Source organism: Nelusetta ayraudi, unplaced genomic scaffold (genome assembly GCF_046127955.1).
Source record: "Nelusetta ayraudi isolate G7.1 ecotype Tasmania unplaced genomic scaffold, CSIRO-AGI_Nayr_v1 ptg000011l, whole genome shotgun sequence".
In the NCBI taxonomy this organism is placed as follows: Eukaryota; Metazoa; Chordata; class Actinopteri; order Tetraodontiformes; family Monacanthidae; genus Nelusetta; species Nelusetta ayraudi.
This window is the reverse complement of record NW_027466061.1, coordinates 13386701-13508596: the sequence shown is the minus strand read 5'-3', so window position 1 is coordinate 13508596 and position 121896 is coordinate 13386701. Positions and strand designations below refer to the sequence as shown.

At 43.6% G+C, this 121896-nt stretch overlaps 8 protein-coding genes across 13 annotated transcripts in view; 4 read left to right on the top strand and 4 right to left on the bottom strand.

Moving 5' to 3' along the window:
* Window positions 1-3504: 3504 nt before the first annotated feature.
* fzr1a (fizzy/cell division cycle 20 related 1a) lies at window positions 3505-10595 on the bottom strand. 2 transcript variants are annotated; one of them, XM_076021169.1, is made up of 14 exons: window positions 10577-10595; window positions 9175-9248; window positions 8469-8597; window positions 8243-8306; window positions 7804-7934; window positions 6745-6830; window positions 6472-6655; window positions 6217-6282; window positions 5852-5954; window positions 5555-5739; window positions 5253-5486; window positions 5015-5119; window positions 4790-4882; window positions 3505-4709 (listed from the first exon to the last, which is right to left on the bottom strand). In XM_076021169.1, the coding sequence occupies exons 2-14, from the start codon at window positions 9241-9243 to the stop codon at window positions 4668-4670; spliced, it is 1491 nt and encodes a 496-aa protein (XP_075877284.1). In that variant the 5' UTR covers window positions 9244-9248; window positions 10577-10595; the 3' UTR covers window positions 3505-4667. The 2 variants fall into 2 exon arrangements, with proteins under 2 accessions (XP_075877284.1, XP_075877283.1); XM_076021168.1 differs by lacking the exon at window positions 10577-10595 and adding an exon at window positions 10250-10437.
* Window positions 10596-10710: 115 nt separating this feature from the next.
* plekhj1 (pleckstrin homology domain containing, family J member 1) lies at window positions 10711-14006 on the bottom strand. Its single transcript, XM_076021183.1, has 6 exons — window positions 13537-14006; window positions 13338-13405; window positions 13172-13238; window positions 12690-12780; window positions 12505-12568; window positions 10711-12394 (listed from the first exon to the last, which is right to left on the bottom strand). Exons 1-6 carry the CDS (start codon window positions 13628-13630, stop codon window positions 12302-12304), a joined length of 477 nt encoding a protein of 158 aa, XP_075877298.1. The 5' UTR covers window positions 13631-14006; the 3' UTR covers window positions 10711-12301.
* A 771-nt stretch (window positions 14007-14777) lies between these two features.
* Window positions 14778-17539, top strand: sf3a2 (splicing factor 3a, subunit 2). Its single transcript, XM_076021166.1, has 8 exons — window positions 14778-14917; window positions 15552-15833; window positions 15935-15981; window positions 16196-16305; window positions 16431-16480; window positions 16641-16781; window positions 16863-16931; window positions 17036-17539. Exons 2-8 carry the CDS (start codon window positions 15636-15638, stop codon window positions 17300-17302), a joined length of 882 nt encoding a protein of 293 aa, XP_075877281.1. The 5' UTR covers window positions 14778-14917; window positions 15552-15635; the 3' UTR covers window positions 17303-17539.
* Window positions 17540-17560: 21 nt separating this feature from the next.
* On the bottom strand, window positions 17561-20622 carry LOC142885064 (uncharacterized). The gene is made up of 7 exons (XM_076021167.1): window positions 20480-20622; window positions 19785-19885; window positions 19093-19121; window positions 18939-19014; window positions 18698-18832; window positions 18523-18626; window positions 17561-18402 (listed from the first exon to the last, which is right to left on the bottom strand). The coding sequence occupies exons 2-7, from the start codon at window positions 19876-19878 to the stop codon at window positions 18031-18033; spliced, it is 810 nt and encodes a 269-aa protein (XP_075877282.1). The 5' UTR covers window positions 19879-19885; window positions 20480-20622; the 3' UTR covers window positions 17561-18030.
* Window positions 20623-42561: 21939 nt separating this feature from the next.
* lingo3b (leucine rich repeat and Ig domain containing 3b) lies at window positions 42562-75596 on the top strand. 3 transcript variants are annotated; one of them, XR_012926238.1, is made up of 5 exons: window positions 42562-43151; window positions 65547-66144; window positions 66435-67178; window positions 68011-72387; window positions 72543-75596. XR_012926238.1 is itself a non-coding variant. In XM_076021165.1 (4 exons), exons 2-4 carry the CDS (start codon window positions 65599-65601, stop codon window positions 68578-68580), a joined length of 1860 nt encoding a protein of 619 aa, XP_075877280.1. In that variant the 5' UTR covers window positions 42562-43151; window positions 65547-65598; the 3' UTR covers window positions 68581-75596. The 3 variants fall into 3 exon arrangements, 1 of the variants encoding a protein (XP_075877280.1); XR_012926237.1 differs by having other exon boundaries at window positions 68011-72668; window positions 72899-75596; XM_076021165.1 differs by having other exon boundaries at window positions 68011-75596.
* Window positions 75597-81569: 5973 nt separating this feature from the next.
* onecut3b (one cut homeobox 3b) lies at window positions 81570-91268 on the bottom strand. The gene is made up of 2 exons (XM_076019735.1): window positions 90164-91268; window positions 81570-82156 (listed from the first exon to the last, which is right to left on the bottom strand). Exons 1-2 carry the CDS (start codon window positions 91251-91253, stop codon window positions 81768-81770), a joined length of 1479 nt encoding a protein of 492 aa, XP_075875850.1. The 5' UTR covers window positions 91254-91268; the 3' UTR covers window positions 81570-81767.
* Window positions 91269-102722: 11454 nt separating this feature from the next.
* Window positions 102723-113659, top strand: LOC142885060 (organic cation/carnitine transporter 2-like). Its single transcript, XM_076021161.1, has 10 exons — window positions 102723-103170; window positions 103254-103357; window positions 108909-109063; window positions 109160-109331; window positions 110616-110757; window positions 110904-110998; window positions 111688-111902; window positions 111987-112169; window positions 112806-112941; window positions 113107-113659. The coding sequence occupies exons 1-10, from the start codon at window positions 102811-102813 to the stop codon at window positions 113162-113164; spliced, it is 1620 nt and encodes a 539-aa protein (XP_075877276.1). The 5' UTR covers window positions 102723-102810; the 3' UTR covers window positions 113165-113659.
* Window positions 113660-114063: 404 nt separating this feature from the next.
* Window positions 114064-121896, top strand: part of LOC142885061 (organic cation/carnitine transporter 2-like) — a 10353-nt gene continuing 2520 nt past the window's right edge. The window contains exons 1-10 of one of the 3 annotated variants that reach the window (XM_076021164.1): window positions 114067-114481; window positions 116111-116214; window positions 117510-117658; window positions 117734-117905; window positions 118647-118788; window positions 118878-118972; window positions 119213-119427; window positions 119517-119699; window positions 120241-120376; window positions 120469-121007. In XM_076021164.1, coding sequence (XP_075877279.1) covers window positions 114074-114481; window positions 116111-116214; window positions 117510-117658; window positions 117734-117905; window positions 118647-118788; window positions 118878-118972; window positions 119213-119427; window positions 119517-119699; window positions 120241-120376; window positions 120469-120514 — 1650 coding nt within the window. In that variant the 5' untranslated portion in view covers window positions 114067-114073 and the 3' untranslated portion in view covers window positions 120515-121007. Of the gene's footprint in view, window positions 114482-116110; window positions 116215-117509; window positions 117659-117733; window positions 117906-118646; window positions 118789-118877; window positions 118973-119212; window positions 119428-119516; window positions 119700-120240; window positions 120377-120468; window positions 121008-121896 lie in introns of those variants that run through there. The other 2 variants (XM_076021163.1, XM_076021162.1) reach the window with 2 other exon arrangements.

Here is a 121896-nt window from a genome sequence, read left to right as displayed (position 1 = left end):
CATCATCATTATCGCATCCTGTATCCCGAACCTTCCCGAGGAAAGCCAGGCTCACAACAGCACTAAATCAACGCAGGCTTCCCCTGTGCATGTGCGTGTGTCTCAAATATAATTGAATTAAACTGAGAGATCAAGATTATGCATCCAATTAATCGTTATGGAAAACAAGAGAGGGAGCGGTGTTGACATTTGCCTACAGGCTATTGAAAATTGTGTGTGTGTGTGTGGGGGGGGGTCACATAAATTACTTTGGAATATAAATGGCTTTTTTTTTTTTAAAAAAAAACTTCAATTATATCCCGTTCCAACGTACACTCACACGTTGCATGACTCTCCTTTTGCAAGTTTGAAAGCCCTTGTTGTCAACACTGCACTCACAATCTCTGGACTATAACCTTCATATACACATGTTTCTACCACAACATCCTAATACAATAGCAAACAAACTATAAACAGCATTTTCGTTGATTTTTTTTTTTTTCATGACCTTGGTGTCCTACAGATGCAGAGGGGTTTCCTTTGGGTTATTTTTACCTTAACTGTTATCACCCAGAAACCAAAATGTGAAGACAGCCAAGTGCTTGACAGCCAAGACTGTGCTGGCAAAATATCACCACATTAATAATTGCACTTCTTTTTTATCCCTAGAATAAAAGAACTGGGTCGACATGGTGGTGCGGTGGTAAGCGCTGTCACCTCACAACAAGAAGATTGCGGGTTCGCGGGAATTATGTAGAGATTGCATGTTCTCCCTGTGTCTGCTCTCCAGGTTCTCCGGCTTCCTCCTACAGTCCAAAACCATCTGTGTGAAGCAAATCGGAAACTCTAAATTGTCCGTAGGTGTGTGTAAGAGTTTCAATGGTTGTTTGTCTCTTTGTGTCCTTGCGTTGAACTGGCCACTTGTCCAGGGTGTCACCCTGCCTTCGCCCTATGACAGCTGGGATAGGCTCCAGCAGACCCCCGCAGGAGGGAGCAGGTATAGAAAATGGATGTTTGGACGAAAGAACTCTCATTAAGTCCAACAGCAGCAACTCTACATCTTAACAATCTGTTATAAGCAATGTGATGTGTTTGGTGTCGTAAACAGAAAACTAATCATTTTTAAATGAGACAAATAATTTGAGCAATCTTCGCCACAGGCTTTAATTTAACTTTCATTTTTACTTTGGGGTAAGGCACTAAAATACAACCCCATGCCTGAAACACTGCCGCTTTCAAGGCCCAACGTGATATTTTCCACGGATTTTTTTATTTTAATAAAATGAAAAATTACAAGCTATGATTGAATCTGGATTTTGCTCAGATCATCACAGTTTGCATGAAACTGATCTCCCTCCTATTTATGCAGAGGTGATGCAGGGTCTTTGTGGTCAGCGTCTCTGAGCCCTGTTGTGTCTGACTAAATGAGTCGAGAGAAGCCTGGCTGCTTGGTGGCTTTATTTTTCACAAAAGCCTTGTACCTTTGATATCCCTGCATGCCAGTTATCAATGCAACTCATGAGTCGGGCTTAGTGAGGAACGTCAGGAAGCTCCTGTTGCCTGTGTTAGGGGCTTAAGTTGTATAATGAACATCAGTCTCTGCACCTCTTGATAGAAACATCAGGAGGTGGGATTAGGCGTATTAGTGCTCACCCTCTGTTCTCCCCTCTGCTTTTAGGGTTTAACGTTAACATCTCGCTTCTGAGAGCCACAGATGAGCCAGAGGACTATGCTGCATTTCCGCCTCTCAGGTGATTTAGCTGGTCACAACAATGAGTTATGTGCATGTTATTTGGATTTCACTGTAGCAGAGCGTGTGACAAAAGGCTGTGGGAACAAAGGTAGAGATGCAGGCCCAAAGAGCTCTTCCAGGACCCATGCAAAAATCTGCTTGGTAATGTGTGTCAAATAAAGATTTATCTATCGATAGATATAATTTTAGATCATTAAGGTTCAACAACGGTGGTTAAACTCTGAAACTGTGTTACCCCTCATCTTATTTTTTGTCAAAAGAAATGAATCTTTAGCAAGATCATAGTGGCACAAAAATGGTACAGAGGTCTGAATATTAATTTATTGTTGTTTTCAAATTACAAAATCGTCAAACCACAGAATATGCTTACAAATTTGGCTTGTTTGTATGATAAAAGCAACTGTTGCCGGAATGTATTTAAACAATAACATGCTGTTTCCTGGAGCGCTTAGCGCAAGGTTTTTGGAAGTTGTGAGGGGTTCAAAGTCCCAAAAGAACAATATACATAATATTATTTTTCTTCATTACAGTGGTAATCAAGACCAAGTCTGGTTTTATAGATTCTGGCAAGAACCACAGGAGCAAAGTCATTTACAATTCCCTCTTTTCCTCTATGTAATCAAAAACCTGAAGCTATTGTTTGCGCTGATGATAATAATAAAATAATATCTGTTTCAAAATGTGTTAAAGTTAGGGGACTGCAGGCCAGAGGGCACAGGCAGAGGTGTCGGAGCTCTGGGAGGTGGTGCTCAACGTTCATTATCATTTCTGCTCAAGGTTAAATCTGAACATCTGTGGGCTGGACTGGTAACACAATAATGCAAACCTCTGTGCAACAAGAGGGTCATGTGGGAGATGGAGTGTCCATAGGAACCTGATTTGCTGTTGTTGTTTTTCATTGCAATATGCAATGAAAAATGTTTCACCCAAAATAACCTGCTTAGTTTTGAATATGTGTTTGATTTGCAGCAGTGCAGCTCTTGAGTTAAGAAGGGGCTCTCCTGGCAATCCTTGCAAGTTTTCAGCAAAGATGTTTTCTTTGTTGATTCACAAGCGGGACCGATTGAAAATGTTCGCACATCATCCTCTGCAGGAACAAAATGCATTGCATTGTGGTGGAAGTGGTCAGCTCGCCTGTTTCCTAAGGAATCCAATAATATATGTCTGCAGACCCGCTGTTGATCCCTCATTTCTAGATACCGTGTTTTTCGACAGTGCCACCTATCGGACAATGGCAAGACTGCAACTACATCAAGTCATAAAGCTATATTGAATATTACTATTTGGTTTGGGTTACGGCGGAGGTGATAGTAGCGACCCCGTTTCAAGCACAATTTCTGAGAGGGTTTGTTCCAGTATCTAAAATAACACGTCACCATTGCTACGTTATTTAATGCAACAGGCTCTCTAACGATTTGCTTGGGGAAAATGATTTGAGAACAGCAGATAGTCCTGTCTTACACATCCTGACTCGGAAGAACAAATGAAGGGCTTTGAGTCGGCTGTTGTGTGTTAGCTGTAGCTGTCAGAAGCAAAAACATCACCTTAAACACACAAGGTCATGTGTTTGCAGTATTTTCACTAAGGTAGGCCGTACTTCAAACATATATAAGCGTTACTAGAATGCACAGTGGGTTATTTCTAACTCAAAATAAGACTGGGCTGCACGTCTGCATAACTAATCATAGCCACCGTTATTTCAGCGCTTCAGGGCAGCATACTGATTTTATGACACCCATTCTGAAGTTATTGGACAATAAAATGGCAAGAGCTTACGGTACAAGATACGCTCATTTAATTGTTGATAATCCCTCAGTACAGAAATATTGTTGTTTTATTTTTGAAACATTCTTTCTGTTAGATGGCAGCATTGTCTTGATTCTGATGTGGCAATAAAAGAACTGTCTGTACAATATGCCTGTAAAATTGCCCAGGAAAAAAAACCAAAAAAAACATTTTTGTAGAGGAACCTTTGTACAAAACACAATAGCATTCACTTAAATGTGCCTGCTGCCTCAATTATTCAGCAAGGGGAAAATGAGGAGAGTAATGCTGCAGATGATAAAAAAAAAAGTAGATAGTATTGGATTCAAATAGAAATAACCTTGAATGGCAAAAGCCAAAATACCGTAGTCTTGAATGGTCAGGCGGACAGTAAAGGGTTAAAACAAAACTCAAATGTTTTCCAATCTTTGCTTTTGACTTTTTAAATTTAGTAGAAAATAACCAAAATGTTTTTCTGTTTATCTTCCAGTCTGAAAAACAGACAATGAGAATTTAGACTAGAACTGTACCATAATTGTTAGTTGTTAATTGATAGTTGTTCCAAAGTAAAATTATTTCTAAGAGAAGTCAATATTTGGTATGAATAATGTATTGTTACAGAAAAGACACCAGCTGTACAAGATTGTTTTTCCTATCGGTGTACACAAAAGATTTTTAGCAAAATAATATACCGGCTGTTTAAGGTTTATGCCCTTTTTTTTTGCTTATGCTTATTTTTTCAAACTGCAAATCAAAACAAAGCCACAACACGCTCACAGATAAGACCAAAACCTGCATTTACACAACTAAAAACCTTTTTCAAAACAAACACACCCGGAGGAGTACACGTTAAAACAAAAGAAAATAAATAAATCAAAAAGAAAGACCATTTGGCAGGTTAAAATTAATTGTCTGTAAACAAATGGGAAAAAAAATGATCCCCGTCATCAGAGATCACTGTTCTGCTGGAGGCTTCATCCCTCTGAAGGAAGTGGGAAACTGTCCTAAGCATGTGTCCAGGGCAGAACAACTAAAATGGAATCATGGGACGACGGGACTCTGACGATCACTGGGGTGAAAACAAAAAGACGGGCCCGTTTACAGCTGGACACATGCAAACATGAGGCTTCTTCCTGGATTCATTCCGCCCGTCAAGCAGAGGAGCGGCTCACTACCGGATCCTGGTGAAGAGGTTCAGCACCGACACGGATTCCTACAGATAAGGACAGGAGTGAGATGACCTGCTGCTGACAATGAGGGAGATATCAGAAACATGATGCAAGGAAACATCACCTTCGTGGACCTCATCTTGCTAAAGACGTTCCAGAAGCGAAGCGTTTCGTCCCCGGCTCCCGTCACAATGGCCTCGCCATCAGGAGACATGGCCTGCATGGAAGACTCAGTTAGCCGCTGAAGGTACAACAGTCCAACGCTTTCAGTTCAGCTCCCAATCTGGAGACACTTCATTAAACGACTGTACCGCATGGAGAAATGTATGAAGACACTGCGCACACTAACCAGGTAGAGAACTCTGTATGAATGTCCAGTGAGTTTGGCCACTTGGGTGAGAGAGGGATACTTCCACACCAGGATCTGGTTCTGGGAATATCCATGCGTGCTCACCTGAAAAACACGGAAAACACTTTTAAAGGAGCTGTGTTGCCTGAAATCAAGCCGTCTGCAGAAGATGAACAATTCAAAAGAAATTAAGCATTGACCAGCAGCAGCAGAGCATCTCATGGATGGGCAGACTCACCAGCTCGTTGGTGTGCTTGGACCAGGCTAGGTTGCAGACCTGTGAGCCGGTGTCGGTGCACTGCAGCGGCTGACCCGTCAGTGTGTTCCAGAAGCGGATGCAGCGGTCGGCGGTGCCGCCTCCCGAGGCCAGCAGGCCGTGCTGGTGAGGAGACCAAGCGATGGCCTTGACGGCTGCCAAGTGCTCCGTGTACTGCTGCACCGGGACGACGCTGGAGTGGTTCCACACCAGCAGCTGCAGGCAGAGTTTAGTCAGAAGGGCGCGTAGCTATGGACTCGTAGGCGAGACTCACGTCAACGCACCTTGTTGTCATTTCCGCCCGAGGCGAGCAGCTGGTGGTCTGTGCTCCACTTGAGGCCACACACCTCCTGCCTGTGTCCCTGGAGACGGCGCTCCGACTGGAGAGGTGGCGCTCGGGTGTCGCGCTGCAGGATCACCCGATCGCGACTCCCAGACGACAGCTGGTCGGCATTCCACGCCAGCGCACCTGGCGACAGGGAGGCACGGCGGACCCGTTATGGTTTGCGAGTCGACGCTGTACTTTAATGAAGGTTCTGGTGTTTCACTGCAGGAACCGTCTCTCCAGTCTCCACACTTACCCACTCGAGCCGTGTGGCCTTCGAGCACAGAGAGCTTCTTTCCTGCTGCTGCATCCCATATTTGAACATAGCCTTTATGAGTCCCCACGGCCACCAGGTTTCCCTAACAACCGAGAGCACACTCTGAATATCACACCACCGAAAGAAAAGCCCGCAAGGACCAAAAACGGCTTTTGAACGGGGGACTATATTTACACATCCAGCACCAACCTCCTAAATGAGGAAAGGTAAGAATCATTTTTGTCTGCACACATTTCAAAGAACATTCCTGGACTTCGATTTTAGGCTACTTTATTATCAAAATTCGGTTTATATAATCTTATAATCTGACAACAGTCTGATGGGACGACAGCAGGAAGACCCACCCTCTCTGACCAGCCAACAGACGTTACAGAATCTCCTTCAACAGAAAGGTCACACAGACGCGTCACCTGAGGAGACGGACAAGAGACCAAGAGCAAAAATTGAAAGCAGTCCTGTTATAAACCATAACATGAAAGAGTTTGCAACACACACACACACACACACACACACACACACACACACACACACACACACACACACACACACACACACACACACACACACACACACACACACACACACACACACACACACACCTGGCTTGTGCAGGCACTCCACAGGTAGACACACGTGCCAAGTCCCACGCTGAGGACGTTCAGCGAAGACCAGTCCACGAGGTTGAGGTAGAAGTCGTCCTGAAGCTCTGGAGCGTCCAGCACTTTGAAGGGAATCTTAGATATTTTGCGTGTGGGTTTCCGTGGTGACCGCAACAGTTTCTGGCTGCAGTGACAAAAAAATTGCTGCGTCATCGTGCAGAAAAAACACAAAAACAAAATAAACTTAAGAGGTTAAAAAGGAAAAGGCATAACCTGTTGCTGCTGACTGGTGACAGAGAATAAGGAGAGACTGTGTTTCCATCCTCTTCAGGAAGAGCCCTCTTTGTACTCAGAGAATACTGGAGACACAAACAGCTGATCAGAGATGTGACGGACAAAACAGGTCTTTAAAATAGGGCCGGCCACACACCGTGCACCTCTGACAATCATCAAAGTTGACAGCAAGCTAGACGTTTGCTGCGTTCAGACTGGACACTGAAAACATAGTAACTATAATCCTACGACCAAAAGGTTGTAGGACAGAAAAAGTCTCCTGCATCATTTCAATCAGCTGATTAGTCAATAGTTACGCGTTTCCATTAGCCCTAGAATAGCGCAAAATCTAAATATCGCAATAAAAAACTGGAAATGGAAACACCTAAAATTCTCAAATATCGCTCAAGGGTTTTTATGCTCATGAGGTGGTTTTTGAAACGCATCAATACAGAGGTATTTCGCAAAAGTGGAATGGAAACACTTTTTTTTCTTCTTCGCATTTACGCGTCACCGGACGTGACATAAGGGGGTCATGTGACCAGTTCACTTCAAGTGAAAATTGCGCGTTATGTTTGGACGGAGGAGGAGACGGAATACTTTTTTTTTTTTTTTTTACAAGTCATCAAAGAGAAAAACATAACCGCCATTCTTGACAGCAAACAAATGTAAACAAAGAAAAGCAAACGTAATTCTCGTAAATCTCACGGGACGAGATTTTACGAGAATTACGGCTTACGCGCTTCACGACATTCAATGGTAACACTTGCAAATCGCAATTGTACTTTGTCAAAATTTTAGAAATATCGCTTTATTTTGTGAAAAACTGATGGAAACGCAGCTACTGTGAGTGTTGCCACAGTCATCGCGCATTTCTGACGTTCCCCAGATTGTATCACAGGCTACATTTTGTCGCCAGACGACCGCAACAGTCGTCCACAAACCTTTTCGACAGTGTGACGCAAGACCCCCGATAAACATCGTCACAGTTTTCTCATGACGGTCCACTTTCAACTGCACAGTGCGTTGCCACCCTATAGGCATGTGAGCTGTATTTACACTAAAAAGGCTCCTCTTGGCTGGAGTAGATGGCTGCAGGCGGCGGTCTTCTGACTGGGGGTCCTGGACCTTCTCTATGCCGGCTCCCAGCAGCTCGTTCTTCAGCAGAGCCGAGTACGCCAGGCCGTCGGCTGCAGGTGGAGGAAGACAAGAGAGGAAATCAGACCAGGATGTCAAAGTAATGAAGTTCAAACACTCAGCCCGCTCTGATATTTCTGAACTTTTCCAGCTGTAGAAGATCAGATAGAATTCTCAACAGGGTTCTCTGGCCCTTTTAGGCTGTCTGCATGAGACAAGGTCAGACAACTCTGTTAAACTAGAGCAGACAGTCAACTGAGGATGGGGGATATAACATCAGTACATTAAACTAATTTTTATAGACATTATGGCATAATTTTCTTCCAGCGCTTGCCTTTTGACATGAAAGAGGATTAATTACCTTTGTTGCTGTCTGCTGTGCCATCTTTAGTCTTCCTGTTCTGATTGTGAGGCTTTTCAATTTCCTGCAGCAGAAAAAGGGATAAATCATTATTCCTGAAAGAATCTTAAAGAAGAAAAATGCTGCTGCCTGGTACATTTCCCCATCAGCCACCGTCAACCCTGAACACTGTTCTTTTAACAGGAGAGACAGCGACGCCGTCCTTGCTGTGTTGCAGCAGACTCACATTGATGCGATGGAAGTTGACACTCCAGTTGGCTCCGGCCCGGGAAGGAATATAACGATCGCCGTGCTTGCTGGGGGATGACAGGGGGGAGCTTGTGGGTGTCAGAGCGCGCATCGCTCCTATGGCTTTCTACACGAAGAACAGAAGAGGAGGAAAGTGTTTATTGACTGAGAGCCAAAGCCGGGATGTGACAACTTGAAAACGGAACAGGAAGATTATTCAGCAGGCAGATGGCGCGCTGGTTTGTGGCGTTAACAACAGAAGGCTGCGTTCAAGAATCTCCCGTCATTTGGCCGCTGAGGCCTGTTATCACTAAGCTCTCTGACACTGGCAAGTTAAAAGAGGACCAGTCTGTTCAACTGCTGATTCTTTAAAACAATTAGAGTGACACCCTCTCCGCCCTCATTAGGTCCTTCGCTAGTTAGCAGCCTCAAAAGCTTTTGGGATTTTACTTAATGTACAAAGAGGTTTTACATGAACAACAAATAACAAAACCTGTTAGTACCACTAAACCCACATACTCTGAAGATCAAGATGTTTGCTGTGTGACACTCAACAAGAGAAAATATTTTTAGTCAACAAGGTGGTGTGGCCTTTTAATTACAAATCGTTTATTATGAGAGAAACAAACTACAGACCTCAAGAAATCCATCCAATTTCTCTCAAACAATACTAAAGGTGTAAGTGTGTGTATTGTTTTACTTACTATGGGGCTTGCATTTTCATTCTGGATGTTGATCTGCCTGAGCAGCCTACACTCGTAGTCCTGATCCATGATGCCTGATGAAAACAGGAGGAAAGATTAACCGACAAAATTCCTTAATCGGCAGAGATTTTGGTGCGCACATCTTAATGAAGGATTCAGTCATTTCACAGTAATGATCCGTTGGATTCTAATAACTGGGAGGCAGGAAAGCCTCTGAGCCAAATATTTACCGCTTTTGAATGTTATTGTTGTTATACCTGGTATCTCATTTGATACAGTAATAATAACTAAATTACTTTTGTAAAACAATGTGGGAAACAAATAAATGTTGGTGATGAAAAAGCCCCAAAGTCACAACTTTTCAAAGTGGAGGAAGAACAAAGGAATTTTCATGAAAACATAATCAGGAATTTATAATTATTTCAATTGATTATATGGCACAACGATGCACTTGGGTGAAGCAAAGCTGTCTGAGCAGTTGTTGTTGTTGTTTTTACATTTAACTGTATACTTTTTAATCGGACATCAGCAAAACCCAAGACAGATAACGTCAAGTGTTTAATGTCGACCAGAATCTTAAACCACGCCTGTTTATTTTAAAGCAAAACAAATAACCGAACATTGCGGCTAAATTCGCTTCGTCAACGATCCACACGTTACAATGCAAGCGACGTCGTGTCTGGTCGTGGAACTTCGAATTTAATTTGCTGCCTTTTCCCCAGCAATCTGATGCCTTTCCTTTGCAAATATTTCAGACAAAATCAGCTGCGGTCGTCTTTTTCCCAACAATATCCCACCAAACCGGAAACTTAAAATGAAGCAATGGGTCTGATTGACATGTAGCTCCAATTAAAAAAAACAACCAAAAAAAGACCCACGGATTATGTTGGCTATATCTGGCTTCCAACGCAGACCATAAAACGTGTGAAAAATTTACTCGATACGATCAACAAATATACAGCGACAGGCTAAAGCTAACGCTTCATCTCCTGGCTGACCTACGATAAGCTCGCGCTAGAGCTAATAGCATTAGCAGCATTGTTTGGAGACGATCTTTACTGGCATGAACACGTACCGTGCCCCGATAAGAGGTCCTTCACACGCAATCCTCGCCTCTCTTTATGTCTCGTACTGATTCCAGTAGAAATGTGCTGATTAGTGACGTCTACTCCCTAAAATAAGATTGGAAAACACAAGCGTTTTCTGTTGCCGAACGTTGGTGGTCCCTTCGCTAAGCATCACGGGAAGTGAGTGACGTAGCTGTTTTTGAATCGCACATTGCGCGTTGCTAAGGAAACATGTCACAATCGCAGTACCTCTCAGCCAGATGAGTAGAAAATAGAAGAAGACACCTTAGTGCAGGGGTGGGCAAACCTTTTTAGCAACTAGCCACATGACAGACCTGCATCGAGTCGGCGGGCCACGGAAGTTTTGTTGTTGCGGACAGAGACGCAGCGGGCCGTAGTTTGCCTATGCCTACCCTAGTGTATCATAAACAACTGACCCTGATTGACAGGGCACTCATTGAGACATGAGCCAAATTATCAATGCTCACTTTATTCTAGTTGATGCGTCTCATTAATTTACAATATTAATAGATGGCTATAATGGAATATAAAAAGTGAATCTTACCATGCTAAGTGCAAAAGTGAAAAAATACAAACACATTCACTATTTCATTAAATGTCTGTGGATCTCTAACAACATAGTTATTCATTTTAGGATACAGCAAACCACATACCGAAGAAAAAACAAATACCCCTGTCTTAGAACTGGCATCAACCATTTTACAACTGCTCTAAAAAGTCTGTATAGTATTTAAAGACCCAGTGTGTAAGATTTCATGGCTTAGTGGCATGAAATGAAGTAAAAACAAAGATTAATGATTTTGGTTGGAAAAGGTCACTAAAAATAAATAATTTGTGCATTTTCATTAAAGAGCAAGCCCACCTTTGAGTAGCAGACAATGGTGTTCCAACATCAACATACAGTAGCAAATAGTAACAAATGAAATGGGACATCCGAAAATGGTATTAACATTTGTTGTTTCAACATTTGTAATGTGATATCTTGCCAGGTGATGGCACTAAATCTTATACACAGGGCCTTTAAAATGTCCAGGGTCTGGTAACCCAACACGTCTAATAGCTTACGAAAGAAGAAACAGAGTCAAAGTGCTACAAAAAAGATACAGCAGTTTCAAGTAAATTATTGAAATAAACCCAGAAATGTGCAAATGTATTGGTAAAACAAAAACAACCTGGGCAAGATGGTCACTGCATACAGAAATAGTGAATGCCACCCCCACCCCAAAAAAACAAAACAAAAACCCAACAACAAACAAACAAGTAAAACAACTGGTGGCTCAAATAAGCAGATTAATAGGCCCAATGCAATTTAAAACACAACAGTACATTATGCCAAAATGGGTATGCAGGATTGAGGCTAATGTAGAAATAAAAAATAGTGGCACATGGAAAACTACTTGAGTCTTGGGCATAATTTCAGTTTTTGCTCTGATCTCAAAAGTTAGGGATATGTTATTTATTTCTTCATTAGTCTAGGAAAAACATGTGATTTAATTGTGAATCCATTTTAAATTGCCATACACTAGACGAAAGGCCAGGAGTTCAAAAACATAATTTGAAATGGAGATTTTGTGAATTTTTGTGTATTGGAAACTCCAATTAACTTTTAAATTCTATCCATCCATGCATGATTTGCTCAAGTGTGGGAATTCACTATCGGCTTAACTTACACCACACAGTTCTACTGTGCGTTGAGCCTCAGTAGTCCTGAAAGATAGTCGACGGTTCTAAAAATCACATTACATTTTATGATAAATTAAGTAGAATTGTTTCAACATATAAAGTAGTACATCCCAGTAAACAGGACAAGGACATATTTCCTACATAGAAGAAATTATCATGTTATTATGCATACCCCTAAAGTCCAGGCATTAAGGATCCATTTTCAGTCCGATAAGACACTATCCACATTGAGTGACGCTTGGATGTTAAGAAATACAGTATGTGGTCGTGAAGAGGCCATGATTTTCAAACCACTGAGGAATGCTAGAGTAAAAGTCTTGACTAAAACACTAATGAGACAAAAAGACAACACTGAACTACAGGGAGGAGGTATCTCTTGATGCAAGTTGCAGGCCATTGCTGACCTGGAAGCGTGTTTCATCTGATATTCCGTACTGCTCCAAAGGATCCTACAGAAGGCATCAATTCACAAGCTTTATCACAATTTTAATATTGTATTTTATATCTATCATACTCATTGGAAAATGTGACACTTTTCTGACATTTTAAAGGCTCTCACCTTGCCAGTCAGCCTGTGGATTTCAGTCCTATAAAATATCAGGTTTTTCCTCATAAACTCATAACTGCAAGAGATTGACAAAATATTTAACATGCATAAGGCAGGACAACATTTCAATATACTTGAGGTCCCACATTATATTAAGGCCTTGGACCTAAACCATATTTTACGGTCTACGGACTTACCTGGCTTTAACGATAGCGTCCATCCACTCATTACACTGCTCTTCAGAGTCACATTCAAACAAATACTTTCTTTCTGCTTCATCCAGAAATGCTTCAAATACATAAAAAAACAGTCACTCAGACACATGTAGTAAAAAACAAAAAGCAAAAACATTAAAAGAAACATAAAGATCCTAACACACCATACACTACAGCAGAAAAAAACAGCACAGCTCTAAGGGTGGTGCATTTAGAAATTCTAAAAGCAATTAGTCCCATCCAAACATTTTATTTGTACATTTTGTAGAATGTCTAACATGATTTCAATGCAGTATTTTAGCCGCTGCAGAGGATGGGATTAGAGGGAGGTGGATGATTTACTGTGCCTTCCACTGAAAGGAACCGAAAGGATGAGGAATAGATGTCTCCTCCATTATACTGACTAATGAGGATTCTTGACTAAACAACGAACAACGTCAATGTCTAAGGATAGTGCAGCTCACCAATAGAGAAGGTTGGACCTTCCTCTTTCTCAACCCGACATTGTTCCAGCAGCAAGGCTCCAATCGGCTGACGAGGGTGGAAAAAGGGAAAAACAAGTTGGATGATGTCCTATAAACAGTGTGATTACTTTTCATGCACACATCTGTGCATGCTAATTTCACTGACCTCCTCCTCATCCGTCCGGAAGTAAAAAAGGAAATTGACGACGAGTTTCACCAGCCTCTTCTTCACAACTACGCGTCAGAAACCGGAAGTGAGACGAAACTTTCACTGTCTGACTACCACAGCGTCTAAAATGCTATTGCAAGCCGAGCTACAGTAAAACAAAAGGGGCAGACGGTCGGTGTGTAGTATTTTTTGTTACCGTCTCCTTTCTTGGGTCCTCGCATTCCCAGCTCGGCCGCCTTCTCGGAGGGCTGGCGGCTCAGAGACACCAGCTCCTTCTCGTTGAACCGCATCACGGTCACCCACGTAGTACACGAAACGAATTGGTGGCGGGCAGTTTTAGCTACGACCGAACCATTCTCCGTGTCAGACACTTCTATTAATTAGATGAAAAAGCAATGAAAACTAAAAGCGGACGACCGAGTCGACTAAATGTCACGGCTTGCAGCCTTCAAAATTTGGCGGATTGTATTTGAACGTTTCTCTTTCCAGGCTAACCCAGCCGCTCCGGACGTCTTCCTAGCAAACAGGAAGCACCGTGATACGGTCCAAAGGTGAAATAAAATTCGCCGTGTTTCCTCTTTTACAGACGGCTGACCGTAATGTCACTGCAAGTCGAGGAAAACTTTCATTTTGTCATACGGGAAGGAAACCACCCGTAAAAGAGGCAGTGTCAATGGATACGCCTCATTGTTGTACGGAAATCATCGAGGGTTAAAATAGGATATCGTGAAAGTTGGAAACAATTCATGTGACTGAACTACGTTGTCTCATTATAATTGATTGGGGTATTGTTTCAATTAAAAAATATTTTTAATTATTTTTAATTTTTAAATTGTTGTTGTTGTTTTTATTATGTGTTTAGTAACTGCATTTTTTAAGTTAGATATCGTAGAAATTGCAATTCTGATAATGCTTATAAATTACAGAAGTATCATTATATCAGACTGGAATCATGAATGGAAAATATGGGGAATATGTAAGTGATATGCGCATAATTCAATATTTTTCAATTTATGTGTACTTACCAAAGTACACATAAACTAAACATTACCCGAATGATTGCTGCTTGCAATCATCTGTATTGACTGATGTAGAAGGGGAAAAACTGTCAGGTTTTTATTTGCCAAGTGAATTATTATTATTATTATTATTATTATTATTATTATTATTATTATTATTATTATTATTATTATTATTATTATTATTTAATTCTCTAAAAACTTCTACCCAAATTGTTGGACTAAAATATATATGTCAGAGGGGCTGATTTTCTTTCTATTAAAATAATGCAACTAATCGAATTGAGCATAATTTTGACAGTTGTCACTCGTTTGACAACCAAAAACTTCGGTAACTATCAAAAATCCATGTAAGATTTTTTGATAGAAATGTATCGAAATGAAGATCACTTGAAAGGACGACGACGCGAGCTTGAAGTATTATACTCCAGCCACCAGGTGGCACTAACTGTCATGAACAAGGCAAATCGCTTGTCAGCCAGGAACAGGAAATGCCCCCTCTCCTCAGTGCGCAAGCGCGTTACGTATTTTCGGCGCAAGAGCATACTCGTCAAATAGGTGAGTGTTGAACTAAAACAATTAAGATTGTTTATCCCTTTCGTTGGGGAATCTCCTTACCTATGAAGTGTACCATCATAATATTGCCTGCAAGAATAATTCATTTTGCTTACGTTTGCCTACTTTGGCTTGTTCTGTTGTCTGTCTCACTAGCACGCTACATGTTATCTTAGCGTTAGCATTGCCATTGCAGTAGTTAGCTGAAAGGGACCTTAACGTTCAACACTGTTTGGTTTTGAGAAAATCAATATTAATTGGTGTACGTCATCTTGCCCTACAGTTTTGTTTTGTTTTTCCATATTCGGTTGTTTTAACTGAGTGGTGGTTGTATTCATTTCATAGTTCAGTTGGCTTTGGGAACGTTGCATTATCTTCTACAGTAGTTACGAGGGGATAGAGTGAACACTGAACACTAATTGTAAGTAAGTGTAATAATGAGGAAGAACCAGAATATATATCGCTCGTTTGATTCGGACATCGTCTCATTTGGTATTTGCCTTTGTGATGTACTACATTGTGTTATTGACGTTACGACTCTGCTTCTTTTAGGATGTAATTGTTATTCTGGTTATATTTATTTGCACACACACTACACACAGGAATCAACAGTTTGTTTGTTTTGTCTCTCCCACAGACGTCCAGGAAGGATCTACCTGGAACACCTGTTCTGGAAAATAGGTGTGATTTTCAGTTAAATTGACCACATCTCTTCTTGAAGATGGATTTCCAGCATCGAGCTGGGGGGAAGACAGGGAGTGGCGGCGTTGCATCTGCCTCAGAGAGCAACCGTGATCGTCGAGAACGGTTGCGCCAACTCGCCTTGGAGACCATCGACATCAATAAAGACCCTTATTTTATGAAGAATCATTTGGGATCATATGAGTGCAAACTTTGTTTAACACTTCACAACAATGAGGTGAGGAAGAGTGTGAAATGTAATCAAATTAAGTGGTCTGAAATTGAGAATTCTTTGCATTTGAACATGTTCCACTGAACTGCTCCCCTCTGTATTTACAGGGCAGTTATTTGGCTCACACACAAGGAAAGAAACATCAGACCAATTTGTGAGTCAAATACAAACTCAGCTCTTCTGTTGTCATTATGTTTTGATTATGTTTCAGCCCAGGAGTTGGTGTTTTTCTTTTTGTTTATAATGTGCACAAAGATGATTTATACAGTTTCCTGATTGTTTTTTTGTAATTTTTATATTGCCTAACATGTAATTTCCTTGAGCATCAATTAAGTTGCCTGAAAATAGCACCTGTTGTTTTATTACAGAGCTCGCAGAGCAGCCAAAGAAGCCAAAGAAGCTCCGGCTCAGCCCGCCCCGGCAAAAGTTAAAGTAGAAGTAAAGAAGTTTGTCAAAATTGGTCGTCCAGGATACAAAGGTAATCTAAAGGCATAATTCTAAAATGCAAAGTATATATCCGTAAACTCATAGGAGTAGTGGTATGAAATGTATCATTTGTTCCAATTCCTGTCTCCATCATTCATATTTTTGGATTTCTTACAGTCACCAAACAGAGAGACCCAGAGACAGGACAGCAGTCCTTACTTTTTCAGGTTTGTGTGTTTGATTTGTTTCTCCAACGTGGTAGCGCTCTGATTCACAGTCTCTCCAATAGCAAGAAAGTTTGAGGTTCAGATGATCTGTTCCTTGTTTTTAGTCAAAGAAGATTGTATTCCAGAAGTCTGATTTCTATTGTACTGCTGTTTTCACCAGATTGATTACCCAGAGATTGCTGAAGGAATTGGACCAAGGCATCGTTTCATGTCTGCATATGAACAGCGCATTGAGCCCCCTGATCGTCGTTGGCAGTACTTGCTGATGGCAGCTGAACCATATGAGACTATTGCTTTTAAGGTGCGTAGTTGGAATTTAACTGTTGTGTATGTGATAATCAGGTCTTGCAGTATAATGATGTCAACCTCCTTGTTCTCTTAGGTTCCTAGCAGAGAAATTGATAAAGCAGAAAACCGCTTCTGGACCCACTGGAACAGAGAAACTAAACAGGTGAATGATAAATTATTTAGCCCAGATCCAGCCATGATTATCGCATTAAAACATTTGTGAGAACATGAGACCAAACCCTGTATTTTCCATTTTTATCCACACAGTTCTTCTTGCAATTCCATTTCAAAATGGAGAAGCCTCTGGTTCCATCCAGTGGCCCTCCACCTGCTGCGAGTGTGAAGCGACCTCCACCTCTCATGACTGGTCCTGGATCTCGACCACCAAGTGACATGCCTCCTCCACCAGGAGGGATGTCCATGCCTCCGCTCCCACCTGGTGCACCAGGTGCTCCTCATATGCCTCCTCAGATGCCCATGCCCCCGATGCCCATGAGGCCACCGCCTCCCGAGGGACTGATGTCTAATATGTGACCTCATTAGCGTGTTATGATTTCTCATTTCCATGTCATTCAGTAATGTGCTTTTGCAGATTCATTCAGTTTTCTTATCTCTGCAAAGGGTTTAATAGATTTTATACTTTTTTTTTTGGTTCATATAAATATGCAGGAAAATCATCTGACTGGCAAACATTTGAACGCAGAGCTGTGACTTGAAATAGCTTGTCTTTTTAACAAGTTGGTTTTCTAATTAAACTGTGGAGAAAATTAATTGTCTGAGTTTGTGGTTTTCAAAGACCAAGAGGTACGGGTACATATGGATCAGTTCTCTAGCATGTATACAATGGTTACTCTGTGGATCAAACTGAAAATAACTTTCAAATTTATCTTATACATTCCCTTTGGCTGCAACTGTGAAAAAGTAACTGATTGGGCACAATTGTTGCTCAGCTCTTTATTTAACTTGTGGATCTTGAATATGTACAAATCCAAACCCGCCAGAAAGCAAACAAACCAGAAAGATGCAAAGCGGAATATTAAGTCATTGAAATAACTTGTTTGTAAATATTTTTTAAAATTCATGTTTCTAGCAAAGCAACACAATGTTGCACAATACTGACTTGGTGTGTATCTGTCTGGAGGTGTGTTTCATTGTGTTGCCACGTTGTCAACACAAAAAAATGTGCTTTAACTTCAGATTTGCAAATGTGAAATCAATTCAGGTGAATGGAAATCATTTGCCACAGCATGAAGAAAATCAACTCATCCCTTGCGAGTCTTTTTCTTTTCTTTTTGTTCGTCCAGCCTTTTGTTCTTTTTGGGTGCAGGCTCCTCCCTTATGTCATCTCCATTGCCTGCTTCCTCTGGTTCCTCCTCTTCTCTTTTCCCCCTCCTATCTGTGGGAACATCTCCACTATCTCTCTTCGCTCTCCTGTCCTTTAATTTCCCTTCTTGTCGCTTCATGAGTTTTTTGTCAGGTATCGGCTTGTTTCGGATGCCTCTCGAGCCACGCGCTGTCGCTCCTCTCCGAGGCTTTACTCCTTTATCTTCTACATCATCACCGTCGTCTTCATCCTCTTCATCGTCAAGGTCGGGCAGCCACCAGAAAATGACTTCCCATAAAGAAGTCTCTGGCTAGAAGGGAGCGAATAAGTAAACATACTGAGACTGTGGCAACTGCGAAAGACAGAGCTCTTAACTCAAAATGGAAGCTGAGCAAAGGGAAGCAAATGTCGACAATAAAGTTGTGGGTACCTCTGGCGGGTGTCCCCTTTGTCTTAATGTTTCCGAGCGCCTCACTCTTAGTCCAACCTCCTCTTCCTCTTCCAGCTCTGCTGTCACCTGACCTCGCAGCGTTTCTGTTTTTAAAGATTGAAATAACTCAACCATAGCAGACATAATTTTGAACAATAATTTTTCTTATACTCGCCATTAAGCCTCTGGAAGCCTGAGGTGAGCACCAGGATGGTAATAGCCACAAATAGACAGCGGTTGAGTGTAACGTTCTCCCACGGTCGGTCGATCTGGCTCAGGTTTTGGATGGACAAGGCTTTGCGCAAGGATGCTGAAGGAAAAAAAAATATATATATATTTTTTAAAAAGGTGTAGAGCAAATCCTTTATGCTCATTATGCAAACAAATATAGGCTGAAAAACGGCAGGAAGACTCACTCTGTCTTGGGAGGCTGGGTTCTCTGGGTAATGTCCTGGCTGCTGCCTTTGTTTGCTGTGCCATTGGAGGCATTTCCTGTCAAAGAGCAGTAATTGTTAAAACGTATCAAACAACAGAGTTTGAAATCCAAATGATGGCTTTTCCCAAACTTACCTCGGAGACTTTCCTTTTAATGTGCATCTCTGAAACAGAGAGACAGAGATTCACCATTGAGAGAAACAAACTAACAGAAAAAAATAAAAAGAACATGCATGTTCACTCACTAAGTGCACCAAAAGAATGTTTTTAAAATGTTCCACCTGGTGTTTTACTAACATGTATGATCTAATTTTTAAATGAACAAATTCTGAGGAGGACATTAATTTTTTTTTTAATTTGTAATTTTTCTGTCCCAGTTTTCTCATTGAATTATTTTGTAAAGATTTTAAAAGTAAATTCAAACAACTGCCTCGTGATGGCGCTAGAGAATAAGAAAGGGATTGAGATTCATCCCCTTGAGGCTATAGGAACCTTTTTTTCTCCAACTCATTTTAGCCGGACCAGAGAGTGCTTCCATGTAAACGCACGTTCTTCCATATGGCATTTCCTAGCAGTGAAGAGCTTTCTCACGGGAAGGCTTTTGTATATTTAAAGAAATTCCGACTCCATCTCACACAACCCATTTGGCACGGCTGATTTCCATTATCGCTGTTGCTTCTGACCAGGAGTCGTATTTCAGTGACTCCCTGTGCTGCTACCCCAGTGTATTTATAGGGTTTCACATTATGTGCCGGTTACAATGAAGGCAGGCTTTTGTGCGCTTGGTTCTTAATATTATGTCCATGTGCGTGTGTGTATTTAGCCACCTGGTCTCTGGGTTTGTCGAAAAGGCTTCTGCGGAGGAGGCTCTGCTCTTGGTGGCCCTAACTCCTCTTCAAATGTCTCATAGCTTTCTTCCATCCCTTCTCTAAGAGAGGGAGAAAGCAGAGAAAGACAGAGAGTAACAAGGTTGAGGTATATCTAGGTGCTGAGTTTATACAGAATCATATATGTTTTATCGATTTGTATGAGTACACAGAGCTTTGTTATAACCCTGGCTGGAGGTCACTTCACCCAATGGATTGTTGATATTTTTAGAAATTCTTGTCAAGAACAAAGGGATCCTGTGGATTACGAAGTCTGAGCGTTTTGTCGATATTCTCCACTTGAAGTGTTTTCTTTTCCCTCGGTCATCATATTTTAGCTTCAGGAAGAGTTAAAGGTCAACATGTCTGCTTTATGAACATGACGGAAGCTGTTTCTTGACCTTCACATTTAAACATGAATGCTGTGAGGGCCCTTATGTCCTGCCTGACATTTCTCCCTGGACAGTGAGCTAATGCAGTACCAGAACTGTAAATAGATGAAGGACTAGACAACAAGACAGACACTGAGTCACAATATATAGATACACTCAAAAGACAAAAAACCCACCAACAACAAAAAAGGAAACAGACAGACCACCCCTGGCTGCCTCTGCTGTAGAGGAGTCCACCCCGAGCGAAACAAGGAGCCGACCTACCTGCCACGACATCTGGGGTCTCCAGGGCAGAGTCGGGGGAACCTTTTGTCACCGAGCCTGTTGTTCCTCTGCAGAGATGGCAGCAGTCACTCTCTGAGCTGTCTGACAACCAAGCACAGGTGGCAGAGAATGAAAAAACAGAACGTGTCAGTCATAGGCAGGGTTGGCATTAGGAGGGGATCAAATCCCAAGGGGAGGCCTCAGAATGGGAGGAGGACCATGTCTTCAACCATATTCTAGTTAAATCATCATCATCATCATCATCATCATCATCATCATCATCATCATCATCATCATCATCATCGTGAACATATGACAAATTAGTGAACTCAAACAATCCTTTGAACTTTTATTTTTATCCTTTGAAAAATGGGGTCCATGCATTAACATTAGAAGGTCCCCCCCCCCCCTCAGTCACGATGCCTCCCTCACCTTTTACCGAAATATTTGGAAATTGGGGTTTTTTTTTCACCAGCAGATGGCACTAGCACTCCTAGAAGACCGTCGAAGGCCTTATGACTAATACGTGTCCTCTGTCAGACAGAGGAACTGTTGGGCAGATCAGCAGAGGAGGTGACGCTTTCGGTTCTTTATGAGCCGACCATCAGATGCTCCCTCCGTCTCAAACACCTGAGATACACATTGTGTAAATCAAGGTTAGCGTCGGTGATGTATATTCTGAATGTCTCCCCCCATGCTTGATTCTGCCATTGGATGAGGCACGAGCACATTATGGTAATGTGTGCAGCACCCTCTTTACAAGACGGAGGCAGGCTGCTAACGAGAGGCAGTGCAAACAGATGCAGAAATGATCGGGTTATATCAGAGCGAGGTGACTGCAGGTCATGTTTATGTGGGATGGGAGCGGATTGTTTTGGCAAACAGGCTGCTGGTGATGCAAATGACTCACATCTTCGCTGGGACTCTGCCCAATTCCAGCTGAATCAAACGTTCATTGATGATCGTCTCAGTGACTACATGAGCTCTCTGTCATTTAGAAAGACAAACCAAACAAAGGCCGGAGGTTTTGAAGTTCCAATATGATGCTGCCTCCTGACACATGTCAACCCTAATGGAGATCTCAAGGTGTCAATAGCAGTAACAGAGAAATGTACTACAGATATGAGGTCAACGGAAACATAGAGACTAGAGTTTCCAAAAACAATGAGCAACATATTATATAAAATTCACAAAACCATTTCTTTTGAAAATAATGGAAATTGCACTTTAGAGGGGTTCTCAAGTACGAAGCATTTTTTTAGTCCTTCATGTTTAACAGTACGATGATGAAGTTCATCCTCTACATTGTTTAGTCATAGCTTTTATGAAATGTGCCTTTGCTTACCGTTTTAAAAATACTTTAGTGAAGCAAAAAGACACAGATGGACTGAAAAAGCGACTCTCTTTCACCAGACTGCCTCACAAGTCAGCCAGCCCACCATCCGGCATTCGGAAAACTGCCCATGTTTTAAAAATGCAGATGTCTCAGATGCCATGAAAAACAATGAAATAAGGCGGAGTAACATCGTGTGAAGAAATATTCTGTCAGACCGCTTGTTTGATATCAAAGCTGCTCACCTTTCACTTAAAATCCCAAACCAAAGTATTCATGTTGTGTTGGGTCAACTATGGGATTCTGTCTTTTTGACAGTGTCTCTTCAGGCAGCTCACACAGCCCCTGATCTTCTGAGACTGACGTCGTAACATCCTGACCAGATCAGGAATCTGAGCCCCCCTGGGTTCATGGAGGCCGCTCCACCAAGGAAACTGACACTGCCCTTGGGCAGATAAATGTCCAAGTGCCCGACCAATAACACGCTACGTGTGTATGGAGGTGTAACGTCCAGAGAGATTTATCCGAGAAAAGAGCCGGAGCAATACGCCAAGACAGAGGAATGCTGGGATATGCTGGCAGAGGACTACAGGAACAGAATGATCTGAGGAGATTAGGCAGAGGCCTTTCATCCAGTGATGGCAATGCCCTTTTTTCCGCATTGATCATTTCCTCCAAATATCCCGGAGCCTTGTTAGTCATAATGGAATGAAGGCGTAGGGCTCGACGGAAGATGAGAGAAACGAGAAGAAGTAATTGCTGAGAGTTATTGGATTTCTCGCAAGGCAAAAGAAATCCAGCTGCTGGTGTTCAACTCTGTTGGCTGGATGCCACAAATGGTCCTTCTATTCTGACGCTGAGCTATGTTGTTTTTTTTGTTGTTGTTTTTTTTACCTGCATTGCTTCTGTCTGTTCTCCTTCATCATCACTGAGCTTTGAAAACACGTCTGACACTTGTTCTTTTTCTGCAGTGCCTCTTTATTGGATCATGGCTGAATAATGAGTCACTTTTAATAGAAATGAACAACAAACTGGCGAAACACCTGAAGCTGCTTCATCTGTAATGTACCAGTCCTCCTCCTCCTCCCTCCCTCCGCTGCTTCTAATTGTGTCTGTACGACCACTTTATTGATAGGGTAATTTGCCCCGAGATTGTACTGTGGTCTCCCGGGCACTATGTGTATTAATTACCATCTATTCATCTCAGGCTGATCGGCCATTCAGTGGGCTTCTTTGCAGAGGCCAGTGATACACAGCTGCTGGTGCCGCTCTGGCGCTCCAACCCAAACATGTGTGTCGACAGGACACGAGCGTTTCCAGATCTCATGCGCTGGCTGTGATTTATGGTTATAGATCCCGCTGTTCAGTGAGGTGAGAAATGAGACGTTTCTTTGCTTGAATAATAGAATAGAAATGAGGCTGCACTAAATTGAATGTCTCATACTCGGTACTGCACTTCTGTCAGGACAACTTCGAGAAAGTTTGCACCACAGAGGTTTGTTACATTTGGACTCTGTTGCTGATCTCCGACGCCCTTTTCCTCAACCTCTGTGGAAAGTCTTGAGGTGAGCAGTGCGCTCCTCCTCGTGTCTGCATTCGTTCGAAAAGTCAGCGACTGGGAAAACAACTGTATTTGCTTCTATTCCAATGCCTCTATTTCAATTCAATTGATTTATGTTCATTTTAATTGATTCCAGTTCTTTCCATGTTAGTTCATTATGCATTTATGAACTGAAAATAAATTAAAAATAAGAATTAAAAAAATAATTGAAATGCTGTCTCTTTTTGAGATAAACATTGCACTGTATCATGCTGTGTTACCCTCATGCATTACAATCATGTGCTGCCAAACACGCCAATAATTCATTTCATTTCAAAGTCCTGAGGTCATATTCAATATGAGTAATAAATAATAAATAATTGGTAAGACTGCTAATCAATGTCAGCTAAACATTTGCATACATCTAGAATTGGAGTGGAGGACAATATATAGACACAGACAGAAGGGGAAATGAGAGGCTTTTTTTAGAGCTGCGCAATGAAGATAAATAATTTAATTGCATGGGGGGGGGGGGGGGGGTGATAAATGTAAAGCAAACCTGGTTTACTTGGGCAGTTGGCTGAAACCTACTGAATCCTCCTCTCTCTCACCTTCAGCCTTATGTTCTGCCAGGCCAAGTTGCCTGCATTGACTTTGGTGCTTTTCATTTCAGCCAGAAGTGGCAGTGTTTGTCCTGTGTAACGACAACAGAATACCCTCAAGACAACAGCAAAGATGGGTGACCCTTCACTCAATTTGTGAGACGTGGATCTGACCTGGTAAAACCAAATACAATGTACCACCTAAACCCATACTCGCATAACATGTTGCATTATTTGCAGAATTTGACCCAAGTCGGTCTGCTTGTTGGTTACTATCTGCTCCTATTACTACGCACATCTGCGACGGCTTCACTTAAAAGCTCTTTATAGTCAGTTTTTCACAGACTGACTCAAAACCATTTTTCTTTTCTTCCACACTGATATTTCTCCCAGCCGTGGCTCTTGATGCCTCTTTCCTGATGCCGTGTTTGTGTGCTAGCAGCCTTTCAGCCAGCCCCTGGTTGTCAACTGATTGCACATAATTACAGCTATTTGACTGCAGCATTCACAGCCAGTCCTTTCTGCAGGCACTTACAGAGGGAGAACATGCCAACCAGAGGCCCATTACTCCCTGTGCGGATATCCAGCGAGGAGATTTGTTGGAGCTTGGGTTGCTAGACTTTGGCTCAGTTCCCCCCAAAACAACTGATTTGGACCAGTATAATCAATATGATGTGAAAAAGAAAAATTAAACAAGTATTTTGTTATTTCCTTTTTGGGTCTAGACCAAATGAAGAAAACTACAGGTGTGAAATCTTTCTAAGACACATAGGAATTTGCTTACTGTTAATAATTATCAGAAGAAATTAACCTGTCGCAGAAAACGTGTTTTACTCGTTCAGTGGAAAAATGAGTCTTCGCTCTGTGGTGCTGTTTTTGAGAAATTGTTTACTTTGCTCACATATTATGAGTCTAATCCCAGTCTGAAGGACTATAATTGTTCTTGAGCTGTCGTACATTAGCTACATGCCTCTCAGCTCTGTGCTATATCCAGAACAGTAGGAATGAGTCAGACTCCACGATGACAGCTCTCCCCCCGTCGTTCTCTGTCTTCCTCACTGACACTTTTACTCCCCTCTTCCCTCGCTCTCGCTCTCTCTCTCTGCCTTCTGCCTATTGTTATCTCCCTCCCTCCTTCCCTTTCTCGCCATCTTCTGCTTACATAACCGCAACAGTGTGGCGACAGCAACGGCTTGCAGAGGACTCATCAACACTCAACAGGAATCCCCCGTCCATCCTCGCTTCTTGTGCAGCCATGACAGCCTTCCACTTGACCACAGGCAAAGGCACATAATGGCGAGAGAGATCAAAGCAGTGAGAGATGGCACACACACACACACACACACACACACACACACACACACACACACACACACACACGGGTGCTCTCTGTCCCACATTCACTCCTTCCTTCTCATTCACTTGACTCACAAGAAATATTATTTAATTCAAAATGGACAAAAAAGTTCAAAGCAGTGGCTCAGTTTGCCTTTTTTTCTGTGTTTTTTTTCCGATTAGATTCATTGAATGATTTGCTGGCTCAAAGGAAATCAGAAAGCATCCCAGGCTGTCGGTTGAAAAGCTGTCAGACCAAACACATGGGGGGCTTAGTTAGTCCTTCTCCTTTTCCTCTTCTTCATCCTCCTCCTCCTCTTTCTTTTCCTCCTTCTCCTCCTCCAGTTTAAAGTGTGGCTTTCTCCTCGTTGCTCTTGTCCCCTATTAAAGTTGTGACATGGAAGATGGATGTTCCACCATTTTTAATAGGGGAGAAGGAGTGTGCCATTTTAAGGATTTTAATGTGGTAATTAGTACCATGTCAGAGACCCATTAGAGATTTTTATGCCGTAATACATGTATGGAGGGCATATTTAGCCATTATGAGGCACATAAATGACAACTAATTTCCTCTCTAATTATCCCCCAAGTGCCCTGTAACCAACAATATATCTGCTCAATTAAATTAGTCCATAGCAGCTTACTCAATATGCATTCAAACTCAGTAAGGGCAAAAGACGGGTGACATTAAATATTGCAAGCCATCAAAATACGAACTTTGTGGAAGATCATAAACTGTAAATAGTCCATTTTTGAAGAAGTGCTGCTGGGCAGCCCCGTTGTCCTGACTTCAGAGTGAAATTTATTCTTCGACTGTGTGGCCACAACATAAAAGGGGTTTGACCGAGCCAAATGTCGAGGGAAGGGCAATGGCATCACTGAGGTATTTGAACTGCACATGTAATATTATATTATAATATTAGAGCTTAAAGGACATAAATGTTTTCAGAGTTATTCCAAATGCAGTTCCCTTCTGCTCATGCAGTCTGACTGCCAGTGAAGAAATGCTACACAACCTCTGTCAAAGATAAAGTATAGAATTCAAAACCTTACTGTCGGTATCAATTCACAGGTATGTGTCTGAAGTTTTGGAAACCCCAGGTCCAAGCCTGTTCTGAAAACCACACATTGTGTTGTTTGTAACATCCCTGAAAAGGAAACAACGCAACACCTGGATAGATGTTCAGTTGTTAAGCACGAGTGCAAATTAGGACAATCTTAACAGGTAGAGCTTTGGTGTGAGCCCTGCTAAGGTGTTTTCTTTCCCCCAGCTTTCTTGCCACCTCACCGCTTCTCTTCACTTTGTATTTATGGGCTGTGAAATGAGGCGATCAGGGAAGAAGCAGGAGGGAGAATAACTGTCGAAGGAAAAGCAGCGTTATTGAACTGAACAGGCATCCTGCTCTCTGCCAAGCTCGTGTTTCCCTGGGAGGCAGAGGAAATCGTATGTGCAGGAAGGACACACACACACGCACACGCACACACACACACACACACACACACACACACACACACACACACACACACACACACAGTGACAAATGGACTTTTTTTGTTTATCTCACTGCTGCAGGGGCTCAGACAAACCTCTTTGATTTCAGAAGCACATGTGTGACTGTTATCCTCTCTGATAGCTATTGCACCTGCTAGCTCATTTCTCCATGTTGACTTAGTGCATACACATACTCCATACATATCTGCACTCATTCCATTCTGCATGCAGCCTGGGTTGGTTTGCATCTGGTTAAATGTCACACGCCAATCCAGCGAGAATTCTTCATTCATTTATTATTCTTGCTCGTGTAAGGACTTGTTATTTATGGTTGTGACTCAGTGATGACACACACACACACACACACACACACACACACACACACATGAATTTTAGTAATTATTCATGAAGTGCTTCTAGTTGCTCTGGAGTTGTCCTGTCATCTGGATGTGTTGGGGATGATAACTCAGTTGTATACAAAAAAGAGATAAAGAGATGATACATATAAAAACAACATTGATTTAAATGTGACAGGATGCTCACAGGCTCATTCTATGAGGACATTCTGTTTGACTGTGTTCCTTAACTTGCGGCTGGTGATAAAAGGCTAATTAATGTGTATGTTTTTTTGGGATTATTTTGCTGGGGAAGAGGGGCAGGACTGAGCCTATAGTTCATTGTCAATGTTCTTTTTGTAACAATAAGGCCTCAGCTGTGGCCTGCTGTGCGGCCAGGGCTCATGGTCTCAGGTGTGAAGTAGTCATGCCAGGCAGAGAACAGCCTGGCCTACATTAGTGCACGCACACACACACACACACACACGCTCGCACACACACATCATCATCTCCTCTGGCCGCTGGGAGATAGAGCCCTCATCACTCATCCCTCTCCATCAGCCCGGGTGATTGGCTTATTATGTCCTGCGCAGATGAGGAGAGGGACATACATCACTGCGCACATCATTGCTGCCACACTTCTTCACCACTCACACACATGCACACAGCGACTACAAAAGCACACACCTCTGGACGTCTTCAAGAATCGCACCTTTTCACATTGCACGCCAACTCTCTCAACAATGGCGCCCTGCTGGGACGCAGAGATTACCTGAGAGGAAATTCACACCAGCACACACATACAAGGGTACGAGAAACGAGGGTAGCACCAGTTTTAATCACTTGGACGAGTACAAAGCCTCCTAGATATTTTCTGATGGAAACCATGTGCTCTGGCTGTATGCTGAAAGGATTCAGCAGGCTATTTAAAGACCATAGAAACCATACTGCTGCATTACCTCACATCAGTGACTTCATGCAGTCAAATGCACATGTTACCAGCTGTTACTACCTGTCTGTGTTTGTGGAAAGGTTTGCTGGCAGCAGGTTAACAGGATCTTTACTCGGCTGAGGGCGCCAGTCAACTCAGATTAGCTGCCTACGAGGGAATCTTTGCTTAAAATCATCATGAAAGACTAACCTACAACAGAACATGTCTCCTCTCTCACTGTGTATGCAGCAGATTGTGGCTCACGGTGTAATAAACTCCAGTGTGCTGGAATAATATATCCACATTTCAGGCTTCATTTCACTCCAAGTCAGCAAGTGTGGACCGGGACTCTACGAAAGAGAGGAAAAGAGCCAATGTGATGGCTATGTGTTGGAACCCAGAGGTCAAGGGGCCAGTGTTCAATCATGTGTGCGTGAAGGGGAAAGTATCCCGCAGAGAGCATGCATGAGGATGTTTTGTTATGCCTATAGCACAGCATATATTTTGTCTGAGTTGACCAGAGGTAACCACCAAAAGCCTCAGTCTCCCACCTTCCTTCCCTATTATCCTCTTTGCACAATCCTTTCATTTTCTGGCCTCCACACCATCGCATCATCAAATGCATTCTAATTCTGTGACCAATTTCATACAGTATTTCTCCTACCAAAGCCTCCATTTTCCCGTCACTTCTACCCCCTCACTTGTCAATCCTCCTCTATTTCACGCATTATATATTCCCATTTAGACCTCCCTTTCCCAGTGCAGTTAATCTCTCTCTCTCTCTGCTCTGGCACTCACCTTTAACTTTCCTCTTTTCCAGGAAACTTTTCCAACTTTTCCAACTATCCCGTTGTGGCCAGCTCCCTGACCTGCTCAAGTATAGCTCTAAATCTTCCCTCTCCAAACACTGAGATGCCCCAAGCAATTAAATAGCATGGAGCTGCGTCGCTTTTCTCGGGGCTCGGACAGCTCAAGGGTGCGCGCAGTTTAGCTTCTTAAATGTTTGCCAGCATTTCAAAAACCGTCAGGGGAGCTGTGCAAATAGCAGTGGTGATTAATATGCTGTCTTCTCTCCTCTATGCATATTGGGCATTCTGGAAAGTAAAGAAAGTAAAGAAAGGCAATGCAAGGACAGGAAGTGGGGCATCACCATAGTAAAAAAAAAAAAAAAATTATACTGCTTCTGCATATGTTGCACAAAACGTTTTTGTTGGTGGGTCAGGAGATAGACTAAACTAAACTGAACTAAACTTTAGACGTTAGTCTAAACTATGAATTATAAATGGGATGTTAACATTTTGATTCCTCTACATGAATAATTAAATGTTGTACACACATTTGCACTGTATAATTGTGTGAAAATGATTTGTTTAGAAAAAAACTTTATACATTTTTTAAATACTGCTTCATCATTTGGACTGCAAAAACATGCACTATTCTACTTTTTTGTGGACCCTTTTTTGGGGGGATTTGCTTGCTTGGAGTGAACCAGAACAAAATAAAGAATTTTATCCAATCAAAAACTTTCTTCTGATTGTAACTGGGTAAATTAGTCACTCCAATTGAATACATCATTTGTTTGAGTCGATTGTTGAATTGTTGATGGGTTTTGTCCTAATACATTCGTGGTTTTGTCAGGACAGTTAACATTTTTTTTTTTTTTTCTTTTTGGGCTAAGCAGAAATGTAAAGAATCAAATTGGGAACATTAGGAACGATGTCTGCGTGAAGATTTACTCAGTATTCACAATTGTATGATTGTACAGAAGTATCCATAAAGTTCTGCAGCAAAAAATAACACTGAATCATTTCTAGCAAAGCTAGCATGGCATCAGTTCGGTGAATGTTTTACACATTTGCGAACAGCATTAGAACCATGAAGGCTACATCTGGGGAGGGGATTTTGCAGTGCTTTGTTGTTGTGAATTTCCTCATTCCTTCACTTTATCACTTTATCAAATGTGTTTGTTTATTAGCAATGTCAACGTTTTTGTATAACCCATAATGTGTTGTCAGCAGAATAAGAAAATGTTACCGACTGCTAACTGTCAGGCCACAGTATTATTATTATTATTTTTAAAATCAGGGTCCAAACAGTTTTGAGAGACATTATTCGAGACATTTATTGTCTGACTATAAATCTGACATCATGTCGATCCTTAATGAGTAGGCGACATAAGTAAACATAACATAACATAGAAAAACACTCTCAAGCACAAATACATGCTGTGGTTTTTGGCCCAGTTAAAATGTTATTCAAGTGTTCCACATTAGTGGTTGACAGGAGCGCAGTTATTGTTTCATGTACTACGTCTGAGTCCATCTGTAATTCCATTTAGATATGCCTTTTCTTTTTGAAATACTCATGGATTTGAGATTGATAAATAACAAGCATGGCACAAAGGCTGTTTTCTCTCTGACAAGCTCCTGATCAGAGCTCCACCTCCAGACATGGGCCTCAGAGACACTGATAATACATGAAAAAAGCCTTACAGAAGTGAGAAGCTAAATCCCACATGCTTATTTTAATGTTTGTTTCTGTTTGTACACAGTAATAAAAATGAAGTAGATTATTTGTGATTTTTATTTTTCAATCGTCACAATAAATAATGGAAAACATGAAAACACCCCAACTGTCCTTAAATTTGGCTTCCTTATTTCATCAAGTGGTACTCCAGTCAACGCTAACCTTTTTCATTTTGAGGAGCCCTAGCTTTATCTGTCTCTGCATGTGCTCATAAATCATCTCACCCAGGCTTCACCCACTCAAGTGGATTATTTTCTCTGCTTTTAGGAACTTCGCCCACAAGGATATTAGTGTGTACTAATTGGCCATTACCTCAGGCAAACCCAAAGTTCCACTGAATAGTTGTTGCCATGCAGAGAAAGTGCAGAAAGTTTACAATAAGAAAAAGAAGAGAAAAGTCAACTGGCAAGAGAAGCACTGTAACGGAGGAAATGCTGCCTGAAGCGAGGATGTCAGATGAACACGCTCATTCACCTCTATCACCTCGACATCCTTGACTCCTCTGACATATTGTATATTGAGCATGCTACATTTTTTCCATGGAATTCAAATCAAGCTGTTGTTTTGTTTTTTACTGAAAAATAACTTTATTGAGTACATAAAAAAGTCTTCACAAAAGCAGAAAACCCATTTTATTCTAGCTCTAACGTTTAAAAGACTAATTCCCCTTTTGTGTCCCATTGGGGAAATTGCTCTGTTAGATTTAATTAAAAAGAAGCCATTGGTCTTACTCTAGATTATTTTATATTCAGCAGTTGTACTCTTCAGTTGGACGAGATCAAAGGTGCCAGGAATAGATAGATAGATAGATAGATAGATAGATAGATAGATAGATAGATACTTTATTCATCATCACCAATATATATTTACATTTCTAGCAGCTTGATGAGGATAGAAACACAGCGGTTCTGAAAGAAATATGCAGATGGTTGTGTGCAAAACTAACTGCATTTCAAAATCCTAAGGACTGGCTAAAACCTGTTTGAACAAGACATGTATTTTCTCCCTTATGTATGACATGTCCCTCTACCAGAGCATTCCAGTAATAACTGGAGGTTTTATTCGCTGATAGTGATGTGTTTTTCTGATCCCTCAATTTCTGTCCAGAGGCTTTAAAAGCCAGAACTGGTTGGATGGACGAGAATGAGGCACTTAAGAAATAATTGCAATCCTGGCGTCATGGAGGCTTGAGCGCGTCTCTAGGTTGCATTCTGCCCACTAGGGCTGCGGAGCATGTGTATGGAAGGAGATAGAGACACGGTAATTAATTAAAATTCTCTCTCCCCTTCGTGGGATGTGTGTACATTGCCGCTCGCTGTTCATGGCCACAGGGTTGACAGCCGCAAAGCTGCAAGGAGAGCAAAGGATGGAAAGTTGGAGTAGGGACGGAGGGATGTGCTGGAAAAGAGAAAGGAGTGAGGTGATGCGAGGAGGAGATTAAATCAGCCTTGTCCTTCACATGCGGCCCAATAAAGTCAGATGCACAGCCACTGAGTGTGTCTATCTTTGTGTCTGTGTTGGTATTTGTTGAACCATTTCATCTTTCAACTGGGGTACAGCCTCAAGACTCACCTGACCTAGGAGGGATTTACAAAGGGAAGGGACAGAACAAGCATTTGAAGTTTCTGAGCTGGGATTTTGAGGCTGCTCATGTGAATTGCATGAAAATGAAATTGATTGTGGACATCACGGTGCATGGTGCAGAGGCTCAGACGGTCGCCTCACAGTTGCATGTCTACTTGCAGCTTTCTGTGTTATGTTTGCAAGCCCTTTCTGTGCTTGCATGGCTTCTCTCCAGGCACTCCAGCTACCTCGTAGTCCCAAGACACGAATGCTAGATTAAAATCTGAATTTGTCTGCAGGTTTGAGCGTGGAATGGTTGTTGGTCTCTTTGTTCTTCACTTGTCTAGGTTGTGTCCTGCCTTCACCTTCAGCTGCTGGGTAAATGTATGAAACTGATGACCTCATTTGGATTGTGACTATTTCCCTTTCAGGTTAAAGTCATGTTATGCATAGTGACTTCATTGTTGAATAGAAAAATGAGCTTTCTATATGTCATTATGAATTTGTACAACAATCCGCGAGTCAACATGAAAACGACACAAAAATGCAGTGTCCTTTGCAGAGGTCTGTGGATGTGTCTTAGTTTAAGTTTAGTTGTTTTCATTGCAGAGACGCTCTTATTTTTGTTACAGCTATATCCGTGTCTCTTTTATGCACCTTCAAAGTAAAGCAGGCCGAGGAAACAAGTAAAGAGAGAATTGGTGTGTTCTCTAGGCAGATGTGTATGGTGTGCGTGTCTGTGTGTGAGTGCTTTAATTGGGTTTTTAATCAGGGCGTCATGCTCTCAGTTCCTATTAGGTGCAGCAGGCAAGGCTCTCCAGCCGGCTGCTTCTCAACAACAACACTCTCTAAAAGGCAGATAATGATTCCACGCTCAGACTCAGAAAATCAACACTACTCCTCCCTCTCTCTCTCTCTCTCTCTCTCTCTCTCTTCATCAGCCCATCTTTATCTCCATGCTCCACATCTTTGCTCCAAGTCAGATCGATGGTGTGAGAAAATGAAACACAAACTATGAGAGGAAGGTGGGAGCAGGTATGAGAGTGTGTCTTGTCACACGGCAGTTGGAAAAACAAGAGAATCTAATATGAGCAGCAAACCAATATGATTCCGTGCTGTGTCCTCTGGCCTTACGCATGTCACAAGCCATTTTCAAAGACCATCTGACACACACACACACGCGCGCGTCGTGGTGCGTCTTCCACACTGCCGGGAAAGCACAAACAATAATTGTGTTGTTTTTGTTTGAGTGCACACCATAACAATATGTGATGCTCACACTTCATTCCACATGTCAAAAGACATTATTCCTGTTGCTTCCCATTAATTGCCTCATCTTTCTTTCATGTCATCTGGAGGCAGTACACACAAGAATTCATCCCCAGGCTCCAATCACATATTTTTTGAGTCATTATGCGGAATGGAAAAACAGGCAAGCAGTGAAAAAGAATTGCGAGTGTTGAATTATTGTACCTCATATTTTTGAAAAAAAGAAAAAGAAAGATGTAGCAGTATTGCGTTTCTCTTTCTTGCAAATATTTATTCAGTACAGACAGTCTCAGAAATTGAATAGAATAGCGTAGCTTCAAGAAAAGGCATCACAACTTTTAATTCTCATTCAAATGTTATTATCTTTTGTGTGGGTATAGTGCCATTCTACCAAGTCGGCCATGTGGTGTGCAAGTAGGCAGAGAAACGCAATGTTGCTACATTGCGTTTCTGTGCCAAATGTTTTAAAGGTTGAAGGTATATAATTCAGAAAGTTGATCAGTTTTTAATCTAGTGAGTTCATTTGTGTCTAACACAGTGAGAGCTTCTCTTGTGACGTAATTAAAAAAGAAACCTTGATAACTGTCGCGGCCCTGTGGGGACCTTTAGGCTTTCTCACTGAAACAGGGAACGAGCTGCTTGGAAGAGAAGTCTACCAGCGGTGAGGCCTTTCATGGGATAATTAAAACCTTCACAATCTTAATCACTTGCGGGCACTGTGGAGAGGCGAGTAGGAGACTGCTGTTGGATGTGTGGACATTGATTTTTAAATAAGAACCTTGAAATGGTTTCTCACAACTCGTCATCATGGGAGTTCTTGATGGTTTCATGTGCAGGGGCACAAGTTCAGGGGCTGTTTGACTGTGGACTCTTCGACTCCGTGCCACTGCAACATTCAAGTCAATATCATAAACTTTGTCATGTACTTTGACCAAGTCCTGCGCCGTTATTGAAAATGAGGTGAGAAGAAACAGAGGGCAGAAGGCGTCTGTCCCGCGAAGCAGCAGTTTCCATTCAGAGCCAATAACGGGGCATCTGTCAGCAGCTCATGCAATATTCCATCACACTGTCACTGCAGGCTATATGGGTTACAAACAAACCCTCAGAATCCAGCCAAGCATTTCATTTCAGTATGCCCAGTTTCTGTGCTCGGGCTGCAACAGAAGTTTTGATGCTGACAGTTTTTTTCCCCCCCCTCTTCATTTAAATGAAGTTGTTAACATGCAGAATTGACCAGGAACTCATGCAGATTATCCTGGTCGCAATGGGCTGGAACATGTCCCAGCTCACGAAGGGCACGATGTGGGGTCTATTGTAAAAAACTGCCATCGGCCACAACAAAAACAAGACAAATACAGTCTTGCATCCGCACCTACAAGAAAGTAACATGCATCCAGCTAATGAGAAAAGTCCAGTCAAGTCAGTATTTTGTGTGTCTGTTGTCTGTCAGTGAGTTCCTCCATCTTAAAGTTATCTCAAAATAAAAATGATCTCATTTGGTTTGGACTTTTATGGAATCCCCAAGATTAACCAATAGTCTTTTAGTAGCATGTTGTGTTTCATCTAGTGAATATCATATTCAGTTTTTTCATTTGTTCGCATTAACTTCATTTCACTGTAATTAGCTTTGGTCAATTAGCTTCACTGAATTTGCACCAGCATCTATTACTTGTCTTTTTGTTTGTTTTTTGCATGCCGTGGGACAAGTTTTGTGCCGGAAATTTCATACAGAAGATGAATAGGAAGGAAGGGAGGAGTGTAAACACAGCAATAACAAGAATGTCTCATCCCTGCGGACCGTTGTACTGAAAATAAAATCTGAAGTAAGATATAATGCTATTCTGCCCCTCTTTTGGACTTTTAGTGTCTATATTGGTGTTTACATTAGTATATAGTGTGATTATTAATGTTATCTGCTTCTTGTACAGAAATATTGTTGATTCATTTTTTTTAATCCATCTGTTTGTTATGGCCACTTGGAAGAATAAAGACAGGTGTGGTAAGTGGTATTCAGGCCATGCAGTGCCCAGTTTAGCTGTGTGTGAGGGTGAAACAGATGTAAATGAGCTTTTAAGCTTTGGCTAGCGGAACAGCATTCACTTGAGCTACCTCTTTATCTACGCTCATCTCCTCCTAAGCTGGGGATCCAGACAGCCGCTGGAGGCTCGCGCTCCAGGCTTCGGGAAAGTGGGGGAGTCATCTGGGACCATGACCCAGATGGACTGATCTTCTGTCTACCATGCCTCTGTTTCAGGCCCGAAATACGCTCGTCAAGGCATCTATCCTGTCACTGTCTGAGCCCAAGTGCCCCCCACCCCACTTCAGGAATTTAGCTGATGGTCAGCCATGAGGACAAAACCATCTCTTCCCTGTAGGCAGCGTCACGATCCAAGAACATCGCACATACATGTGGATGATCAAAAAAAATTAAACAAAGCATTTTCCTTGAGCGCATGTAACCGCACCATAATTGTGTGACAACGCTGCGTGTTGGATTAGTTGCCATGGTTTCTTCTGGTTTGATCGTTCTTATATAATGTTATTGGTGGCTGGCTGTGCTGTGAAGAATGGACACACACACACACACACACACACACACACACACACACACACACACACACACACACAGAAGCTCACAGTTTGTCAGTAAATGTTGCTAACCACCCCCACATCCTTGTCCTTCCTGGGAGAGAACTGCCTGAGGACAAACAACAGCTCCTCTCACATCATTCCTCTCTTCTTTTATATTCATTACGCTCTGCCTTTCTTTCTCTTTCTCCTTATCACCCACTCATCCCCTCTCCCCCGTTCCCCATGCTTCCTTTACCTTTCAGCATCATTGTCACCACTCCTCCCCTGCCCCAATTTTCTATCGGTCCACTTTATCTCCCTCCAGTCAATGCTCCATTGATTTTTGCGAGGCCTTTCCTGTCATATCTCCATATCTCTTAATTCCCACACTCACTCCATTGCACTCTGTCTCTCTCTTTACCTTGCAGGATGTTTCTCTTTCCTTCTCTTCCTCTTTAATCTCTATTTCTTCCATTACAGCCAATCTCCTTCAAAATTTAATCTATCTTTGTACCTTTGGAAGACACATTGCAAGTCACCACCGTTCATAAAGTTTTCACGTCTTTTGCCTCTATTTTGAAACAGGCAACCACCATTGTCAGAGTTTGGGTGTGGAGCTTCAAAATGCAAAACGAAGAAATGTGAGCACGAGAAAAAACGATTGAGCAGGCAGTTTGTCTTTGTCTGTCTCTTTAACTGAAATAGGTTGTTCAAAAGGTTACGACCTCAACCTTTAAACGCCCAAATCTGTGCAAAAATTGGATTCCTTGTCATTTTCAAGTAATCACTCTGTCAAGATCTCCTGATGGCAAAGGCAAAAAATCTCACTGTCTTTGATCGTGATAGTATCGTTGAGCTGCATAAGCAAGACCTCTCACAACATGCCATCGCTGCTGAGGTTGGACGCAGTAAGACAATCTTTTGGAATTTTTTTAAAGGATCCTGAGGGTTATGGAAGAAAAAAAATCAAGCGATAGACCCCAAAAAATTTCACCGGCGCTGAGCCGGAGGATCCAAATGGCTGTCCATCAAGACACAGGACGCTCCTTGGCCCAAATGAAGGCCATTACTGGTGCTGACTGCAGCCTAATAACTATCACACGGCATCTGCAAGGGAAGGGCTTCAAAAACAAAAAATGTCTCCTCCATTGCCACAAAATTGCCTGTTTGGACTTTGCAAGGAAGCACCAAACATGGAACATTCAAAGGTGGAAGAAAGTTTTATTCTCTGATGAGAAAATGTTTTACCTTGATGGCTGTCTAATGTTATTGGCATGACAAGGAAAAGCCACCTGAGATGTTCTCTTCGCGGCACAGTGGAGGGGGCACCATCATGATCTGGGATGCTTCTTCCTTCAATGGACTAACAATAGAGCTTCAGGTTGTGCAGGGGCGTCAAACAGCAGCTGACTATGTGGAGATGTTGCAGCGGGCATCCGTCATGACTGAGGGCCCTCGACTGTGTGGTGATGCCTGGGTTTTTCGGGACAATGCTGCTAACCTGACAAAGGACTTCTTCCAGGAAAATAACGTCATTCTTTTGAACCATCCTGCATGTTCCCCTGATCTAAATCCAATTGAGAACATTTAGGGATGGATGGCAAGGGAAGTTTACAAAAATGGACGTCAGTCAAGACAGTGGATGCCCTTCGTGAAGCCATCTTCACCACTTGGCACAACCTTCCCACTAGCCTTGTAGACACACTCGCATCAAGCATGCCGAAACAAATTTTTGAAGAGATCAACAAGAATGGTGCTACTCATTTCTGTTTTGAGGGGGTTTCAGGCTTTTTTGTTCTATGGTCTTTTGATGAACAGCCTATTTCAGTTAAATAGTTATCTTCAATGAATTGCCTGCTCGAAATTTTCTTTCTTTTGGCATTTTGAAGCTCAACTTAGAACCCTCATTAGATCCAGCAGTGCAAAATGCAAATTTCTTAACTGCTCTTAAGATTTTGGTCAGGAGTATATGTATATATGTATATGTATTTATGAATGTATGTGTGTGTGTGTGTGTGTGTGTGTGTTTGCGTGCGTCTTCTGTGTGTGTGTGTGTGTGTGTGTGTGTGTGTGTGTGTGTGTGTGTACACATGCACACATACAACGTAACATCTATATTATATGTATATGTATGTGTATAAATATCGTAAATATGCATGTATTAACATATACGCATACATACATACATACATAGATACATACATACATACATACTGTACATATAACGTGCATGTGTGAGATGACAGATGGTTGAAAATATGGCCATTCCTACAGCTGGCCTGAGAATGTGATGGACATTACAATGTGTACATTATTGCCTTCAGGCTAATCTGAAGCAATAAAAATTCTGAGCTAACAGTGACATCTGCCCACCCGGGAGGAAGCTGCACAGAAGGTTGCTCCTTCCCAACCTTATTTCTAAAGCCCAGATTCTCTTGCATGGCCACAGGTCTTCATCACCTTTTAGGCATCTCGGCACCCATTTTTTTAGTCTTTGGTTATGTTCCCCGTGCCCTTTTTGCTTTCTTTTCCCATACACATCGCATCTCACCCCCGATTTTCCTCCCACTCATCCCCCTTTTTATTTCCCCCCTCTATTTTCTAAGGCATTAAATGTTCTTTTGATGTCCTCCGTGTATCTATTGTCCATCTCCCCATCTTTGGCTGCATTCAGTTGTCTTTCTTTTCTTATCCTTCAATTACACACATGCGGCGTGCGTGTGTGTGCGCTCGTGCTCGCGTGTGCGTAGAGAAAAGACTCACATATCTCCCTGCTCACCATCCTGCTCACGTCCAGGTCTGTTTCCCCTGATAAGACTCTTAGTAACACCCACACGCTCTCACAAACGAACATGCAGAGGAAGTAAAAATGATGTCGCATCATCAACACAGTTGCCATCAGAGCTAAATGCTTTCCCTCCTTTTTTCTGTTATGAGTCCTGATGAGTGTGTCATCATTGACTTTATTTTTATCCTTTTTTTTAATCTCACTTCATCTTCTATTTTTTTTTAACCTGCCCAAGTGGTTAAAAGTGGTGAACAAACACGACTTCGGTGTTGAGTTAAGATTTTATTAATGCCAGGCAGAAATATATTTTCCAGTAATATGTTTTAAAATGTAAACATATTATATGAATTGTTGTTTTTATATTATACTGCTTAATACGTTTAAGGTAGTTAAAGCAAATACCAACACCAAGTTGTTCTTGTTAATACCAGGCAGCTCATGTGATCTGATTATCAGTGACAGAAAGTTAAAATGTGGATTTTTTTTTCTTTTTTTTTTTAGGATTCATTTTTCTCTCACATTTCTTTATGAAATAATTATCTCTCTCCCCCCTTTCACAAAAATCATAAATCTATAAAGCTAAAAATTAAATGTGACTGGGTTGACTTTGGCCAAGTGACATGCTGTTTTGGTCAAATAAAATATATAAGTTCCCGTGAATTAAGTCCACTGTTCTCTCAGTGTTACTGTCCACTATTACCATAACGGGAGTCATTATTTCTCTGCAGTCGACGTGGAGTAGGTGTGCTGTGCTTCCAATTTCATTCAATTTTTAAAAGGTTTATTAAACGCGTCTAGAGGGGAACATCATTGACAGCAGGGGCAACGTAGTATTTCACATGTGCGCTTTTACACATGAAATAGGACATCTTTACGTGTGGAAGTTTGAGGGTGCAGCATCCTCAGTGTAGGGTTACATGATGGAAAATAGCTCAGGACATGTGAGAGGTGTGTGGTATTTCTGTGAGTGTGACCACAGTCGACGATGTAATTCCACTTGGCTCTGTGCTGTCTGCCTTTCCAAAGGGCTGAAATGCAGACAAGTTGCCAAACACAACAGTCGTGAGCGAGGCTGTTATTAGTCTTTTGACACTGCCAACGATGGCGAGCGTGTGCGCTTAAGTGGAAGAGACACCAAGTGCATGTGCACGTTCCAATCAAATTTCCTGCTACACTGCAGAGCAGTTGGTCTTGTGACAAGTTTTGATTTTTATCAGTTTGTACCTGTTATATTTCAGCCCAGCCTTCAGATACACTCACGTCCCACATGGCTTGACAACTAAAATGTCACCCCATTCTCTGCTAAATGTCAGAGAAAATGAAAGCTCTTCCAAAAGTGAGGTTTGGGGAAAGGAGACAGAGACTTGACTGCAGTGTCTAAGCCTCAATTCATACATTTTAGCCATTGCCTTTATGCTGACTGTGACAGCATCTCATGGGTATATTTGCTATTTTGCTAAAGCTGGGGAACAGACTGACTTTCAGAGATACTGATGTTTATTTGAAAATGAAAAAATGTTAACATAAGGAGTTGGGACTGACTTGCTTGAATGAATCTGTGAATCCTTGTTTTGTGTTGAGTTGAGTATGTTAGAAAAATAAATTCTTTACCATCTCTATGGTCATGTAAATAAATTGTTAAGAGTATCAAACAAATTCAAAGATACAGTTAGATTTTCTGTTTCTGTGATGTTTAAGTAATGCAAACAATTTTAGTGAAAGCTTTGCAAGGCATGCACGCTCTGTGGCACAAAGATACAAGCACTGAGAGGCTTAGAGGTGCAGTGTGCCGTCACTTAAAACGTTGCCATAAATGCTGCTGTAATGCCACCGCAGCAAATATATATATAAACCCATATAGCATGTAAGTACTTAAGCAGCAAGCCTAATTTATGAACTTGGCAGGACAGTGCAGACTCTTCAGAAGGAGAATCACATTAAATGTAAAGCTTTTGCTGACGAAATGGGCTCACTGAACCTGAGCTGCGCAGTCTGAAGGAAGGACCCCGAACTGTGTGAAACATTATATTCTGACCCGGAGCCCTTTTATGCAATAAAAAAGGAAGAAAAACAGCATGATGGACGAACGGGGCTCAGCTGTCAGACGTCGGACAGCGTGACTGTCATCAGCTCCTTGTCTGTTGGCTCTTCTGGACTCGAGTGTATCTAGCAGAACTCTGCTCACTGCTCATTTTTTTTTAGTTAGAGCAAATTCTTTTTTGCTGCTTCCAATTTCAGGGTAAGTGAAATTAAAATGACATTATTTCTTGGACATTTGAAGAGAGAAAAATGTGTGCGTGTTTATAGAACAAACCCCTGGCCTGGTTGAGATATAGCTGCCATACTTTGATATATTTTGACCAAAATTTGTGTGTGTGTGTTTGTGTGTGTTTGTGTGTGTGTGTGTGTGTGTGTCCTATTGGCTGCAAGGCTAGTGTGGTAGCCTGTAGCTGGACTTGGCCTTCACCAGGCATCCTGAGATGTTCGACCCCTGGCCTCAGGGTCCCAGGCCAGACTTCTCCTTTCCAGCGATGAGCTGTTAACTGACCTCAGGGCCAGTCAGTCAGGCTAAAGCAGTTTGTCTTCTTTGTGTGTATGTGTGTGTATGTATGTGCGCATGTGTGAATCTCAGCACTGTGATCTGATTTACCCTGACAAGGCAACAGGACCGAGACCAAAAAAAAAGTATTTTTTTCTTTCATTCTCTCTCTGGTTCCCTCCTTCTCTGTGTGCTTCAGGCAGAATTGGGCTGATTAAACAGAACAAATCCATCGGAAGGGTGGCATCCCCAGAGAATAGATTTTAAAGCTCTTCTTATCTGTTTCAATTGAAACATAAAGATGCTATGAGAGAAACAAAAATACTCTAAAGCAGTATTTAGCTGGCAGCTAATAGCTCATATGTCATTATTTCTGGTGTTGGTTTGTGTGAGCAGTTCTTCACATTGTTTTCTGTTGAACGGGAAGAGGACACTGGGGTTGAGTGAGTTTTTTTTTCTACAGAAATCCTTGTTTTTCTTCACCTTCAAATGAAATAGGCAGTTGGAGTTAAAGGTCAAAATCCCACTGATTGTCCCACCATGTATGTGGATATTGTTCTCTGCTTTTGACCGTGACAACGTCTCTAAATGATCACAAAATCCCACCGCTTAAGGTAGAGCAACAGTGTTGATAATATTCCTGATTGGTATTAACATGTATGTTGGCATGGTGCTATGCTGTTCACTGTACACTTCCAACTCGCTGCTGGAAGACACTGATGATTTGGCTTCAGAGAGAAAATGTCTCTTGCTATTTCAATGTTGTTGAATCCGGTTTGGTTCTCACTTCTTGGCATTTTTGATTTCTCAGCCGTGCTGCGGGAGGGCCCATTAAATTATCGCGCAGTTTTCTGGTTGTTGTTTTTTTTTTAATTTTGTATTTTTTTGCACTCGGTTTGCTTCGTTTCCCTTCCAGCCTGGCTCTTGAGAGAGACACCCTCTGCTTAATGCCCTGCAGCACGCCGAATTGTGAATCCAAACAGCTGGAGCAGTAGTAGATAGACAGCGACTGGAGAAAAAAAGCAGGAAGCGAGGGAGGGTAGGTTTAAAGAGTGGGGGAGCGCAGAGAGAGAGAGAGAGAGAGAGAGAGAGAGAGAGAGAGAGAGAGAGGGAGAGGGAGAGAGGGAGAGAGAGAGAGAGAGAGAGAGGGAGAGAGAGAGAGAGAGAGGGAGAGAGAGGGAGAGAGAAAGAGGGAGAGAGAGAGAGAGAGAGCGCGATGAAAATCATGCCAAGCGGGAGAGAGAGGGGCACTCGCACTGAAGGAGGCAGCAGCAGCAGCAGCAGCAGCAGCAGCTCCTTCCTCGCCCTCCCGATCGCCCCTCATAATCCCTCAGCCACGCTGTGTGGAGATGGAGGGCACCCAACGCCGCTGAAGAAGAAGCCCGCGCGAGGACTCCTCCCCCTTTCTCTCACCCTCCTCCCTCTCCCCACGTCCCCTCACCTCCAGCCTCCCGCTGTCTCCTCTGATTGCCAGGATCATTTTTGGAGGGAGGACGACAGCAAACAAGCAGAGGAGAAAGGTGGTGCGCGCGCAGGAGGGAGGGAGAGGAGCGGGAGAGCATTGAGAGTGGTGTTTGGAGCAGCTACAGATGTCAGGGTCTCAGATTGACACGCAGACAGACTGAGGTGGCGGCGGCAGCGGCGGCAGTGGAGGCGGTGGTGGAGGTGGTGGAGGAGGGGGGAGAGCTGAGGAGCGGAGCGGAGCACCGGAGCACGCACCGGACCACCGTCTGAAACTTGTGGCACAAGAGGAGGAGGAGGAGGAGGAGGAGGAGGAGGAGAAAATTCGCTCTCGCGTGCACACGGCCGGAAAATGAGGAGGCTCCAGGAACCGCGATTTAGCATTGGGTAAGATGACGCATGGTGGCATGCTCTCTGCAGGAAAGCACCTGTGGTGTGTTTTGTTTGTTTGTTTGTTGGTGTGTTTGTTTTCTTACACCAACCGGACAGTCGAAAGGCAACAGCGCTCGCTGGCACGTCTGGAGGGTTGGCATCAGTCCTCAGTGCCCTGGAGGTCTTGGAGGCTGGGAAGGAGGACCAGAGGGGGGGGAGATGACGTGTGCCCCGTCCTGCTTTCTCACATCCACGTCTTGCTGGAGATTTGTGTGTGTGTGTGTGTGTGTACCACTAGCGGCGCCTCGTTACAGGTTTCATAAGCTGTCCAAGTGATGCATGTAAGCAAACCTGCGCTGCTGCTGCTGCTGCTGCTGCTGGAACGTGGAGGTGTTGCTCACCTGCAAACCATCGAGCAGATTAAATGGCCACACAACACAACACATTTTATTTGTTATTTTCGTTTTCAACATGTGGTTATGCTGCCGTGTCATTAATCACAGCAACAACTTTTTGAGCTCCTTCTCTTGCATGCAGGTCATAAATTGTGCAAATGAAAATGTGAGTGAGTGAATGAATGAATGACAGGACAGGACTGCTGAGGAGAGCTTGCTTGTGTATTACGCCTCGATACGAGCGCCATGTGAAGTCACACAACATGCACGGCCGTGCGTTCTGTGACGCGGTGGCAGTGTGCATATGGCTGATGACAGCAGGTCTGCGTGAGGTGCACCAGCTGGCCGCTCGTCTTCTCCTCTCTCTCGTCCTCTCTCGTCCTCCTTCTCCAATAATGGGCTGTCACCTTGCTCCCTCTCTCCCTGGTCCCCTCCTGATCCTATCTCCTGTTTCATTTGCCCGCTAAGCAATTACCTTTACCTGACTCTCCGCCCTGCCGGACAGCACGGCTGACTAGTTTCCTGTCAACAATCAAAGTGAGGGATAAGAGGGATTTCATGGTCGTTTTACCGAGGTTGGCCTTGATCTTAGCAAAGGGCATTCTTGGCGACGCCAGAACGCTGTCGACACTCTTGCATGAATAACTTTGCTCCCCTCATGTAGTCTAAAAAAAATGGATGCGTAAATATAGAAAACGGCCGGAGGGGCTTTCAGCGCACGGAAGAATTATGCCTGTGATCATGCAATCTGCTCATTATTTCCTGCTTCTCATTAAGTTGTTTGGGTTTCCAGCTTTATCTCTGGTTCCACGCTGGCCTTTTTGAAAACCAAATATAAACACCCCCCCAAAAAAACACACCTCACTCAAATGTGTTACTTAGCAGAGAGATTGGAAATATATCTGAGCATATCGGCAAACTGGCTGTCGATGTCTGTCTGAGAGACTTTTTTCACAGTTGAAATATTTCCCTTCTCACTTTATTTCTATATGGAAGGCTTTCTGTTTCATGCCATATCCAATGCCTTCTACCTACACTGTAGGGACAGAATTACAGCTCAGACAGAAACACTGTGGGTAACGTTTAAAAAAAAAACATGCCATCACTGCCCTCAGTTTTGACCAGATAGCCAATCATGATCAGTTGATTTCATAAAAATAATTATTTCTCTTAACAGTAATTTTTAAATGAATTTTTTTTTTTTTCTAGATCGCTTTACAAGTGTGACCAGATATTATAATGTGGAAGAGCGTTGTGTATTGCAGTCGTGTGTTGTTTCATCATGAATGCTCTGAGACTTCATACAGCTCAGTGCAATTGTAGTCTGAGCTCATGGCACAATGCAATAATTACCATCGCCGTCAGAATCACTAAAGCAGAAGAAGAACACTGAATGTAAATGGTGCATTTGAACTGCAGGCCTATTCATATGTAACACGATGGAGCTGCAGCCTTAAATGAGCAAGGCTGCATGTAAAGCTCTGCTTAAGCACTGGTAAGAAGTGACTGTATGGTCACTGAAAGGGCAACAAAAAATTAAAAAAGAAAAAGAAAGTAATTAAGATACATTTGACATCTGGGTTCACACAAGGAGAGCTCGCTCCCACACTTTCCAGCTCCACTGCCGATTCTAACGTTGAGCATGTAAATACTGTATGCTGCTAGAAGGTATCCCCAACTATTATGTCATCATTTGTTTTGCTGGTGAGGGTTTAAACTGCTGTCTCTTGCTTTCCGTACGCCGTCAAATGCCACTTTTTGTACCGAGCGCCCTCATTATAATTGGACATGCGCCACGTGTTGGAAGGTCTACACAAGTCTGCTGAGTTTCGTGTCAAGCTTGCGTCTCTAAACACTCACTTCTTGTGCTTGACCTACAGGCTCCTCTCTCATTAACAATGCTTCCTGAAGCAGCCGGCGGCTGATTCTCAGCAAACCAGCGCTGGCTAGATGGTTGTACCTTCACCCCGTAGCTGCACACCATCAAGCAGATTTGTCAGCTCTCTGGTGAACTCCTGTAGCAGCCTGTGGCTGAAGAGACAATTATTTTCTTCGTAGTTTGAAGGTACCCAGGGAACACTGAACCCGGGAAAAGGGAAGTAAATATTTGTCACCAGCACGTCTTTTCAATTGATGTTTGTGAGGATCTAAACACGCGTTCAGTTGAAAAGGTTTTTCATGGTTAAGACCGGTCAATTTGTTAATGAGGAATTTTAAAAGAGGAATTGCAAATAGTTTGTTTACGGTGGAGATATGCACACTTTATCATGTGATTGCTTCTAGTAAGAGTCAGGTCATAGATGTATAATGTGATGTTTTGTGCAACATTACGGTAATTACGTTACTCACTCCGTTGTTTATTTAAACATCCTCAAGCCAGCGCGTCTCACCTTGTCTGACTTTATCCCTGGAGAAAACAGAGTGCAAATTTTACAACGACTGACAGGAATCGTAAACAAAGCCTGGGAAAAACGGTGCTTGTGTGTCTGTCTGAAAATTAAATTCCTCCTCAGGGCTTTAAGAATCGCCATTGTAACGAGGCGTTCGTCAAGGATGTTGGTGAAACAGTAGGTCAAATTTTCAAGATTTTTTCTTTTTTAATGTAAGTGTGATGCCTCTGCAGAAGGAGGCGGCAAGTGGGGAGAAGGAGCAAGGATGAGCTGCGTGGTGAGAGGATTTGATTGGGAAGGTGACCGTGGGGCTGTGGGCGTGTTGAAGGAGCTTTGATCTCGCTGTGTGTGTGCATGTGTGTGTGCTTGCGTGTGTGTGTGTGTGTGTGTGTGTGTGTGTGTGTGTGTGTGTGTGTGTGTGCGACTGCGATTGTGACTGCGACTGCAAGAGGATAATGGTTGACCTTGAGAAATGCACCAGTAGTTGTGATGGTGTCCGTGTGCAGTGATTGGCGCTATTAGATCGCTGCTCTGCAATTGAGGTGCTTGCATCGACCAGAACATCGAACGCTGTCCAGCACATGTATAGAGAGTCCACATCCACCTCCAACACCTCCTAAATGTTCACACCCAGACACATGCACTCAAACACACTCCCACAAAATAATAGCCTGTTCTTCATTAAAATGTGGAGTTACAATACAAGCGGGTATTGTTACATCAGAAGCAGCTCACAGAGTTTTTTGGTCTCCACTTCCATTATCGTACAACCCAACAGGATGAGTAAGTGTGTAATGTCGTCCCCAGTGCATGTGTCTCTCTCAGCTACTTGGCTTTGAGAGGACTGCCGCTCATAATGAATTACATTTAGCTCTGCTTCATTATTCCCGGGCTCATCCATCCCTGGGGTCAGTTTCTCAATCACTCGGAAATAAACTATCTAAATTGAATCCTGCGGTGATTGAATCTCTCTGTTGAAATTATAAAGGTCTTACCTGTTGAAGGATCCTAACTCCAATAGGCTGCCCTGTTGTCTGTTAAATCAGTTAATTATGCCTGTGGCTATACTTTGGTCCGGAGTTGTGTTGGACTTTAATGAGCTTTTCCCTGATTTCAAACACACACACACACACACACACACACACACACGCACGCACACACACGCACACACACGCACACACACACACACACACACATATATATGCGTGTATATATATATGTATATGTATATGTATATAGCAAAATCACAAAATAGCATCACACACGCTCTATAGTCAAGCTACTTGTCTGACTATTTATATTTATTTTCCCTCTTTATGTCTTGATTTACATTTTGCATGTAAATAGTACTGTATGAATTCTGCATGTTTCCTTCAGGAGAAATGTCAAGGACACTGGGGTTGACCTTTCTTTTTGTGCAGAAATCGTTTTTCTCCTCACCTCTCTTTGCCAGTTGAAGATTTCACATTGTGTTTTTAAACTGGTATTTTTACATGCTGTCAGATGTGATCATCATTGTTTCCCCACATCCTATATCAGGACGCCTTTGTTGATGTAACTTTTGAAGATTGAAGAACCCATGCACACATTTCCTCAAGACGTGTCAACATACTAGATGCACTTATAAGCAAATTTGTTGTCTAATTAGGACATTTTCCCTGGTTGTAAATTGGTTAAAACTAAGGGTTTGGCATTTTCCATTCAGTATCAGTATAACCAGGAGAAACTGGACAGCTGATGGCCAGATTGGCTTGACAGTAATCACACAATAGTGAAGCTGAAGGGTTTCCCTCAAGCGGAAACATTTCAAAACAACCGGAAATAAAATAAATTTGTCTTGCATATAGTTTTTGTTGAACAGAATAGTTGTGTTTGTTTATGTGGGTCAAGTGTGTTGCTCTACTCACCTGTGTATGACAGCCTTTAGATTAGTATAGTGTGTTTGTGTGTGATTTAAAGTAAATTAAATTAATTATTTCTTTGGGTTAAGTAGGATGATCTTGCATTATAATACTGCAGCTGATTTAACCACCACATGCTGAATACAGGCCCTCTGCTTTTACAATTCAAGTTTGTCTTTTCCATTGCCCTCAGTTTCTTCCTCGCACTTATTTGTGGGTGTCACAAGTAACTATTGCTCTCATGGTACGTTAGCTTTATTTTTTTGATATCCAGCAGTGTGCATCTAATTCTGAGCTCGGGCATGTGCCCGTGCGCCCTGTGTTCTGGTTCTGTTGCATTTATTTCCATCAATTGCCATCTGCAGAACAGACCTTTGGAGATAGGGGGTAGTAAGTCATTAACTTTAGCCACATGACTTCTAGGCAGGAGTACTTTGGAAGTGTGTGTGTGTGTGTGTGTGTGTGTGTGTGTGTGTGTGTGTGTGTGTGTGTGTGTGTGTGTGTGCGCGTGTGTGTGTGTGTGTGTGTGTGTGTTATTGGAACATGCTCTTTTTACACAAGGTCAATCAGTCTCACTTGTGCTTCACTTTGCTTGCTCTCTCTGCGACCGTCGCCCCCTTTCATCTGTATTTCTGGGCAGATGAGCGGCTCTCTGATCCGTAAGGACTCTGTTAATGAATGCTGTATTGCTATTGATTTCTCCTCTGATCCGTGGGCTTTTTTTCTCAGGCGCAATACAAACCATGTTTTCCGATGATGCGGAGTGCTGGGGCAATGCTCATAGACTGTTGCACCTCGGTCCTGCAAATTGGATTTAATGATTCAAGTATCATTTATTGTGCGCTGCTCTCTGGGCCCTGCAGAGATGAAAACAGGATTGTCTCTGTGTAACACAGAACGAAGGGCAAAGGGAGAAAGAAATCCGGAAAATAAGACCATGGTGAATCCCGTAAATGAATTAGATTTGTTAACCAAGGACCAAGGAAGGATGTCTAACTTGTTAGTTGTGCTGAAGCCTGTCGCGGCTATCGGAGTGGAAAGGTGGGGACACAAACAACCAAGTGGAAATAAAGTGCTGCCACAGTTTGAGCCTGCTGTCTGTCGACCAAAACAACATAGGCTAGGTGAACGCTATCTTTGACAAAGGCGAAGGTTGTTTGTAAAATTGCAATTTTATGTTACAAATTAAAAATGTCTTAAGTTATTTCTACCCAATCCCATAGGTAACATGTTAGTGTAGCTCACTATTACATCAATTCTAAATTTCGTACAATAAATTTGAAATATACCTGTTGAAAACAGGATTTGCTTGTTAATTTATTTGACCTCCATGTTCAAACTCTCCACCTCAGTTGCAAGTTTAAATCATTCAAAGACTTAAATTCTGCCTTTTTTAATACTTTCTTGGCTTGACTGAAAATGTTAACATTATTAAGGCTCTGCAACGTGCATCGTCCTTGTGCTGTGTGAAAAGAACTGGTTTGGGTGAGTGTAGATGGACAGATTTGCTGTGATGTCCTTCAGCGCTGACCCCCTATTTTACCACACGCACACACGCACGCACACACGCACGCACACACGCACGCACACACACACGCGCACATTTCGCTCTGAGGGAGCACAGTTTCAAACATTATTTCTGCTTCACTGCTACACAAACAGGCTTGCAGGAGCCCGGGGACTGTTCGCCATTGGTGTGTGTGTGTGTGTGTGTGTGTCTGCGTGTGTTTGCGCAGACACACACACAGGCAGACATGTGCATCACCCTCCCTGCAGGACTGTGGGCATGTGGAAGTCACTCGAGGATGTCAGCCTATGTGTGGCTTTGTCCTTTATATGTGTCACGGGAAACAAAGAGGCCAGCAGTTAAGGCACCGGGTGTAGACATGTCTGAAAAAGGTTGGGCTCTCACGAAGGTTTGCAGTCTTTTTCCAACATTGTGACTCTTTGCTTCGTCCAAACTTTCTCTCTCTTTTGCTTTTGACCATTTCTATTCTGATTTTGAATGGGTCAGAGACTTGTTGCCCAAGAGTCAGTCAGCCAGCTGAGAGGAGCAGAGCTTTGTTCAAAGGGAGCTTTTGTCTTCAGTCATACAGGTTGTGCCTGCAAGACACTTTATTAATGCACATTAAGGGCAAATGAGGAGCAGGCCGAGGTTTTTCATTAGCTCATGTTCTTGCGTGACTGCCTTTGTGGGGCTGTGTGTCCCCTGACTCAGTCTGCTCCAGCAGTTTGTGAAGTGACTGTTTGGGAAGGACAAAAGCCTGTGGCGAACCGCTTCTCTCCTCCTTTGTCCGCTCCACCACTGCAATTCCTCGCTTCCTAAAAACTTCTCTGGTTGTCTTTTTTCCGGGTTTTTTACCATCGACTTGTTTTTGATTTCATGGTAGAAGCCCAGAACACTGAACTGCTCACATTTTATGGTTTTTACCCAAAAGTCAGAGTTGATATGAGAAAAATGTGACATCAAGTGGGGTATTAGGAGCATTAACATCTGGGTCTGTATTCCCACATGGAACTTGCTCATGAAATAATTATGGCAGCAGAGTGACGCATACGTCAGCTGGTTTCTACATAGAGGCTCTTTAAGCCCACCAATCCCATCGCAATATTATTTTTAGAGTTAAATTCAAAGTGGCATGATGGTCATTGAAAAAATCTCCTCAGATGCAGAATCGTACACATTGTGGAGTCACTAAATTCATTCATTCATTTTCCATACCCGCTTAGTCCCGAGCTCAGGGTCCCGGGGGTCTGCTGGAGCCTATCCCAGCTGTCATAGGACGAAGGCAGGTGACACCCTGGACAAGTCGCCAGTTCATCGCAGGGCGGAGTCACTAAATTGTTACTGTGAAACGTTAATGCTTTAAAACAATAAAATATGCAAGATAGCCATTGAAATGATGATTAATTATCATCATTCCGCCTTGCAGTTAGCCATGCGTCATGCGACAACCCAGCACCTGCTTCTATTCCTCGGCCTGTACAATCATCCAACTGTTGATAACTCGCTATTTAATTATGTGGTTTCTTTCTTTTTTTCTTTTTTCTTTTACGGCTCCTCACTATCTGATTCATGGTAATTATTCTGTGTCAGCTGTGCCTTCATGGATGTGGTTTACAATGAAGCTACTTCACTGTGGATTCCTGAAGCATTTTTGCCATTTATTGCTCCGTCTCCCGTTTCCCACCCTCCCTCTGCTCCTTCCTGTTTCACTCTCCACTCCCACTTCCTGTCACTCAGAGCCAGGCCTAAGCCTTCCACCTTCTCTTCCTCCTCCGCCCGTCCCTCCATCAAGTCATGAATTTATTATGTGAAGCAAAATAGAGCAATGACTCTTTGTCCCTGTCCCAGCATGTCATTGGTCGAGAATGAATAATTCAGCCTTGGTAGTTGAAGTTGGGATCAGCGAGGAAAGAGGAAATTATTTTGGAGCCGCACCATTTGAGCTATTTTCGAAACGGCGAGCTGTCGCCTCCTTTCCTACTGCGCACACCCCGTCTTCTTTCTTTCTTCCTTCATGCTCCCGCTTGTCCCTCCCACCCGTTCACTCTCTGCCACATAAAAAAGAAGAGACTCTTCTTTGTTGTTTCTGTTCTTCAGAGTGAGAATGGCTTTGAAAGTGGATGAATGCAGCCCCATTTGTTTGCTGTAGTCTTCGTGTGTTTTGTGGCTTTATTAATGAACATTTTTGTCGACTTTGTGTGTCATACATCCCCCAGTCCCAAAGAATTAGTGCCGCCATCTAAGTGGTGATTGCACCAGATGCTCTGTTGCAGTTTTCTGATGGGTTAACGTCTTCCAACATTAGCTGTCAACACTGGAAACAGTCATTTATCTCAACTTGAAGTGCGTGCCATTTCACCCTCTTTTACTTGCACTGAGTGTGTGCCACTGGTAGACAGTGAGTGCCATTTAGTGAGCGCAGCATACAGTCTTCAACAACCTATTGGATTCGTCTTCAAGAAGGGGGAGTGGCGGGTTTTGGTTTGAAGCTCAGGGGCTTCACTTGTCGTGGAAGATGGAAAGGTTTTCTAGTTCTGTCTGATTTATCGCACATGTCCACCTGGTAAAGACCCCGTTGAAGGTGATTTTAAGGCGGAAGGTTGGTTTGGAGGAACCTTCTGCCTGTCACATCCAGACGGGCCAATCAGAAAAGATCTTTTCCTCCAAAGAGTGATATTGTTTGTCTTTGTACCGTTCTAATAACTGTGCCACTGCTGCGGCGCCACTGAGTCTTACAGCTGTGTCTTCTTCTGGGACTTTCAAGAGGAGCTCGTCGCGGTTGCCTCGTGGTTTCATCACAGCTAAATTAAAGCTGATTAATTATGGAATCAATGCAAATTTAAAAATGTTTTCCACTGGATGGTGTTTTGCTGGTACGCTGCTTTACAACAGGACTTGACCATCTCTGAATGGGATCTTGAAACACAGCGACTTAAAACAGCAGTAGGCGGCGCTGCCGACCCTGCCGGGGTGCCGCCGAGTTCAGTCCGGCGTCACATCTTCACATGAGCAAAGACACACACACACACACATGAGATCAGCGTACACATAAGGTCAATCATGTGCTTGGAAACACACACAAAGACGTCGATGCTCACTTGACCGATCAGCCGCAGCCTCTGAGGGCATCAAGTCGGGACTTTCGGCCATGACCTCGCTGAGAGTGAGGGAGGGGTGGCGGTGAGCATCAGAAGAAGCACTGTGAGAGACGGAGGGCCCTTGAAGTTTCTTCCGGAGGCTCCCCGGGGAGAGCACCCATCATCTCCGTTTGCCTTCCTTGTCAGAGTCCCACTGCTTCTCCGTGTAGCCTCAACCGCTTTATTATATATTCCCCCAAAGAAGCCCGTCTGCCATTGCTCACTTTATGGATTCTTCTTGGATGAAAAAAATCATTTGATGAATCAGCGGCAAAGTGTCTCTCTCATCCGGCTTTAGTGTCGGATAATGATGGTCCTCCAGCGATAGCTGAACCTTCTGGAGCTGAGGATAAATGTCACTTTCAGCTATCAGTAATGCGATCAGGCTTTGACTATATTATCCTTATGGTGCTTGGTGCGTCTAATTGTATTTTGCCTTTTTGCTGCCTCATCTGATGGTTATTACAGTGTTGCACTGGAGGCCAGGCAGGCTACTTCCAGGCTACATGAACACGTGACATTTTAACAAATCCATTAGTGGCTTATTCTCAATGAGCAGTGGGTTGTGCCTTTAAAAAAAAAAAAAAAAAAAAAAAAACTCACCTTGGCATTCAAGTTAATTGTTGGCAATGTTGTTTTTAAATATTTGTTACAGAAGAACCTACCCACACTGGCAAACTAAACAAAATCTGAATATAAGAAGTTTATTTCATGTTAGGAAAGAAACTCCAAAGAATCTTGTTAACGTGTCCTGCAGCAACGCATTAAAACAACCATTAACTAAATTAAACTAAATAAACACCAGGTGAAATTTGGTTACTAAGGAGATTACCTGAATTGTAAGTGTGAATTTAAAACAAACACTTTATTCGTAGGTGGCATGACTTACACAGAGTCGCATGATGTGCCACGTTGTGTCGTGAAACTATTTACGCAGGAGGCTCCAGCGAGACCGAGGCCGTGTGTCGAGGTGCAGGCCAGCACAGTCAAACAGAAGCAGTAGCAGAAGCAAGTAAAATCGTCCATCCTGCAAGCTCTCCCTCCCTCACGCTTTCATCTCCTCCTGCATATCAGTTTTATTATTATCCTGGGTTATTTTCATCATTAAGCCAAACTCTTCCAGCATCTGCTATTTACTCAAACTGCTTTGACCTTTTGCACAAATTCCCTCTCCTGTGGCTCCTTCCACTCCTCCTTCTTCCTCTCCTTCTCGTAATGATGTGTTTTCTTATCACCTTATTTCATTGCAGGGTTTTACTTATCTGTCACACCCACTGTGTGTCTGTCTGTGCGCGCGCGTGTGTTTGAGAGGGCAGACTTGCGCGCCCGTGTGTATGTGCGTTCATGTGTGTGTGTGTGTGTGTGTGTGTGTGTGTGATGCGGTTTGTTTATCCTCCTTTGGGATCTCTGGCGAGAAAAGGCTCCTGGGAGTGTGATGATCACCTAATGTCCTGTGAAGCCCCCCTGTTTCTCACACACACACCACAAACACGCGGCCATATGCTCCGCCGGTGTTGTACAAGCGAAAGCTGAGGTTTTTTTTTCATTTTATCAGCGCTCGGGGATTGACGCCTTTGTCTTGCCCCTACAAAGGAACCCGACTTCCTCCTCTCCTCTCCGCCACGTCCCCTGCTCTCCTTCATTCAGGCGTCTCCATCCCTGTCACTCCTCGTTTCCCTCCCCGGCTCACGTCACGTCGTGCCGTTTTTTTTTTTTTTTTTCCCAGCCTTCACCTCCATTTTCAGCCCAACCCCCAACCCCCACCCCCCACCAACCCTCTCAGCCCCTTTTCATCCGCACATCTGAAACGGCAGCGGCGCTTCCCATTGGCTGCTACAGTGGGAACCGGAGGAGCGTGCAGCCAATGGGCTGCCGGGCTAACAGGGTCACTGTTACCCATGAAGCGACGCAATTACTCTACCGTCTCCGTCCACGCCACATATGCATATCTGCCGTGCCCTCCCCCGTCCTCGCACCGCCGCTGCACAGCAGCCGTCTGCACGTCGCCCCTGTGCAAACGGCGTGTGAGGGCCGTTTTTCTGTGAATGGCGTCACGTCGCCGACTCTCCGTGCCGCTTTAACGTACTTCCACGATGGAACAAGAACAGCAGGAGCTGGAATGAAACCAAAGCCGTTCGCCGCACATTTGCAAACATTTTACGCATTCAGGTCGAATCCTCGTGGCGCTGTTTTGCATCGCCCGTCTTCAAAGAGCGGAGAAGGAAAGCTGTCAGTCCCCTCCCCCCCAATCACTTCCTTTTCCCGTTTGTGTGCCGCACACTCATATTTCTTTTTTTTTTTTTGCACCAGGATGGTGTCAGTGTGCTCGCGCTGCTCCGTCTCCACACGTCACGCCGGCAATCTCCTCTCCTCGCGTGGACAGACGTGGCCTTTCACTCAGGAAAATGCCACTTCGTGTCAGTTGCGGAGGAAATTTGAAAACACCAAACTGCAGCTTTCAAGATGATCTCGCTGCGTTATTTTCCCACTGAGCGTCAGGCCTAATTTGCATCATTAGATTCTCTCAGCTGTGGAATGGCTCTGACCTTCTCCATCATTGGTGACAGAGCGTCCCTCCCCTGCCCCCCCCAACCCTTTCTTGTCCTCTTTCATCCAACCTGTCCTCAGTGTCCATCATCCCTCCCCTCCCCCCCACAATCTCACCCATTGGTTTGATTGTTTAAACATTATTCACTTTATTGTGCCGCTTTATGCAGGAGGTGTTGGCTGCCTTTTGTTTGAATCACCTGTTTAACAAGCTGGAGGGTTGGATTGGGTTTGATTTTCTCCCTTTTCCTGAAACAAAAAGAAACACTCTTCCTCACTCAGTGCACGCGGACACACGTCAACACTCTCTAAGCTTTGAAAGGCTGAAAAATGAAGCGTTGCCTTTCAGGTGACACGTCTCCAGGGAAATGTTTTTCTTCTGAGAAATCGCCCGGCTATCACTGCAATCTGCGGACGCTCTGTTTGCGCTGATGTTGAAGACGTGATTTCACTTCCCAATGATTGGCCCTTGGGAGAGCCTGATCATTTTGTTGTCTAGAAACTCATTGGCCCTCAGAAGGAAAATGACTCCCGAAATGAACTCCCTTCATATTCCGTCCTGGGCAGCACGCTAGAGGTCGCGATAAAGAACTATATTTTTCATGCAGCCGAGATTTGTTGTCAACACCAGACGCTTGATTTACGAGCGTGACTGGCAGAATACCTCACTTGCATTTGTTCAAAACCGAGAAGGGCGAATAAACAGCTGACTGATATTAGTCAGGCGTCAAGTACAGCAGAGCTTTCTGGGAATATGTGAGAATCATGCGTCATTTAAATGCACACCAGTAATAAGGCCACAGATCCCCAGAGGGCGAGACTAATTCAAGGCTGTCCTGTCACTTGTCGTTCTGTGTGTCACTCAAAATGATTGGTGTCTTCAGTTTTTTCCTCTTCTCTCTCAGACAGGTCAAGTTTGATTAAATGATGTTGTCTGTGTGCCATTTCTAAACCTTTGTAACTCTGGGCTTCTGCTAACAGTGTGATAATCTCCACACAGGCTGCTTCATTAACACTGCAGCATAAACAATTGCCACGCTAAATGTGTTTTCCCTCTTGAAAAAAAAGCCATGTACACAAAGGCTTATTGGCGCGCACAAACATGCACCGTTTCTGCAGCTTTGTGTAGCGTCAGCAGGGCACGTACCCGACTTAATGATGTTTAAGTCTTCTAGTCGGCGACCAGCTGGCATGTGCCCAAACCTTAACTCTGCAAAGGGTGCAACTTCAATGGCCCCGGGAAATGAACAGCGCGGCACTTATAGCCCAGTATCACACATTACATGTCTATACATCAGAGAACTGGGCTGGGATGCGAACCTAGAGTAAACTGCAAAGATGGTCCAATTACTCCCTTACAAACCTTGTTGGAGACAATTTTCCATCTCACTGTGGACGGACGTCTAACATCTCATGATTTGCCCAGTAAGGAGCTTTAAAAGATCGTCTGAGGCACGTTCTTGTCTCCAAACTCATGCAAGTGTTTGTATGAGTCAGAGCTGCCTGTGACATAAGTGTGCGTATTTTTAGAGTTTGAACTCACTTAAAGTTTAGCGGTAATGTGTGGGCTAACTTTGGTGATGATGTAAACCAATATGTCCCCCTTTCTTAGTGTTGGCATTTCACCAATGTTTGACGGCCGAGCCAAAACAACCACCGGGCCGGAGATTTATGATAACGCGGTCACCCCCTCCAGGTCACATGATCTCATTAACGCAGAGAGGGGAAAGTCTGATGTCAGAGGGTAGAAATGTTGTACGCAGGCCGACCGTGGCTCAGTATGAGACAGTCAATTTAACACCTTTACCGAGACCAGATGGTTGCCGGCAAGGTTGCCTATCTAATAAGCTTGATTCCCAGGCTGCCCTCTGTTGTTTATTTACCTTCACTACAACGGTGGGTGCTTGTTTGTGCCACGGTTTCTTTTCGTGCGACAGTGATTTCAGTATGTCAAGCTGTGCGCTCAGGACCGAGCCAGAGAAAAGCGGGTCAAAACACTGCAGGGTGTGAGAATCATCAGAGTAGGTAGTGCTAATTAAATGTGCCGGGCTTTTGAGTGCAAGACTGAGCCGCCAGTGAATGTTCTTCAAACACCAGATCTCTGATGAGTTTGTTGTCAGAGCAACCGAAGATTCCTTCTTGACGCCTGCGGTCAACGGGGCATCGTGCGTTTTTGTATTAACTATTTAAAATTGGTCTTGGATTTTGGCTTTTAACATACTTCAAACAAATAGAAGCTTCCCGACATGTGTGGTACAGAAAATATTTCATAAACCGCCCTCCATCCTTCTATTTTTTTTTTATCACCTCTGCTCGTGCGCTCGTGTGGTGGGCCTGCTGGAGCACGACTTCTTGGTGTGAAGTTGTTGTTACACCCTGGACAATTTGCCACTTCATTACAGGGCCGCATGGAGAGACAAACTCACACCTACAGACAATTTAGAGTTCTCAACTGACCTGACAACATGTCTTTGGACCACTGTGATAACATATTGTGTCATGACATAATCATGAACAACAACAACAACAATAATAATAATAATAATAATAATAATAATAATAATAATAATAATAATAATAAGAAGAAGAAGAAGAAGAAGAAGAAGAATATTATTATCATCATCATTATTATTATTATCATTATTATTATTATTATTATTATTATTATTATTATTATTATTATTATTATTATTATTATAAATACTATCTTCGCTTAACATACAAGCTCACTCCACATATTCTTCATGGATTTTTGGGGGGTTGAATGTCTAAAAATAAGCTTTTTCTGTGTGTAGTGTTGTTGTTCTGGACACAGCTCAGTCTTGCATTTCCAATCTCCCAGTTTGATCCTATGATTTTCTCTGGCATCATTGGGTTGTTATGATGAATTAAGTTTTTTGAATGATGTACGTGGTGAACACATGACTTACAAAACATTGGTGTGGGGTTATGGTATTGCAGCTCGTTCTGAAGAAAAAAATCTTTATGTCAAGCTCAGTATCTTTTCTCTCCAATATAATGCTTTGTGTCTGGCTTTGCTTGTTCTTTGGGGGTCAGTCACAGCAGACTGACAGAGCGGGAACACATGGGACGCAGGGTTTTAGATGAATTCAAAGATGGATGTTCTACTTCTGAATAGAACAAACAATGTTTGAAGTGATTCACTGGATGCTGCAATGTTGTTTTGTTCCCCCTTTAATCCCACATCGTCCCTGGGTGCATATTTATCACGACTGTCACAACGTCTCCAGCTGTCAGATTAAAAGCCGCAGACAAAAAGGAGGAAACAAAGACCGGAAGAGAGGGAGACGAAGAGAAAGAATGTCTATAGATTGTAGTACATCCCTCCGCTGAGCATTGACTTAACAATAGAAATATACATCAATTTTATCAGTGTCCGACTGTACTTGTAAAAGGCCATTTTAAGAGAAATACTCTCACTTTCAAGTTTATGTGTTCTGTTGCATTGGTTTCAATTCCAAAATAAAGTCTGACATGGAGTAATTACTGTGATTTTAATGGGAAAACTCAAAGCTGAGGTTTCACCCATTGCACATGGCAGCAAGAGACGTCTGCAGAACTCCTCGTCTGTGCCAAAGCCCTCCGACATTTTCCTATAGATTGCCGCGTTGGAAATAACTTAACACTCCGTCTCGCGCTCTCTCCCTCTCACAGGGAGCCTATATACAGCAACTTCCAAGAACATGTAAACGCAAGCAGCTGTGTTGCATTCTCACGGGCGCCCACATGAACACCGCTCCTGGGTAGGAGGCTGCAGCAGATACTGGGGCAGTAAACATGGTCACTTGGATGACACTACATGGGCAGTATGGAGGCATGTTTGTTGCTGCTGTAGGCGTCCAGTGCGTGGGACCTCGGGACGGCTCCATGGAGTAGAAAATGACGCCAGCTTCGCCTGCGTTGAAGTGGTGAGTGGATAAACGTGAGGTTTTAGTTCCCTTTTGGGTTACTAATGTATGACATTCAGCTCTGGTTATCATCCAGTTTACAAACTCAGTCATGGTGTGCAGTTTGGATGGCCTCAGGTTTCTGTCTGTTTTCCAAACACGCTATGTGCGTAGTTTAAAGCATCAGCTTTTAAAAATGAACGGAACTAGCCCAAAACATGCATCTGAGAAAGAGCGGCAGTGGAATATTTAGGTCATTCACACTAGGGGTTCCTCTTGGATGTTTAAATTCTGTGAAATCTGAGCCCAGCCAGAAAGATTTGGTACTTCATCTGAAAAAAAGAAAAAAAAAATGCCTTTCAACTCCATTCTCTTTTTTTTTCACAATTATCAGTTATTCGGGTTAATTTACAGCAGAATTGACTGCGTTTCCAGTGGGGTTTTTTGCAAGGTTTGAGCAGAGAGAAAAATGATAAACAGTAAAACAAAACAAAAAAAATCACATACAGATGGCTCAAACATGCCTACACACAAGCACTTAATTGATGTTTGTCATGAAGAGAACAGAGATGAGCACAACAAAACCAGCCAAGAGTCAATGCAGAATCAAGCAAGGAAGAACTCTACGGTCTAAAATGGCTAAAACAACACATTTTAAACTTGCTTTTGATTTTTTTATATTTACATTAATGTATTTGTATGTGAAAATGATTTAATAATTATAGTATCTCACTTGGAAAGTCTGGTTTGGAAAATTCTCAAAATGTTCAGGAGGATGACAGACATTAAGGAAACTGAGTTTGATTACTGTAATGTGCTTTTGTTTGACGCTTTAGTGTAAGTCAGGCCCCTCGCTGAGGTATAAGTGTTGGGAAAGTTTAAAGTGAAAACCTCTCTCTCTCTCTCTCTCTCTCTCTCTCTCTCTCTCTCTCTCTCTCTCTCTCTCTCTCTCTCTCTCTCTCACACACACACACAAACACACACACACACTCACACAAACACATACACTCCAATGAAATGACCTTTTCAGCTTTTCCCCCATCTAATCCATTTAACGTTGTCTATCTCCAGCCCACACACCAGCACAGACAGCTCCTGTCTGAGTGCTGCGACATTTATTGTGTGTGTGTGTGTGTGTGTGTGTGCGTGTGCGTGTGTGTGTGTGTGTGTGTGTGTGTGTGTGTGTGTGCTTGCGTGGCTAACTTTTTTGGCCATGCGTTGTTTGTTTTGAAGTTATTAAAGGGCTGCAGGAGATTTTCTCCCGCTTAATGAACCAGCCATTTTTTTAATTTTTTTTTTAATGAACCAGATTTTTCTCCCTCTCCAGTCTCTGGTTTATTGTACCTTGTTTGTGCTCCCCATTTGCTGCGCACTTCCTGTGGCTGTCAGCCGTTGTTCTCCGCGCACCGAGCCTCCTCTGGCGCTGTTCAGCTGGATTCCCTTTGATAGGAGTTGGAGATCTGAGGCTGGAGCTTCTGGGCCTGCACACTCATTTGTGAAGTAACTCTCCGCACTGGTGGCGTCTGTCTGTCTGCTGCTGCTGCTACTGCTGCTGCTGCTGCTGCTGCTGCTCAGGAAGAGAACGCAGACGCGTTTGAGCTCGGAGAACTCACGAGGGCCTGTGAAGTATTTTAAGGATCAACGGGTAGCAGCATGGAGAGTACAGTAGGAGGCAGCGTGAGTCAGGAATCAGCTCTTGTTTTTTTGGTGAAGCATCCGCTGCAGAAGCAGACAGTCATCAGCAGCGGAGTGATGAAGTGTCTGTTTGTTTTGCTCTGTGTGTGTGTCTGTGTGTCTCTGTGTGCTTCTGTCATCACCATGACTGAGGCTGACAGATAGGGGCAACATATGTTGCCTTGCTTCCTCATCTCGTCAACATCGCCAGTCGCCTGCTACACAGGAAGAACCTGACACGAGCTTCTGCCAGATGTTAAAAAAAAAACTATGATTTTGAATCTGTTGGAATTGAGGAGGAAAAAAAAGAGGAACAGGAAACTTATTTGACAAAAACAACAACAAGGTTTTGTGTGGAGGATTATCAAGTGGACAAACAAGCACAGAACAGACACCTGACTTGTGGGGGAGTTGCTCACTTTGAAGAGGTATCGGTGCCCTTTGTGACATCACAAAGAAATCACTTCAAATATTGTAGTAATAGTATGGCATTTCTACATGCCTATTTATTTATTTATTATTTTACATTCTACTTCATCACTAGTGATATACATGGGTCTTTTGGGTGGTTGAGTGTGTGAGTCCTAACAGTTTCCCTAATTCACACGGTTTCTCAAAAGTGGTGCCAACAACAGTCGTGAAGGGGGCACTTTTAACAGACGGCATTGTGAGGGAACGCTGGTTTAGTGAACAATACATACTGTGAGACCTTTAAAGGCATTGTGTTTTGTTTTTTTAGGTTCTCTAATCATGTAAAGGTCAAACAAGGCTGCATGTCATTGTCGATCAGTTCACGCCCACTGCCTCAAGTGAGTCAGCCTTCTTAGCGAGCGCAGCTACAGTGAGGCAGCGTCGCACCTCGTGTGCAAACCTGCAAACTCACTCCACAGCGCAGCCCAGTGATTCTCCTCTGAAGGCGTTTGTTAGTGACTGTAGTTTTGCACATTTATCATCTGTCACACTTTGATGGCCGTGTTGTACACAAGGGCTTTGTGAGCACCAGCGATGTTTTTGTGATGAAGTTTTCATCCTGCTCCAGTTTTTTATTTGTGTTCCCACTTCTGGCGTTTTCGCCTCCTCTTCCTCTCCCTGTTTTGTTGCCTTTAATTATGTTTTGATGGCAGTCTTTCTTTGTTTGTGTTGCCAGTCTGAATTTGGGTGTTTGATATTCTTTTTGCGCGGGGCCCACATGAGACACAATTAAACTGGATTTGACTCAAACAAAGTCACATTTCTTGCAGATTACGGTGGCCAAACTTGGGATTTCCACAACTCAAAAAAAATAATGAAATATTTGCTCTGAGTCACAGTTGTCCTCGCTGACGTATACTCGCCTCCTCGTCACCCTGTCACTGCAGCTGCTAAAGCTTTACCTCACACTGGCTTAAAATCAAGTGACTAAGCTCAGATTTAGCGTTGGAGCTTTAGCTATTTAACGACAGAGCATACACATTTTCCTGACGTCAACCCAAGATGGACCTCGCTTTGTTTGCAATGATAAAGATGTTGAATGCTCTCTCTGATATCCTGCTGACCCCTTCCACTGTGCCTAGTTCAGGGATGTAAAAGTGTGTCTCAAGAGGTTTGACTGTGCGTGCGTGCATGTGTGTGTGTGTGTGTGTGTGTGTGTGTGTGTGTGTGTGTGTGTGTGTGTGTGTGTGTGTGTGTGCATGTGTGTGTGTGTGTGTGTGTGTGTGTGTGTGTGCGAGAGAGAGAAAGAAAAAGCAAACAAGCTAGACAAAGCTTAAGACGGAGGGAACCCGGCGCTGTAGAGATCCACGCTCTGCTGGCCAAATATAAGAGCTTATAAAGGCAACCAGTCAACATGGGTGACCTATTTACGTTCAGACACACAGACGTACGCCAGCCGCCACCACTGCTGCCGCTGCTTCATTCTCAGTCGTTTAGATTGCAATGTCTTATTTGGCAGCACAAGTTTCTCATTTTGACTCGCTCCCAAAACCTGTGTGTTTGAAGCATCTGGCTGCGGTCATCCAGTGTGACGCCCGCACGATGCGCGTATGTGTGGTAGGGCAACATCTGCTCATTAGGTCAGACTTTAAAAGTTGGTTATTTTTAGCTGTCTGGTCTGATTACCATCCCATTCTTTCCTTGTCTCTCCCCCGGACAGCTGGCCAGGGGCAGGATCTGCCTCCGCTGGCCGTCTGGAGGCTTGTGTGCTATTTGCCACTGCTGCAGCGTTAACATCTGGCAAACATTAAATTCTGGTACCACGCCGTGGATTTATGGACCATGTGATTTCATGTGTGCCATCCGTTCAGGTACGTTAAGACTGCTTTAGAAAGTGTCCCCATTTCTCCTCAGTGTTAAAGCTGGTGGAAGAAGAGGTGGAAAGAAGAACACCTGCTGTTGAAGTAACAGAAACACTCTCATCTGTTTGCCCCGAGCGTGAACCCAGCGGAGGCACACAGGTGTGAGTGTGTGTCTATGTCTGGCTTGAGAGTGCGTGTTCGTCTTGTCCTTGAGTCCACCAGCGAGCACCTTGTCTTCCTCCGTGATGTCAGTTCATCGATTCATGCCGCGGCCCAGAAGATGAGTCCCTGGGGACGGCGAGACGGGAGACAGGTTACATCTATCAGACTGCATAAGAGCGAGACGGATGTCCTTTCTGACACACACGCACACACACACACACACAGTACACATTTGCAGTATACAGTATCACACAACCAAGGGCAACTTTTTCCCTGAGTACAGTTTTTTATATCTTAACTCTTCACACTGGCCTTGACATGAATTTACAACAAAATTACAAAGAAAAAAATATTACCAAATATTTTTTGACAGGACACTCTGAAGGTTTTAGTTCTCACTGAAAGGCCACAGACACAAAGAGTTTCTTCTCCAACAGTGGAAATTGCATCACTGCTGGTTTTGGTTTGTTTTTTTTAGAATGTCAGGAGAAAAGTCAGAGAGGTGATTAAAAATAACCAGCAGAAGAATTTTTTAAAATTTTGAAATTCTTCAAAAATGATTTGGAATATTTAGGTATTTCATTCTTTATGGAAGGTTTGACTGATTTCCACCATACTGACACAGATTTTTGTTTCCCATTAAATAAAGTTTCTCTATGAGAAAAATATCATCATGTCACTGCCCTTAAAGTAATCCCACTGGAGCGAGAACGGTGATGCTAATTTGCTTTGATTTGTCCTATAAATAGCTTGTTTGAACAGAACATCTGTACGCTCCGGTCTGTTTCTCAGAGGCCTCTCCTGGGCTCTACTCAGCAGGGACGCTTAGGTGTGCCGCTCCGTGGCGGCCGCGGTCGCAGGAAGTCGGCGCCGGTTGCCGGCTGCTGACTGGCGGCGCAACGCCGAGTACATGCAACAAGAACTGGGTCAGTTTGTGCGGCAGTCTGAGCAGCTTCCTCTCGGCGTCTGCCATTTGTCTCCGAGCGAAAGGAAAACACTGTGCCAGATTTCAAGCAGGCCCTTTAAGATATGAGATCTGTAAACACAGTGTTTTCCAGACCTGTCAAAAGTTTTAGGACTTCTCCAGCCCGAGGCTCAGCGGATGAGACACAGTCTCTGGGGCGGGTGGAGAGGTTGCACTGCGCATTGTGCCACTTTGATCTCATGCCCGAAAATGTGTGTGTGTGTGTGTGTGTGTGTGTGTGTGTGTGTGTGTGTGTGTGTGCGTGCGTGAGTGCGCGTTTGTGCGCAGACCTTGTGCGCCATCATTTGAAATTAACTTGGATCCCTGCTTCTTCATCTTGCCTGATCCCGCTGAAGCCAAAGCATCAAAACAGTCAGACGCGATTAGAAGTTCGCACGGCTGCTTTCCAAAACTCGTCTCGCTGGGAAGGCAGCGGCCAGGAGGAGGAGGAAGAGGAGAGAAACTGGCTGCTTTTGATTGTGTGACTCGCCCTCACCACATTTCCTGCAACAGCACAAACCAAACCATATATTATTAATCTGTTTGGCTCTTTCCTCCTTCATCTGCCAGCAATGCATATATACAAAACACTCCCTGGCCTGCCGCTAAGATTCTCTCTCATTATCCGTTGATCTGAAAGGCACTGACAACTGGCCAAATTGTCTAGTTAACATTTGAGGCTGTCTGCTGAGCTTGTAAAGCATTAGAGCAAAAAATAAATAAATCTACACACTTATTATGAATGCCTCAGCCGCTCAAGCATTTCTGCAGCTTCCTCCTTATCAAATGGACTCTGACTGGAAGACCTAATGCCAGGTGCTCTTTGGCTGCCTCCGAGCTGAAATCAGTGAGTGGGAGAGTTGACGGTTTGCCCCAAGAAATGTTCAAGCGCAAGTGATTCATCCCGTGCTTGTGAAAGAGGAGGCTGAGAGCAAAAGATTTTAATTTCTGTCCAGGCTCATTTGGCAAAAGTGGCTCATCCTACGCGCACATAACGGCACAGAATTGATCAAACGAGCAACACGACTCGTCGGCACACCGCGATCCAGAAACCCAGGCGTGTGTGGCTGGAGGGCATCGCGTGACCATCGGCTGATAATAAATTCATTTGTTGTCAAAGTGGAGCAGACGGTATCAGCGCGGCAAAGGCCTTGCGTGCGCGGGCGTTGTGTCGTAGCGAGGAAGCTTCTGTCGGCCGGCTCACCCAGTGAAACCACTGACGGAGAAGTCAAAGGACAAATCCACTTGAATATTAGGCGTGAAAATGCACCACTGTTAAGTAAGCGCGACAGGGTCCTAATTCGGAGCCTTGCCACGATGTCTGAATCCCCCTTAGATCTCTGCACTTAAGCTGCAGGAAGCATGGATAATTTACAGCAGCGAAGATGTAATTTTTATGAGCTTGGGAGATGAAGGATTGTAAATCTTTAGTATCATGTCTTCATTCATTCTTCTCATATCTTTTTCATGCCCCCCCTCGCCCTCTCCGGCCCAACCGCCCACGCTTTTTGAGTCTGCCTCACTCCTGTCGACCATCTGTGTCTCCTTGCAGGCGTGTGGTGCGCTGACCCTGCCTGCAGGCGAGGAGTCAGAGGACCAGGGCCATGATTGGCTCTCCTGGCCTCGGACGGCGTGCCTTCGTGCCGTGGCCGAGGCTGTGGCGATGGGTCCTGGTGGCGTCTCTTCTCGCCACGCTCTTCCTGACGGACGGCCGGGCCTGTCCGCCGCGGTGCGAGTGCTCGGCTCAGCTCAGGTCGGTGTCGTGCCAGCGGCGGCGGCTGGCCAACATCCCGGAAGGCATCCCCACCGAGACCAAAGTCCTGGACCTCAGCAAGAACCGCCTGCGCTGGGTGCAGGCAGGTGACCTGGCGCCATACCCGCGGCTGGAAGAGGTGGACCTCAGCGAGAACCTCATCACCACGCTGGAGCCCAATGCCTTCGCCACCCTCCACAATCTCAAAGTGCTCAAGCTAAGAGGGAACCAGCTGAAGCTGGTGCCCATGGGAGCCTTCGCCAAGCTGGGCAACCTGACCAGCCTGGACCTGAGCGAGAATAAGATTGTGATTCTGCTGGACTACACCTTCCAGGACCTGAGGAGTCTGAAGCACTTGGAGGTGGGAGACAACGACCTGGTTTATATATCGCACAAGGTGAGTCACTCCAGCAACGGGTCCGACCCCTTAACTTATTGAAATTACATCATAACACTAATGTCATTGATGCAGTTGAAGTACTGGAAGTACTGATTGTTGATAATCTTGGGAGCTCAACTTTTTATGTACCCAGGCTTGTTTCAGAGCTTCACTTGTAATACGAGGGAACCTGTCATATGTTTTATTGAGATTTTCACTCCATCAGAATCCCGTCATGCTGCACCTACCACACAAGCTTCTAGGATGTTTATGTTCTGCGGTTGAGCTTCAGTCTGTTTGGCCCTCAGGCGTTCTCAGGGCTGCTGGGCCTGGAAGATCTCACAATAGAGCGCTGCAACCTGACGTCCATCGCTGGCCAGACGCTGTCATACCTCCGCAGCCTGGTCACCCTCCACCTGCGTCACCTCAGCATCATCGCCTTGGAGGACCAGAACTTCCGCAAGCTCTCCAACCTGCGGGGCCTGGACATCGACCACTGGCCGTACCTGGAGTATATCTCCCCTCTCAGCTTCCAGGGGTTGGACCTCCATTGGCTCTCCATCACCAACACCAACATCACGTCGGTCCCTTCTTCTTCTTTCAAGAACCTGGTGCATCTCACCCACCTCAACCTGTCCTACAATCCCATCACCACGCTGGAGCCCTGGGCCTTCAAAGACCTGCTGCGCCTGAAGGAGCTCATCATGGTCAACACAGGTTTGATGACGGTGGAGCACCACGCCCTCGGAGGCCTCAGGCAGATCCGGGTGCTCAACTTCTCTTCTAACGACCTGCAGACTCTAGAGGAGGGCTCCTTCCACTCGGTCAACAGCCTGGAGACCGTCAGAGTGGATGGAAACCCTCTCATGTGCGACTGCCGTCTGTTGTGGATCCTGCAGCGACGCAAGACCCTCAACTTTGACGGCAGGGTGCCGGTGTGTGCAGGGCCGGTGGAGGTGCAAGGGGTCAGCCTCAGCGCCTTCAGCGACTCTGCACTCTTCGATCACTTCACGTGCCAGAAGCCTAAGATCCGCAATCGTAAGCTGCAGCAGGTAGGTCTATATCTATAAGTTGGTTCTAGATATACTCCAGTCCTGAATAGTTTTATGCCGATAGAAAAACACAATTTTACACTATCTTTTATACTGGCTTCCTCCTGCACTCAGGGTTGCAGGGGTCTGCTGGAGCCTGTCCCAGCTGTCATGGGGCGAAGACAGGGTCACACCCGGGACAAGTCACCCATTTATTGCAGCGACACATAGAAAGACAAACAAAGAATAACAACTTATCATTCACACTCACACCTACAGTCAATTTAGCATTCCCAAATGTTTCAGAACTGTGGGAGGAAGTCACAGAGAGAACCCACACAGACACAGGGAGAACATGCAAACTCCACACAGAAAGCCCCCCAGGATCAAACCCGCAACCTTTTACACTGTTTTGATTAATAAGCCAAGCGACAACTGTCGCCTCGCAGCAAGAAGGTTGTGAGTTCGATTCAGCATTGGTTGGCCTTTCTGTGTTGAGTTTTGCATGTTCTCCCTGAGTCTATGTGAGTTCTTTCCAGGCACTCTGCCTTCCTCCAAAAATCTAAACGAAGCCTAATTGGCATTTCTGTACTGCCCGTAGGCGTGAGTGGAAAAGGTGGTTTGTGTATGTAACATTACGCTATGACAGCTGGTATAAAATCCAGCAGCTCTGTGACCCTTGGCACAGGATGAACGAGGATAGAAATTGATGGATGGAGGGATGGAAGGATGAAGGCATGATTAATTAGCCAATGTTTGGGATTTTCCAGCAGGGACGTCTACTGGCAGATGTTGTTGTGCGTGTTTTGGCCCATTTAGTCCTTCTCAATCTTTTCCCTTTGACCTCCCTCAGGTCGTCGCTCACGAGGGTCAAGCCGTGAGTTTTCTGTGCCGAGCCGAAGGAGACCCCGTCCCCGCCATCGTCTGGATTTCCCCACAGCGCCGGCGGATCACCGCCAAGAGTTCGGGCCGCGTCACCGTCCTGCCGAGCGGCACGCTAGAGATCCGCTACGCTCAGCTCACGGACAGCGGGACGTACATCTGCATCGCCAGCAACGCCGGAGGTAACGACACCTACTTTGCCACGCTCACCGTGCGCGGTCAGCCGCTGGACGCCGCCTCCGCCTTCTTCCTCAACCGCTCACTGTACGGCGGCGACTTTTTCAACGACACCAACATGAACAGCACGCGCGTTTTCCTCAAGTTCACCTTGGACCTGACCACCATCCTGGTCTCCACGGCGATGGGTTGCATCACCTTCCTGGGGGTGGTCCTCTTCTGTTTCCTGCTGTTGTTCGTGTGGAGCCGAGGGCGCGGCCAACGCAAGAACAACTTCACAGTGGAGTACTCGTTCCGGAAATCCGAGCCCGCCACCGGCAGCTCCTCGGGAGGGACCAGGAAGTTTAACATGAAGATGATATGAAACAACGCAGCCAGGGGTCCCTCGGGGGAGGCATGAGCACGTCCCAAAAACGTGTCTGACGCACACAAACGCACACAGCCGCCGACTCGCAAAGAAGCATGAAAAGCATGACATAAGATCCCATCCGTGGCTCCGCACGAGAAAAAAAAGAAAATTGCTCCCAACACTAAAAAGTAGAGCCACGGTTTGATTTGGTTTTGAAATTGACCCCACTCTCTCTGTGGCCCTCTGGTTTCTTTCAGCTTGTGGCTGGAAGACCAGAAGGAAACGTAGAAGATGTAGGTGATGTTGGAAAAACACAAGTCTTGGTTAATCAATTAGTGGCATAATGGTTGTTCAGCCTGTGGTTGGATGACTGCAAATTAAAATATATATATTAAGTTTAAATTTAGCTTCTGTGTGATTTTGCCAGCCTTCCTGTAACAGGAGACCTGGCTTTCTTACTTTTACTTAAACATAAATGCATGCAGACGTAACAAGGGTTAAGTTGTAAGTCCACACCTCTGAATAAAGGAACTGTTTGAACCTGTTTCGTACAGACAACCACCATCTGTTCTGCCCACAGCTGAAGAGCTCTGTCGGGTCAACAAAAGCACTTCATCGCATGATCACACGCCATTTGTTTCAATGTGCCAACAATTCACCACGTGGTCTGATAGCAGTGCCATGGATTCGGCTCACTCCCATAAAATTCTGCAGCTCTGCTCATCAGCGCCCCATCTGGCCTTTTACTTCTTTGTGAGATCCCACAACGACAACAACAACGTTAGCTGTGTGAGTTTGGGACGAGCACACCGGCCAGCGGCCGCTGTGGCAGCCCGCACTCCGAGGGGTTTGGTTAGGAAGTCAAGCCCGGCGGAGGCGGGCCGCCACAGCTGGCACAACAACAACCAGCAACACAGGAGAGGGAGGGGAGCTGAGGGTGGAGGCTTCTGGGGAAAGAGGAGAAAAAAAGGACAGAGAGGAGTCGTGTCCGACCGCCTCCTTTTCTTTTCTTTTCTTCTACACCTGAAGCCCCACTCATGCTCTTGAGCAGCCATCTCCATCCTCTGCTGTGCTGACGGACGCCCAGCCTCGCCACCGCTGCCCGGGGGGAGCAGCCTGGTGTGCTGGGTCACCCTCAGAGGGAGGGACGGAGGACACGGTGCAACAACACTGCAGCGGTCACACACATGTACACATGTAGCGGCACGCACAAACACATTTAAAAAAAAATAATAGTTAAAACCATTTAGTAATGCTTTTTGTTTCAAAGTTTCAATGCTCTGTATATGTTTACTTATATTGTAGTATTGACAATAGGCTACCTTGAATCCTTGAATCGTTTCGCAGAGTAAACAGTAGATTCGGAGAAGAAAAGCCTTTCAAACTTCCATTTAGTTGCTTCACAATGGTCTTATTTTGACAAGTTGTCATGGCGGTCACAAACGTTTCGCAATGAGACGCATTTTCCACATCACGCACACACTAGCAAAGCCACAGGAAGGGACGCTTGTATTTATTTTTTCTTTATGTTTTTATGGAGGACGGATTCAAACAAGTGGAGTTGCTGCACCGTGTTGCTGACCGCCCTCTCTCTCTCTCCTTCTGAGACCGGCCGGGTGTGCGAATGTCTCTGCCCCCCTAGCCCAGTGCATCCCCCCCCACTCCTCCCACTCTCCTCACCCCCCACCCCCCACACACCCTCACTGGGTCCTCCTTGAAGGGAGGGGTTCCTGGCTGGAGACCGAGGATTCAAATGTAAATGAAGTCGTGTTAGCCCTACCCACGCCATGTGCATTGTGTAGTGGAGAGTAGTACTGTGGGTTGTTTTGTTTTGTTTTGTTTTTTTACTAAAAAAAAAAAAAAAAAGGGAGCTAAAACCACAAACTTCCGTTAAAGTGTTCTGTTGCTTCTTGTTTGTCCTCGTTTTTTTTAGATATAATTTCCTGAGTTGCTGTTCCTTCGTGAACTCTGTTGCTATTTGCCGTTTTATTTGCTTTCCTTGTTCCTTGTCCGCTGTGTGAGAACGTTCTGTTCTCAACGCCCGAGAACATTCCCATCTATCATTTGCATCTTTGAAACGCTAGAAATTAGTATTTTTGTACAGACTTGAGATTTTCGTTGTTTTCTAAGGCAGTAGTTCACCGCTCGGTGTTGCAAATTAGATGTGAAATTAGATATTTCTTCCTCCTACACTGTTTTGTCTTTAAAAAATGTGTAGGCTGGATTTATAAGTTAGTTGTTTAAACAGAAGTTGTGTCCTAAATTGCATACTTTCATTGGTGTACATCAGTGCAGTACACTTGCTGTGTGGCACACAAACCTTGAATTGATACTTTTCCATCCATCTCTTCTTCGGTTGTTTTCTTTTTCTATTTAAAAATCGACTAGTAATGAGTGAAAATGGTAAAGCCAAAAAGTCAGAATTTAATGAACAGAAAATTAATGATCACCACACAGTTAATGCCTGATTACCATGTGCCTGTAGCTCGGAGCGTGTTAGCTAGCTAGCCAAGGCTACTGTTAGCTAGCGTCCTCCTGCCTTTTCACCGCCAGTCAGCATTAGTTGAGGCTGTGATTTCTTAACGCCCCATTTTTTATTTTTTTTTTATCATTGTGACCACACTGCATGTTTGGAAACTAGTCAATGTTATGCACTGAAAGTATTTTTACTATGGGGGTATGCAATTTGGAACACCTAGCATTTAGCAAATTTAACTATGTATTACAAATCATTTTTTAAGTAACTAGCAGGAAAACAGCGGTTTCTATTGAAGACACACTGACCTTTGACGCCATAATTCTGACTGTGCTAAAAGACAGATTTAGGACGTAGACCTACTTCTGCCTCAGGCTGGAGACAGAATGACACAAACAAACTTTTGCAGAACAAATCCTTCAAACTAAGTCATTGCCCCTTGTGGCAGGTGATGAAATGGTGGCTTCTATGCCAGGATGAATAAGTGAGCAGCCGTTAAAGATTCATGAGGCCCAGTGAGAATTGATGAGCAAATTGGCCTGCTTTTACTCCTCTTTTTTGTTTCTTCTAAACACTGCCATTATTCTTTTGTGTTGAGAGCAGGATGTTCCCTCCACGGACGTCCCTACTCCCCGAGCCGACCCCTCTGCTTCTCCGTCCCCTGTACTTCTCAGTGAATACTAGGTTTAGAAGACAGTGAGAATGTCATGTGGTGATTGTCAGTGGTGGTATCTTGTAAACATCGATCACAAACGTAGGCGTAGGTGAGGATGTGTTTCATTTCTCGTTGTCTCCCTCCTCTTCCTCTCCGACCCCGCTCACCCTTCGCTCCCTTCCTACTTCCCTGTTTAAACCCTTGCTGTCCCCGTTCACGGTATTAGGCTGGAATATGGTTGTGTGGTAGTAGACACGTGTACTGTGTGGTCGGTGAGTCAGTGTTGTCGTGTTCATGATTTCTAGCTCCTCGTGATGCCATCGAGCACGGAGCAAGGATGGACGGATGGATGGACAGAGGAAAGGAAAAAAATGGAGGGAAGGGGCGACCCAGGTTCCCTAAACAGGAAACACAAACAATGACATTGGTTCCGATTTCACGCCCTCCTCAACTCTGAAGAACCATTTTTGGAACATTCCCCACTCTGCACACTGCCACTCTGGGATCTTTTTCTCTGCATATGGAACAGAACCCCATTCACTGTACTGTATGTACTTTAATTATCTCCGGTGATGTTTTCTTACACTGTTCATGTAGAAAAGGGGGAGAAGGAGATGACTTTGTGCCAATTGTGACGCCATCGTTGTGACCATTGGGACACGCTGGAATTCAGCCGGCCGCTCTTGAAAATGTGAGCACTTGTGTCTGTTCAAGATGGTGCGAGTCAATCCCACACCCAAGATTAATTCTCTCCTCGCATTATCAGCGGCTTTAAGGAATTTGTTCGACATGTTCTCCGTGACACTTTGCCAAACAATTGCTAAGCAGCTTTCTATTTTTAAAAAGGTGCCAGTACAGAGAGCTTTGCAGCCCGAGCCTGGCTGACAGACTGGTAGGAGCCGAGCCGAGCCGAGCCGAGCCGAGCTGAGCCGAGCCCGACTCATCTCCCGCTGCGCTCTCTTGAGAAAGCAGGTTGGCCTCTTGCGTTGCTGCCCTGGGGTTGCTCGGCTGTTTGTCTAGAGCACTATTTTTCAACCACTGTGCCACGGCGCACTAGTGTACAGTGAGATAATATCAGATGTGCCGTGAAAAATTATCCAAATTCACTTAATTGGTCCAAAAAAAAACAAAAACATTCCATTGTCTAGTGGCTGTGCTTTAAAAGAAATGTAAGCCTATTTTCCTTCCTCAATTCCTCCCAGGATATCAGCTTTGTCTGATTCTAAACAGGCCCAGGCTTCACACTGAGTGAGTATAAACACATTAAGAGACTATATTGTCATTATTACGATAAAAAGTGTCATTTTTATAATATTTTTGGTTGTTGGTGTGCCATGGGATTATTTAAATGATAGAAAAATGTGCCGTGGCTCAAAAAAGGTTGAAAAACAGTGGTCTAGATGCCCCGTACACAGCAGCAGCAGCAGCAGCAGCATCCTCTCTGCCAGGACACCTCTGCCACCAGGGGAACCGTTCTAAAGAGGCTGGCCAAAACGATGTGAACCTTGAGACGCCACCAGGCAGGCCTGATTTACTCGTCTCTTTCCCTGCCATATCTCCTTGGCAGAAGGCTTCAGGTCCTTTTTGGCTGATTCTCCTCCTATCTGACCGGAGAGAGCATTTTCTTTGCTGTCGAGCAGCGCGTTCCTCCAGCCTCGGCGGCTTTGCCGCCGACTCTATTTGGCCCCTGAATGAATCCATCTCCTACACTTACAGCTGCCACTGTGATTGGGTTACACTTAAGTCAAATTATGAGGGCTGAGTGGGGCACTAATGTGATGAAGTAAGGGGTATTTTAGCTCAGCTGTTTGAGCGATAGCTCGGCTTAGCCTGATTTTCGAAAGATACCCGATCTGAGTAGTTTCAGCCTCGAAAACGTGTTTGGCGTCGACGAAACGTTGAATCAAAAAAGCAGTTGCTGTGTAACAGTCTTTCGGAGTGAAAACCACCTCGGACAGACAAAGCGCAACCTTTTTAACCTTGACCACATTCCTGCTCGTGCCCCCCGCCTTTTCTATGTGGCAATACTGCCATCTTGTGGCTAGTCTGAGTAACAGCAACAAAGGGGACCGCATGACTGCTGTTGTACATTGTGGGGGGTAAACGAGTTTAAAACGCAATGTCGGGCCTCAGAGCAGAGAGCAGTTTGACTGTTAAGCATCGCTGATGTTATTTTATTTTATTTTTTTGTAAGATTAGTACTTATTTCCCTAATAGCCATAGCGTGACCTCCTCGCTGCTCTGGAGGCATCGTCTGAATTATCTGGAGAGGAGCAGCCACACCACCTTCGCACACTGCAACAGATAAAAAGATAAAACAGGATAATTAAAAAATAATAATAATTAAAAAAGGCCACTCGCAGCCCCTCATTTTCCACCTGGGGCTCTAAAACACATCTTTCTCGTGGTCCTGGCAGGTTTTAAATCTATGCATGCCTTTTGTATACAGTGATTGGTACTTGCCAAACTCTCACCCACACTTGTACAGAGAGCTATGGGTGCCGGCATCACCGGCCATGGGACTGGCTGAGAGGAGGTGTGGTGGGATGGGAGGCGGCTCGTCTCCTCCCCCAGTTCTTCATTCCTGAAGCAACCGGACGAAGCGGACCGCACGCGTCTTCCTCACAGGGAGAAGCAGTTGTTTGTTTACTTGTGATGATTGTACTTTTACACATATCCGTCCACGCGCGCGCGTGCGGGAGGAGGGCCTCCTTCTTGCTCCTCCACTGCTTGCGTGCTGTAGATAAAACGATTGATATTCCAAGCAGGACGGTGGGACTGATCAATGCTGTATGGGGATGGGATTATTAATGGCATACTGGCATCGATCCACCTTGAACCTTGTCACTCTCCCACAATCCCTCTGAGGGGGTCAGGCAGGAGGAGCGGCGCTGGCAGGACCTGGTTGGCACTCATTCCTGGGTTTCCACATTACCTTGTGCCATTGTGCTTTACTTCCACTGAGAACGAGACGGTGCCATTACCCCCAGCCCCCACACCTCACACAACCCCTCCCCCAAACCAGGTCTGAGCTGATGCTGTGCTTTCCTGCCTCCCCTCCTCCTCAGAGGAAGCTCTTATTGGTGTAGCTCTGTGGTTTTTTTGGAGCCGTCTAATGGGGAATATTGAGTTTTATGTCTAAAAATTTGCTGCTTCTTCTCCCTCCTTCTCGCTCTCTCTTTCTATGTCTCTCCCTCTTGTCTCTGTCTCTTTTTTCATTTCTCTTTTTTTCAGACTCTCTCTCTCTCCCTCTCTCTCCACTTGGCGCCAAGCTCGTTAAACATTCACGTTATTACTCATCCATCACACGCACGCACGCTAATGCATTATTTGTTCCTCGTTGTTCCTCGTTGGTGCAGCCCTCCCCCGACCTGTGAAACCCAGGAATGTGTGCCCGTCGCTCCATTTTAAACACAGAGCTCACCGTGGGGCGAGTCGTTCAGTTGGGTTGTTCCGAACGCTGCGACGTGATCCATCACCGAAGTGGCTCAGAGGAGCAGCTGCACTGGCCACTTAATCCACAAACTGAATTAGCATGCCCGGGGATCCTTGGATGCAAGGAACAGAAATGTGTACATATTATAGATCTATTAGCCATATATCATGTCATCCAATCTGTCACCTTCTTGCCATGTCTGACAGAGGACAATGACTGTTGAACTGTAAATAGTGTAGCTATAATTATTAGAACTGATGTAGGACTCAGACGCTGCTTCTTTCCTCCAGGGGTCCCCTCGCTCGGCTCAGTCCCATGGCTGCTTGGTCTCAGAGGGAAAGATGAGACAATAATGTACTTCTCTATAGAACACTTAGTTCTTTTTTTAATTTCCATGTATGTTTTATAAACTGTCTGTCTTGTAAATGAACTCCTTTTCGTCATAAAAGCATGATGTGACTCCAGAGGTGTCCCGTGTCTCTTGCTGTTTCCTATTTTCTGTCCTTTGTGATGGTTGGACTGCAGCAGGGCGTCTCTCCAAACCATCCATCTCTGCTTTCATCTGCTGAATCTGCTTTCATATTGTATTATCCAAAAAAAAGTTGAACTCAAATATCCACAACGGTAAACCCTACACTGGTAAGAATGGCCACACATTCAGAAGTAAGTAAAGGTGTAACATCTTTCAGACAGCGTGAGTACTGAGAAAGAGCTGTTTTCATTTATCAGCTGACTTGTTTTCCAATGATCGGAGGCCTTGCTTGATTCTTACATTACTGATCTATTGCAGGTCATTTTAGGTTTGCTCTAACTCATTGGCGTGCAATCAGGCAAAGATGTTCCTGTAGCCTCTAGTGGTGAGAAAATGTACAGCAAGACTCCAGATTATCCGAATAAAGAAGCAAATTATTTTCTATAAATCTGATATTAACTTCAATATTTACATTTCCTGTTTCCGTGCGATGACCATGTCCAGACTGTGGTGCAGGCTGTGATTTAAGAAATTTATCTTCTTTAGTCCAATATCATGTTTGATTGCGTTATATAAAAGTGCACCGATTTGCTTCATCAATCACAGAAGCTTGTTTGCATTATATACCCAACAGGTGGTTTAGTTGCATTAAAAGGTCCGTACATGATTTATGAGCACGAGGTGCGGGGGTTTGTCATCCTGATATCACGTTAGGAAGCACTTTCGAACTCAAAACACGGAGAATAAACCTTTTTTTCTTTTTCTTTGAAGTAACCTCAGATGTGTCACTCTGAGCTCTAGGGGTTAAACTTTTTATCTGTTTAAATTCTTTCCAGTGATCATAAAAAAAAAAAATCTGTATTTATTTCAGTGTTTGTATGCATAGATGGCAAAAATACCGTAACGAGTACATTGCTGACTGAATGGCAGTTAGCTCTCCTGTAGATAGGGCAGTTTAAATTTTACGGACACGTCTAGAGTATAAAACCCGATGTGCTTCCTTCTTTCGCCACTAGATGGGATTGCAGCACTACAAATTGAAACCCAGGCGGAGGAGGAAAAAAAAGAAAAGCCATGCCGGTGGCCAATTGCTAATGTCTTTATTTGTTTCCAGTCAAAACACACATTTTTTTTTTCATTGTTGTTATTCTTATCGTCATTATTATTTTTACCCACACCGGGTTCTCACTGGGTGCATTATTTGTTCCACTTATTACTCAGCCTCTCCCTGCACGGAGGGCGGATGCACGTGACTGACAGGAGGCCTGTGTCACTGGGAGATGAAGATTAGAAGGAAGGCTCTCTGGGTCGGGTGTGTGCACGTGTGTGAGTCTGTGTGTGCGTGCCCGTGCGCTCCGTGCATATGTGTGCAGGCATTTGATCAACATCTTCGATTGGATGTCCACTTAACAAGTCAGATGCCCCCTCCCCAACACCGCGGCTGCAGGAGGGGGGAGGATCCTGGGCTCCACGGCCACTCCCTCCCCACCACGTCCACAAAGGTCACCCTGCGGAGGTCAAAGGTGGATGCGCACACACACACACACACACGCACACACACACACACACACACACACACATGCTCATTTCTATGAGAGCCATCCTCCGTCCATCCCTTTTCTCCTCTGCTCTCCTGTCCAGTCAGTCTCTTTGCCCTTCTCCGTCGCCCTCCTCATCACTCCCTCCTCCTCTTTTTCCTCCTCCTCCTCCTCCTTCTCTTTTTTTTTGTCTCTGCTCTATTTGAAATTGATTGTCTTCTACCATCACAAAGACACTTGGTTCTGATTGATTGATTGGTTGGTAAGGGAAGAGGGAGAGAACGTCCACACTGGGGGGGGTTGGGGCTCACAGAGACCGAGAGGTGAAAAGCAAAATGACGCCATTTTGATGGCACGCTGAAGAACCAGCCGCGTGCTTGTCTGCGTGCTTGTGCTTCACCCGGCTCGGGAAGCAGCAGACAAACATCAGGCAGATCGAAATAAGAATCAGATGAACAGAAATGCGGGCGACAAATGGAAAGGAACTCGGTCACACTCACAAAGTGAAAGGCAGAGGTTACAGACAGACTGACAGACAGACAGCGTAGGGGGGGTCGTCCCAACACAAAGGGAAGGGTTACAGCAGGACAGACACACTGGTGAAGCTAGTACACATACAAATACACACCGTTTATACAAAGACACGAACGGCACATAAAAGACAACGATTTTCAGAGGACATGAAGATGAATCTGGAAACTCCCAGTAGTTTTGCTCCTGTTTCTCCCCCTCTCCTCCACCTGTAGAGGTACGTTTCTTCCTGCAGTTTATATACACTTATATAGTTTTCCATGCATAAAAGAATTGCTGGGCCCAACCTATAATGACAGAGGTGCTTTGGTTGGTTCTCTATTACTTGTCTTTCTTTCTTTTTCTTTTCTTTTTTTAATGTGGGAATCACTTTAACACACAAAGAAAACAATCATCAAACACAAAAGAAGCAGAACAGAGGTTGTGTCGCTGCGTCGTATCCATGTTGATCTTTAACAATCACTACACCCGCTATGACTTCCTCATCTGGTATCCGACAATATGTCATGTCTGCCTGGATGTAATCCCCCCCCCCCACCCCCGCCCTCTTCATTCTCATTTTAATCCGAAAAAAAGTAAATAAATAAGGGAGAACGTGCAAACTGACAATCAATAAATGAAGCATTCCTCAAAGGCGGCCGGCACTGCACACACTTCCTCAAAGAAATGCTTACATGTAAAAAAAAATGAACAAAAAAAAACAACAACACACATACTCACACACACACACACACACAACACCTTTTGCCGTGACTCCACCGTCACTCTCATTGCTAGACATTGTCGTTATTGTTGCACTACCATTTTTTTTTACAATAAAGATTCTGAGGTATATCAAGATGAATTGTCTTTAACTCACACCGACCCGGTTGAGATGCTACCCTGGACGTTTGGGGACCAGCGAAGAGGGCCTGGACGGGGCGAGTCAGGAGGGGAGGGGTGTTAAGGGTGTGTTGTCCGGTGACGAAAGGTTGTGTCGCCTCCACACTGATTGATCATTGGCTGGCAGTCAAACGGGTCGGGGTTGCGAGCCAATGAGAAAGCGGGATCGCGCAGTGTTTCGTAAACAGTTGTAGATACGCACACACTCACACTCTGGTTACAAATTACACAAAAATATCTCTGGCTGGAGTGTGAGTGTGTGTGCGTGTGTGTGTGTGTGTGTGTGTGTGTGTGTGTGTGTGTGTGTGTGTGTGTTGAGGGGGAAACAACACCGTTCGATGATGAAATGCACGTTTTTTGGGTTGCAGTGTTATGTGGTAAACAATGTGGAAAAGTGCTGTTTGAATTCAAAGAAAAGTGTGTGTGTGTGTGTGTATATATGTGTTTTTGCATGTGTGTGTGCATGTGTGCGTGCGTGATGAGCAGTCCAACCCTCTGGTTGAAAGGAAAAAGGCACTCAACTCTCCCCACATAACAAACACTTTATGTATTTGTCATGCAGCATAACTGCTCTGTGGAAAAATGTGTGTGTCCATGCGTGCGTGCGTGCGTGCGTGTGTGTGTGTGTGAGTGTGAGTGTGCGTGCGTGTGTGTGTGTGTGTGTGTGTGTGTGTGTGTGTGTGCAGTGTGACGCCCTGGGTCCAGTGTGACCGCAGCAGGCCTGAAGTCTCTTTGGTATCGATGGCTGTGTGCACAAGCAGCCGTTTCCGCCACAAAACGTCCCTCTTTGTTTGTTCCCGCCGTCAGCTCGGGCAACCTCCACCGGCTCCCCGCCTCCAACTGGGGGGGAGGGGGGGGGTCTAGCGTGACACCTTCTGCGACGGCGTGACAACCACAGCCTGAAGCACAGAAGAGCAACACGTGACCCCAACCCCTCCCCCCTGCAGCTCCCTGATGTGCCAGTCTCCCTCCTGCCTGCATCGTCCTCTCTATTATGATTATCTCCCGCTAGAAGATGCTACACAACAAGTGGCTTTGCCCACACACACACACATGCACGCGCACATGCACGCGCACATACACACACACACGCGCTTACGCACATACACACACACAAACCGAAAACACAAATGTTGTAAAAGAACAGACACAGTGAGGGCTGTTCTCATGGTAGCCAGAAACACCGTCGGCAGAGGAGTGCGGTGACAGTCCACAATCACAGGGGTCAAAGTTCAGCGATGAAGAGGTCCATCACACATGTGTGTTCACAAACCTGCACAGTCACATTGTGGTACTCGCTCCTGTTCTGTGCATATGGGATCAGACTGGACATGCTGATTCCTCGTCTTTTCTTCTGTTCGTCCCTCCATGATTTGTTGGTTTTTTTTTTGTTGTTTTTTTTTTCATTTTTTAAATCTTTTTTGTACATTTTGTCCACAAGGTGCTTCTTCTTTACATGTAGTTTTCAGCACAACATAGCACAATAGTCACGAGAGAGGAACCATGTGTCTATGGTACTAATTATTACCCGCATCAATAGTTCAAAAAGGGTCAGGGTTTGGGGGAGGGGTGAGGGTGGTGGGGAGGGCATAAGGGGAAGACACAAGATGTGTAGGAGTTTTTTTGGGGGGGAGGGGAAGAGGGTGAGGGGGAGTAGTAGATAAATAGATAACAGGTAGGGGAGGGGGGACACAGAGAGAAAGAGATGAACTCAAAAGACTATTTACAGTCGTTCTTGGTTGTGTTTCATCACGGTTGTTTCTGAGGTACGGAGAGCGGGCGGCGCGCCCGTGTAGTTCTGATGGGGGCGGCAGCGCAGGGTGTCGGGTGGGGAAGGGGTTCGGGGGAGCGGGGGGGTCTCGGGGGCGGGGAGCGGGCCGCAGCTGCTCTCTGATTATCATGAGGAGGCAAAGCATCATTGGCACTCGGGATTCCTAAAGTATATTGTGACGTTTGACCTCCGTGTTTTGGCCACTAGAGCAGAGCGGCCAGAAGCCCCACCCCCTCTCCCCACCCCCACCCCTCCCCACCCCTCAGAGGGGGGGTGAAACGCTACTCTGGAACGTGTTGAGCGTCGACCCCCGTTTGATTGTTTCGGTTCGGTTTTTTGGGGGTTTTTTGGGTTTTTTTTTTTTTTTCCTTTTTCAACCTGAATAAACTCTCCAGCTCGAGGTCGACGGCCGCGCACAGAGTTTTAAGAAACGACACATTCAAATTGGTACCAAAGGATTGTGATTGGTTGCCACCACGCCGGCAGCTTTGGTGTTTTAATCCAATCAGAACTCTGCACTGGGGTCCTGCTGGGGGGCGGGGGCGGAACTGAGCCTTTAAATTAGCTGAAGACAGTTGGCAGCAGGTGGCGCTGCCGCTCTGACGCGACACGCAGGCTTCACTGCGGAGGAGTCTCGCACAGGACGCGCGGTATTGCGGCGTGTTTTGTTTTGTTTTGTTCGGTTAAGCGCGGGGATGTGGATGTGGAGCTGTGGATTCGGGCTGTCACGCTAGAGCTAATGGAGCCCTTTTTGTGCACTTTAAAACGCACGCGTGCGGGCACACGCGCGCCTCCCAATTAGCGTCGCGCCCCTGTGGAGTGGGTGATGATCGCGGCCTGATTTGCGCGGACAAACAGGAGGCCACTCACGCGTGGCGGTCTGAGAGGTGTTTGGGTTCTCGGTCGCAGGTGGTGATTTGGCTTGTTTGCATCCCGGCAGCAGGCGAACCAGTGGAGATTTCTTTAAATAAATAAATAAATAAATCCACACTCACACTTTAAATTCTAAAACACGGAGCCGCGGCGTGGTTTCGAGTGCGGAGGGATTCTTTGGTTTAGTTCTTGTGGATTTGCGGAAGCCACGTATGATTGTTTAGAGGGCTGCTTTGAAATTAAAAAAAAAAAAAAAAAAAGCAACCAATAAGCTACGGAATCTTTGGTTTGAAGCGTCACAATCTAGAAAATGCACGACAATCGCCAAGCAGTGGCGCTGAGAATTAAAAATAATAATAACAATAATAATAATAATTAAAAAAACAAAAAAACACAGACACACGGTCATTTATCTGATTCATCTGCGTATGTCATCAGTATTCTGCGCAGGTGAATCAGATGGATGCTCTGGAGCTAAACTCCCTGTAGCTCTGTGTCCTTTCTGGTCCTCAGCATCGCACCTCTCCACCTCTCATCCACCTGTTCAACACTCCGTCCCGCCGCACCGTCAGGCCTTGGAGAAAGTGGCCGCAGAGGAGGTGCCCGGCGAGTTGTGGTGGTGGTGGTGATGGTTGTTGTTGTTGTTGTTGTTGTTGTTGTTGCTGTTCCCATGAGGAGTATTATGCAGATGGCCGTGCCCGTGCACCCCGTGGTTGTGCTCCTCGGTATCCCAGCGGTCCGAGCAGCGGCGACGCGAGTTCATGAAGAAGTTGGAGACGGTGGAGAGCTCCAGGCCCAGCTGCTGGGAGATGGTGACCTGCATCTCCTTGGAGGGGCGCCGGTTCTCCCGGAAGATGGCTACCAGGGTGCGGCGCTGCAGGTCGGTGAAGACCAGCCGCTGCTTCTTGGGCACCTGGTTGCGCTCCCGTCCTCGGTCCTCCTCCTTCCGTTTACATGCTGCGGAGAGGAGCAGGAAATGAGGCAGCGTTACAGAGAGTGTTGTTTGCGCTTCTGGAGAGACAACACACAACTGCACGATAACAACAGGATCGGGTTTGGATGCGTCAAGCACCAGCGATGGGACTGGTGAAATTAATACTGAAAGCCGAAATGAAGTGGAAGATAACCGTTTGGAGACTGGCTTTGTTGTGCAAATGAAGTGTGCGTGTTTTTTTTTGTTTTGTTTTTTTAATGCTTTTACCTATATTTGAATGTATTTCGCTCCAGAATTAAAAAATGTATGTGAACGAGTGAAAGGAGAGGAGCTGCTGGGTGGAAAACAGTTTTCTGCCCTCGTCGCGGATCAATCCCCGACAACCACAACCGCCTTGGCGAGTGTGTTTGTAAGTGTTCTGTAATATTTATAATTTTGTAAATATTTATTTTGTATTTTGCCACTAAATGCGTTCAGATTGACACCCCATCCCCCAAATCACCGTCCTGTGTATCCAATACTGTTAAAAAGGGAGATAACTTGATGGCAGTTTTTGGAAATACCTTTTTTTTAAAAACAAAAAAACAACAACATTAAAACAAAATCACATTTTGTTGTTTTAGATTTAATGTTGGAGGGTCAAGAAACTTAATTACAGGGCACCACAGACCGCTTTGGAAAAGTCTCATTTTAGCTGGTTAGAAGAATTGCAAGGAATTCGAAGTACAGTAGAGGCCAATCTTGCCACATCTGCTACAGGAAGTAATATGTCAGCAACATTCTAAACAAAACAAACAGACGCCTGATGGCAACATTGTGTTTGATTGGTACAGACTCCTTGTGTCAAACGCATTTTAGATATTTTATTCTTTGCAACTTTGCAGCCGGAGAAAAGCTGCAGGATAGGAAATCAATGAGAAAAGCGTCTGGAAGGGTTGCAAGGCGGTCATCGGGAAGCCAACGTGAAGTGCGATGTGCAGTTGGTGGAAAAATTGGTTAAATCGCGCAAAACCACCGGCGAACCACTGAGACGGTTTATTAATCTCGCCTCGAGGGGGATGTGTGTGTGTTGTGCGTTAAATTAGTACAATTTCAGGGATTTAAATCCAGGACGATGTAAACGCAGTTAAACAGAAGAAGGGGGGGGGGGATGTTTGGTTTGTGCAGGTTAGAAATGGAGGCGCGCAGATGTGAAATGCTGACAAAGACGCGGTGCGCCGCGTCTGGCTGCACCGTCAGTAGGCTGCTCGGCTCTGGCTGTGCAGACTGGAGGGAGTCTGTTCTGTTCTGCTGCCCTAAAAAGCTGCAATGATCGATTTTCCGCGGTTTTCTCCTGAACACGTGGTCCAGTAATCAGGGCTCCCTTCCCCACCCGATCGATCCCCATCGATCCGTGTGTGTGTGTGTGTGTGTGTGTGTGTGTGTGTGTGTGTGTGTGTGTGTGTGTGTGTGTGTGTAAGAGAGAGAGAGAGAGAGAGAGAGAGAGAGAGAGAGAGAGAGAGAGAGAGAGAGAGAGTGAGCGCCCTACACTTCTTCCTCGCACTGGGGGAGTATGCAGCTCGTGAGCGCGCTTTTGTGACAGACAGATGGAGAAGAAATTGTTTATCTGTGGAAGAACAAAGGAGTCGCGCAGGGCGAAGAATGACTGGTGTCCATGTGCGACGCTTCCTCGGACTGTTTTGTCCCCTGCATTTCTGTTCCAAGCTGCACGCGTGCACGCACTTCCTACTAGAAAGAAGTGGTTGGGGGGGTTGGGGGGGGACAGAAAATGCGTTGTGCTTTTCTGAGTATTGTTAGTGAGATGGGATGGAGGTGGAGGTGTGGAGGGTTCGGGGTTTGCATGTGGCTGCAGTGGGAAAGGTGGTGTATGCAAATGATTGATGACTTTACAGCAGGTTTAGACAACAGCAGTAAACAGATTTGACTGCGAGGGGAGGGATCGATATGGACGTGCACATGTGTATGCATGCCTGTGTGTGAGCGTGCATGTGCTTGGAAATGCCATTGTTCATGCTTTGTTACTGCAAGCAAAGCATAATTAATAAACGGGGCAGTGTGTGTGTGTGTGTGTGTGTGTGTGTGTGTGTGTGTGTGTGTGTGTGTGTGTGTGTGTGTGTGTGTGTGCGCGCGCGCGTACGTGTGTGCGTGCTTGTGTCCCATCCCCAGAATGTTCTGTGTTTGCCTCTGATCTCCTCCACTTCGGCTGTTTTGCTGTTCTTGTTGCCCACGCTCCACTCGCCAACACCACCACCACTACCAGCAACCCAACTCACCACCCCCCAATTGTTTTAATTTGCCCTCAGATTGATAGTCCCCATATTGATTGATCCGCACTTCAGAACCATTTCATGGAACGTTTATTCAATTGGTCCGGGCCCAGCCATGCCAGGATCTCCTCACGGCTCTCTAAGTGCTGTCTCGTACCAAACTCAATACTCCCTAATGTAATGACTGAATGCTGGTGCTAATATAGTGATAATTTAATATGTAATGCCTGTTTTCCAACAACTTGTGCTACTGGCCATTTTACAATGCCAACACCACTCTGGCTCTCCTCCGTCAGCTTGGATGCAGCTCGGGGGCCTGCAGAGCACACGTAGAGAGTTAGCGCAGGGAGCAGGGCTTGGTCAATACATATTTCAGATAATCAATAGATACATTCCAAATGGGGGCCTCCGCTCCACCGACTCCCCCCTCCTTTCGCTCCCACAGCAATGAATAGGACCGTGGGGAAGGTAAAGAAGGAGGTGCTCATTAAAGAGACCTCTCCTGAGAGGAGCGGCTCACCATTTGCAGGCTATCTTTAGTCGCCTCATTACCAAATGAGCTTTTTTGAAGAGACAAGCGGTGTCGTTCAGTGGTCTCAAGTGGCACTTGCCCGGTTCGCCTCTCTTGTGTGTCTCGGTGTCAACGCTGCCATTTGCTGAATCTCAACCAACTGACTCTGATCCCAAAATTAAGTTTGCAGGCTCAGCAGCGCGTTAAGTCGTGCTCGCCGTTCCTCCTTGAAGAGCTTTTATCACTTGGAGCATGGAGCCGTTTGTCTAATTCACTCCTCTTTAACTGGCCAGAGGATGAGTGAAGATGAGAGGAGGAGAAAGAGTGGATGATCATTACAATGGCTCATCATGCTTCATGTGTTTACAAAGAATCAACAGCAATAAGAACACCTGGGCTGATTCACTCATATTCAGCCAATTCCTCCGGGAATATGAATTTCCTAACTTGCTTTTTCAATCGCTCTCATTCAGTCATTCATATATATATATATATATATATATATATATATATATATATATATATATATATATATATATATATATATATATATATATATATACATATATATATATATATATATATATATATATATATATATATATATATATATATATATATAGAGAGAGAGAGAGAGAGAGATACTGTATATATCAAAAACCGTGAGAGAACTGAACACTTTTTGAATCACTACAGTGCACTTTGTTCACATTAAAGGCGCTCAGAGAGACGTTTTCACCTGATGAACATCCAGTTTGCTTTCCACATACCCCAGCGCAGCTCCAAGTAACATTAAAATAACATTAAAAGAGAAGACGACGGCTTCCCAGTCTGTTTCATGTGCAAGCTGACCGACTCAATTTCCAGTCCACTGAAATGTTGAGTGTGCAGAAACATGATGCTCAAATATCCTCAAGGCACCTCACAGTTCGATTTAAAAGGATATGCAAACCTATAGGTGGAGTGCGTACTTCAGTAGTTGTCTGCTGTGCTGTGTGGTTTAGGTCAAAATGGTAAAATAAACCAAATTTTTAAGTGTAAGGATGAATACAAACTCTCTCTCTCTCTCTCTCTCTCTCTCTCTCTCTCTCTCTCTCTCTCTCTCTCTCTCAGTGTGTGTGTGTGTGTGTGTGTGTGTGTGTGTGTGTGTGTGTGTGTGTGTGTGTGTGTGTGTGTGTGATGAGGAATGAGGAATGAGGAATGAGGAGGGAAGGCGGATGCAGACGGTGAACTAACCGCACCGTGCTGCTGATAGTCGACGCCGGGACGGACGGATGAGATCGGGCTTTGTGTCCGCTGAGACGGGCCCTCTCCCGCCCTGGACGGACTACTGCAGGCGAGAAACAGTTTGGCGTCAATCACTCTCTGTCACACCTCTCAGATGTACGCTTATTGATTGTATTGATTATGTTATGCGGCCTATTCATTGCCTGGGAAGTAAAAGAAAAAGCACCCGCCCCAGTCGCAGAATCAGCCGCACCGGACCAAACCGCTCTCACACACCCGGACTCAAACTGGCCCGATTGATCCGGATCGGTTTATTTGAAAGCCTTCGTTTATTTGTCCGTGTAAATCCGCTGTTAGAACGAGTGATCGACAGCTTTTACAGCCCGTCGGACATCGCCTAGGAGTCTATAAACCGTCTGGGAGAACCGCGAGTGGAAATAATCCCACCTTTTAAACTCCCGAGAACTCTTTATTTGAGAAAAACTATATTTTTGTGGTGTTTAGGGTGACGTGTTTTTATTTATTTATTTATTTATTTATTTATTTTTCTATTTCTTCAAAGGTGAAAGAAAATCAACTGAGGCGGTAACGAAAATGTATTGCGAGAGAGCGATTAAATCAAACGGCTTATTATAAATGTAAAAAAATAAGAACGCATAAAAACCTAATTTGTCAGATTTGTGAGAAATACACGTATTATTAAAGCACAATAAACAGACTGCCTTCTGTTTTGTTTTTTTTTTGTTTGTTTTTTTACCGAAGTGTTGTCGTAAAGCATCATACAGCGTCTGCTCATTTTATGTTTGTTTAATTATAGTTTTTATTTTGATAAGAACAGCGGCGTCTGACAACAAAAACGGTTTTTAACATTTTTTATTAGTATTATTTTAAAGATTGTTACTTTAGGTTGCAAGTTGTTGTTCAGGAGTTTCTTATGTCTAATTTCATTGGTCGTAACTGGATGGAAAAATGTGGAAACAAGAATGTTTAATATGTCAAATATTTAAACTGCAAACATCACTTATCCGGGCAAACCTTAGACACACACACACACACACACACACACACACACACACACACACACACACACAATACGAATATGTTATTAAAATCTCGAAATTTTGAAATTTTTATTTTTATTTTCCTTTGATTCATTACATACCAAAATAAAATAGCAATGAAAAACGAAAATCCATTACGTTTTTAGTAAAGTACATCATGCTGTTTTACTGTCTACTACCACAATATCATAACAATATCTGAGATGAGGCAGTGAATGCTCTACGGTATAAAAAGCCATTTTAAATATTTTTGCATGTATAGGCAATGCTTTTCCACACACTGCACTACTGTTAACCAACGTTGAGGTTAGAATCCAGCCACCCTTGTTTGATTTGTTCTATACATACGCGTTCCGTCATGGATTGATGTGAAATAATTTCTTCACAGGGAAAGCAAGTATGAAATGAGACTATGGAGGCCAAGGATGTTGCTGGTGCTGCTCCTGCAGCTGGTACAGAGCCAGAGGAGGACGAGAGAAGAGAGGGAGAGAACAGGAGGAGAAAGGCAGGGAGGTAAGGAGAGAGAGAGTGTGTGTGGTAGAGAGACAGAGAGAGAGAATGAGGGAGCCGAGGAGAGCAGAGGAGAGGAAATCAATACCGATTCAGAGTGAGTCAGATAAGCCTGAACAATGTATAGTGCAGACACACTCTATAACCCAGTCACACACACACACACACACACAGAGAAGCACTCACACAGACATGTACGTACACACACGCACACTCTTGGTGGAATGTGCTTGCTTGCCTTCATAAAGAGGCATTACAAAGCCCATAAAGCATTGCAACCTTTAAAATCAAATGACATCACAACCTTGGATTGCTGTGAAGAATCTGCTGACATGAACAGAAAGCTCTCATTACTATGACTGGATGGATAGCTGGAGGCTCTGATGCTCTTTGTCTGCACTGAGATGCTCCCCAGTTCTGATCTTATTCGCGCTTATCATGGTGCTCCAGTGTCAAGGCTCGGCTGGAAATGTTGCACATCTTTTGTTGGAAACTGTCGGAGGGGCCCCTGATCTGACTTTTCAGCGCCAGAGAGTCGGCAGCGCCCTCACTGGTGTCCAATTCATGCTGTTGGCGTTTGGGCGTGTAAACTAGCTTGTCCCAAACCGCTTACACATGGTGTTTACGCCATCGGACTCGGCATGTGGTCCTCGGCCGTTAACCACATGCTTTGACTTTGCTTACCAAGGATATGCTATTGCAAACACCATCACCGCTTCACTCTCTCTTTCTGCTCCCCGCTCCGCTCCTTCTACCTTATGCTTATCAATTATTAAGGTTGGTATTGATCCTTTCACTATCCTGTCTCTATCTGGCTGTTCACACAAAGCCAAAACCTTCCTGGCCCGGCCCGATCGATGGCTCTTTCACCTCGCTTTTGGGCTTGAGAACGGACCAAAAAAAAAGAATTTTTGTTTGCATCAGTTTGATAATTTTCAATTGGAATAGACAACACAGCCCATTAGGAGCACAGGAGAGATTTATAAAACATCTGTATGCATTGATTGCCTTCTAAGTGCGCCTCGCATTAATCCTCTCCTGGATTCAGCAGCGGGGATGATTTTGTGTTGTTTTGTTCTGTCCTGTTATGCCCCACAGCCAAGCGACTGGCCTGCCAGTTGCCAGGTTAACCAGTGAGAGATTAGCAATGTTGTTGTCATTCAGACAGAGGAAGAAAAATAAAGATGAAGGGCATCAGTGTGTAGGAGAGAAGGGGGTTGGGAAGGTGAAACAGCCTTATTGATGTCCTACGCGCAAACAGAGGTGCTCTATTAATGACACTCACAGCCCTATCTATCTATCTATCTATCTATCTATCTATCTATCTATCTATCTATCTATCTATCCATCTATCTATCTATCGTGACGGATGCCACTGTGATGATGCCTGATACATTTCCTTTTTAGACTAAAGAGTAAAGACCTTTTTATTCCTCTACATTCTTGCAACAATGTTTTTACACTTGTTTCCTGAGTGCTTTCATACTGCGGATATTTCATCGTCTACACGGGTCCCTGTTAACAATCCTCATCCTAGTCCCAATCAATATTTCATCACAATAGTTCATGCAGCAGCCTTGGCTGCCTCCAAGTAGATGTGGCGACCATATCCCCAGTTTGATGTGTGTTTGGCTAATCTCATTTCATCCATTTGTTGTTGTTGTTTTTGTTGCACGTGTAATTAAAAGTGTGCTGTGTTTATAGTCTTGATCTGCAGTAAAAGTGAGATTTTCTATGTTTTTCTTTATTTACGTCGTATGAAGGTCCTGGCCTGACTCGCATTTGGCTAGGAATCTAAATTTAGAACTTTTACTATGGTGTGTTAAATGCAAAGCTGGAAGGACCGTGTGGTTATTGCGTCTTTCAGCTCCGATACGAGTATTGATCCATGTGCCACATTTAAAAGGGAGAGTGGGAACTGGCTTATTGATCAGGCAGCCTGGGGTCACCCTACTTCTCCCGCTCAACTAGTTGGCCCAGTGGCCATATTGCTGTGTGTGTGTGTGTGTGTGTGTGTGTGTGTGTGTGTGTGTGTGTGTGTGTGTGTGTGTGTGTGTGTGTGTGACAGAGAGTGAGATGTTGTTTGTTAAATACAAATAAGGCAAAGGCATTTTGTAGGGAGTCAAAGGTGATTTTAGTGTGTGTTCCGTTTTAAAAAATAAACGCGTACATAAATGTATATATAGATTCGCAAATACACATTACCAAAGCCATATTTTATGATTCTAGAAAGTGGAGAGATTTTTTTCTCGCCTGAGCCGCCGAATCTCTGCGCGCACCGGTTGAACTGTCCATGGTGCTGAATGTTTTAAAGCCCTACGCGGGTGCAGTGTGCGTGTTTATCGTCAGGGCCAAAAAAAAATTGCGGTTGATGGTGACGGTGGAAGCCTTTGATTTGTCAGATTGATTAGCTTTAATGTGTGACAAGTGGGCAGTGAAAGGGCAGAGTCTTACCGGCCAGCCGCAGAGCGGACATCCGCTGGAACTCCGGCTCCTGCAGCCACTTCCACATCCGCCGGAAGGTCTCCCGGCCGGACTTTAGCTTACTCCAGGGTTTGGGGTTTCGCAGAAGGTCGGAGAGGGTTCCCTGTGAGCGGCTCAAGATTCTCTGGGCGAAAATGGCCTGCGGGATCGAGTACCGCTTCAGCTCGGCCGTTATCCGCTGAGCCACTTCCTTTGTGTTGATCTCCTCCGCCTGCATACCTGACCCCCCGACTCCCTGGCCCGATCCGTGGCCGTGTCTCTCCCGCTCGCCCAGCATCACCGCGCCGTTCGCCTGGGAATGCAGGTGACTGTGAGGGTGGTGGTGCATGCCGTTGAGGTTGGAGATCATGCCGTGGCTGTGGCCCCCTAAACTCCTGGCCAGGTGCTCCTGGTCGCTCCGGGACAGCATGGAGGCGTGGGACTCGAACCCGGACACCGGGGAGAGCATCTTGGCGTCGGTAGACAGGTGCGTGCTGGGACCGTAGGCTGACAGTGGCTGCTGGGAATTGTGCAAAGAGCCCAGTCCGCTGGAGAGCGGCGAGAGCGAGCCGTGACCCATGCCGGACACTGACATTTCTTTGGGGTAGTGGCTGTACAGGTTTCCCATGGAGGCGAGCCCTCGGTGGTCGTCCCGCATCAGCGTGAAGCTGCCGCTGACATTCCCGGCTGACAGCCGCTGGTGCGCGGCGGCAGCGGCGGCGTGGTGGTGCGAGTGCGGATGGTGGAACTTATCCGAGACGTTGGGGATCGGAGGTAGATGCTGCAGGGGGGTCAGCGTGGTGTACGTGTTACTAAGGCTCATGCCGGTCTCGCACATGCTGATGGAGGGGTGTAGGTGGCCGGACAGCGCAGACGGATCCGTGCGGTAATCCCCCCCGGGGCCCTCCAGGAGCGAGGCCATGCCGGAAACCATGGCCGAACGCGTGCCGGGACCGTGCGAGACCAGGTTCCGCGGAGTGGAGCTCGGGGACGGCGATGGCCGCGTGTGCGGAGAGCTCATGAGGTCCCCGGCCTGGGAGTGCGAGGGGACGCTGTGGAGGTTCTCCATGGTGAGTTCCATCGCCGGCAGCCGAGATGTTCCCCCTCAACCCGCCCTCCCCACCCGCTCCCCCTCGCCCTTTTTTCCCCCTCTTGCTCCTGTCTCGCACACTCGCTCAGGGACGCGCGCGCTCTCGGACTCCTCTAGCCCACCCGGAGCAATAAAATGAGCAAAGCGTTTGAAAGCCAATCCATCGATTCAAATCCCCCCCCACACACGATCAATCCGCCGCGGAACAAGGAGCGTTCTCGCTGTTTCCGAGTCAGACGTGCGGGGATGCGAGCGTCCGTCTCCGTGGCGCCGCGGCGCTGCGTGCACTGATGTGGACAGATGCTCTCCGGGGCGATATCTCATCCCTGCTCCAGCAGCGCTTCCACTAAGAGTAGGCTGAGCCGCGTGTCAGAGGGGTGGGAGCGCGCCTCCGTGTATTTAAAGTGAAGGGCGGGTACGAGCACGGTTTCCTTCAGCAGGGTGCCGAGCTGCGACGGCTGGCTGGAGAAAACAACAACATACTCAGGCTCACATCATAGCAAAATAGCCCATGAGTAGCAACGCCATTATACATTTCATGAATAAAATGGTAGTTTTGTGACGATGCGGGGCTGAAAGGCATATTTTGCCGTCTGACGCTCGCGCGCATGGACCTGTCACGTGTGACCAACACAGACAGACGACGTCTGTCCTGAGGTGGCGATCATGTAGAATGTATAGTCGCCTTAAGTTTCCGGACACTGCAGTTCTTTAAATAGATAAACTTTGTTTTCCCACGGACTGTATGGTTTTGCATTTATGCGCTTAGTGATAAAACCTGATCGAAGTATTGACTGACAGAGATTAATGACGTGACGCAGACCGGTAAAGGGAGGGGGATGGGGGGCGAGGGGGGTTGAGGGAGGTCACAAAGTAAGTTAGGATCCCCCGCGAGGACCATCCTCCTCGTGAGCTCAGGGTCCAAAGAGGAAATTTACATTCATTTCACTCGCCTGTTAATTTAATCAGGAGATCTGAGGACAGTCTCATCATATCTAATGTTAAATTCTTATTCTTATTATTATTCTTATTCTTATTCTTATTCTTATTCTTATTATTATAATTATTATTATTATTATTATTATTATTATTCATTATTCATTATTATTATTATTATTATTATTATTATTATTATTATTATTATTATTATTATTATTTCAAGACCATCGATTTGATCGGTGCCATTGATTCAATATTTTATGTTGTTTGTTCTGTGTGTTTGGGAGTGCCAGCTGTCTAATTACTCTTCTCACTAACAGAAATAAATGGTCAGTGGCTGAGCTCGGGCAGCTGATCGGTACCGGGCTCGGTGCCGGAGATTAATGTGTGGACCATTCGCTTCTTCAACCACAGCCGATATGCAGATGGTGTCGCTTTATCTGGACACACACACACACACACACACACACACACACACACACACACACACACACACACACACACACACGCCTATAGGTGTTGCACGGCCAAAAGCTGAACCTAAATGAAGTCTGGGGGAAAATGTTTGACAAAAAGACGCTTTAAGTGCAAATGTTTATTTCGACTATAAATGCAGCCGTGAAAGCCAAGATGCTTTATTTCCATTGTCTTTTAAACCTAAATATTGTCGTGCTTTCTCTCCGACCCACTTTATTTTGCAGGCGGTCATAAACTAAATAAAATTAGTTCGAAAATTTAGAAATTGACATTTTCTAACAATTTATGTTAAATGACGGCCATGGATAAAACAATGCAGACAATACTGGTTCAAAACATGATTAATTCTATTTTAATTTTAATATATCGAATGACGCTGGTACGTAATAAAATATCTGAAATAAAAATAAATGTAAAGGATATTTTTGATACAAAATTGAAACAAAAAAAATGTCAAATATTTTATCATCTTTAAAATAAAGAACATGACATGTACACACACACAAACACACACACACTCGCTCTCTTTCTCCCTCACACACACACACACACCTACACACACACGCACACACACACACACAATATGTAAAGCAACTGTGTCTAAACCTGTGATGCAGGCCTGCAAAGTAATATATACATAACCAAAAAAAAAATTAAGTACGACAACAGATTATTGATTATTGATAGGATATCACTGGTTGTTTCAGACGTTAATCATTAATATTGAGAGATCTTTCATCTTGTTTGCTCGATCCGCGTTGGTATTTCCGGAAATCATAAAAAAAAAAAAAAAAAACCTCAGTGGCAAAGCGACCCCCTCTTCAAAGTTTAGCGATTGATCAGCACGTTCGATATATTGATCACCAATCTCTTCAGTTTCAATCAGCCCGGTTTGCTCAGACATTTTGTGTGCAAGGTGGCTTCGGCGGTCTGAGGCTGTGACCTGTGGTGCATCCACGGACCTGGAAAAAGGGCGGGAAAATAAATGTCAGCCGCCTTGTTTTATTATCTATCGAGCAGAGGAGCATTAAAAACTTGTGATTCCTCCTCCTTTCAATAAGGTTAACGAGGGGATCCGCTACGGCGGCCTTTAATCTAGCTATACCCTGGCATCATTAGTTCTAGGTTTCAGCTTGTTTACAACTCGAAATGTTTGAGAAATGAATCACATTTCTTTTTCAAAGAAACATCAAAATCTCTTCACATCGAAACGTCCGTTTTATTATTTTTTTCTTAACACACTAATGTTGCCGTGAAGTGTGAAGATTGAAGGCTTTTAATTGTTTCCCTTCAGCCGTGCAGAATGACACGGCAGTTTTACAAACAGCTTCTCGCCTCATCACTATTCAAATGCTCGTAATTTGTTCAGCATTTGTGCATAATTTATAGCAAGCCTGTCATCAAAATTGCAAAATTCAGCATTCTTGGAAAAGACAGATGAGTTGTGGCAAAATAACATATTGGGGTTTTCTGTCAAAAAAAGAATTTCAGATTCTTCTGGGACTCCACAGTGAACTGGAGGTTCAGCCTGATGGTTCTCATAGCCACACATCAACTTACTGTCTTTAGCCTCTGTTCCACTAAAATTCGCGGGATGACACCATGTTTTTGGACGCGGGACTACGCGGAAGCATTATATTACATATTTCTGTATTTTTCTCTCCCCATTTTAGACAGGAAATTGATTGGATGATTTGCAAAAGAAAAGGGGAAATATATTGATTTCATTTTAGTAATTCGTAAAAACCAACCATAAAAATCGTAAAAAAAAAAAGAAAGAAAAAAAGAAGAAGCAACTCTTACTTCGTCTGTAATTTGATTTAGACCTTTTTTTCTTGACATTTTGCGGATTTCATCAATTCAGTTCAGTTTAGGTTTTTTATTTATTGCTAATCTGTGTCAGCACATTGGCATTTTTTGCCACTTCATTTTGACAAATTGCCTTCGCTCAATGATAGATTGTTGTATGGCTCGTTATAAAGTAAGAGTACATTAATGAAATTCAAAACGGAGCATGTGTTTCAGGGGAAATTGTAACGTCACTGAATTGTAATTTTTTTTTAACTGCTTCAAAGTGAGATTCTGGATGAGAGAGAGTTTTGTTTTGAGCCTGATACATGAGATATTATAAGGGTCCTGTTCTGAACACGTATATCAATGTTAAGTTATTTTTCTCAGTAGCCCTTTGTTGTAGCCGTTGTTGTATTGTGAGATACTCTCCTGAATGACGAAGGCTGGATTGTTTCTTCCATTTCTATGTATAAAAAATCAATTAAATAAAAACAAGTCAAAGCAAAAAGTGAACAAATATTATAGATTGAGTGTAAAATCAGGATATCTAGTGAACAACTGTTACAGATGCATCCGCGAAATTCGGCTCTCATTGTTAATTCTTATCAAGCTGTTAGACATTTTTACCCACGTGTAATATAACCAAAATGAAAGACTTTTTTTTCTTAAAACATTTGGGGTATGGTGATGTTTTCATTAATCGTTTCTCTTTAGTCCAACTTCTACAGAATCCATATCCTCGCAGGCAGCGGTTGCTAAGGAACAGAAGGAGAGATGTATTGAGACAGAATAGTCAATCAATTCTCCTATGAGGTGTGTGTGTGTGTGTGTGTGTGTGTGTGTGTGTGTGTGTGTGTGTGTGTGTGTGTGTCGGTGATTATGTGTGTGTCTTTGTGTTCAAAGTTATGAACGGAGTAAATATTTTTTGTAAAAGCATTTTTTATTATTATCAACATTATCACACAATAGATATATACACGATTAAAAAGAAATCCACAACAACTGGGGGAGGGAGAGGGACCCTGAGCAATTGTAATTGCAATTGCATTTGGGTGAACTGCTGCAGAGGTGGTATGTGTAAAGTTCACTCCTCGGGGGATTATCTGCCTTACATCGCATCTCCTAGTGGCAGTTTGAGGCATCTGAGGAAACCTCTTATCTTCACCATGCAGAGGGGCAAAAAAGATAGATATACCCAAAAGCGTACCTGGGCATCACTTCTCCAGGCAAATCTTAACCACACACACACACACACACACACACACACACACACACACACCCTAAAATGTACGTGTTACAATGACTTTTTAAGGATTATCTTTTTAATATAAACAAGCATATACTTATATGAAGAGCAGATCCACTGTGAGAGGGCAGCCTTATTGCACTGCTATTAATCTAAAACAGCCCATAATATGGACATGCTCAGGGTTTCACGATTTTACTCTGGCATCACAGCTGGTTTTAAAAAGATAAGAATGACGTAAGCTTAAGTGGGACACCAGCAAACACAGGCTAACATAGACATCCCCCCCCCAAAAAAAAAAAAAAAATTGTCATTAAATCCTACACACTGGGCGAGTAACTTGTTGAACAGATATATATGAGATACATTTGACTTTCAGATATATAATTAAAAGCGAGATCACCCAATGATTCCCCGCACCGCTGCTGCCCACCGTTCCCTCAGGGGATGATGGGTCAAATGCGGAGAACAAATTTCACATCCATTGAGATGTGACAAACACTGGGACTTTAACTTTTATCTTTAATAATTTGCTATGTTAGGAGAGTAGATCATTGGTAGCATCCATCACTGTAAGCTATCGTTGATCAGGAAATCAAAACAGATTTTATTTTATTTTATTTCATTTGTTTATTTCCTTCATGAAGGTGGACAACATAATTTGTGCGTACACAGTTTCTACACCTTCAAATCGACACCTCCATGATTGGAAAGGAGCAGCAAGAAGAAGACATTTCTTATAATTGTCTGCCCCCTAGTCAAAACAAATTTAAAAAAAAGAATAATAAAAAAAAAAGAACCAAAAGATCAGGTCAAAACTACATATTGACATTATTTCTCCGTAACTTCTATCTGTAATACTCTGTAACCTTTCTTCTTCCAAAAAGCCACCGTGTTTGAGAGCTGAGCTGCTCGTTCTGCAAACACTGATGATGACAAAGAAAAAAAAATATATGTTGAAATCAGAAAAGCGGGGCTCTTGAACAATTTCTCTGCCCGTTTCCTTCTCTCAGCTCTCCTTGCAGCAGGCGGCAAAGAAATATGCTGGTTTCATACGCCATCGATTTTGCCCTCGAACAAAGACAGGCAGATGTGGAGAGAGATGGAGGCAACGAGCTGGGAGAGGAGGTGGAGGGAGAGAAATGAGACACAGATGACCGTCGCGGACAAACCTTCTCATTTTAATCCAACATACAGACAACTAGAGGAGGCTGGGAAAGGAGGAAAAAAAACTGTGCGTGTGTCCTGATTGGAGAGGAAAACATTGATCACGCTGGATTTGATGTGAGGCAAAGGAACCAGGTGAGGAACCAGGTGTGACAAAAAAGACCTGAAGAAAAAGCATTAAGTGCAGCAGGGAAGAAGTGGAGGAAGAAGACGGAGGAGAAGCAGAGGAGAAGGAGAGGAGGAGGAGGAGGAACGTGAGGAAGAGTGAGGGAGAGAGTTGGGCTGGTGTTAAGGTGATTAGTCTGGTGGGTTGGCGATAGAGAGAGTTGATCAATAAGCCATCGATCTCCCATTGCGAGTGTCAGGGGGGTAGTGGGAAAGAGAGGGGGGGTGAGGGGAGAGGATAGGGAGGGAGTCGGTTCGGGCTTGACTTTTAAAAATCCTTTACTTTGCAGATGACAAATAACCCATTAGACTGCAGGAGTTGCTGGAAAATCTGGAAATGCTTCCTGCGCTAACACACACACGCACGCGCGCACACACACGCGCGCGAAGGACACACACACTCACGCTCGCACCAATACACCTGTGCATTTTGTGAATGTTGCAAATGTTTCTTCGCTCTCAAGCGAGCGCCGTGGAGGCGATTTTTCAAACCGTGGCCGCGTGCAAAAGAAAAATCATTTCTGCTAGTGGTGTGGAGGAACTATTGAGCTCGATGCGGTGAAGTTACTTAGCAGACCATTACTTCAAAGAATTCCTCTAGGCTGAAATATTCATTGAGGCAAGACTGACTCGATAGCCGCGCTCGGGCCCACAGCCTTTTAAAATGTTCTGCAATACGTCTGTTAGAAACAGGCGACACATTTGAACGGACGCGGCTGTGTGTCTTTTGTACATTTTTAGTGCTCCGTGAAGACAAATGAGTTGTTTACAGCATCCAATATGCCCTGCTTGGAGCATTAGGCAAAGTATTCAGCTGCATATGTATCATTAAGAAAATAAGATAGGATCCTTTGGGGCGAAAACAACAAAAAAGATGACAAAACCTCCCTCAGGCCTCTTTACAACATTTATTTGAGACTTAATAGTGAACATTTGGAAGCAGAAACGCAGCTAAAAGTTTGGTTCATCAGTGTGAATATTTTCCACTTTATTTAATGGCTGTGCTTTTTAAATTACATTATTTATTTTTTATTTTTTTTTAAATGTTTCATTTAGGACATAATAGGACAAATCTTGTCATCTTCATTACACAGCAGAGTTATGTCAGAAATGTGAACACATTCTCTCACTTGATTTCTGTTATTGTTAAAAAAAAAAATCAATAGGTTGTTTTTAATTTTTGGGAAATCTTTCAGCAAACAGGCCATATTTACCTCTTTTTAATAAACTTCTCTCGGGTGTCTTTGTTACGTGTGTCAGCTGGCCTCAGTACATGGTGTTACAAGGTTTGTCGCTCCCTGGTGTAATCTGCTCCGTGCAGGGTGGGGGGTCAGAGGATTTGAGGGGCGAGAGGTCAAGGGGTCGCTCGCTCCTCAAAAACACAGCGCAGCCCAAAGGATGAATGTCAGGGTAACAGGGGAGCAGCTCGTTATTGAGCAAGCCGTCATTTTTATTGTCAGCTCCGGGAAGTCTTTATCTCCTGCGTTTGGAATGAAATCAGGGCGTTTTCCCACCATGAATCAGGTCCGTGCTTTTACTTTGGAAGAGCCTGAGCTCTTAAACAGCCGTTATTTTCAGGATTCTTGCACACATCAGAGCTGATTCAGACAGAGAGATGACTTTTGATATTTTAGAGACGTCTTGCCTTAAAGGGACAGTTCACCAAAATTTAATTTTCCTACAGTTACTACTACTACTACTACTACTACTACTACTACTACTAATAATAATAATAATAATAATAATAATAATAATAATAATAATAATAATAATACATGATAAAGTGGAAAGTGGCGTCCTGATACGAGGATGACACCACAAGCAGCAGAGTGATGGCCGTTGTCTGGTTTCAATTCATATTCTTTTTTTTCAGTCTTTCCCACCATCCATCTCCGTCTTCCTCCACCCCCAGGCCTCTCTCCTTCTGTACGTCCTTGTCCTCCGCATGCCTCCACCCCCTTCACATCTCCATCCTCTAGTTATGGAGCCCCTCCCTCACCACCAGTGTGTCTGCCACTACGCAATCTCTCAGATTAATGTAGAAATATTGACAAGTGATGAGCCAGAGACAGATCAGGGGTGAAGATGGGAATGTAGGCGGTGGAGGCTCCCAAATCATCCACACTCCGCTGTCTTAACTGCTCAGTTTTCACATGTCCCGTTCATTATTTACCCGGAAAATCCCATCAGCTGATTCTGATCAGCTGAAGTGGAAGTTTTATTTCACACGCACCACCAAAGAGAAGCACCAGGGAACATCATCTGGCTCCTACACCCGCCGACGATACACTTTGTCCAGTGTAAACGGGCGACGGTGCTGCTAACAATGTACAAAAGGTCCAGTTGGTCAATACGCCAATTACATAGATGGGGCTACGGAAAGGGCAAATGATAGCCAATCAGTGAAGTGCTTTTACTGTCTTCAAGCAAGGGCCACACTCCTCACCCCGCCCCCACTCCTCTGATGATTCTCAGGCCAAAGGTCAACTCTCCTGGGGTCAAAGGGCACGGTCATGCAGCTGGTCAGCCACGTCGCCATGGTAACGGCTCTGGCAAGACTGTGACAGGGTGTGGTGATGACCGCAGCGGTTGTGTGAAGCAGGTGAATGTGCTTGTAGAGGTGAGGCCGTAACATTCCCCGAATGGATTCAGGAAGCTACATACAAGAAAAACTGATTAACAAATGAGAAAAAAATATCGGGCAAAATAAAACAGATCATTATACTTAGATTTAAAAAAAATTATATCTGGTTTATAAATGATCTTGTTTTGAATTACATTATTAAAATTGTGTGTGTGTGTGTGTGTGTGTGTGTGTGTGTGTGTGTGTGTGTGTGTGTGTGTGTGTAGATAATATTTTAAAAACTAATACACTTTGGAAAAGGTTGTTTCTTCCCCTTAAATATCTTCTTATATGATCTGGATACATGCTAAAAACAAATTTTAACAACAATTTTAAACAATTTATTTTCATTCTACTATTTAGTTGAGTAAAGATTTGTTGCTCAAGTGTTAAATACTGAGTTGATAAAACTGCTTTAAAAAAATGCAAATGTATTTTTCATCCATACAAGAAAAATACAACGCTAATAATGATAATGTTGTTAATAATGATAAAATGTCACAATTTAATACATACATATCAAATTGAATATTAAATTATATACATAAATTAAATTAAATTAAGAGTTTTAAACTGTTTCGGTATGATTCAATCACTGCTGTTTGGTATAGTCATACAATAACTTCTGTCGAAACTACGCTATATTTTTCCGTATATCACCCAAACCGGCCGTTTTGGAACAGCGCTACGCTGACAAGGCTGTGCTCTGTGGCGCCATCCAGTGGTGCTTGCGCTGCAGACGTAGACAGTACGTTTCATGGTAAACGAGTCACAGAACTGAACTCTTTGACCTCTGAGGACGCGGGACGTTAACGAGACACTGAAAGATAGAAAGCAGTATAAATAGACCCTGTTTTATCCTTTGAAGAAGGATCATATTAGAGTTTGACTCCTTTGATTCAAAAAACTTTTGTCAAAAATGTATATATTTAAGGTACCTTTTTTTAAAAAAAGGATTTGAGAGTTACATATTCTTCTGTCGTCCAGGTTCTTATTGTATAGTACTATGCAACAGTAACTATGCGGGAGAGGCAGTTCCTCCAACATTATGTGCACAGCCTACAGATTTCTGATCTCACATGTGGGACATGCAGCATTTTGATCTTAATCTCGTTGCAATGCAGAACGTTGGAAGTGTTGTGAGAAGCTTCCGGAGTTTGTCTGTTTCTCTTTAGGTTTATTCACCTAAGTCATTTTTTAGGAAACTATGGCAGGATTTGTATGAAGATTTTTTACAGTAGGTTGTAAACACAGGGTTAAATATACTTGACATCACAAGGAAAGAAAAGTAGAACAACAGTTGAGACTGACAACTACCACACAGGTTTACAGAGGGCTGTTGAATGTCTTTGTGCTTGCTGTTCTCTCACAGATATACGGTCCACACACTGACCTCACTCTTTGCATTTCAAAAAACCTTGTAATCACCAGGCGGCCTGAGGCCATATGGGCAAAACCGGATCTACCAGGTGTCTACTGAGTTCACCTCATGGAAGTGATAGCGAGGCACGTTCGGTTCAGCGTCACACAAGTGATTTGAAACAGATTCACAGACTGAGAGGCAATAGGGACAAGGACCAAAGAGAAGAAATAGCACAATCATGCCTTCTTCTCAAATAGCAAAATCCTAAAATCCTCCTGCAGTGGACAAGAGTTGGAGGAAAAGGAAAATAATAAAATGCCTGTAGAGTAAAATATCCTACATTATACGTCCATAAAATTCTGCAGAAAGCACCATAATTAGGCCTCCTGCAAAAAGAAAAAAATCTTCTTGGCAGAAACTTTTAGCTTCTCGTTAGAACTTATGTTTGTTAGATCCTCCACAAAACATTGTGCGGCTAAACGTGGCTTTGAGTGTCTATGTGTCAGGGGCGGGTTGATGAACTCATTCTGACAGCCGAGTTGTAAACTGATGCCTGAGGGCATGAAGAAACACATATTACTGTTAGAAAAACTGGCAATGGGAATTTTGCATTGATGGGACCATTAAAGTGCACATTAAACTGAGAACAGTAGAGACCTTAAACGGGAAGAACACAAGGTCTTAAATTACTTGCAACAATATGCCTTCTGTGCTGCGGGACTCTTCTGCTCACGCGAGCACTTCCTGGTAAATATCAGAGACACAGAAACCAGCTGTAGGCAGATTTGTCCCTGCCTCACTGCACATTAGTTCCCTCTAAGCTGCCATGACAAAAACATCTCTGAAGTCTCTGAAATCAAAGTAATCAAAGCACTTATTCGGGGTACACTACTTCGAAGAAGATGATGCAATCCTCACAAGCACCAAACACATTATTTACAACTTTCTCAGAAATGTTGTCAGCGGAAATTGAACAAAGCCGTGAATAGTTTTCCTACAAATGGTACAACCCAACACTGCAGGTCAAGATGTCTCCAGGGTAAATGGATTAGCATGTTGTTTTTGTTGTTGTATTTTCCAGTTTGACTTGATGCTGTTACTTCAGGCGTATCAAGATATACCCAGATTAGCGACAGATGCGTGAGTGAGAGAGGCTTCTCGCTATTTAACCCTTCTTGTGCCGAACTGAAGACGTCTTGTCACGTAACTTGACTGGAAACACAGAAGCAAACTCTTCTTTCCAAACAAGCGCATCTACGGGCAGGAAAAGGAGCTGAAGGTCGCTGATTAGTCACAATGCGACGCCGCTGGTGCTGCACAGCCCCATCTCTGGCCTTGGATGCCAACTCCCTGAACAGACTGGTGTGTGGCTGCAGCACTTTTTAATGTGCAGCAGAGGGGAGTTGGGGGGTTGGTTCTAACTGTTTGAGATTTGAAGGGTGTTTACAGCTTTTCTGTCTCTGTGACCTGCCTCGGAGTGTTTTCCGGGAAAAAGCAGGGTCTAATGCAAGCCAGCAGGACGCAGCGACCACAAATATTCATTCTTGCTGGTGATTACATATAGTGTTCTCGTCATTAAAAACAAAACCAAAAACAAGGCCCCCCGAGGTCGTAGGCGTGGACGCACGAGAGAGAGAGAGAAAGAGAAAGAGAAAGAGGGGGGGAAAAGGCGTGAACGCACGAGAGAGAGAAAAAAAGGTGAAGTCTGACAGTCTAACGCGAAACCGGCGCGCATTGACTTCTAATTCAAGCGGTTTGCACAAGGGCACACATTGGCATGGCGGACGCGAAAAACGACAAAGACTACGACGCCCTCACGTCCTTTCTGGGCGACTACGGCTGTTTCCAGATCTTGATGATGGTCCTGCTCAGCCTCAGCGCCGTTCCGCCCGGCTACATGGGGATGATGGCCGTGTTCGTGGCGGACACGCCGGAGTACCGGTGCAGGGCGCCGCCGCTCAACTCGACGCTGAACGGCAGCAGCAGCAGCAGCAGCAGCGCCACAACCCCCGGACCCGACAGCTGCTCCCGGTACAGGGTGAGCGGCAACGGGACGGGGGTCAGCAATGACACCGAGCCCTGTGCGCACGGATGGGACTACAGCACCGACGTGTACATCAACACCATTGTGACGGAGGTAATGAACGCTCTGCTGCTCCTCAACCGGAAAAACTAGGGCACATTGAAACAATGATACACATTTCCTGTTTTATTACACAGTGGGATCTGGTGTGTGGCAACGCATGGAAGGTTCCTGTTTCCACTTCAATTTTCTTTGTGGGTGTCCTGATTGGAACGTTATGTACTGGACACCTCTCGGACAGGTGAGCAGAGGTGGGGGTGGACACGGGTCTCTCTCTCCCTCTCCACTTCCCTCTCCACTCCTCCCCCCCCCCCCCCCCCCCCGTTGGTTTTGCTCTGTCATTGTTGTGTACATGTTTCGCTCAAGACAGAAAACACAGTATGTTTATTTTTAGATAGACCTTTCTTCCGCGTCATTAAGAGCAGTTTTAGTTGAAATAACTCGTTAATCTCCACAGTGTATTAATGTTTTGAACAAAATTTAAATCCTCTAAATCAGGGGTGTCAAACTCAAACACACAGTGGGGCCAAAATGTCAAAGTTAGACAAAGTCGCGGGCCAACATTGATATTACAGAAAGAGCAGTGAACTTTTTTATATGGACCCAAACAAGTTTAGCTTCAACCTGAATATGGAACAAAGCAAAGCTTAATACTATACAATATATTACTTCATATTGCACACATGCAAACTCGAATTTCAAATAAAAAACTCATCAATATAAAAATGGCATGCCTCTTTTTTTGCAGCCTTCTGATTTAAATTCCAACTGGAACCTTTTCACACATGCTAATACACATGCTGATACTAAATGTAACGGCCCATGATAATATCCTTCAATGAACGTCCAAAATACCAGCAGAGCATTCTGGTATTAGTAGTATTAGCAGCACAAGTGCTGTATAATACCATCGGGCCAGCTCTACTAGTGATTTTGTATTTAGCCTCGCGGGCCAAATATAATGAGACTGCGGGCCAAATCTGGCCCGCGGGCCAGAGTTTGACACCTATGCTCTAAATGATAAAACAAGCCAAAATAAATTCAAATTGCACACCTGTACATAAAGCAAGTGTTTTTTTTCCTAGTTTAGTTCATCCTCCATTAGAAATACACAATTGAAATAATGAATTTTCTTAAACAAACAAGCCTGCACAGGAATGCAATCTTTATGTCACAAGGGATAAATAACTAACTAAAAAACAAAAATAAATCTAAAAGGACGATGCATTGCCATGCGAATTGCACTTGCACAACTTGGCGTAATGAATCGATTAACATAAGTACAACAACAATAATGTTTTATCTCAGTAAACAGCCTGTTGGCCCTACAGGTATTTGACTGTCTTGATGCCTGCAGTGGTCGGATCATGTGAGGGAGGCTGAGCTTCTAAACTGTTTGCTTCTAAACTAAACACGTTGGGCGTTGCTAAGTAAATATGTGCTAACACGCCCCTTTGATCAAATTGCCGATTTGACTTTGAGACAATGGTTTTCCCTTTACGACCGATTTGCCTACAACAGACAGAGAATTGTTAATTTAAAAAAAAAAAAAAAAAGGCTTTAATTTCTGTCAATTCTACATTGATTTTACCTAAATCCTTAATGAATAATATACAATACAAACACAACACAAAGCCACCAAACAGTTAAAGCGGTAATCTCTAGCCTCTTCTCTACTAAAGTTAGCGCGTTGTCACCATGTTTTTTGGATGAGGGATGTCGTGCAATCGATCGGCATTTAGTCCCTTCTCCACGGACCAAACCCAGCGGGGTGTCACCTCCGCCGGCAAGCTGTAGTTGTTGGGCACTTTTGGCTGTAGAATCATTCCGATGATGTCGTTGAAGCGGCGAGCACCTCCCGGGTCGCTTGCCGGGTTGTTTGACCCCTTATGTCGCGGAACAGGGCGGCTCGGTGAGCCTGCTCCACTACCACCAAATGCCGATTAGTAGCGGGACATCACTATGGAATCACAGGAGTGCCAAAATTAAAAGTAAATAAATAAATGTAGAAATAGAAATACAAGGGTTTATTTTTCATTGCTTTTTCCATTTTGGCATTGTAAAAAACAAATGGAAAAAACAATGACAACATTTTTTTTGCCTTTGCCTTTTTCTTTTTGCCTTTTTCTTTTGCCTTTGCCTTTTCCTTTTGCAAACGGAAAAGGCAAAAGCAAAGTCCTTTTCCTTTTACCTTTGCTTTTACCAAATGGACTGGGTTCTCAATCAAATGCCGTTGGGTGGGGTTCTCAGACCAGGATTAGTTGTCAGTACCTGATCGTTCTGAGCTTGGCTGAAGGAAAGTGATGTTAATTTAGCGACAAAAGGAAGTACACACTACATGCGTTTTTGACCATCCGAGCTATTGTTAAAAGTCGTTGCTGAACACCTCCCCTCAATTTCTCCACGGAGTCCATTTTTATTTTTCCGCCTTCTGCCAGTCAAAATACATGTAGTGTGTACTTCCTTCTGTCGCTTCTTCAACTAGCCCTGCACGGCTAGCGCCAGCCGTTCACGGTACGGGACAGTTCGGCTGGAAAGCATTTCCATAAGCCTGACCAGTACCTGAGCGCGTGCGGAGTCACGGTTGCAAGGCGAACCGAAGGTCCTTGGACGTTTTTTGTGCCTCCCGTGTCTCTGAAACCATAGGATTTACTTTTTGTATTAACCGTGGTTTTGTTTTGTTTTGTTTTGTGCAAGACATTTTAGTAGGGCTTCGAATGATTTTGTTTCATACTGTTGACTTGTATCAGAACGCTGTCCTAGAAGAGAAAGTGTAGACGCTGAAACGATCACTTGAGTCTCACAGTCGTTTATTATTAGACAAGAAGATCCGCACAACTTAAGTCCACACAAAGCACAAAACGGATACAACTCTATTCGACCGGTGTTAACAAGCTAGCAGTTTTAAAATCGCTATAAGGAGTGAAACTTACGAAACTTGTGAGTCAGAATGGCCGCCTCTTAAGTTTTGCTGCCATTGAACACAACACAAGCAGAGCACGGAGTTAGCGGTGGTGACTAGCGGTTTATCGACACCATTCAGCGGCCGTACTTCAAACTAAAGTTGCTTGAGTTTACGTCACTTTCCTTCAGCCAAGCTCGGAACGATCAGGTATTGACTACTAATCCTGGTCTGTGATTCCATACATCACAACGTTTTTTGGCCAGTGGAGCTCTCCCTGTTACTGGCAATTACATAGTTTAACGTGGTAGGACAGTTTGGGAACCCACTGTGGCTATGTTTACTATTAGCTTTTTGTAGATACAGTACAGTGGATTTTGAATTGTACTTTGGATGAGCCTTCTGCATCTGTTCTGTTCATTTTTGCAAACTTGCTTCAATAAAAACATTCATTAGGACGATTGAACACTAGGGTTAATGTGTGGTGGTGGTGAGGGCGGGGGGTGGGGGTGGCACAGCTTCAGCTACTTCCAGCGAATGTGGAGAAGCACAAGACTACAGTGGTTGTATTTCCAGAATAACAATGATGTCTCACAGACAATTGAGAGGGAACTGTCCAAACTAATAATAATCCCAAAGTTTTCTGTCTTGAGATGTCTTGAGATGGCAATTGCATAACAGAACAGATAAGGCTTTTTTGGCTGCAGGACATGGTAGAAAGTTTAACATACAAAGACTTAACTAAACCAGCAGAACTGTAGTTGTAGTTTAATTGTTTTTATCCTCAAAATATTTCAGCCTCTCAGTATGTACAAAAACCTAGTCTGAACAACAATGTTTGTTGAAATATGATTAGGCACACACAGAGGTCTTTGGTAATTAGACAGGAAAACTACCCCTCACGCCCCACCCTTAAGAAAATTGAGGGATGATCTCCTGAGCTAAATTGACCTGCTCATTTTTTTAATTGCTAGTGTAATAGCAATTGGATGGACAAATGGATATAATGTGGTCAAGGTAAGACTAAGGTATGACTAACTCGCTGCATTGTGAATCAGGATGAATTAACCCAATGACAAAAGCAGCAAAGCGGAAAGACATAATGCCACTTTTAGCAAGTTTTTGGCTTGGATGTCACGTCCTTCGCCAAGTGTGAGCAAGAGTGAGCAAGAGTGCAATACAACTTTTAGTTTGAATTCTTTTTATAATCTAAAGCACACATTGTTGCTTCAATACTTGAAACAGTAAATTAATGAATACAAGGAGTAACAAAAAACCCAACAAAAATGGCGTAAGTAACAAATAGTTACCTTGATGCTCTTTTTTTGTTCTGCCTGTGGCACAAACAAGAGAGTGAAAACAAATTGGTCAAATTTGCCAGAGATCAGTGGTTAGCTGATAATGTAATAATAATGGCTTCTGATTTCCCCGATCTAACCCTTCTAAAGGACTTAAGAGCGAGAGATCCCAAATTGATAGGCGTCTTGGAGCCCAAAGAGCCGGCTGTTCTTTAGCAGCTGAAAAGAGCCAAACTTCCAATCCCTAAACATTAATGTTGGTGGCTCCGATTTGCACACGGTGACGCAATTAATTGATTAGCAGCGGTAATGAGCTCTTTATAACCTTCTTAGTGACCAAACACACACTAATCCAGTCGTATCAGGCAACTTTACTTTAAGCAATGAGATAATAAAACAGTGTGCACAACACATATTTTGATGATTATATGTTATATTTTATACTTATATTTATAGTATAAATATAAATATTAATTTTTGTCTATGAGCGTGCTTTTGTCCTTGCACAAACTGTGCCATGCACTTGACTGTAACCTCACCAAGGGAGGCTCCACCTGCTACTCCATATAAAGGTGTTGCCACACTGCCGACTGAGCAAGACACAAAAATTTAAGCGCTGACCCGTTATGTTATTGTTTTTGTAAATTCCTGAATGGTAAAAATCACACTCCAGCCTCAAGCTCATTTGTACCTGCAGTGCTGTACTGAGCGTTGAGGGTGGCAGTGTCGCTCATTGTTTACATCCTGCAAAAAACAGAGGAGAAGAATGGTTTATTCTCTGAAAAGCCTCGAAAACTCTGACCCAAAGTTTCTAAAGTTTACCGTATTTCATAGATAATGAAGCAGTCAGTACTAGCTTTTATACTGAATTGTAACACTCTTTCACTTATCACTTATCACCTGTGTTATTTAGGGCATATTAATTAGATACTTAAGTTGTAAGAAATCTGTTAGAAGCATTGCATTTAAATCGTGAATTAATACGGATAAATGCTTAAATGGTGGAGATCTATTTGTCTGGCATCGCTTGATTTATTTTCAGGGCGTGGTGGACAGCTCATTGAAGTACCGTCTTGAGGTGTGACCTTAAGAGCAGTCATAAGAATGATGATTCGAAGTAATCTGGGAAACACTAGTATCTTAAGGCCCCTTCTCGCTAAACCCTTCTTCTCAACCTTCCTGATTCTTTAAGAAGGACAACCAACCACACACCACTTGACAAACAACCCTATAGTGGCGTGTCGGTACTAATTCATATGTCCAATCAGATATGGGATGTATGCAGACAAATTATGATAAATGATTGTCATGAGGAACTCACTCAATGTTCCTTATTTTTCTTTTTTCTTTTTTGCCGTCACCAATGAATGCTAAAGAAATAATAAAGAATAAATCAAAATATGTGCGTTATACACTGTTTATATTGGTTAGCCTTGCGCAGCTGGATGTGTGAGTGTTTCGTGGGTCAACTCGATCTAACAGCCTTCTAGGTGAAATATCTTCTTATCTGATTTAGGAAACCTGCCCAATGCTGTTTGCTCACAGCACGACAGGTCGCTCTCTCACACTTTTTTTCCCCCTTGATCTTGCAGGTTTGGTAGAAAACCATTGTTTTTCTCCACTGTGGTCTTGCAGGCCATCACTGCCCTGATACAGGGCACCTCCATCAACTGGCTCATGTACTGTTTCCTGAACTGCCTGAGAGGAATAAGTCAGATGTCATGTTATGTTTTGTCACTCATCCTAGGTGAGGAATGCGTATGTCCAGATTCAGTTTGCTTTTTGTCTAAATGTGCATGGACCACATCACCTCTGTGGTTTTATTTTTTATTTTTTTATGCAGGGTCTGAGATGCTAAGTAAGTCTTCTCGGGTGGCTTTCATCATGGTGGGCCACTGTCTTGGTTATGGTATTGGCTATGCCATCTTGCCATTCTTTGCTTACTTCATACGCAGCTGGAGGATGCTACTGATGATTTCTGCCATCCCCAGCATACTGTATATTCCTACATGGTGGTAGGTGACTCAGCTTTCTAGACATAACCGTCTATTTAAATTCAGTTCCTTTTCTTGGTATCTGTCAAGTAATGGTGGAGGTAAAAAACAAAAAAAAATGCTTTGCTCATGAACGGACGTTGTCATTAACTGGATAATTGAATTTAAGTAGTTTGGTTAAAATCTCACCTTGCATGACGTTTCTGAAATCTCTCTCAGCCTTCAGCTGAAGCCTCCTTTTAGGTCGGATAAATAGAGGGAGAACAGCTGAAAACCACTGTTAAGAGCACTCAAAGGTAGTCATAGCACAGCATGACCTTTATCAAAATTGGATGGTCTTCACTTCCAAATGGCTTTGGCATGAGTGTTTTTGTTTTCTTTTTGAATCACTGGTATGCATAGCCGCTAGCGACATGGCATCGGCTCATAGCATCTGATGTGGGCCTTTGCACCAATAGTAAGCCCCGTGCTGTTGCTACCTGTTTCAACCTGTCAACTACCAACAACTGCCAGTGAAATAAAAAGTAATTTTTTTGTCCATTTTGAACGAATGTGATAGTTAATTTAAGGTAAGTGATTTGGACACATCCTGAAGACTAGCTACACAACTGCACATTACATTAAACCAGTTGTGGAAAAAATAAACTCAATGTTGTCTCACGCCAAAGGTGATATGACAGTATTGTCAAAATAGTTATGAGTTCCTTATGTTTGCACTATTAAAACTGGTAGATCTCACCTGCTTTTCTATTTGTCTGAGTTTGTTATTTACCTTGTAAAAAGGCTCTAACCAACGTTTCTCTTCTTTTTTTGTTTCTTTCTCTCCTCCTTTTACATGCTTCTTTCCAGCTGCTCCTCTCAGGAATAAGGTTTAGTCTCAAATCAAAACTTCTTTAGTCAAAATTAAATCCAGCAGCTTTGGATCTTTTTGTTCTATTTTCCATTGTTGCCTTTAACAAGCAGCGGCTTTGAGGGCTTCTGCTTCTTCAAAATTCATTTAGCAGTGAGTAGTGTGGGTGGTGTACTTGTGTGTTGTTTTTTTTGTTCACTTTTTGTTAATCAAATCACTTCGGACACATGAAAGTCTTTGTAGCTAACCTCACTGTGTTGAGTGATCCCGCGCACTCAAACAGCAGTTGTTGTTGCTGCTACTTTGCCTTTATGCTCATTATATTTCAGTGCACTCTTTATATAATCTGAGAGTAAATTACTTTAATTCAATCTTACTTGTCTCTCAGTTCCAACGGTGATTTAAAATGTACACCCCTCTACTACACTGTTTTCAAAGAACCATTGTGTCTGCAGGGTGATTCCGGAGTCTCCACGATGGCTATTGCATAAAGGACGGGTGGAGGAAGCGGAGCTTGTCATACGCAATGCTGCCAAAATTAACAAAATACCGTCTCCTGAAGTTATATTCAAAGCTGACGAGTGCCTGGAGCTCATGGTCACTATTCTGTTTTAAGTCTCTCTTTTATTGAAGCTAGAGCTAAATTAAATTGACTCAGTAAAATCTTCAGACAAAATGTAGATTTTGACCTGTTTGCGTTATGTCACTATTTACTTACTTACTTTTTTATTTTTGTGTTTCAGAAAGAAAAAGGAGAAAATGAGAATACATACAATTATTTGGACTTGTTACGGACCCGTAACTTGAGGAATATTATTATTATCGGGGTTTTCCTCTGGTATGCCTTTTTTTTCTGTTTAAAACTTAAAAAACTGAGCATCCACTTTGTTAGGTATGAATTATATATATATGTATATATATATATATATATATATATATATATATATATATATATATATATATATACATATATATACATATATATATAATACTTTGTTAGGTATGAATTATATATATATGTATATATATGTATATATATATATGTATATATATATACATATATATACATATATATATAATTCATACCTAACAAAGTTAGGTATGAAAGTTAGGTACATATATATATGTATATATATATATATATATATATATATATATATATATATATATATATATATATTAGAGTTTCACATTTTACAAATATTTGGAAAATAAACCCAATTTTTATAATCAATCTAACTCTGATATTCTAAAAACATAATGTGATTGCAATGTTTTACGGTTAAAATGTTGTGAAGGAGAAAAAAAGTAACATGCTGTTAATATTTGCATTTTGAATCTTTGAAAGGCTGGTTTGAATTAATTTATGGTTGCTCTTTGGCTTCAGTTTAAATGGAGGAATAAGTACTTGAATTATCTTCACAAAACTGTATTCTGGGAGATGGGAGAAAATTGCACCATAAGATTATCTTCTTTTTTTTTCTTGTCCTCCTTTTGTCAACCAGTCTTGACTTTGTGTTTCTGTAGGATGTCGGTCTCCATGGTCTTCCATGGAATTTCCCTCAACACCAGTAATATGAACGGGAATAAATACCTCAACTGCTTCTTTTCGGCACTTATAGACATTATTACATATTTAACCGCCTGGTTGTTTGCTAACCGTATGACACGACCCACACTCATGTTCTGCGCAATGATGTTAAGTGGGGTCATGCTTCTGGTCATCCAGCTGATTCCTGAAGGTGTGGGCTCACTTTACAATTTGCCATCTACGAAAATGACTCACCCTGCCCTGCGTGATGACAGTTGTTGTTTTTTCCCCTCAGACATGCAGATCATGATGCAAGTGTTCACCCTGGGTGGAAAGATTGGCATCGCTGCTGCATTCTGCTTCATTTATGTGTTTTTCACTGAGCTCTTTCCCACTGTGGTGAGGAATATGGGCTTTGGGGTTGTCTCAACAGCCGCACACATGGGCAGCATCATATGTCCATTCATCATCTATACCGGCAAGTATTCTGTTACTGTGTATTGTTTGGCTGATACAAAAAGCTTCTTCTTTATACACAGCTATTGGGCATGCAAAGAGTTAAGACCTTCATGACAACATACTGTATGTTAAAACTATCTAACCCTGCCACAGATTACATTCATTCATTCATCTTCTATACCCGCTTATTCCTATTCAGGGTCACGGGTGCCACAGATTACTTATAATAAATCCATTGGTTTATGGGACACAATAGTTAAAGATCTAATACAGGCATGGGCAAACTACGACTTTTGGGCCATTAGCGGCCCATTAAGCTTTTTTTCAAAAAAAGAAATGACTTCCTTTTTTTGACAATAGTATGGGTATCTGTGGCTAAACTCCCCAGAAATAAATTCAATAAAGTCTATCGCTTGCTTCTATTCTTGAGCAAATTTACTAAAATGGATGTGATTTGCCAGATCTGAAAATAGACATAATTTGGATTATCTTGTTGGCCTTGTTTAATGGTTCACAGGCTATTTCTGTGACTCAATGGCAGTAGATCAACTGATCGAAAGCCAGTCTGTATGTGTTTTTATTCTCTCTTCTTTTGTTGTTTGGTCCCCTTGATTGCAACCAATGTAAGTATATTTTTTTTGTCACCCTTTTACAGGTATTTACCTAAAGGTCCTACCATTTATTATCTTTGGTGCGACCAGCTTTGTAGCTGCTGCAGTGAACATGTTGCTGCCGGACACCAGGAACAGCAAACTTCCTGACTTGATCAGTGAGACCAAACCCATTAGACGGTATGTGTGTGTGTGTGTGTGTGTGTGTGTGTGTGTGTGTGTGTGTGTGTGTGTGTGTGAGTGTGTGAGTGATCTCTAAAGTTGATGACGCAATACAAATTGTGCCCTCTATGTAAGTTTTTTGCTGTTGATACGTACGGTATTTTCCTCTCTTTGTGATCACAGCTGCTGTTTTCAAAAAGAGAACGTCATACAGCAGAGTGACGTGCAAGAGAAGGTATGACGAGATGAACCAAGAGTGCTCTCTTTAGAAAATTCTTTGGAAATTTAGCCAAACTGTGGCAATGAAAATGTAATATTATTACATTGACATGGCACAAAGTCACATGATGCTGTTTTATAGCCTACAAAGCGAAGGTTGTGTTACGCACAGGCAGTTTACTGATAGAAGAGCTCCTTCTTCTTCTTCTTCTTTTACCTTTGCCTTTTTTTTTCTCACCGAAAACACTTTGGTGAAAAATGAACCGACTCTCTTGTGAAATGTGAAATGTAGACTATTGTAACATTTTTGTTATATTGTATTTTACACTTTCTCACAATACGCAAAAGCAGGTGGTTAGTTAGGTAAGACTGCTTATCAATTGTTGGTTTAACAGTTATCTTGAATGCAAACAATGACTTTGTCAGTGTCTTTGATTGCAGATCCCGTTACAATTTTGTACATTTTACTCAGGCAACAGTTTATATATATATATATACATATATATTCCAAAATATTCTTTGTGTGTTTACTGTTTTTGTTTTGTGTAAGAACAGGACTGACAGAAATAAGATATGTCTTGTATGTCCAGTGTGTTACACAATTGTGCGTATAGTGATAACAACTAAGTATTAGTAATTAAAATTAATAGTCGTAATGTGGTTCTAAGCAAAAATAAAAATAAAATAAATAAATAAATATTATTATTATTATTATTATTATTATTATTATTATTATTATTATAATAATAATAATAATAATAATAATAATAATAATAAATTGTGTCCATGGCCCGTGCCAATCAAAGCTTGATTTATTGCCAGTTGTTCAACAAAAAAGTAAAGAACAGCCCGCAAGACTCAACCTCAAATTTCTACATCTACTTGGTTAACGATGTCTAGGTTAGGCTTTTGAACACGTTCTGCAAGTTGGATGCTGGTATGTTCTCGCATGGAGCTTTATGCAACAGTTGTTTGTGAAGTCATGGCGGAGACGGCAGCCAGCAAAGACTACGACGCCCTCACGTCCTTTCTGGGCGACTACGGCTGTTTCCAAATCTTGATGATGGTCCTGCTCAGCCTCAGCGCCGTTCCGCCCGGCTACATGGGGGTGCTGGCCGTGTTCGTGGCGGACACGCCGGGGTACCGGTGCAGGGCGCCGCCGCTCAACTCAACTCTGAACGACAGCGGCAGCAGCAGCAGCGCCACAACCCCCGGACCCGACAGCTGCTCCCGGTACAGATTGAGCTGCAACGGGACGGGGGTCAGCAATGACACCGAGACCTGTGCGCACGGATGGGACTACAGCACCGACGTGTACATCAACACCATTGTGACGGAGGTAGACTTCTCGCTGGCCTACAAGTGCATGGCGGCGGCCGGGGGAAAGTTGGTGCTGCACAAGAGTCGCAAGGACTCATGGGGGAAATGTTCGAGGCGGGAGAGTTATGTTGTGTGTGACTAATCCATTATTCCTTAGGCTCGCTAGGTAACATCTCGGTACGGTACGGCTCGGTAATCAGGCATTTCTACGAGCCCCAGCACGGTCTCAGGGGTTACGATTTTGGTACCTGCCTCGTTGGGGTTCCAAGCGAGCAGAGCTGAGAGACCATAAGGGTGACGTAGCAATGTGTTTCGTGTCATGTTCTGTTCGTGGCTGTTCATACCCACGAGTTAGAGTGGACTCGGCTCTAGTTGACCGTGAGTATGGAAACCATGGAAGATGAAGTCAATATTAGGGCGTAATCACACCTGCCCTGTTTGGTTCGAACTAAACCAAAAAAGTCCCTTTTGCGGACCTTTTGGGCTGGTGTGAATACAAACCAGCGAACTCTGGTGCGGAGCAAACAGCCGGTCCGAGACCTCGCCGGAGGGGTGGTCTCGGTTCGCTTCCAAACGAACCATCGATTGATGTGTGAGATCGACCGCACCGTGGCTTGAACCAGTTGTGAAATCACACACTGTTTTACACGTCACAGGCTTCCGTAGCCACAACCATTAGTGGAAATAATGTTTTGGTTAGCATAGTAGAAAGTTTAGTAGCACGTCGTCGGACCGTCAGGCGAACATGAGTCGCGGTTCAACGTGGAGCAATGAGGAGACGCTTCTTGCCAAACGGCTTCGTTGTCGCAAAATGGTAAACATCTCCTCATAAAATCGACGTTGCATCCAAAGCTTCTGATGCTCCAAATTACCTGCAAACGCTTGTGTTTGTGTGGAAAAAACAAACAAACATGAGCACAACGAGTGCAGCACGCCGGAGATCCACCCCCCGCCCCGTACCGTTTTGTCCAATGATTTGCACGATCTTTGCACACATGTGGGTTTGCTGTCAAATCCTGGGACTCTTGCGAAAATTGCAATGTGAAAAGGAACCGCACCAAACCAAAAAGATACATTGTATTTTGGTCCGGACCAAAGAAAGCGAACTAAGGACTTTCCTGGCGTGAAAAAAATTAGGTCTGATCAGTTAATGATCGATTAATGCATTATAGTATCTCATCACAAAACAGCAGCATCTCTTACAGAAAATGTATCATTACACGCGTACCTCTCATTAATGCAATTGGATATATTTACTACATTTTAGGCATTGTTAACCCGAATTACTTGCTCGCGCTGGTATTCTAGATTTCTTATTGGTATAATGTCCTTCATATTGTGTGTGTGTGTGTGTGTGTGTGTGTGTGTGTGTGTGTGTGTGTGTGTGTGTGTGTGTGTGTGTGTGTGTGTGTGTGAGAGAGAGAGAGAGAGAGAGAGAGAGAGAGAGAGAGAGAGACGAGACGAGAGGAAATATTTTGCCCGACACCTGTGCGCCGTTGATTCACTTGTGTTGACATTTCCAGAGGCCAGGGGCGGTTTGGAAGAAATAAACATTTCATTTAACATGCTACAATAAGAAAGACAGTTGTGTCAGTTGAGCCTGTGCCTCTGTCAATAGCAGTTCCATCGTTCCTGTTTTGTTCCACAGTGGGATCTGGTGTGTGACAACGCATGGAAGGTTCCTATGTCCACTTCTCTGTTCTTCCTGGGTTTCCTGGCAGGATGTGCTGGTAATGGTCATGCCTCAGACAGGTACACAGTGGGTGGGTGCAAGAGAAGGAAGAATGCTCTTAATTTTATTGCAGCACAATGGTGATAAATGCCACACAGAACCACATGAAATGTCTTCTGCATTCTTTGTGTCACTGTTTAAGTGTGCAGACTCCAGGGTTCCCTCTTTTCTACCAATGCTGCACTAGTTTCTGACAAATAATTAGTTACTTAATTTAAATTTTTTTACTTGCACCAAAAAGTGATACGTTACTGTGAAAAGTAACTTCAGTTACAAAGTGGTTCTTTCCAATGCTCCCATTAGCACAGCTTTGATTTTAGTACTGTTATTGTTTGGAGAATAATTAAAACAGTTGATCAACTTGACATTTTGCATTCATTTGCATTCACATCTGTTGAGCAATGCTGTCTATACAAACACAAAGTTATTTTTATAATTTACTTAGATTAAGCCAGAACAAACTGAAAATACTGAGAATGACTATAAAGAGTGACAATACTTGGATTACTGAAAACCAAGAAACTTGGCAATGAGATACAAAAATGATACTCGAAGATTTCAATATATTTGAAGTGTGCCTTGCCTTTATGAATAGAATTACTTTTCATTAATTTATCACTTTATATTTAGAGAGAAAAGACCAGGACAACCCGGATAGGTTCATAAAATTAGGACCTGTCCTGGGAAAACAGGACGGCTTTATATTACTGGAGCGCTGCTTACTGTCAAAAGTAATTGCGTTACTGTAACACGTTAGTCCCATCGCTGTAGTCTACTCAGTGTTTGCCAGGTGTCAAGCTTTATTTTGCCAGCAACATCAGTATGGAAGTTACTGGCTACAAATGTAAGAATGTATCCGTCTCATGCACCCGACTTGTTTTCAGAATTACTTGATTGCTATTGTACTTTTGCAATTTGCCCTGCACTCTTCAGAAGTCCAATAATTAATAACATTTTATTCATGAGCTTTTTGTGGTTTTGTCTCTTTGGCTTGTCTGAAAAAAGGTGTCCTCATTGACTTTCTCGTCGCCGACTAAACGGCCTTCTCTCCATAATTACCAATCAGAGAACAACTGCAGAATCTTCTCTCGGTCAACTAATTGATTATTGATACATTTTTAGCTGTAATTATAGTAATGCGCTTATGACTTGCCTCGTTATCAATAAAAAATGCTTTCCACAGACATTTGTTGCGACAAAATCAAAATCCCAGTCAAAGGGGAAGAGACAAAGAGGAAAATAGTGAAGTGCTATGTCCAGTGTGTCAAGTATACTCACAATGAGAATTTGTTTCTGTCCGTTGTGTAACAAACAGGTTTGGCAGAAAAAAGGTGTTTTTTCTTACCACAATCCTGCATGCCCTCACCGCCTTGCTCCAGGCTGCCTCGGTTAACTGGATTATGTTTGCCATCCTTAATTTGTTAAGAGGATACAGTCAGAATTATTCAGTCTCACACATACTGGGTAAGGCAAACAGCACGTAAATATGATTGTTCTTCCCACATCTTCCTCTGAACTCTTGCTTATGTTCCTGATCAGGGTCTGAGCTGCTCGGTAAATCTTCCAGGGTGACCTTCTGCTTGATTGGCCACTGTATCGGCTATGCCGTCGGCTATGCCATGTTGCCGCTCCTTGCCTACTTCATACGCAGCTGGAGGATGCTGCAGGTTGCGTCAGCCATCCCCAGTTTATTGCTCCTTCCTCTGTGGTGGTGAGTCATGATTTGATGCTTTTCATCAGTTGACTTTGTTGAATTTTACTGCTTTTTAAAACGTGCCATCACCTGCATTCAGAAGATTAGACAACATCAATACAATGCATCAGACCATTTGTATTGACTGGTATAGGGAGGTGTGTTATTGGACAGTGAGAGAATGGTTGTCCCTGAATTGCTTTTAAACTGATTTTAAATTCTAGATATTTAGTCTCAAAAAACATTATTTGACAATTTAGGAATTTTCTGTTTATATTTGTGAATACCTAATAGTACAGTGCCTTTGTGGTAAGTCACTACGCAACCCTGAGCTCGGGAAGAAGCGGGTATGGAAATGAATGAATAAAGTCACTACGCACATTTCACTAGGTTCTTTTTTTCTGAATTTAATTGTATGCTGTTTTTCTTCGAAAAAAAAAGCCTTAATTTTGAAATAAACGTTTCAATCAATCGCTTTCCAATTCAGCCGGTAAACAAAAAAAAGTTTTCTGAGGCACAATTTACTTTCCAAAATGTTTGATGCTGTAATGTCTTTCTGGAAAACTAAATCAGCTAAAAATCAGCTGGCAGTAAACAGTAAACTCAACAAGTTAACATGGACCTGCATGTAGATTTGAATGACATACTTGTGACTAGTGACATGGATGCCAAGTCAGGATCTGAAAGCAGACTCACCTGACTTACCTGAAATTACAACCCGTTTGTTTTGTTGTGTTGTGTTGTGTTGTGTTTGTACAGGGTGATTCCTGAGTCTCCACGATGGCTGTTGCATCAAGGCCATGTGGAGGAGGCTGAGCATGTGATACGCAATGCTGCCAAAATTAACAAAATATCTGCTCCAGATGTCATATTCAACTCAGAGGATTGTCTGGAGTTCAAGGTTGCAATCCTATTGTACACATTTTGCAATATTTAACAACTTTTTAATGTTTTGTTTTGTTGTTTTTTTTTTTTTACATTTTTTTTCAGAAAGTAAAAGGTGAAAATCAGAGGAAGTACAGTTACATGGATTTTATGCACATCCCTAACCTGAGGAATACTGTTATTGTGGGATTTTTCCTTTGGTACTTATTTTTCTTTTGTCTGCATTACATTTTTATTTAATTGACCATGATATAACAACATGTTTTATCTTTATGGTAAAAATAAATAATTTTCATTCATTTCAGTTTAAATAGCCCCTACTTTAATTCTATTACATTAAACTTAAGCTGTAGCACCTAAAAATGACTTGAACCTGAACAAATTGGACCCCAGTGTGCATTTTAAAGTCTTCATCCACTCTTGGTGTTATATTTCTGCAGTGTTTCCGTAAATATTGTCTTCTATGGGATGTCACTGAATACAAGCAACCTCACTGGAAACATCTATCTCAACTGCTTCACGTCGGCTGTTATTGAAATCGTGGCCTATGTTGCCAACTGGCCGCTTATTAAGTGGTTTCCTCGGCCCACAGTCATCTGCTGTACAATGATGTTCTCTGGAGTCATGCTGATGTTCATCCAGCTGGTGCCTGAAGGTCAGTAGCCTCTGTGCAGTTTTAGGAACTTGGAAGGTACTTTCTCTCTGTGAAATCCTGCATTTCTTATGTGTCAATACCTTTTGTAGACATGCCGGTATTGGTGCAGGTGTTTGCCCTTGGAGGAAAGATGGGTGTCTCCTGTTCTTTTGGAGTCATCTTCCTGTTTTTCACTGAGCTCATCCCCACTGTGGTCAGGAACATGGGCCTCGGCGCCATTACTACAGTGTCACACACCGGCACCATCATCTGTCCATACATTCTCTATCTCGGCAAGTGTTTTTTGTTTGTTTTCTGTTGGTTGCCCCAAGTAACAGGATATGCTTATGTTATCTAACACACAAACAATTCACCTCTCCCTCCCAAATTAAAGACTTCTCACATAATTATGGTGATGATTATTTTATTATTATAGTAGTAGTAGTAGTAGTAATAGTATTCCTATTATTATTATTCTATCATTTTTATTTTAATGCACTACACATTGCTGCTTTTCGTTTTGTGTGGTGTAGTTCCAAATCCCATGCTGCAATTTTGCTCTTAGCAACTAACTACCTAACAACACCACATCACTATTACCATCACTGCTGCTGCTGCCACTGCAACTACTATGAATAGTAGTACTACTATTTTAAAATCAAAATGCTAGCAGGCGTGCAAGACAGTGAAATGACAGTTCCTCACAAACACTGCAGACAACGTAATGTCAATACCTGATCAAAATGTGCCTGTTCTACTTTTTAAAAATGCTGTTTGGATTTAACAAGTATATAAATGCTTCATTTCATCATGTCTCATTATTTCTCTTTTAAGGCATTCACTTCAAGGCTCTGCCGTTCCTCATCCTTGGCTTATTCAGCATTGTGGCTGCTGCAAGTAGCATGTTGCTGCCAGACACCAGAAACAGCAAACTTCCAGACCTGATCAGCCAAACCAGACCCATCAGAAGGTATGTAACTGTGAGTGCATAAATGTATATTGGACAACAGTAACATCAAAGTTATTTTTTTCTTTTCTTTTCTTTTCATTTTCCATGTAAAGCTGCTGTAGTCAAAAAGAAAGCGGGAACGAGACAACAATGGTTTAATGGAAAAACCAGTTGCCCCATCTGCTGCTCAAAGGTCAGATGGCAAGAAGAATCAAAATATGCTGTAAACCTTTGGAACGAGTAACTAATTTATGGGCACAGTATTTTTTCAAAGACAGAGGCCTGATCCATCTCCCGTCTGTAAATGACAGTAGAATGTATCTTAAATTCATGCCAACAGTTTGTTTTTCACTGAAATTGCAGGCTGGCTTATGAAGATAATAAGACTTTATTGTTTTTTGTTTTTGTGGGGTGTCATTGGAGGGACTCCTCAATATTCAAAGAACATTTTCAACTTTACTCTTTGTTAACATGCTGCAATTCTGAAAATAAACTGTAAAATGTGCTTTTAAAGTTGAACCTTGTGTCATCCGAATTTATATAGTTGAGTGAATTTATATTTCCTGGTTTATAAGGAGGTTATAACAGAAGCTACAGGCCACAGAGTGTGTGTGTGTGTGTGTGTGTGTGTGTGTGTGTGTGTGTGTGTGTGTGTGTGTGTGTGTAAACGTGTCTGTGTGATGTGAGTCTGGTGCAGCCCTGCCGCTACATGTACATCATCGCATTTTCTGCCGCTGTTTACCTTTGCGTGCGTTCTGTGCAAAGGACACAATGTTGTTGTTGCTTCATTGATCTTGCCCTTATTGTTTAAAGATATTCTCTTTTTTCAGGACCCTAAGAAAACTACCCTTTTGGTAGCTTCACTGCTGATTTTAATGACTTTGTGACAAAGGGGTTTTGGTAAATTTACACACAACCTAAGCCTCTTACCATTTTGCGAGTATACCAAGGGAACTAAAGCCTTGGTTTTTATCCTCTTTGTCATTTTCACTCTCGTTAAGTATCGCCCAGACAGAGCTGATTTGAAATGCTGGTAGTAACTGTCCTGAACTTGCAACCAAATCTTGAATCAAAACTCTCACTTCTGAATTTGACCTTTTTTGGAAAGACATGAAACATGTAACAAGTAAATACTGTCTTTCGTAAGTTATTTTCTTTCTTTTGTATGTTTTGTTTATGATGCAGAATTACATGGTCTGAAGGGGAGGAGTTTGACTTTGCGGGGTCACGTTGTAGAACTTCCACATACACTGCAGACTGAACACTCACTAATAAGACTGTATGATATGCGCGCGCAAACTGTGATGCTACATTCTCATGTGAACTTCTTCATCCTTGGTTTATCAGGAAAACTCTGCTGACGTGTACAATATGGGTTGATGTGCTGTTTTGGTGCAGTGGGCTGATTGTAAACAAGTATTTTTCCTAGAACATGAATGATGGCTGCAGTGAAACCCATATTTAACATTAATGTAAGGTAATGTGTGGACTTACCTGAAGTAACTTCATATTTTTTGTTATTATGACCACATGTCTGATGA

What these genes read in the sequence shown, in the direction of transcription:
- LOC142885064 (XM_076021167.1), bottom strand. Translation starts at nt 19,878, where the DNA reads ATGGAAGAAAGCTATGAGACATTTGAAGAGGAGTTAGGGCCACCAAGA. An exon ending in TCGACAAACCCAGAGACCAG is followed by an intron (nt 19,122 to 19,784) that starts GTGGCTAAATAC and finishes TCTCTGTTTCAG; the next exon opens with AGATGCACATTAAAAGGAAA. An exon ending in TTAAAAGGAAAGTCTCCGAG is followed by an intron (nt 19,015 to 19,092) that starts GTAAGTTTGGGA and finishes GCTCTTTGACAG; the next exon opens with GAAATGCCTCCAATGGCACA.
- plekhj1 (XM_076021183.1), bottom strand. Translation starts at nt 13,630, where the DNA reads ATGCGGTTCAACGAGAAGGAGCTGGTGTCTCTGAGCCGCCAGCCCTCC. An exon ending in AGGACCCAAGAAAGGAGACG is followed by an intron (nt 13,406 to 13,536) that starts GTAACAAAAAAT and finishes TCTGACGCGTAG; the next exon opens with TTGTGAAGAAGAGGCTGGTG. An exon ending in TCCACAGGCTGACTGGCAAG is followed by an intron (nt 12,395 to 12,504) that starts GTGAGAGCCTTT and finishes TGCCTTCTGTAG; the next exon opens with GATCCTTTGGAGCAGTACGG.
- onecut3b (XM_076019735.1), bottom strand. Translation starts at nt 91,253, where the DNA reads ATGGAACTCACCATGGAGAACCTCCACAGCGTCCCCTCGCACTCCCAG. An exon ending in GTCCGCTCTGCGGCTGGCCG is followed by an intron (nt 82,157 to 90,163) that starts GTAAGACTCTGC and finishes TCCTCTCCGCAG; the next exon opens with CATGTAAACGGAAGGAGGAG.
- LOC142885060 (XM_076021161.1), top strand. Translation starts at nt 102,811, where the DNA reads ATGGCGGACGCGAAAAACGACAAAGACTACGACGCCCTCACGTCCTTT. An exon ending in TCCATTCATCATCTATACCG is followed by an intron (nt 112,170 to 112,805) that starts GCAAGTATTCTG and finishes ACCCTTTTACAG; the next exon opens with GTATTTACCTAAAGGTCCTA. An exon ending in GAGACCAAACCCATTAGACG is followed by an intron (nt 112,942 to 113,106) that starts GTATGTGTGTGT and finishes TTGTGATCACAG; the next exon opens with CTGCTGTTTTCAAAAAGAGA.
- lingo3b (XM_076021165.1), top strand. Translation starts at nt 65,599, where the DNA reads ATGATTGGCTCTCCTGGCCTCGGACGGCGTGCCTTCGTGCCGTGGCCG. An exon ending in TGGTTTATATATCGCACAAG is followed by an intron (nt 66,145 to 66,434) that starts GTGAGTCACTCC and finishes TTTGGCCCTCAG; the next exon opens with GCGTTCTCAGGGCTGCTGGG. An exon ending in GCAATCGTAAGCTGCAGCAG is followed by an intron (nt 67,179 to 68,010) that starts GTAGGTCTATAT and finishes GACCTCCCTCAG; the next exon opens with GTCGTCGCTCACGAGGGTCA.
- fzr1a (XM_076021169.1), bottom strand. Translation starts at nt 9,243, where the DNA reads ATGGATCAGGACTACGAGTGTAGGCTGCTCAGGCAGATCAACATCCAG. An exon ending in TCACCAGTCAGCAGCAACAG is followed by an intron (nt 6,656 to 6,744) that starts GTTATGCCTTTT and finishes TTGTCACTGCAG; the next exon opens with CCAGAAACTGTTGCGGTCAC. An exon ending in AGGCCACACGGCTCGAGTGG is followed by an intron (nt 5,740 to 5,851) that starts GTAAGTGTGGAG and finishes CCCTGTCGCCAG; the next exon opens with GTGCGCTGGCGTGGAATGCC.
- sf3a2 (XM_076021166.1), top strand. Translation starts at nt 15,636, where the DNA reads ATGGATTTCCAGCATCGAGCTGGGGGGAAGACAGGGAGTGGCGGCGTT. An exon ending in TAACACTTCACAACAATGAG is followed by an intron (nt 15,834 to 15,934) that starts GTGAGGAAGAGT and finishes CTGTATTTACAG; the next exon opens with GGCAGTTATTTGGCTCACAC. An exon ending in GGAACAGAGAAACTAAACAG is followed by an intron (nt 16,932 to 17,035) that starts GTGAATGATAAA and finishes TTATCCACACAG; the next exon opens with TTCTTCTTGCAATTCCATTT.